Source organism: Taudactylus pleione, unplaced genomic scaffold, assembly GCF_031769625.1.
Source record: "Taudactylus pleione unplaced genomic scaffold, aTauple2 ptg000039l, whole genome shotgun sequence".
Lineage (NCBI taxonomy): Eukaryota > Metazoa > Chordata > Amphibia > Anura > Myobatrachidae > Taudactylus > Taudactylus pleione.
This window is the reverse complement of record NW_028284441.1, coordinates 13,020,381-13,164,559: the sequence shown is the minus strand read 5'-3', so window position 1 is coordinate 13,164,559 and position 144,179 is coordinate 13,020,381. Positions and strand designations below refer to the sequence as shown.

At 43.4% G+C, this 144,179-nt stretch overlaps 1 protein-coding gene across 1 annotated transcript; it reads right to left on the bottom strand.

The window, feature by feature from the left end:
* Positions 1 to 35,512: 35,512 nt before the first annotated feature.
* Positions 35,513 to 118,484, bottom strand: LOC148538624 (interleukin-13 receptor subunit alpha-1-like). Its single transcript, XM_088453505.1, has 11 exons — positions 118,400 to 118,484; positions 96,119 to 96,252; positions 91,396 to 91,543; positions 88,156 to 88,276; positions 71,508 to 71,552; positions 70,887 to 71,071; positions 69,145 to 69,290; positions 61,241 to 61,382; positions 58,284 to 58,380; positions 54,944 to 55,007; positions 35,513 to 35,854 (listed from the first exon to the last, which is right to left on the bottom strand). The coding sequence occupies exons 1-11, from the start codon at positions 118,482 to 118,484 to the stop codon at positions 35,765 to 35,767; spliced, it is 1,257 nt and encodes a 418-aa protein (XP_088309631.1). The 3' UTR covers positions 35,513 to 35,764.
* Between the last annotated feature and the right edge of the window lie 25,695 nt (positions 118,485 to 144,179).

Below are 144,179 nucleotides of genomic sequence, written 5' to 3'. Positions count from 1 at the left end.
ACAATCAAATGTAAACGAGCCCCTAAGCATTTAGTAAGATCTACTTGTTGATGAAAACACACTGATACTTTTCAGAAAATAGAAGTAGTCGTAGAGATCATTGTACCTTTATAACCAATGCAGGGAAATTATACTAATGATCCCATTTGAATGTATAAAACTCTGTTTTTCTTTATTAATATAACTCTTCATAATGGGGGTAAGACGCAATCAGGGAGATTGCTGGACTCTTCAGGGAGAAAGGGAGATTGTCAGGGAGACTTCCTGAAATAGTACCAATAAGGGAGAGTTGGCAAGTATACTTACTACTAGAGGTAAATTTTACTAAGATTCGAGTTTGGTTGAGATGACAATCACAGGTGAGTTTAGGCATGTTTTTCATCTCGCAAATTTACTAAAAGGTGAGTTTGGGGGAGATTTTTTTTAATCACACTTGTAAAACTTGGGTGAGATTGCAAACTCAAAACAACTCGCCATCTGGCAAACTCGGAAGTACTTTTCATGTAAGAAATACAACTCGCAAGTTTACCAAAAATCGACATTACAATCTCTTGTAGCAAACTCGCAGAGAATTTGACGATTAAAACACTCCACTTCCTGAGCTGTGAGTTTGCCAGAAACATACACAGATCAGTGTGATTTGTGTATGTTTCTGCGTGTGTACTTAATTTAAAGTGTTTATATTTTTAAAAAATGATGTAGGGTCCCCCCCAAAAGCAAAACCAGCCCGGACTGCACAGCCAGTCCTGGTTCCAAAAATTATGGGGAACAAAATGACCACCATAATTTAGGAACCAGCACCTGGCTGCAGGGCCAGTGCTGGTTTTAAATATAGGGGGGAAAAATGCGTAGGGGTCCCCTTATATTTAAAATCAGCACCGGACCCAAACTGACCGGGGTGTAATGCCACAGCCAGGAGATCCTGTTACTGGGTCTCCATGGCAAAAGCATTTGCACCCCAAGCCGGTCAGGCCAAGCCAGGAATCTCAGGGGAGGTGGGGACCCCCACAAGAAGAGGTCCCCCCTCTCCCGAAACCCCAGGCTTGGTCTGAAGCCTGGTCCTCTTCCCCGCACACCTAGGCTGTGGGTACGGGGTAATAATGTGTTAAATAGTTATAAACTGTAGTATTTTACAGTGGAACTACAGGTGCCAGCATGCCTGCCCTTTTGCACTTGTGGAACCACAGGCGACCAGCACCTACCTGTACCTCGCCTGTAAAATAAATAGTTAAAAAAAGACAGTACACACATACCGTATACAGTAAAATGTTATTACACACCTACCTCACTCATACTTACCTGCTGCCAGCTGGTCTGTCCCCTACTCCCACGTAGAATCTGTTTGAATGTACCTGGAACAAATATCTGATACTCACCTCCATCCTCGCGCTGGACTCCGTAGCATCCAGGGGTCTTGGCAACACAACAAACCGAGTAACAGAACCCATACGGACAAGTATTGGTATGTAGAAATGTGTACGACTAGCGCCAAATTCCCTGTAAGATCCAATAGATCCGGACGTGCAGCGGGGAACAGCAAGGGCCTTTCAACAGTGCCCCCAGAGAGTATTTGTGAAGAAATGGAATGTTTCCAGCACTATCTTGAGATCTGTGTTGTAGATAAATTTGATCTTGTTCCCAGATCTAATTTATGTCATCAAGCATGTTTGCGTGATGACCTAATTGTGGCTGCGGCACACGTGCACATCAAAACTAATGTGCATTCCTGAGCCACACAAACAGGAGAGAAGAGTAAGTATAATGGGTCGGGAGATGGGGTTGGCTGAGGTGACCCGGCAGATGCTTGTACAATTATAACTGATGCTCAGAGGTGAATGTGTGTCACAACTCTCAGATGTATTACGTGGATGCTAACCAGTACTGAGGTGCGGAGTTTAACGAGTCAATCAAGGCCCTCAGACTGGGTTCTAATGTGTGGGCTGGTGATAGGAAGGAATTCAGATAGGCAGAGACTTGTAGCAGGATTGAATAGAGGCATAGTGATCAGGAATTAGTCAGAACCAGACAGGCTGTGTGGTACCCGGAACAAGACAAATTCAGGTCAGGGAGAAGCTGAGATCAATACCAGGAAACACTAGAAACAGTACCTGGGGTTAGACGGAATCAGATCAAATGGAATAGCCGAGGTCACTTTTGGTGCACCTTCTCCTTTAAATCACAAGCAGAGTGGCACACGCGCTCCTATGGGAACTGCAGCCGCCTGCAGTCATAGCAGCCCACTGCAGCTAGAAGAAGAACCAGCAGCCACCGGCAGAGACTCCTTCACTGCAGTGGCCTGCATGGAACTTGCTGCAGCCTTAGGGAACCAGCACTGCTGTACCCAGTAAATAAGAACCAGGCTCTGGCGCACAGTTACAATGTGGAGATGGAGAAGAGGGTTTAAGGTGTGGAGCAGCAGGAGGAGGGAGTGTTGTACCCTGTGACAGGATGGACTCACTCTGTCACTCAGCTTTTTCTTCTCAGCTTATCTGTGATTTTACTAATACATCTTGGGGTTCCCTTCTACCATCTTTAACCTGTCGTTACCTACCATCTGTACTGGTGTTACTCAGCCACCAGACTGCGACTGCCAACTGCCCACTAGTTGTAGAAGAGTAGTCACTGCCAACACTTGGCTCCTTCATTGGTGCCTGGAACCACTTGAGTATGGTTGTATAGCTGTTGTAGCACCACATTGCTGGTAACTGTGGCTATCTCCTCATTACCACTAACTTTGGATCAGGACTGCAAAACACCAGGCAGAGAGCTGACTCAGGATGCTGACTATGGGCTATATTTACTACAATCCACTTTTAAAATGCAGATTGTAGTGTGATGTTGTGGTAACCTTGACTTTATGTGGTAAGTAAAGAGTTTACCTTGTGTGTTGTGGTTCAATCTTCACTCGACTTACGGAGAGGTGAGAGTAATGGAAGCACATGAAGGGGTGACGAGGCAGCTTGTGGTTTTTATTTTGTGAACACAGGTTTATTAGAGAGTCAGCAGGGCACTTGCATAAATAACACTCCGCATTCAATGAGGCAGCCTTTGTATTGCATCAGTGGGGAAAACATCAATAATGAGATTACACATAAAAACAATGGCATTTGCACGGCACCATACGGATTGGTGTAATAATACTTCGGCAGTATGACCATACAATGTAAGGCAACTTTTACGTTACTATTCACAGTTAAATTCAGTATTGAGCATACATTCTTATCTCAAACGGTTGCACACTACAAGAAAACAATTCAGCAATGATGTCAGTACTAAACTAACTAACAGTTTCAATGTCCAGATGACCTTAAACACAAAACACTGTATTCCTACCCGTCTTCGCTGCTGCAGCTGGTGGAGCTCTTATAGATCAGTTTACGTTGACCACGGTACTAGTCCCACTTAGTGTAACGTTTGTTAGTATTAAATCTGGGAGGGAAGAATCGCCAATGTGTATATGGAAGTCCTGTACACAGTACAGCAATTCAGTCACTGAATGTTAATTCCACTTTTCTCTCTTTAGGCACATTCAATTCTCAGGCAATCAGAAGGTTATTCAATATTCCTAGACAACTGTTACTGTAAAGTGTCCCGCCGTTCTATCCCAGGTTGAAGGGCTATATTATCTCCTTTAAGTAGTGTATTCCAGCTTTCAAGTATCAAAGAATCACTGTGCTGTGAAATAGGACAGTCTTGGTGTGATCCAGAAAGCATGCAGGGTAAATAGTGGTGAGCTTGGTCAGTGAAGCAGATAACTCCTATATCATGAAAGTGAAAGTAACACTGAGGTTCTGCTATTTGCAACTAGGTATGAGAAAGTCCACTAATACTGAGTGTCAGTGCAGCTCTGCCTGTGGTGCAATCAGTCTTCCACTCACCACTCCTGTAGTTACCTCTGGTGCAAGGCTATGTAACTTCTCCACTGCTGGAGCTGTATGTCTACACTGCAGTTAATCAGTGGCCATCTTGTGGTTGGCAGCATGGCAACTCAAAGCAAGTGTTGCTGTTGGCCTGCGGCCATCTTGTGGTTGGCAGAAAAAGTTATAAATCACAATAGGACAGCGCCTTCTCTTATAAGTCGTATAACTGAAATGAGGGTGCTTTGAAGTTACCCTATGATGGCTGCTGCTGTGGTATGGGGCAGGGAGGATGATTACCCTGTACTGCGTGTTGCCACTGTGGCTGTGTACCTCCACGAGTGGCTCTTGCTGCTGCGCTGGACGCCTTAATGGTGTGCTGCTCTTGGTCCCAACTTCCCACTGCTGTGGCTCACCTGACCCGGTCTATCTTCCGTGGGTCCCCGGCGTCCACGCTCCCGGCTCGGCTGCTCCACACTCCACTAGAGCTTTGCAGCTTGACGGTCTCTGCCCACTGTCCTCGTGCTGCACGCCACACTTCTCCTCAGCTCCTGGCACGCCCTCTATAATTCACCCTCTTCTTCGCGGGCACCTGACCACACCCACCGCTTGAGAGACAGGACAGGCTCATCCAATCAGCACCAGCTGTCCCCTCGCTTCACACGTGCTGGGGAGATATGTATTAACTCCTTCCTTGACCAAGGTGGTATTAACCCCTCACAGTCCTAGGGGTGTCCGTTTCATGGGTGTCACATCCCTCCATACTGAAATGATGCGTGTCCTCACGCTTGGTCCAATAATAAAGGGAAACAGAACAAAGGATAATTCCCAAATAACAGAGTATTGGCATCTGTAAGTCACAAATCCTGGGCATCAATGAACATAGGATGAATAGATCATGACCCTGACTACGCCTAACCATTAACTATCACACTAGCACAAATGTACACATAAATACAACATATCAATGTCAAACAGATTAGTGCAATCAGGAAAATATAAACAGTACTAAAGGTGCCTCTACCGACCTCTCTATTGTATGTAACGTGTGGGCAGTATTCCTTGGGTGCTCCTGGTCGAGCGTCTCACTTCACCAATTTCAGGGACGTCTGCAATGACTTCCTCAACCACAGGCGGATGCCTCATTTCTGGGGTTGGGGAACCGGCCACGACAGGCCAATACATACTCAGGACAAGACTCAATGGGTCATTTAGTATCGACAACTGATCTCGGGCTGGGTGTGATGGTGGAGAATCAGGTAGTAATTCTGGAGCTCTGTGATGGTTAGGGCACAATTTGAGTTGATCCCGATGTACAACTTTCGGTTGACCACCTTCTACCTTATCAATCTGGTACACGGCTATTTCAGCGTTGGGTATGCCGGTAACTACATATGGATCAGGCTCCCATTGCGAATCCAATTTGCTGTGCCGCCGATTATTTTGCCTTAGCACGACATCTCCTACGGTTAATGGTCTGGCATGTGTGGTCGCATCGTATCGATCCTTTTGTCGATCACGGATAGCATCCATACGTTGGTCCACAAGAGCTCGAGCAGTCTGTAATCTACGCTGGTGTTCTACGACCCAATCCCCTTGGAAGCAAGAATCTGTGGCATCATCCGAAGCCAGGCCTAAGTGAATGTCAGCGGGTAGTTTCCCAGATCGTCCAAAAAGCAGATAATATGGCGTGTATCCTGTGGAGCTGTGCACAGTGTTGTTGTAGACAAAGATCAGTTCTGCTAGCAGAGTGGACCACTCACGTCTTTGTGGAAGGGGTACAGCTCGGAGTAAATTTATCACAGTTTGGTTCATCCTTTCGCAGGCCCCGTTGCCCTGAGGATGGTATGCTGTAGTGCGTAATTTCACACACCCGTACAACTGGCATAGTTCTTGGAAGAGTAGGGCTTCAAACGCAGGCCGCTGATCCGTCAGAATACTAGCAGGGTACCCGTAGGGCCGTACAAATGCTCGCCAGACGATTTCTGCGGTCGTCTTTGCCGTGAGATCTCGAACTGGCAGTACAACGGCAAACTTGGTGTAATGGTCAATTATGGTTACAGCATATTGATATCCATTGCTACTTGGTTCTAGCTTCACATGGTCGATAGTTATGAGTTCCAGTGGTTGTCGGGTAACAATGGGGTGCAGCGGTGCTTTCTCTTCTGATGGAGCCGGTCTACATGCTGTGCATATGTCGCAAGATTTGCACCAGTCTTCCACATCCTGACGCATATTCCCCCAGTAAAATCTTCGACGTAGGGTCGCCTCTGCCTTTGACAGCCGAAATGGCCAGAGTGATCATGATAGGCCCGTAGGATAAGATCGATTTTCGCAGGGGGCACCACCAACTTCTCAATCAACAGATGTGTCTTTGGATCTGTGCTCTGTCGTAGCAATAGGCCTCTTCGCAACGTCAAACGGTCCTTTTGCCGCCACAATTGGATTAGGTCCGGGGTTGCAGCTTGTCTCTGAATTCGGGTCAACCCCAGACGAGAGGCCAGCAACTGTTTCACCCTTTTTAAGGTTGGGCTTGCGTCCTGCCAGACAGTCCAATCTCCTTCCATCTCCACGCCCTGAACTTCCTGTACTCTCGCAGGGATGGGAACCATAGCATTCTGTTCCGGTGCTCTTCTTTTCAAACTGAAGTTGGGAGTTTCAATCTGCTCCCACCTGTCTATTCCTTCCAATTCACTTTCACCCGTCTGTAGCCGGGAGAGTGCATCGGCATTCGCGTTACTTCGTCCACTTCTGTATACTACTTTGAACTGGTAGTTGGCCAGTCTGGAGGACCACCTTTGTTCCAAAGCTCCTAGAGGGGTGGTGGCTTGATGAGCCAGTGGGTTACAGTCCGTATAAGCTACAAACGGTGTTGCCGCTAGATAGTCTCTGAATTTTTCTGTCACTGCCCACACCAAGGCAAGAAACTCGAGTTTGTAGGCGCTGTAATTGGCGTCGTTCCGTTCGGTGGGACGTAGACTGCGACTAGCGTAAGCGATCACACGCTCTTGATTTTCCTGAACTTGGGCAAGTACAGCTCCCAACCCTTGCTTGCTGGCATCCGTGTACAGCCAGAACAGGTGGTTGTAATCTGGGTAGGCCAGCACTGGGGCCTCTGTCAGGACTTTCTTCAGCAGGTCGAAGGCTGTCTGTCGTTCAGTCGTCCACTCAATGGGAATTCGTTTGTTATACTTATCCTTAGGGATCCCTCGTAGAATTTCTAATAGAGGGACGGCGACTTTGGCAAAGTCCTTCACAAACCGTCGATAATATCCTACAAATCCAAGGAACCGTCGGACATCTTTGACTGTCAGCGGGATGGGCCATTCCAATACCGCTTTCACCTTTTCGGGGTCCGGGGTCACACCCTCAGGGCTTACAATGTGACCTAAGTACTGAACTCGGGGCTTGAGCAGGTGGCACTTGGATGGCTTCAGCTTCAGACCGAATCTAGTCAGCTATTGGAAAACCTCCCGTAAGTGTTGCAGATGGTCAAAGTAGGTTTTTGAAAAGATGATAATGTCATCCAAATATAGGAGAACCACATCGAAATTCCTATGGCCTAGACAATGCTCCATCACGCGTTGGACGGTGGCGGGAGCATTGCATAAGCAAAATGGCATACGGTTGAATTCATAGAGCCCCATTGGTGTGACGAAGGCAGTCTTCTCCTTGTCCTCTTCCTTCATCTGAGCCTGCCAGTAGCCGCTGGTCAAATCTAGGGTTGAGAAATATTTGGCAGATTTAAGCGCCGTCAGAGACTCCGCAATTCGGGGTAGAGGATAGGCATCCTTATGTGTGATAGCATTCAGCTTCCTGTAGTCTACACAGAATCTTAGCTGGCCATCCTTTTTGCGAACTAACACCAATGGGGTTGCCCATGGGCTGTGACTCTCTCGGATGATGCCATTGCTCTTCATGTCCTCCAACAGTTGCCGTACGGGCTGATATAGCGCTGGTGCCAATGGGCGATGCCGCTCCTTTATGGGTGGGGCATCCCCTGTCAGGATACGATGGTGTATCTCCTTCACGATACCCAGGTTTGTAGGGCTATGGCTGAAAGTCTCAGCATTATTCTTCACAACCTGGAGGATTCCGGCCTTATGGTCTCTCGTGTGCTGCCATCCCCTACCTGAATCTCTGTCCACCATTCATCTTCCTGCTCGTCAGCTGTACTACTCTCCGTGGTTACTTGACACTGATTAGCTTGTAAGGATGGATATACGACATCTTGAAATGAGGTCCACAACAATCGGGCCAGTGGCTGGCGTCGATACAACTTGATTGCGTAATTATGGGGATTTAAGATCCGCACTGGGACTCGTCCGTTCTCCACAGTGACTAGGGTACTGGCTACTACCGCCTCCTGGCAAGCGGACGTTAAACAGGGTTCAATTAAGGCCTCATAGCTTCTGCCAGCTGGTCCACATCGTGCCTTGCCCAAGAGGATGGTCTCTGAATTGGCTTGCAATTTGATGGGCTTACTATCCATTAGTCTAACCTCTCCAATCTCTCCCTCACTATGGGCGAACCTCTGATGACCTTGAAGCACCCTGATAGTCTTCTGTATGATTCTTCGCTCCCCGGTGACCAACTGAGACAATTCACTCCTTAGTGTGGCCAATAGCTCCTCCGGACATTGCTGTAAGACGTTCATTCCTAGAATCACCGGTGCTACTTTAGCTTCACTGCTCTCAGTGATCAGACATCCCTGTAGTGGAAGGAGGGTTTCTCCGATCTTCATATTAGCCTCCCAGTACCCCACGCAGGAGATCCCCAGTCCGTTACTAGCAATTAGTTGCAGCCATGAGGGAGGTGGCATCAGCAACTGCCCCTCCTTCCAATAGCGTTGAAAAGCAGGTAGCTGTATGGTGGTGATTTTGGATCCTGTGTCTAACATGGCCAAAACTTCCACGCCGTTTATGACAATTGGGATTGTCGGACACGTCCCGACATACCGGGGCCACCACTCTTCAGGATTCGGGTCTACTCCTCCTGTTCTCCCCGAGGCTTGACCCCCACCCTCGGGGTGTTGCAGTTTAACGTCTCCTCTTGCCTGCAGTGTCTCTCCACATGACCTGCCTTCTGGCACCGCCTGCAGATGGGACGGCCTTGAGCATCAAACCGATCTGTTGATCTTCTCCCTTGTCCCCGGGGTGGTTCCCACCAGTCATCAGCCCTTTGTCTTCTTGGCCGCCACCGCGGCTCTTCATAATCCGCCGGTTGGGATTGAGCTAGGCTATGCACCTCCCTACGTATCTCTGCCATTCCCAATGTCATTTCTTCCATCTGTTTCCTCAACAGTTGTATTGGGTCAGGGGATGGCAGCTGCAGCCCATGGGAGGCGGGGTTGGTTTCTTTGGGTGCCTGACATGCATTCCGTAAGCCAGCTTCTGCCGAGTAGAACTGACTTGGTAATTCTGGGAATTCCGTATTATGCTCTTCGACCGTGCCCTACATTTTGATAGCCGCTTCTTCAAAGTCTAAGAAATTATGCGTCGGAAGTTGTAGTCGCAGTAGTGGCAGTTGAACTCATGTTCCTTCTCTGTTAGCTCCCTCTATCAATTGGGTGACCAAGGTCTCATCCGGGTTCCTGACTTCTTCCTGATCGACAGCCTGGATTGCCCTCAAGGCCTCCTGCAGGGTGAGGGCATAGTCACGCAGACTCTCCCCAGGTTTTTGTTTACATGCATATAACCTAATTTTCAAGGTGGATAAGGTATGGGCATCAAAAGTGGTCGCCAGTCGTTTAAGGACTTGCTCTACGTTCTGTTTTTCTCTGGCGGGCCAGGACATCACTTCCCTGAGTGCCGAATTCTTCAATTGCCCAATGAGTATCTTGACCTGCTGCTGATCACTTAGCGGGTACAAACGGAACATAGAGGTCATCTTCCTTTTAAACTCAGTGAGAGTGCTTCCTTCTGTGCCATGGTCCTCACCAGAATACGTGGGGAGCCACGGGGGTCCGAAGTAATAGGGGAGCGTGATAGGATTGATCTGTGCCACAGGTGGGTTGATCGGTGCTCCTGCGCCAGCAGGCGGTACTGCCTGGGCTGGTGGATCGGTCGACATGGCTCTTCTATACTTCCAACCTTCTCACTTTGGACTCCGTTAATCCTGTTCGTGACACCAGTTGTGGTAACCTTGACTTTATGTGGTAAGTAAAGAGATTACCTTGTGTGTTGTGGTTCAATCTTCACTCGACTTACGGAGAGGTGAGAGTAATGGAAGCACATGAAGGGGTGACGAGGCAGCTTGTGGTTTTTATTTTGTGAACACAGATTTATTAGAGAGTCGGCAGGGCACTTGCATAAATAACACTCCGCATTCAATGAGGCAGCCTTTGTATTGCATCAGTGGGGAAAACATCAATAATGAGATTACACATAAAAACAATGGCATTTGCATGGCACCATACGGATTGGTGTAATAATACTTCGGCAGTATGACCATACAATGTAAGGCAACTTTTACGTTACTATTCACAGTTAAATTCAGTATTGAGCATACATTCTTATCTCAAACGGTTGCACACTACAAGAAAACAATTCAGCAATGATGTCAGTACTAAACTAACAGTTTCAATGTCCAGATGACCTTAAACACAAAACACTGTATTCCAGTCTTCGCTGCTGCAGCTGGTGGAGCTCTTATAGATCAGTTTAAGTTGACCACGGTACTAGTCCCACTTAGTGTAACGTTTGTTAGTATTAAATCTGGGAGGGAAGAATCGCCAATGTGTATATGGAAGTCCTGTACACAGTACAGCAATTCAGTCACTGAATGTTAATTCCACTTTTCTCTCTATAGGCACATTCAATTCTCAGGCAGTCAGAAGGTTATTCAATATTCCTAGACAACTATTACTGTAAAGTGTCCCGCCGTTCTATCCCAGGTTGAAGGGCTATATTATCTCCTTTAAGTAGTGTATTCCAGCTTTCAAGTATCAAAGAATCACTGTGCTGTGAAATAGGACAGTCTTGGTGTGATCCAGAAAGCATGCAGGGTAAATAGTGGTGAGCTTGGTCAGTGAAGCAGATAACTCCTATATGATGAAAGCATACATGCCTACTCTCCCGGGAATCGCGGGAGGCTCCCGATTTTTCGGGTAACCCCCGCGATCCCGGAAGAGTAGGCATATCTCCCGCATCCCGCCCACTTCCTAGTGAAGTGGGCAGGATGGGGAGATTTTACCTGAGATTATCGGGTCCGTCGGGAAGGGGCGGGGCTAAATTAGGCAAATCGCGTCATTTAGCCCCGCCCCCTCATCACGGACCCGCGAATCACGGGGGTTTTCTGTAAAGGGGGCGGAGCCTAATGCTGTCTATCGTCTGGCCCCGCCCCCCGAAGAGGAGAGCAGCAGGTCCCCTCCTGCTGCTCCCGGAAAGCTGCCCAGCAAAGTAGGTAAGTATGCATGAAAGTGAAAGTAACACTGAGGTTCTGCTATTTGCAACAAGGTATGAGAAAGTCCACTAATACTGAGTGTCAGTGCAGCTCTGCCTGTGGTGCAATCAGTCTTCCACTCACCACTCCTGTAGTTACCTCTGGTGCAAGGCTATGTAACTTCTCCACTGCTGGAGCTGTATGTCTACACTGCAGTTAATCAGTGGCCATCTTGTGGTTGGCAGCATGGCAACTCAAAGCAAGTGTTGCTGTTGGCCTGCGGCCATCTTGTGGTTGGCAGAAAAAGTTATAAATCACAATAGGACAGCGCCTTCTCTTATAAGTAGTATAACTGAAATGAGGGTGCTTTGAAGTTACCCTATGATGGCTGCTGCTGTGGTATGGGGCAGGGAGGATGATTACCCTGTACTGCGTGTTGCCACTGTGGCTGTGTACTTCCATGAGCGGTTCTTGCTGCTGCGCTGGACGCCTTAATGGTGTGCTGCTCTTGGTCCCAACTTCCCACTGCTGTGGCTCACCTGACCCGGTCTATCTTCCGCGGGTCCCTGGCGTCCACGCTCCCGGCTCAGCTGCTCCACACTCCACTAGAGCTTTGCAGCTTGACGGTCTCTACCCGCTGTCCTGGTGCTGCACGCCACACTTCTCCTCAGCTCCTGGCACGCCCTCTATAATTCACCCTCTTCTTCGCGGGCACCTGACCACACCCACCGCTTGAGAGACAGGACAGGCTCATCCAATCAGCACCAGCTGTCCCCTTGCTTCACACGTGCTGGGGAGATATGTATTAACTCCTTCCTTGACCAAGGTGGTATTAACCCCTCACAGTCCTAGTGGTGTTTCATGGGTGTCACAATATTACCGACTGAATTCGCATTGCGAATTCAGGCAATATTACAGGGATTTATTAAAAATCCTTTGCAGGGACAGAGCTTTGTCTGCAGCATGGAAGATCGGTACCGGCTTTTTTCCATCAGCGGGCAGACGGTATCTCTTTTTCCATAAAGACTGATATGACTGTTCCATTCCTGCTCTTTTGATATATTTTTCTGTTTTACTGAGTGTTGCTGTGTATGAATAAATTACCTTTTTGAGGACATTCCTTGTATCCCTGGAGTTTAAAGAAACATGATGTGCATGTGAGATAGCACTTAAATGTAAGTTTTTTCTTTCCATGAGGTCCCGATGTGTCACGACCAGGGTTTCTCGGCATGGTGGTCGACGGGTATTACCTGTGAGGTCACTGTGGTGGGGGGCGTCTGGCGGTGGTGCTGGTGTGTGGCCAGGGCCATTGGCTGTGAGTGGCTCTGCGCGGGCATGCTGTCACGTTGGGCTGGTGAGCCCTGGCAGTGCTTCCGTTCCGTTTGGCATGGGTGCCGCCATCTTGCCTCCGGCCATGTGATTTGCTCGCCCAATCCTGGTTTGTCTCATGCTCTCTCTGGCCAGTCATGGCACAGCACTTGGTAATTAGGGAGGTTCAGAGCCTCACTTCATTGCCAGTGCAACTTGTTTCTCAGCATAGCTGTGAGAGAGTTCCTTTTGCTCACCACCTGTTACCTGTGATACGCTACCTGCCTGCCTGCTTCAACCCAGCTGGACTACCCTGCATCCTCCATTACCTTCCCCTTGCCTGAGTTCCTGAGTCCTACTGTTCACCCTGCACCTTGCCTCCACTGACACTGTGCTGGATATTTCTTCCTCAGTCTGCATTCTTCATTAATCAGTCACCACCTGGACAGTTCCCCTTGTCTGCCACTACCTGGACATTTTCTATTAACCAGTCACTACCTGGACATTTTCCATTGCCTGTCACTAACTGGACTTTTTCCTATTTGCCTCACTACAGCTCCCAAGTGCACTTTAGTGCTATAGCCGGACTTTCTATTTTACCACATTCATGTCTGTTAAGCCACTCATTAAAAACTCCACTTTTACTTTTAAACCTGCTTCAGTGTCTGCTTCTATTATCACCCCGGGTCCACAACAAAACCAGAACCTCACATGATGTTTGTGACTGTTGAATTTACCTGAGATACACCTCTAAAGATACCTTTGTTCACATTCGGGACAGAACTTTAATGTAAGTTCAGATCCAATTGTCCGGGGACATAGGACAATACAGAACCAGATCTATTCTGTATAGGGATGATACCATATTCATTTATATACCATCAGTCAGCGCTTAAATACCTCTTCTTGTTTATATTTTAAAGTTGTTTTCTTGGGTTCAGGGTTTGCCCATTTTAGATGCTGACATAGGCACAAGGTTAAAGAATTTATTCTATTTTCCCATTTGTGTATACACACCCATCTTTAAGTTTGCTGCCTTTTCACATAGAAACATGTTTAAACATAGAGAATCAAGGCAAGATCTTTTACGTAATTTATTTGAAAATGAAGAAGACTGTACTTGTCTAGGAGATGATGATTTAGAGAGTGTAATGAGGAAAACCGAGAAACTTTTAGTGAAGGAGAGTAAGATATGGTTGGAGATTATAGCATTTTAACGCTATTTAAAAGAAAAAATTATTCCAAGAGGTTTAAGGTTGAATAAAGTTCCTTAATTTAATATGGAATCAGAGACCTTTAAAAATTAATGGTATAGGATTCTAGACAATTGTTCCTTGGCTCTTATTGAGCATATTATCAGAGAAAAAAACTAAATCCATAAAGGATCTAGAACAGGATATAGATATTATGAAAACTTTAATCGACCCTTTTAAAAAATCAGAGGATTACATGGAATATGAGAGTAGAATCCTACTTAGAATTGAGAGGAATGAAAGGGATTTAATGATGAAGAAGCAAAAGAAGTATTTAAGGGATAAGAGGGACTATAAAGAGGGAGTGCAGTATGATTTCAACAGAAGGGATAATTATATGGAGATAAATGAAGGTGACTCTCCATCCCCTAAAGATAAATTCATAGAAAGTATGAAAGAAAATAAAAATTGGAAAAGGACTAGATTGGGTGAGAATGTAAGAGAAGAAAAATATTATCAGTATAGAATAAATAATGACAAAGACCAAAGTAGAAGGCCACTAAGATCTGAATATTATGATTCAGAACCAAATAGAGAGCAAGAAGAAGAACATTTTAGAAATATAGAGAGGATAAGGAGAGATAATAGTAGATATAGAACTCAGTATGATGGCAATAATAGGAATAACTACAGATACCAACGTTTTTTAGGGGAAAGACTGACCGAGAGATTCCGTAAATAGTTCATATATCCCCAGATAAGAATAAGACAAAGAGAAAAAGGGGATGTAGGGCCGGGAAGTACAAACATTTATCAAAAAAGAAAAAAGTCAGGATGATTAAGGAAAAATTAATCAGAATGAACCTGAAGAAAAATTTATAGATGGGGAGATTGGTAAAACCAAGATCTATAATTTGAGCAAATATGAGCTTTATAAAAATGAGGAAAAACTCCTAGAGAGGGGGTTTAAATTTGCCCCATCGAATCGGATAAATGATTTTGAAGTATATGTGGACCTCCAACGTTTTATAAGGAAGTTAGCACCAAAAAGATTTTTTTCAGAGAAAAAGAATGAGGAGGAAGAAAATAGCACTCCAAACATTAAAATCTTTAAGAAAAAAATCAAATTTCTTCCCAAAACATAAAAGAGGTTGTTATGTAGAAATGTTTGAACGCCTTGTAAAGGAAGATTTGGAGAGCACACTATTTAAACTTCCTAGAAAACCTAATTTAACTGTAGGACAGTGGAAGGCTATAAAAACATTGAAATATAATGATCAAATTGTCATCAAACCCGCCGATAAAGGTGGAGGGGTTGTAATTCTGGATAAGGAAGATTATCATGCAGAAATCCTCAGATAACTATACATACAAGAAGTTAAGGGGGGATCCGTCTAATAACATCCTAAAAAATTTTGACGTTTTGGTGAGTTTGTATACATCTCAAGGGACTTTATCAATGGAGGAAGCTAACTACATTAAATTGAATAATCCCTCCATTCCAGTATTATATGTGTTACTGAAGGTGCACAAAAGTATTGAGAACCCGCCTTTATTAGCAGGAGTTAAGTGGCAGGAGTTAATTCCATAACCTCAAATTTATCCTGTTTTTTTGATTCTATGATACAACCACTGGTTATCCAAACTAAATCACATATGAAGGATACTATCTCTGTGATTAACCAACTTAAGGGATGTAATTTGCAACCTGGACATTATTTAGTAACCGCAGACGTGAAGGCCTTGTACACAATAATTCAGCAGTTTAGGTTCGGAGTCCCTGAAATACCATTTAGATAAAGATAACATGGATATAAGATGAAAGGAGTTCATTTTAGAAGGAGTATCATTTATTCTTAATAATAATTTTTTCTGGTATGAAGGTGAATTTTAACTACAGCGTTCTGGTACTGCTATGGGCACCAGGCTGGCACCCAGTTATGCTCATTTATTCATAGCCCACTGGGAGGACCAACAAGTCTGGATGGGCCATGAATGGGTGGCCAGCCTGGTGCTCTGGATAAGGTATATAGATGATGTGTTCTTCATATGGGGGGGTGATGAGTCATCACTGGATTCTTTCTGTAAATATTTAAATACTAATAATAGAAATATCAAATTAATTTTCGATATTAATCAGGTTGCAGTGAATTTCTTGGACCTTAACATATATGAGGAGGGAGAAAGTCTTTTAACTAAAAATTATGTTAAACCTACCGACTGCAAGTCATACATAAGCCAAGAAAGTAACCATCATGCAAATTGGATTAATAGCATACCTAATAGCCAATTCCAACGTTTGAGGAGAAATTGCTCCCAAATAGAAGTTTATGATGAGCAGGCCGCTATAATGGAAAAACTATTTTTGAGCAAAGGTTACAATAAGGAAAGAGTTGTGCAAGCGAAGGATAATAGTAGGAATCTTATAAGAGAAGAAGCTTTAAATTATAAGGAAAAGCAAACAAACAAAATTGAGAAAGAAGTACATTTTATTACCAAGTATACATCACAACATAAACAATTAGAAGCAATTCTCAAGAAACATTTAAAGGTTTTAGTGAGAGATCCTCTATTAAAAAATTGTATTACAGAGAAACCACACATTATTTACAAGAAAGCAGAGAATTTAAAAAACTTTCTAGTAAAGAGTGCACTGCCAATAAAAGATAAAACATCTAAAATTATCTCTAATGGTTTTTACCGTTGTGGAACTTGCAGCATTTGTAAAAGCTGCAGGACTGAGAATAAGGTCTCTCAGTATATATCTAATGTGACCACCCACACGTATGAAATAAGGGATTTCATTACATTTGCAAGTAAAAACGTGGTATATCTCTTAGAATGTATCTGCGGTGTCCAGTATGTGGGAAGGACGAGTAGAATGTTAAAAGTAAGACTACAGTAGCTGAACATGCTAGAAATATCAAGAAGGGGTATGACAAACATAATGTCTCACTGCATTTTAAAGAACAACATTCTTGCAATATAAAGGATTTAAAAAGTTTCTGTGGGATAAAAACATGTAAAAAAAAGTTGGAGATCAAGTAGTATGGAAACAGCTCTAGCAAAGTTAGAAATGTAAACTATATTTGAATTAAAAACTCTTATTCCCAATGGTCTGAATGTAGATTTTTAGACTAAATAGTTAATATAGCATTTATCTGATGTTCCAATTATCTTTGTTTTATTATACTAATGTTTTTTTCTCTCTTCTCTCTTGTTCTTCCTTCCCTTTTTATATATGACCAATTTTATTAATACAAGGTTTTATGATCATGTTTTATGAGATACGGATGATGAATCACACTCTTTTTTATTATCTATTTGTATTTATATTTTTAATATATATCACTTATTATATGATACTATTAGTTGCGTGTATTTATTAAGTGTAACCTGCTAGCTAGACACATGTCTTTTTAAATCAATTTGTATCAATGGACGAACTTGCTGCTATACAATTGGACAATAATTACCATGTGACTGAGTGTTTGAGAATTTAAGCCCAGAAAGGATCATAGTGTGGCTATTCTTGAAAAAGGAGATAGGGAGTCTCCGAAACGCGTAGAAGCCACATCACCGGACGTTTGGGAGAGGAGTGCCGACTGGAGGAAGTGTACCCGCAAGCCGCTAACAGCATCGGCCGTTGTCTGCAGCATGGAGGAATCGGTACCAGCTTTTTTCCATCAGCGGGCAGACAGTATCTCTTTTTCCATAAAGACTGATATCGGCAGAGTTCGTATCTAGATGTTCCATTCATGCTCTTTTGATATATATTTCTGTTTTACTGAGTGTTGCTGTGTATGAATAAATTACCTTTTTGAGGACATTCCTTGCATCCCCGGAGTTTAAAGAAAACGTGATGTACATGCGAGATAGCACTTGAAAGTTTTTTCTTTCCATGAAGTCCCGATGTTTGTGACTGTTGAATTTACCTGAGATACACCTCTAAAGATACCTTTGTGTACATTCGGGACAGAACTTTAATGTAGGTTCAGATCCAATTTTCCGGGGACATAGTACAATACAGAACCGGATCTATTGTATATAGGGACGATACCATATTCATTTATATACCATCAGTCAGCGCTTAAATACCTCTTCTTGTTTATTTTTTAAAGTTGTCTTCTCACACACAGTTCCAGGAGCTGATGAATTATATTGATATCTACCTCCAACTGAGCATCACTATCCTCATCACAATTGTGCAACTCATTTTTACATCATATTTTGAGTAAAATGCACAACTTTTTCATAAAGAAGGGGACATTCAACATCTGGAGGATTAATACCACAGTCGATTGCCGCATTTCTCCATATGAGGAACAACCAAGCTTTTATTCCCTGGACTTTGATAATAAAGGACTGATTCTGGAAAATTTATATTGAGGCTACAGTAGGCACTTTGACCAGCCATTATCCCCATCCCATCCCCCATTCTCGCAGTCCCTGATGGACCCATCACCCATTGTGACTGAACAGTAAACAGCATTGTTCTTCGTACCTCGAGCCTCTTATCATATTTATGATGCCAAGACCCCCCCACACTTCCTGCTGGTACACCACAGGACCAGCCAAAGGACCATTAAGAACACCCTACAACGACCAGAGACTGCAATATCTGAATGACTACCTTTCACATAACTCACTTAAACCAGACACACACAAAGATCACATTAGAGATCCTTATTTCACATAAAACCAATAAATATAGGTGTAGCGTTTGGATCTACCATGCCTAGTTATATAATTTGATTGTTTGACTGTTGTACTTTCACCAGCAAACATAGTATATTTAACTCATGATAAAAAAAATCCAATATCAAGATAGATTGTAAATTGTACTATTATTTAACAAGTTTGTTGTCTAGTATTAGTCTGTTTATTCTTTAGCCTGGAATGTGTTTATGTAATATTAAATAACTTAACTGTAAAAAAGTGAGCTCCACAGCTTACATTGGGAGCATCATCTTGGACTGCATATAGTAGTTCAAGGAACTTCAAAGCTGTCTGCTGGTCATGAGATGTGAAAGCTGAGGGGCTTCTTGGCAATTATTTGTACCATTGATGATTTTATTCTTATCCAAAGCAGAGTATAAATATTAATATTTTGTATTGCTTAAGTTGTTTTGATGTTATTTTCTTACATTAATGGATTATTGGTAACCTTAATTAAGTACTGCTTAATTTACATGGCGTAGCTGGCAGGATTCCATCTAGTGTAATGTCATACATAGACATTGTTTTTAAAGAACAGTTGATAATTAGTGAGGGGAAAAAGGGGGATAGTCAGATCAGTGATATTCTTGAGTGGATCAAAGAGGGCCCCTGGTCTTCCTTGGCACAAGGGTTATGTAAATATAAATAACCTATAAATATTGATAAATCTCATTGACATCTGGTTGATTTAGAATTAAATTGCCTAAAGTAGATCAAAAAGCAATTTCCTTGATAGGATGGATATATCAGAAATTAAACTGGAATCAGAGCTGTGGACAGCTGGAGATGAGACTCTTGTTTTAAAATAACGCATTCTTGCCAATGCACAATATAAAAATCAATCAGAAGATAAATGTGCACATTATGCCGAGAAGATATTTTCAAAAAGAAATAAAATGAAGAGTTCCTTATGAAAAACAGAGTTATGGTGACCATTCTGGGAGGGATTGGAAACCTCATTGTATGATTAAACATCACTGTTAAATGGTTTAATTCTATTTCTGGCAAACCTGCATCTATGAGAAGCTTTTTCTTCATTTTGTTCAGGGATTATTCTAGATTCCCCCCAATCTTTTAAAGAGGTAAAAGTTACCAAGAAATTACTGTACCTCAACTATTGGAGGTGGCATGGATTCCCCATTCCAGTATACTAATAAAGTATGCTTTTTCTGATATGTATATTTGTTTACATTATTATTTGTTCTGTATATTTTAGTATTATTATTTAACTGAAAAATAAGTGATATATCAACACTTGATTTATAGAAAAAAAGCTAATTTGGAGTAATTTATAGAAAATCACACCATATTTAAGGGTATATTCATTAAAATCTCTTCAAAATTAAGATTTTAATATAATTTTGCCTATTTATAAAAAAGATCACTGGGGCAATCTTTATCAGAATAAATTCATACAGCCCTAAATCTGCATAAATGTCTAATTTTTAAGGGATTTAGGGCATGGATATCAATAGACATTCTTAGTGAAATATAAACAAATCACAGGATGGTACTGAAAATGTCACAAACAGTGAAGACATAGTGAACAGTGGGCCTGATTCAGAGCCGCTCGCTCTGACAGAGCGCTTGCTCTGAATCAGGGCCGGGCTTTTTTTTGTTTTGGAGCAGCCTCTTGGCTGCTCGCATAGCTGTGGGTGACCACCCACAGCTATAGTGAGCGGCCATGATGATGGTCGCGATGGTCAAGGGAACGCCTCCGTTTGGGCAGCCACCCCCCCAGCCCACCCACCAAACAGGTATAACAGAAATAAAAATTCTTTATAGTGTCTCTTTTTTCATATATGTAACGAATGTCCGTCCAAAGTATTTCTGTTGCTCGTTGGATAAATTCACCTCCAAGGGTATATAGAAAAAAGAGAGAAAAGAGCTGTATAGTGTAGTAAATTTTTTTTTTATTTTTTAATAACACATACATTCACAGGTAGATAAAAAATTCGGACTTCTTGCTATCAAATATAGCCAAGTCTCTCTTTTTCTAAGGACATATAATAAAAAAATGCAAACCAAAAAGAAACAAGGATACAGTATTCACTATAGATACTGTCACATTTACAATTTTCTCAATGTTATCCAAAATTGTAAAAAGTTTGAACCGTACCGTGGTTTGCACCCAATTTGGTGCCCTTTGGAGAATATAGATGGGAGAATATCCGGATATACTGCCCAGCTTCTCCTGAGCTCCTGGATGCTGCCCACTACATTGCTTGTATGGCAGGTTATGAAGTTATTGATCCTATATTCTTTGCCATTAACTATAAAGGCAGTAAATTTTGAAGTTTTACTTGGTACTTCTCTACATAGGGTGCATGTACCACACCTGTGGAACCCCTTGGTTCTCACTGGGTTCATGGTCTCATAATTCAATGAACTTCTAACTAAATGAGTTTTTAAATTAGGGGCCCTTCTATATATAAAATTGGGTTTTGAAGGAATCAAGTCTTTCAAAACCGGGTCCATTTTTAACAGATGCCAATGTTTATTGATAATATGTTCCAATTTCTTATGATTGGAACAGAAGGTAGTAATAAAAGAAAAATCATATTCCTTGCTTCTTTTATTGTTCAAATTTCCTTTAGGCACCAAAAGCAAAGAATATAGGATCAATAACTTCATAACCTGCCATACAAGCAATGTAGTATACCTAATAGAATGCTCTTGCGGTCTTTTTTATGTAGGACGTACTTCTAGGGCTTTAAAAACAAGATTATCGGAACATTCCCGTAATATAAAAAAAGGATTAGAAACACATAATCTTTCTAGTCACTTTCGAACAGTTCATCAATGTCGAGTTAGTGACATCAAATCATTCTTGGGAATTCAAAGTATTAAAGCATCTTGGAAGGATAGGGACACAGAAAGCATTTTAGCAAAACAGAAATGTCTTGGATTTTTAAACTAAACACTATCACTCCTGTGGGATTAAACAAAGAATTTGAACTAAAGTGGTTTTTATAGTTTTTTTATGTACTCTTATTTATGTACTCTTTTTTAGATATTATATATTTGGATATATTCATATTTTATATTGGATTTTGTGTTGATACCACCAATTCTATGTATGATGTATTGATGTTTTTTCGATGTTTTTATCTATATTTATTCTATATATTCCCCATATTGTTTATATAGACCGTCTAGTCTAAATCTATATATTTATATAACTTTGTTTCATATAAATGCCTTTATTTTATTATTATAAAGATCTTTGTGATAACTTCCGGCATTACGAGTAAGCGTTGCCAAGGCAACTTCAGTAGAGAGCATGTAAATATGACCAAAGGATGTGGTCTCGTTCGTCACTTCCGGTAGAGAATACCGGAAGTGCGCGGTGTCCGGACCCCGTATACATCCGGCAGATGGGCGCACATGGATGGTCATGTGCTGTAAACATAGTAGAGCCCTGCGGCCGTGAGTCCCTCAGAGAAAGAGGGTGCGCCCATGACTTCCGGTGGAATCACCGGAAGTCTGAAGCCGCGTGGATACGCATGATATATGGAGATATAATGGAACTTTGTGATTGCTCTATGTATATATAATTTTATAAAAACGATGGATTTAAATATTGGTGGATCAATATAATCTTAGAGTCTAATGGAGGTTTTTTATGTATATTTAATTAAGACAATGTGTGTTTACTTCCGGGTCAGCAGACCTATAAATAGCAGATAGTACAGCCATAGATCCCATACAGCCTTGAGGAAGAGTGGACATCACTCGAAACGTGTTGGCAGCTGGGATCTATCTGCTGGTGAAATTTAGTGACCGTGGGCAGCATCCAGGAGCTCAGGAGAAGCTGGGCAGCATATCCGGATATTCTCCCATCTATATTCTCCAAAGGGCACCAAATTGGGTGCAAACCATGGTACGGTTCAAACTTTTTACAATTTTGGATAACATTGAGAAAATTGTAAATGTGACAGTATCTATAGTGAATACTGTATCCTTGTTTCTTTTTGGTTTGCATTTTTTTATTATATGTCCTTAGAAAAAGTGAGACTTGGCTATATTTGATAGCAAGAAGTCCGAATTTTATATCTACCTGTGAATGTATGTGTTATTAAAATTTTTTTTTAAAAATTACTACACTATACAGCTCTTTTCTCTTTTTTCTATATACCCTTGGAGGTGAATTTATCCAACGAGCAACAGAAATACTTTGGACGGACATTCGTTACATATATGAAAAAAGAGACACTATAAAGAATTTTTATTTCTGTTATACCTGATGATATGAAACAACTAATTAGCGCCTGATATATGTGACCAAAAAAATTTGTATTGTGTGCTTTGTTCTATTAGCTGTTCTTGGTGGGGACAGTGGGTCACGTGTGGTGGCTGCTCTATATTAGATTGCGCCCATGCTTTATCCCAAATAATTCTTTTTTATGTGTTTCTTTTCACCTTGGGAGTAGCACAGGCAGCAGAATGTTTTCATATCTAGAAGATAGAGAGAAATTAGTTAAAGATCTTTTTAATACATCACAAAGAATGGATGAAACAGAAATCTCTGACGATAATTTAGAGTCCGCAATGGAAAAATTGGAAACGTGGTTGTTGAAAGAAAATAAAATATGGTGGGAGGTGGCCACGCTAGAAAAATATCAATCTGATCAGATTATACCAAAGGGATTGAGAATAAAAAAACCTCCATCATTTAGTAATTGCAGTGAGATATTCCGAGATGAATGGAATATGATATTTAATAACTGCTCCTTTTCCCTCATTCAACTCATATTGAAGTAGAGAAGAGAAGAATTAAAGGGAATTAATAATAAGATAGAGGAACTACAATCTCTGGTAGGTCCTTTTAAAAAAAGACCTGAATTCATCATCTTGGAAAAAGACATTGAAATAAAAATTAAAAGAAATACTAGAGATTTGGTTGCAAAAAAACAGAAGAAATTAATGAGGGATCAAATATATTATAGAGATGAAGGTAAAGAATTAAAAAGAAATAAGAGTAGGAATAAAAAGAGAAATAATCGGAAATTAAATAGGGAGGTGATTTTAGATGATGAGATGATTTCTGAAAAAAATTATGAAGAGGAAGGGATGAAAAGAGGAAGTAGAGAAGAATTTATGCCCTATAAGGACTTTATTGAAACTCCTATGAAACGCAACTCAATCTTATCACCGTTTAGAGGGAATCATGACGATTTGATTTTTGGACCCTCAGGAAAACCTAATCCTGTCTACAAACATCATAGACAACCTTATGCTAAGAATCAATGGATTTAAAAATCGGCCATATCAGAAATTTAGACAGCCAGAACCATCATACTTGAATAGGTACAGCCCTCTGGATGAGGAATACACTCCCAAAAATCATTTTTTAGGGAGAAGGAACAGACCATACCAACCTTGGTAGAAGAAAAGAGAAGATCTAGAGGAAAAAGAGGGGGAAAGAAAAGAAAGAATAAAAATAAAAATAATAATAAGAACAAAAAAAGAGCTAAAAGGCGGACTGATATGGAACAAGGAGGTGAATTCCATGAAAATAAAGATGTTCCAATAGCTCAAGACAAAAATATCTTTAATTTGAGCACTAGAAATTTAACTGAATCAGAAATTAGTCTATTAAATAAGGGCCTAAAATTTGCTCCTACCAAAAATCAAGATCCTTTTGAAAGTTTTATTGATACACACAAGTTTATACGGAAGTTGACTCTAAAAAATTTTTTTGCTACACAGAAAGACGATATTCCCGCTGAAAGCACTAAGTCAGAGAAATTTACAAAGAAATCCTCTTTTTACCCATCACATGTGAAGGGAAATTTTATTGATTGTTTTCAAAAGTTGGTATTAGAAGATTTGAAGAAACTAAAGGATGATAAAATAAAGAAGTATAATTTTACTAATAAAGAGAAATTGGCCATTAAGAACTTAAAGCAAGATAATGATCTTATCATTAAACCATGTGACAAAGGGGGAGGGATAACCATCATGAGTAGGGAATTTTATACAAATGAGATCTATCGACAATTGAAGGATGGAACAACGTATCAAAAACTTAATAATGACCCAATACAGAGGATCAGAGTGAGTTTTTCCAAACTTTTGTGTAAACATCTCGAGAGGGGGACAATCACCAAAAAAGAATATGATTTTCTTCTTATTCAACACCCTAAGACTCCCACCATATACATCCTGCCGAAAATTCATAAGAGTGTAACAGTCACCGGGAAGACCAATTTTAGCAGGAGTAGGTGGACTTACAACCAACCTCTCCGAAATGATAGATCACTATTTACAACCCTTAGTAATTCAGACGAGATCCTATATCAAAGATACAACAAATATTATCAATAAACTCAATGAGATTAAATGGGAAGAACCAATGTTCTTAATAACTGGAGATGTGACATCATTATACACCATCATTTCACACTCAAAAGGTGTAGAATCTGTAAGCTGGTTTTTAAATCAATCAGTCTATTTGGAGAACCTGAAAGACTTCATAATTGAAGGAATCAATTTATCCTTGAGAACAACTATTTCTTTTTTGAAGGTGGATACTACTTACAGAAAGTAGATACCGCAATGGGGACCAAGTTCGCGCCCAGCTATGCTAATCTCTTCATGGCATACTGGGAACATAGAACCATTTGGGAGAATAGCTGGGCGCAGAACTTGGTCAGCTGGTACCGTTACATAGATGATGTGATCTTCATTTGGAATGGAACTGAAGAAGATTTGAAGGATTTTTGCAAATTTTTAAATATGAATAATGATAACATCTCTTTTTCTTTTGATATAAGCAAAGAGAGTGTCAACTTTTTGGATCTTACAGTCTACATTGACAAAGGGAAGTTAAATACCAAAGGCTACATTAAACCTACGGATTCCCAGAACTATATCGATAAGAGAAGTTTGCATCATAAGAACTGGTTAAAAGGAATCCCAAAAAGCCAATTTCTACGTTTGAGGAGAAATTGTAGTAATATTGATGAATTTAAGTCACAAAGTGAGAATATGAGCTCTAGATTCCTACAGCAAGGATATGATGAGATTGAATTGAAGAAAAATAGAGAAGAGGTGCAGGCAATGGATAGAAATTTGCTTTTGGTGCCTAAAGGAAATTTGAACAATAAAAGAAGCAAGGAATATGATTTTTCTTTTATTACTACCTTCTGTTCCAATCATAAGAAATTGGAACATATTATCAATAAACATTGGCATCTGTTAAAAATGGACCCGGTTTTGAAAGACTTGATTCCTTCAAAACCCAATTTTATATATAGAAGGGCCCCTAATTTAAAAACTCATTTAGTTAGAAGTTCATTGAATTATGAGACTATGAACCCAGTGAGAACCAAGGGGTTCCACAGGTGTGGTACATGCACCCTATGTAGAGAAGTACCAAGTAAAACTTTAAAATTTACTGCCTTTATAGTTAATGGCAAAGAATATAGGATCAATAACTTCATAACCTGCCATACAAGCAATGTAGTATACCTAATAGAATGCTCTTGCGGTCTTTTTTATGTAGGACGTACTTCTAGGGCTTTAAAAACAAGATTATCGGAACATTCCCGTAATATAAAAAAAGGATTAGAAACACATAATCTTTCTAGTCACTTTCGAACAGTTCATCAATGTCGAGTTAGTGACATCAAATCATTCTTGGGAATTCAAAGTATTAAAGCATCTTGGAAGGATAGGGACACAGAAAGCATTTTAGCAAAAACAGAAATGTCTTGGATTTGTAAACTAAACACTAAACTCCTGTGGGATTAAACAAAGAATTTGAACTAAAGTGGTTTTTATAGTTTTTTTATGTACTCTTATTTATGTACTCTTTTTTAGATATTATATATTTGGATATATTCATATTTTATATTGGATTTTGTATTGATACCACCAATTCTATGTATGATGTATTGATGTTTTTTCGATGTTTTTATCTATATTTATTCTATATATTCCCCATATTGTTTATATAGACCGTCTAGTCTAAATCTATATATTTATATAACTTTGTTTCATATAAATGCCTTTATTTTATTATTATAAAGATCTTTGTGATAACTTCCGGCATTACGAGTAAGCGTTGCCAAGGCAACTTCAGTAGAGAGCATGTAAATATGACCAAAGGATGTGGTCTCGTTCGTCACTTCCGGTAGAGAATACCGGAAGTGCGCGGTGTCCGGACCCCGTATACATCCGGCAGATGGGCGCACATGGATGGTCATGTGCTGTAAACATAGTAGAGCCCTGCGGCCGTGAGTCCCTCAGAGAAAGAGGGTGCGCCCATGACTTCCGGTGGAATCACCGGAAGTCTGAAGCCGCGTGGATACGCATGATATATGGAGATATAACGGAACTTTGTGATTGCTCTATGTATATATAATTTTATAAAAACGATGGATTTAAATATTGGTGGATCAATATAATCTTAGAGTCTAATGGAGGTTTTTTATGTATATTTAATTAAGACAATGTGTGTTTACTTCCGGGTCAGCAGACTTATAAATAGCAGATAGTACAGCCATAGATCCCATACAGCCTTGAGGAAGAGTGGACATCACTCGAAACGCGTTGGAAGCTGGGATCTATCTGCTGGTGAAATTTAGTGACCGTGGGCAGCATCCAGGAGCTCAGGAGAAGCTGGGCAGTATATCCGGATATTCTCCCATCTATATTCTCCAAAGGGCACCAAATTGGGTGCAAACCATGGTACGGTTCAAACTTTTTACAATTTTGGATAACATTGAGAAAATTGTAAATGTGACAGTATCTATAGTGAATACTGTATCCTTGTTTCTTTTTGGTTTGCATTTTTATATTATATGTCCTTAGAAAAAGAGAGACTTGGCTATATTTGATAGCAAGAAGTCCGAATTTTTTATCTACCTGTGAATGTATGTGTTATTAAAAAATAAAAAAAATTTTTACTACACTATACAGCTCTTTTCTCTTTTTTCTATATACCCTTGGAGGTGAATTTATCCAACGAGGAACAGAAATACTTTGGACGGACATTCGTTACATATATGAAATAAGAGACACTATAAAGAATTTTTATTTCTGTTATACCTGATGATATGAAACAACTAATTAGCGCCTGATATGTGACCAAAAAAATTTGTATTGTGTGCTTTGTTCTATTAGCTGTTCTTGGTGGGGACAGTGGGTCATGTGTGGTGGCTGCTCTATATTAGATTGCGCCCGTGCTTTATCCCAAATAATTCTTTTTTCCGCCCACCAAACAGGGCAAGCTGTCACTCAACATCGAGAGCTCGCCCCCTTTGGTGCGAGACCCGGAGCGACGGTGCCCGTCGCTAGCCGGGTCTTGCGCATGCGCTGTGGGCCACCATCGACCCGGTTGCGAGCGATCAGTGCTTGCGACCGGGTCTGAATCAGGCCCATTGTTCTGTAAAATAAAAGCTCACTTAACTAACCCTATAATTAATGGTCCATCGATGAATACATTTATATGTCAGGGAAAATAAATTGGACAGAAACGAAGATGAAAAGAGGCAAATAGTACAGTAGTTAAGATAATGTATATCTTGTATTCATTTATTTTTAGGCTTATAGATCTAGGTGTCTTTAATGAATTGGAAAGAAAAGTGTGTTTTCGCTATCAATTGGGAAACATTATTTGTAAGTTATAATAACTTATGATGAATCTTTGTGCATGCAGTAATACAATCATATTCAGGTCAATAAAATACTAAAATCCTAATCATATTAAACAGTCAATACACATGCTTAAAAACTTTTTTTTTAGTTACACCATTACGAAGACACCAAACGTGTTTGCAGTATAGTATACACCCCAAATTGAATTTGCAGTTTGAAATTTGCAGCTTGCATCTGCCTTTGCAATTTGAGGTTTGCCCATCGTGTTAGAGATGCGTTGTTTGAGTTTGCCCTTCATGTTTAATGATAATTTTTTTTTTTTTTGTGTCACTACTGCTTTTTTAGGTTCTCTTAAAAAAATAATTTTAAATATATGAATTTAAACATGAAAGAGGGAAACATTTCAAACATGGTCAAATCCTGTTTTAATTTTTTTTTTAAATTTTGACTAAAACAAACATTTGAGAAGTTACTGAATATGTCTTAATCATAATAATATTTATTCATATAACGGTTTACATTTGCAGGAAAGAAAGTATATTAGAATATTTGTTTATTGATTCATCAAACCAATTTGAGAATCCATTCTCAGCCTGTCCTTGAGCTAACCAACTAATAGTCGCTGAATTCCAGGAGGAAAATATTAGTCCAGGAAATGTTAATCCCTGGAAGTCACAGATGTACCCTACAGGTGCCTGACCTCAGTACAAAATGCAAGCTGGGGACCCCTCACATTCTTTCCCCACTCATTACAAAGACAAACATTACATACAACTATTTCATCCTAGTCAATAGCGATTCTTCTGTTTCTGAAATTTCTCTGACATCTGTCACCTGCCTGGCTCTCTCATACCTGCTCCCCCCACACACACCTTTATCTCTTGTCTTTCTCCCTCATGTCTGCCACAATCTCATTAAAAGGTCTATATACTAAGCCTTTAAGAGAGATAAAGTGTTCACCAATCAGTTCCTAACTGTAATTTATCAAACACAGCCTGTAACATGACAGTTAGGAGCTGATTGTTTGGTACTTTGGGTCTCATTCAGACCCGCTCGCAAGCGGGTCGATGTTGAGGCCCTGCACAAGCCCCGGAGCGAGAAATTCTCTAGCTCCGGGGCTCACTACAAAAGGGGCGGCTGTCGATGGTGATCCACAGCTCGCCTCGTTTTGTAGGTGGGGCGGTGGCTACACAAACTGAGGAGTTCCTGACGGAACACCTGCCGTTTGGGGGCGGCCCCATTGACATCACTCGTGATGTCAGTGGTGAGCTTCTGGCTCTAATTGAGCCAAAAGCTCACTGGGGCTTGCGGTAGACGAGACCCTAACTCCAAGGGTCTCGTTGCAAGCCCCGATGGTCTTGACCATCGCGACCATCAACCTGGCCGCTCGCTAAAGCTTTGGGTGGTCACCCACAGCCTAGCGAGCGGCCAGGAGGCCGGCTCTAAACTTAGTGGCCGCCCTCATTCAGAGTGAGCGCTCGCATTTTGCAAGCGGCTCTGAATGAGGGCCTTTATCGCCATCCACTTTCTCTCTCTCCAAGGCTTAGTACATAGACCCTAATTCAGAAAACGTCATGATGGGGCTTGTGAAGCACTGGACCACCAGACTTATTAGCAGTGTCCCTGTAAATCATTTGACATGTTGATAAGTGTGTTTAAGACAAAGTTGTCTTCAAAAATTAGCAACACTGGGCGGCCATAAGTGAACAGGATAAATGACAGGCTGAAGAACAAAGGCTATGCTATAGATGGCGGACCTAGGGTACTTTCATTGCCATGATCTTAGTGACAACTACTTAGGAGGTACGTTAACAGAACCCTCTCAACATGTTATTTATTTTTAATTTGTTCTCTATCCTTAAGTTTGCTTTTATTGCTGGGTGCATGGAAGTATTAACCACAAACTGAGGGCCTGATCCAGCAAGGAATGCAGTTGCTTATACGCAATCGGCCGATTATTGCATTCTGCGCATGCATCGCAGTGCGTGTGCGTGAACTGGCCACTGCGATCGGGATTGCGATCGCAGACGCATCGCAGAGTGATTGACAGGAAGTCCCATTTGTAGGTGGTGACGGAGGGGAGGGTGGATGGCCAAACGCAGGAGTGCCAGTGCGTTGGGACGGCGTTGCAGGGACGTGCATAAATTAGCCACTGCGATACCGTACGCAACCTGAAGCCTCATAGCGTGCGCTGAAGCAATTCCTGAGTGACGACTGACCTGCCTTAACTGTGCGTATGGGTCCGATGTTACTCGATGTTACCGATTATTTCTCTATTTTGCCAAAATATACGGATGTGAGTAAGGGGAAGTTGGCGTCCTTACGTTAGGCTGCGATCGCAATGCGAATGCAATTATTTACATATCACCGCCGATATTAGCAGCTGCGTTGCGTGTGTATTAGCAGAATATCGTTCCTTGCTGAATCAGGCCCGGAGACTGTCACACCTAAGACGGAAACATGTCGCCTCTCAGAGAAATGAGGGACACATTTAGCAGTGGCTGAAGTACACCTATATTTTCACCAATAACTACAGGAAAGACTCATTTAGAGAATTTATTTGTCATTATAAAATTTCAGACAGCTTCAAATACAATATATATACATATTAAACCTTCAGAAATTACACCAAAGTGCATGAAAGTTGCCATTTTAAAACAAATGCAATAACAATTGTCAGAACACCTGGACATTTAAAAGAAGCTGTGTGGACATAATAAGAGTTTTAATGGCTCATCAAAGAATTAAAACAAAACTACATCTAATAATTAGAGTGTGGACGAGACTTTGTGCAAAGCCTTTAGCGGGATACTGGCGATATGACTTGGCCAAGACAAATACCACATGACGTCACATTTCTATTTATTGTCAAATGCTTGCTGACTAAAAGCAGGGAGGATCCAAAGCCAGCCAATCATTGGCACTTATAGTGGGAGGTAACTACAGATTAAATACAAAACTTCCTTTTGAGTTTTGTAACTAAAAGTGGCCTAAAACCTGCCAAGTTATCTAAATTATCATCAAAGTGCCTGAAAGATCAAGATGGCAGAAGACTATTATCTGCCTGCGTACAGACGAGTGCCAACCATACCAACAGGTCCAATGTTGTTTGGCGTGATGAGAACTGGATCCAAAAACTTGACAATAAAAAAATATAATTCAACGATACATCTAAAGGACTACAGGGAAAGCTTTACGCTCCACTTAACTGGATCACTCACATGAATACATGAATGTAACAGTTCCAATGTATTGGTTTTTTTTTTTGTGTGTGTTTGGGGTAGTGGAAGGGTTTTCACTGTTTGCTGCTACTTTGTTGTTACTTTTTATTTTACAAGTTTCATGTACTGTACATAAATTCCCTTTTATTTGAACATTGTGGTTCTTTCTTTTTTTATTATATAAAAAAAACACATAATGAACATAAGAATTTTATATTACAATGACTCAAATAACTAAATCTGGTGGGTTAACTCAATAGGACAGAATTGTTAGGTGATAGGGAGAGAGGTCATTCATATCTGGGTATATATTACACCAAACCAATCTTTTGTGTTTGATCGTGCAATTTCATTTATATAACTTTAAATTGATACTCTAAGGTAATGGCAGTTGAACATACTTATGTTTTTCCTCTCTCACTAGACTCTATAAGGTGGCATTAGAAATTCTAACTGCTATTGTAACAGAAAATGGAAGACTAAACCAATATAAGTCAATAGTGGATTCCTTAAAATCAAACCAGGTTGCAGTAAATTCAGTGTACCATCTATCGACTATAATGTAATATCTCCAATTGCCATGTAATAATCCAGTCTATTAAACTAATCCTTTGTAGATGATGGGGTACAGTAATTCATCTCAACCTGACAGAATGAATGTTTTTGCAGCATTACAGATTAAATGCTTTTGCAGCATTATCTAAAGGATTTAGGAGGGTTTTTTTTTTTTTTTTACCCTATAGAGATTTTTTATATCTATAATACTTAAAATTAACAATTCTGGGGCAGCCAGTATAGCTTAACCTAAATATCTTTATATATCTATATTACCTCTGTCCAACATCCGGAAAGTGTAGGGTATTCCCAGCAAATGTGTTAAGGGTTGCCTGACGCTTGTTTACATTGCCAGCGTGTATCTGGCAGGCACAAATGTTTTATATCTTGTTTCTATTCCCATTGCACTTTGTGAGGAAGCATGGGTATAATTAAAAATGTCTGTTGACTGCAGTCCTTCTATGGATCTTCCAAGATCTTGTTATGCAGGGAGGCAAAAATATTTTCTATTGTTATTTTCTAAATATTGCAGGTAGTCTTTGACTTGTGCAGAGTTGTTCAAATTGCATCAAGTCTCTCCCTAAAATCATATTTTTGTTAGGTTCTATTTAAGTAAACTTAATTTGAATAAAGTCCATAGATCACTCTGTGGGGGATCTATAACATCTTGAATGCTCTGGATTGGATGAATACGTTCAGAAACAATCAGCACACTGATCTGCTTGATGTTCTCCAATTTTTCATGGGAATTCAGAACCTGAGGGAAGTCTGGATAACTTACTTATGAAGGGTCCTAACTTGCCTTCCTTATAGCAGGGTGGGATCAATTGTAGGATGTTCTAGTCTTTGTATGGTTTGTGTCCAATGTGCTATCGTAAATCATGTCGACTAAAATGGTTCATCTATACAAATGCACCGTTTAAATCAATGTGGGAGAGTCAAACCTATTTAAATGGATTGAATTTTGATATACCAAAAAAATTGGTAGTTGTAAACTCTAATATTCCCATCTGTATAGTGTAACAGGGTTAAATGTAGGCCTGTTTTTCCCCCAGGCATACCTTTAGGCTTCAGTTGGGATTGAGAAAGGAAGAGTCTGTAGATAATACAAGGCATTGTGTGCCTACCACTGACGATCTACACTTAAGCCTGTGAGTGTCCAGAACGGGGTGGTGTCTGGAACCCCCGTACTTTACCCGGAGTGACACTCACCACCAGCACATGGTATGGATTAATAGCTTTCATCGTTATTATTTACCTATATTTGGACTGCTTAGTCACAGACTTACTGGACTTTTATATCCTTCTTGATACCAGAAGGATCATGAAAACTTGTTCCTTACTTTATCTTAACTCAGTGCACTTTATGTTCTTATGTCCATGATACCTGGTGGTTCATGGTAAATTATATCCTGATGCTGTATTTATTTGCACTATACTGTATGCACTTTGGATAAGACACATTGTTTACTCATTTTATGTATTGGAAGGTTGTGGCTATATTTTATGCAAATTTGTATGAATTCATATTATTTGGTCACCAAGTTTTTATCTTTTATTGTCTATTTTATTGTATCATTATTAAATTTCCCTTTATTTTATCTCCTTTATCTAGAAAAGGCTGTAATAAGTCATTGTAGACTAATATGACTTCTCTATTGCCAAATGAATAAATCAAACATAAATAGGGAGGGTTTAAATATTCAACAAAAATAAAAAAAGGATCAACAAAAAATAGTTTTAATGGGAAGAATGGAAATGTAATGCTTAGGGGCATATCCAATTGGGCCCGAGGTTTAGCGAGGCAAAAACCTTGCGCCCCTCGCGCCCAATTTAGAAATACCGCAGGTATGTACGCTCCCGTTACCCACGGCATTCAATCCCCAAAATACTGGTCGCGGGTTTTCAGTTCTGAAAACCCTGCGGCGCGTAATTTTTTAAGTAAAAAAAAACAAAACACGTACCTCCAGTAGTCCGGCTCCTGGTGGCCTCGCCTCTCTCTTCTTACTAGAGAGGGGGCTGCTGGGGGTCCCACGGGCTCCTGTGGCTGATGGGAGGGGCAAGGGCTGCTGGGAGATGTAGTTCTCCCAGTGCCCATTCCGGGGGGCCACACACACATTGCGGGGGCACACTGACAGTGGAACACACACACATATACACACACACTCACATACACAACGCTGCTGCAGAAGAGCCGGCTCCCGACGCAGGATGAAGAAGACAGACCTGTAGAAGGTAAGTAATTAAGGACTAGTTAAGCTAATTGGATACTTCCAATTGCTTAATTAGTCCTCAGGGGGGGGGTGCCACGGGGGTGTCAGAGCAAGTGCCGGTGATTTAACCTAAAATCATCGATTTTAGGAAAAATCACGCTTGCTCAGGAGGTGCGTGGAAAAAAACCTCCTGGCACGTGTTTTAAAAAATAAACCATGCACCTAATATAATAGCAAACAACCCGCACCTGCAGGTAAAACCTCGCAGGTGCAGGATTTTTGCTATTCTCGCACCTTATTGAATATGCCCCTTAACGTGACTGACAGGCAGAGATATATTACAGCCAAGCAGAGAAGCCAAACAATAATAAACTAAACATGGGCAAATTAATTTAAACAGGCAATAGCCGAGAATTCAGAGAGGTAATCAGAAGGTCAGGAGTCGATACGTGAGTGGGAAATAGTCAGGACAAAGGTCAAAATCACAGTATTAATAAAATTAAGACAAAGCAGATGAAGGAAATTTATGGAGACTAGGGAAAAAAAGAACAAGCTGACAACTGAACCACTGACAATGACCTGTATTGAAACCATCTTTTGACTCTAAACGCAATTTATCCTCAGGATACATGTTCCGGTATTTAAATGCTATCAGGATTAAATGGGAGAAAAAACAAATCATACCTAATGCAGGACAGGCAAGGGTGACAGGGCCAGAACTGGGTAAGGACTCACAGTATAAAAGAGGAGCAGGATACACAGTGAAAGCAACTGAGGTTGATCTGAAGCAGAACTAATCTGGGACAGATTAGAATTGAGACTGACAATAACAAAAACAGACATTAACTTTGACAAACTATGACTGAAAACAAGACTATGGCTAAAACTTATGCAGAAGGCACAAAGGTTGCCTACAAGGACAGTAACAGGCACAACAGCACTATCAAAAAAGTACCAGGAACAGGTTTGGATAAAGGGTAAAAATCACAATACGCATCAGCAGCCACCAACGTATCAGTAGGCTGATATAAATTGACTATATCTGACTTTGTTAAGAGACTACAGTGCTCATCTCAGAACAATACACACAAAGAGGATAGCAGGGAGAGAGCGAACCCCCAGTAAGGAGCAGATAGTGGATTGGATAAGTCATGGGTTCAATTCCAGGCAGAGCCTTACAACAGGACTGCCCTATAATCTAGAACTACAAAGCGCTTTGGCATTCTGCAGTCACAATGATTACTGTGTGTACTGACCTCAGAGCCAGTAATCAGTATCTTCTTTGGCACTGGACACTCCCCAGGGCTATCTTATAAGCGACCTCTGTGACTGTACGTAGTTTCCCCCCTGTAACACGCCACTGACAAAGAAAAGTGACAGAGATACAGTAATTGCAGCACCAATGTGTAGTCCAACAGTCAGCCGTAGGATTCCATCCACGATTTCAGCCCCACACAATAGATATAACCTCTCTATCCTCCTTACAAGACTTTTCACTCTTCGTCACATTCCAGTAGACGCGATTACTTTATAACACGAAACACAGATTTCTGCTGTCAGCTATGTGACTTCACACAAGAGCTCACACACTGTGGCAATGATCGGTCCCTAAGCTCCTGCTTAAAGTTGTGCTGCCACAAGATGTAAACCTGAGGACAAAAATAGATTTCTCTTCACATTTTCCCCGTGACTTATAGAAGAAGACAGTCTCATTCTCTGGTAGTTTCTAGCAGAGACACCTGACAGATCTCTTCTTTTCTGGGCTCATTGTAGACATATCTGCCGTTCTTTATCCACTGCTATTAAGGAAACAAAGATTAGACCATTAATCATCTTCCATAAATATACTGCAATACTTTACCATTTATTTAAAACACATAAATTCATTATTTTAATCAATATAATTTGTTTACCGAAAGCTTAATGACTTCCAGCTGTAAAAATTTTGCCAAGTAATATTATGTTATTTTGAATTTAAGAACAAAGGCCCTCATTCAGAGCCGTTCGCTATTTGCGGTCGTTCGTTTAAAAACAAGGGGTGGCTATTCAAATGATCCGTACGCACATTGCAGTCTGTTCACACCTCTAAGTCTGAACGAACGAGCAAAACATACGCTCGTTTATTTGTTAAAAACGCCCCCTGGCCGCTCGCACCATACGTCATGTCCGCTATTTATTAGATTAATCGAGTACATCGACCAGCGTATGAACTGCTCGCTATTCTTGTGGTTGGTGTTTGCTACCACAAATTTGCGAGCAGTTCTGGCTATAAAATAACCCAGTGACGTGGTCAATGACGCTGCTGTTTTAAATATACACACCCATAAAACGCCCGTTTTGACCTTTAAGCACGCCTGCGTTCGGATCTCCACTCCCCATTTTCAAGCACCTTCCCCTGTTACCACCCACATACGCCTCATTCTGTCACTCAAAATAGCAGGCACTCGCTATATAGCGTACAAACGATTTTCGGCCGCACTGACTGGTTCGCGCATGCGTACTAAAAACCGTACGCATGCGCAGATGTGCAAACATCGCTCGGAACGAGCGTACTGCCGCTAACGAGCGGCTCTGAATGAGGGCCAATGATTTGTAATTTCTGTGTATACTGCTAGAAAACTAAAGTCTATGCAATAGCCTTTATTTTATTTGGATTATATCCTTTCACTTGTATTCATCTCATTACTGTTTTCTGGGGAATATGCAATGTGTGCTCTGCCCATTTATAATGGTCCTGGCACAGAAAGATTGTAGTTTCTTTTGTTTTTCACTGTAAAAGATGTATTACTAATAATAATAAAATGACCTTAGGACAAATAGAATATTCTATACATTTGCAAAATAGGTAAAGATAAATATATTTTAAAATAGTATTTCACTAAAATATTGTTAAATTGAGTCTCAACTTAGAAATAAAAACTTGCTCAAATAACTACTGCAATATTCATTGAATTTGGATATGTATGTCTATTCTGCTTCATATTAACTACTTAACTGGCTAATATTTATTCCAAAAACCGCTTACAAATTGTCAGATTTTTTATGACTGAATTAGGTCAAGAACATCTATTTAACACTTATCCAATACAATTTTATTTAAAAAAATAATAATATATTTTTTTAATCAATATACCATAAAAATAGCCATTTTTATGGTAAACAGTGCATGAACTTGAACTTTCAACTATTTAACCATTCCGAATCAGCAGTCTTGTATCAATAATCTTGATTGATAAGGGTTCACTAATATCGATAAAAATAATATATAATTTATTTTCCCCACTGATATATCCGGAAATTGATATATCTGAAAATTGTGATACATGAGGTGGGGTAGGAGTGGCACTGCTATGGTTATACACTAGGGTAGGGATGGCCATCGTCCATCGATGTTTTAAAACATTGATGGTGGTCAACCGATGTTTGCTAGTTCTGCCGTCGATGGCAGAGAACAATGATTGAGAGGGAGCCAATGTTTCTTTCTTCCTTGTCAGTACGGAGTTTAGCCATGTCTCCCAGCGGCCACTAAGCCCTGCCCCCAATTTTGATTGGCCAGCGGCCTGCTGTGCCACCAGCAGCGGTGGCCATCCAGGGGGTGCAAACGATCGATGGTTCACCAAAGATGGTTTTTGCACCATCAATGGTAACCACCAATGGGCCTATCGATGGTACACATCAATGGACACCCCACCGATGAACATCCCTTTGATGGCACAGAGCACCAGATTTTATTTTTCTCCCTTACCTGGTGCCGGGAAACGGAGCATAGCTCCACCCCCGTCACTACCCACTGGCTTAAAGAGTAGGGCTGACCATCGATGGGTGAGACATTCGATAATCTCATGTGGATGGGTACACACCATCGATGTTAAGCGATGGTTAACCCACCGATGGCCATTCCTACTGTGGCTGGGGGACAGCCTGCATTTACATTTTTCCTGGCCCCTGTAAATCCATGTCTCCTCCCAGCAGCACCCCCCACAGCTGCCCCCCAGTCACAGTGTTGCATACTTTATATTACATTACCCCGGCCAGCTACCGTACACACACAGGTGCAGAGCTGCTCCTTCAATTCAATAACTTGGTGGCTGCAGAGAACAACAGCCGCCGTGCACACACAGGTGCAGAGCTGCTCCTTCAATTCAATAACTCGGTGGCTGCAGAGAACAGCCGCCGTGCACACACAGGTGCACAGCTGCTCCTTTAGCACATTATCCCGGTGGCTGCAGAGAAGAGCACAGGAGCAGAGTGACCCCTTTCAGTATATTACCCCGACAGCTGCTGTTCTCTGTAGTCACCGGGCATACACAGGAGCAGAGTGACTTCTTTCAGTATATTACCCCGGCAGCTGCTGTTCTCTGTAGTCACCGGGCATACACAGGAGCAGAGTGACTCCTTTCAGTATATTACCCTGCGGGCTGCTCCTCTCTGTAGCCCCCGGGTGGGGGGTGTCGCTGGGCTGGCCGATCAATGCACCCAGCAGTGATCGGCAGAGCCTGGAATAGAAGCAGTGGCTGTTGGAAGACTAACTTCCAGAAGCCGCCAGCAGGGTGTTTGAATGGTCGCATCAGATGTGACCATGTCAGGGAGAGCCCAGCCTGGCATGGTCACATCTGATGCGACCACTCCAGGCTTGTGGTTAAAGTGCAAATATATCAAATGGTGTGCATCACTAAGCTTAATAACATACATGATACAATATATTATACAGTACAGTACTTAATAAAGTGTGCTCTCTACTGTCTATTACACATTAATAGCATGTTTATATGGTGATTCTGTATAATACATCACAAGTCACACCAGGACCGAAACTAGGATTTTTGTCACCAGGGGCAAGACAGTAATTTGGCGCCCCCCCCTGGTAATTCCCTCTGCAGCAGTGCCCCTATAGTAATGCCCCCTGAGGTAATGTCCCTGTAGTAGTGCCCATATGATAATGCCCCCATAGTAATACCCCCATAGCAATGCCCCTGTAATAGTGCCCATATTGTAATGCCCATATGTTAATACCCCCATAGTAATGCCCCTGTAGTGCCCATGCTCCCATATTAATGCCCTTGTGGTAATGCCCCTGTAGTGCCCATGCTTTCATAGTAATGCCCCTGTAGTGTCAATGCTCATAGTAATGCCCCTGTAGTGCCCATGCCCCCATAGTAATATCCCTGTAGTGCCCTTACAGTAATGTCCCTGTAGTGCCCATGCCCCCACAGTAATGCCCCTGTGGTAATGTCTCTGTAGTGCCCATGTCCCAATAGTAATGCCCCTGTAGTGCTCATGCCCCATTAGTAATGCCCATTATTGCCCATGCCCCCATAGTAATGCTCCTGTCCCCATAATAATGCCCCTGTAGTGCAGCTTATTAAAAAAAAAAAAAAAATACTTACCCTGAACCCTGCTCCTGCATTCAGCGGCGCGTCCGGTCTGCCGGCTGCTCCTCGGAACTATGGGGGAAACGTCATGACGTCTCTCCCATAGTGCCCGTGGGGAGAGCCGGAAGCTGGAGTTCGGGAGAGAACTCCAGCCTCCGGCTCCGGCTACACCGCGTCGCTGCAGAGAAGGAGCCGGGCGCCTGCTGGTAATAAATATTACCAGCGGGCGCCCGGCTTGGAGCCTCTCTGCAGCGCCGGGCTGGAGGTCACTGGCACCGGGTACAGCGGCTCACCTCCAGCCCCCCCCCTAGTTGCGGCCCTGGTCACACAGTGTAATTGATGGGCTAGCTGTGTTATGCTGCATACTATTTTATGAGAAGCAGTGAATATTTATGCTGGGTACAAACTGGCAGATATATTGGCCGATCAATTGAACGGCCGATATATCGCTTTGGCTGTGCAGCACATCCGATGGCAGATATATCTGCAGATGTATTGGTGCATCGTGCTGTGTCAGCCGACCACCCGTACACCTGCAGCAGAGGCTGCTGGGGAGGGGAGGCGCGACGCTACCCCTGGCAAGCAGGACCCCCGGCCAAGATTTATCTTTAGATGGCAGTGATGGTTGTTCAGTGTGTATGAACTACCATCATCTGCAGATATATCTATCAGGTGTGTACACAGCTTCAGACAGCATAAATGTCACCTGCACATAGGGGGTCATTCAGACCCGCTTGCGAGCAAAGTTCGCTCGCAAGCGGGTCGATGTTTGGTGAATGCGCATGCGCACGACGGAGGGAGCTCCGTCGTGCGCATGCGCGAGGCCCGGCGAGCGACGAGAAATACGTCGCTCGGGGTCTCGCACCAAAGGGGGCGTGCTGTCGATGGTGAGTGACAGCACACCCCCTTTGGTGGGCGTGCTGGCCAGACGGAGGCGTTCCCATGGGAACGCCTACCATCTGAGTCCGGCCCCACTGACATCAGTAATGATGTCAGTGGGAGTGATTTTGCCAAAATCACTCCAGGGCTTGCGGCAGCGAGACCCTACCGCAGGGTCTCGTCGCAAGCCCGATGGTCGCGATGGTCTTTGACCATCGCGACCATCATCATGGACGCTCGCTATAGCTGTGGGTGGTCACCCACAGCTATACGAGCGTCCAGGAGGACGCTCCATTTTCATGGAGGAGGGCCCTGATTCAGTGCGAGCGCTCTGGTCAAAGTGTCCGGCTCTGAATCAGGCCCATAATCCCCAGCGATAGTCCCAGTTTTGAAACATTTAAACTGATAATTTCCTTGTCCCTGATACTGTTTCTATTATTTAGGATTGAACAACAGTACAGCACAATACCTCTTCTGTATACTACATTTACCAATTATCTGGCCTTTAACAGGCAAATTTTATTTATATGCTGAAAAAACGCATATGTCGAAGTTCAATAGACAAATTATGAAAGAAGTTCATCAAGGTCCATTTATAAAGTATTATACATGACATAGTTTGAAGCAATTTAGCAGTGAAATGCATTATGAAATTATAAATAACATTATAGACACTGAGGGCCTGATTCAGCAAGGAACGCACGGATGAAGACACGCACCCGTCCGCTGCGAGAATATGCTAATCAATGCATACGCACAGAGGCCGCAGCACAAGATGCAGACACCCAGACCCATACTAGGCCGCCCATCTCCCTTTACTCACAGCCTGATCAACACGCAAGATAGTATAAACATCGGTAACATCGAGAACCATCGGATCTATTAGCATAATAGTGGTTGACCTGACCTGCCGCAGGAATTTGGCTGCTTCCTGTATACAGCTTACGGTATGGCTGCGTTTGCCGCCGCACTGCCTTAATTATGCACGCCCCTATAATGACGTTATAACGCCTGCGTTCACCTGACCACCCCCCGTCATCACCCACAAACGGCACTTCCTGTAAATCAATATCGTAAGGGTCTGCGTACACACTGTGTGTAGCCTGCGTACCATAGCCCGATCGAACTGGCTAGTTCGCGCACACGCAGAGGGATACATGCGCAGTTCAAATACATCGGCCTAGTGTGTGCGTTTTCTCCTTTGCGTTCCTTGCTGAATCAGGCCCTGAGTGGTGTCACAGTGTGCGGATATGCTGTGCTTTGCAGTTTCAGCTTTTTCTACAGTTCAGATTCACTAAGAGTGTGACCTAAACATGAGATGTGACTTCTCCTCCTTGTTACGTAAATAAGAATTGCTTGATCTCACTTCACCTTTTAAAACACCTGCAACCAATAGTCAGTATAAGACCATTTTGTTTGTATGCTGTGTATGGTTTCCCATTTTGGATACAGTTACCCTTTAGAAGGGAATGGGTATGAAGTCCCAGCGGCTGAATAGCCGCCGGTTCATATCCCGATGCCGGCAGCCCGAAGGGAGAAGATCCCGATAGGGCAGATAAGTACCATATCCCTACCCCTCTCCGCCCCGCCCTTGCCCTCCCTTAGTGGTGGTAGGGGGGCTAAGTTGCGCCCTTCCTGCTAGTAGTGGTGATGGTGATGACTTGTGTGTGTTTGTGAGTGGTGTTAATTAGAATGTTTCTTCTGGTGGTGGTGGTGTTTTGGGAGTGAGAAGGAGGGTATGATTAGTTATGGAGTGTAGTTTGGAGTAATGTGAAAAGGGGAATGAAATAGGATCAAAATGAGGCCAGCGAGACACAGTAATTTGGGGCAAAATCTTTTATTGAGTAGTCACAATGCTAAGATCCCGGGCAGGTGGGTGGGGTTCAGTGATGAGTGGTGATGAGACTGGGGAGGTCGGTGGTCCCTTTGAGGGGGCTCCTTCCCGTGCGGTTCAGTGCCCTTGCACGTCACCTCTGCTGGACCTATGGTCGACAGTCTAGGAAGTCTCGGGGGTGGGGGGATTTGCAGAGTGGGTTGGAACACCTGTGCGGCGTCCCGCGTGTTGGTGTGAGTCTTGGCAGTACTTACCTACCGGTAGGTTTTTTGTTATGGTGATGTAGGTCGACGTTGCAACCGTTGCAGATAGGTTGGAAGCTGCAGGTTTGTTGGTGAGCTGGATCAGCGTGTTGCTGGTGTGCTGCAGGTGCACGGCTGTTCTGATTGGTCTGCGGAGGTCAGCGACCGGAGTATGCAGCTGAAGTTGGCTCTTGGTCGTGTCGCTGGTGGTGCGGAGCCAGAGGTGTGGATGGGTGAGCCGCTGGGAGGCTGGGTTGCAGCGTGTGTGCTGGGACCACCCCTGGGGGGTGGTCTGCCCGGGATACTGATTAAAAAAAAGCCAGGGAGGAGGGGGGATGTGGAAAGTGTGACCGGGATGTAGCTGGTCACTGGCGATGTTGGCTGGGCGGACTTGCTGCCGGATGTGCGGAATGCTCTTATCACTGACGGTCCCTTGTGGAAATGGGGATCGACGGTGGAGACACCCCTGGCTAGGAGTGAGTTGCTGAGCATGCCTGGGAGCAGGGGGGGAGATAGGCTGGTCCAGGGTGGAGCCGGTCACTGGAGGTGTGAGCGGTGCGGACCAGCAGGCGGGTGGGCTGAGAGCTTTCTGCACTGGTGGTCCCTGGTGGGGATGGGGATCTTTAGTGGAGGTCAGCCTGGATCGGTGTCGGGTTTGATGTGAGGGTCCCCAACGCGTTTCGGCACAGGTGCCTTCTTCAAGGAGGTGTGAGAGGATCAATGCTTCTGAGCTTCCAGCTAGTTCCTGCACACACCTGCACCGCATCATTCAGCAAGTCTCTGCACACACCTGCACCGCATTACCTTTCAAACGCACCATTGACCTAATATGATTACACTTATCACTCCAGCTACTGTAGTTCCTGCACACACCTGCACCGCATCATTCAGCAAGTCTCTGCACACACCTGCACCACATTACCTTTCAAACACACCATTGACCTAATATGATTACACTTATCACTCCAGCTAGTCCCTGCACACACCTGCACCGCATCACCATTCAATAAGTCCCTACACACACCTGCACCGCTTTACCTTTCAAACACATAATTGGCCCAATATGATTACACTTATCACTCCAGCTAGTCCCTGCACACACCTGCACCGCATCACCATTCAACAAGTCCCTACACACACCTGCACCGCATTACCTTTCAAACACATCATTGGCCCAATATGATTACACTTATCACTCCAGCTAGTCCCTGCACACACCTGCACCGCATCACCATTCAATAAGTCCCTACACACACCTGCAACGCATTACCTTTCAAACACATCATTGGCCCAATATGATTACACTTATCACTCCAGCTAGTCCCTGCACACACCTGCACTGCATCATCATTCAGCAAGTCCCTACACACCTGCACCACATTACCTCTCAAACACACCATTGGCCTAATCTAATTACACTTATCACTCCAGCTAGTTCCTGCACACACCTGCACCGCACCATCATTCAGCAAGTCCCTGCACACACCTGCACCGCATTACCTTTCAAACACACCATTGGCCTAATATGATTACACTTATAACTCCAGCTAGTCCTTGCACACACCTGCACCGCATCACTATTCAGCAAGTCCCTGCACACACCTGCACCATATTACCTTTCAAACATACCATTGGCCCCATGAGTCACCTGATCACACCCCCACCCCCGGAAGTGCCCTACATAAGAACCTCAGAAGCATTGATCCTCTCACACCTCCTTAAAGAAGGCACCTGTGCCGAAACGCGTTGGAGACCCTCACATCAAACCCGACACCGATCCAGGCTGACCTCCACTAAAGATCCCCATCCCCACCAGGGACCACCAGTGCAGAAAGCTCTCAGCCCACCCGCCTGCTGGTCCACACCGCTCACACCTCCAGTGACCGGATCCACCCCGGACCAGCCTATCTCCCCCCCTGCTCCCAGGCGTGCTCAGCAACTCACTCCTGGCCAGAGGTGTCTCCACCGTCGATCCTCATTTCCACGAGGGACTGTCAGTGATAAGAGCATCCCGCACATCCGGCCGCAAGTCCGCCCAGCCAACATCGCCCGTGACCAGCTCCATCCCGGTCACACTTTCCACATCCCCCCTCCTCCCTGGCTTTTTTTTAATCAGTATCCCGGGCAGACCACCCCCCCAGAGGTGGTCCCAGCACACACGCTGCAACCCAGCCTCCCAGCGGCTCACCCATCCACACCTCTGGCTCCGCACCACCAGCAGCACGACCAAGAGCCAACTTCAGCGGCATACTCCGGTCGCTGACCTCCGCAGACCAATCAGAACAGCCGTGCACCTGCAGCACACCAGCAACACGCTGATCCAGCTCACCAACAAACCTGCAGCTTCCAACCTATCTGCAACGGCCACAACGTCAACCTACATCACCATAACAAAAAACCTACCGGTAGGGAAGTACTGCCAAGACTCACACCAACACGGGGGACGCCGCACAGGTGTTCCAACCCACTCTGCAAATCCCCTACCCCCCGAGACTTCCTAGACTGTCGACCATAGGTCCACCAGGGGTGACGTGCAAGGTCACTGAACCGCGCGGGAAGGAGCCCCCTAAAAGGGTCCACCTACCTCCCCAGTCTCATCACCACTCATCACTGAACCCCACTAACCTGCCCGGGATCTTAACAGAGCAGCATTGTGACTACTCAATAAAAGATTTTGCCCCAAATGATTGTGTCTCGCTGGCCTAATTTTGATCCTATTTCATTCCCCTTTTCACATTACTCCAAACTACACTCCATACCCAATCACACCCTCCTTCTCACTCCCAAAACACCACCACCACCAGAAGAAACATTCTAATTAACACCACTCACAAACACACACAAGTCATCACCATCACCACTACTAGGAAGAGCGCACCTTACCCCCCCTACCCCCATACATTTTCAGTGCGGGAAAGGTACTCCCACACAAAGGTGCAGCACCCTGAAACCACAACACACCACCCCCTGGTCAACGAGAGCGCAGTTCTACCGCCCACCTCCCTTAGTGGTGCCTAACCCTAACCTCCCCCGCTTGTGCCTAACCTTAACCCCCCCTTAACCTAACCCTCCCGGGGGGGTGCCTAGTCCTAACCTTCCCGCCGGAGGCATCTAACCCTCCCCACAGGGGTGTCTAACCCTAACCCTTGCCCCCCAAAACCTAACCCTAAGCCCTCTACGCTCCCTAAACCTAACCTTCTCTTGGTTCATTTTATCACTTTTTCAAGTAGACTTTTAAAACTTCTGCATAACCAGCTGAAATACTTCCCAGTAACATTTAATGCTGGACATTTAGACCCCGGTTGTTAGCCTGATAGCGGAATATGGCTGCTATAAGGCCACAAATGTGCAGAACCAAATTAGATCAATCTGATTGTTTGGAGGTCAGACTGAAAGTATGAACAGGGAACTCTACGCAATGTTATAAGTAAATGGCCACACACACATATACTGACGCAGTCACTGATTGGCCAGATCTATGTGCACACTGGCAGTTTTGTTTATTCAGAGATGTATGCAATGTCGATATTTACGCACATCGAGCGATTGTTAGCCAGTGATTGTTTTGTGATTATGCTCGCACATAGGACCTGATTCAGAGATGAACGCAACTGCAAATTGCACGCAGATCGAGCGATTGTTTGCCATTGCGCATGCATCTCAGTGCGCGAAGGCAGTACGATCGCCTTGAGTTCACGCAGACCATGGAGGCCCATTACAGATTGATTGACAGGAAGTGACCGTTTGGGGTGTTGACAGGTGGTGCTTAGCGAAACGCAGGGTGCCTGGTCGTTTGAATGCCGTTACGTGGGTGTGCATAAATTAGCCACTACAATTGCATATGCAGCTCTGCGTTGCAGAAGAGCTCCCTGGCCTGCAGCAGATCAGACCTGCCGCAAGGGTAAAATGGCTGCCGATGAACTTCGATGTTACCGATGTTTATGTATTGTAGGTATGCTTAGTCGCACACAGGTGAGAAGGCAGCAGTGGGTGTTTTTATTCTCAGGTGATCATTGCTAACATTAGCATATTTTTGCAACTGCGTTGCGTATGGAAATGCAGTTGCGATCGCATTAGCATCCGTCTCTGAATCAGGCCCATAGGTGGCTAGGTAAAGGTAGGCGTGTCTGACCATTTAAATTACGTTTCAAGGGTGTGCATAATTTAGCCATTGCGATCTCCTTTGCAGCATAAGAGTTCTCTGCGTGTCAGAGAGATGCTGTGTTTGAGACAGGACAGACTTGTTGCATAACTTCCTGATCTGCATGGATGTTACCAATGTTTGTGCTGGTTTGTGACGTCAGACGGATATGAGAAGGCAGCAGTGGGCGTCCCTAGGCTCGGGTAATCTTTGTAAACATTTGTATATTCTCTTAGCTACGTTACGTGCAAAATTACAGCTGCGATTGCATAAGCAATCTCTAAATCAAGTCCAAAATCAGAACTTGTGTGTGCTGCCAAGTTACAGACACATTGGTACTGTAACTGTTCATGCAGGAGCGGATGTCAAACTACGTGAAAAGAAGCAGAACCTTTGTTAGGAACATATCCTGTCAACGTAATCACATTATTCCGGGCAGATCCTATTATACGAGTCATTCCAACAATTGCTGCCCCGCTGAATGGGAACTATGTTAAAAATAACATTAGTATACAGTTGAATGTAAAGGATTTCTTCACCGTAGTAAAAGTTTGTAATCTACTGTGTGGTGACCCTGGAAAAGAATTGTATTGGACTTTTCAGTACCCATGTTTTAGCAGAACACGGTTAGCTAACAAACTGCCTTACTGACAAATGCTATTATGTCATGCACAGATTTATTATTAGAGGTCTGAAAACCTCATTATTATATACATCTCTGAATACTGGGCCTGATTCAGACCCGCTCGCGAGCCCTGAGCGCTCACAAGCGGGTCGATGTTGGCCCAGTGCGCATGCGCACGAGGGAGCCGGCTCCGTCGTGCGCATGCGCGAGACCCGGATAGCGACGGCCAAGCCGTCGCTCCGGGTCTCGCTACAAAGGGGGCGTGCTGTCGATTGTGAGTGACAGCATGCCCCCTTTGGTGGGCATGCCGGGAGCGTGGCTGCCCAGACGAACGCCTACCTTCTGGGGCCACCCCCACTGACATCACAAGTGATGTCAGTGGGAGTGCTCTCGGCTCTGACAGAGCCGAAAGCACTCCAGGGCTTGCGGCAACGAGACCCTACCACAAGGGTCTCGTCGCAAGCACGATGGTCGCGATGGTCTTGACCATTGCGACCATCTTTTTGGCCGCTTGCTATAGCTGTGGGCGGTCACCCACAGCTATGCGAGCGGCCAGGAGGCTGCTCTAAAAAAAGAGAAGGACGGCCCAGATTCAGAGCGAACGCTCTGTCAGAGCGTCCGGCTCTGAATCAGGGCCACTGTCCGTTACGGTTTTACTGAAGTTTGGTCTACTTCCATATTCAGAGACTTTGGGCAAAAATTCCTAAGCGGCGGTTTGACAGCGGTTTCTATTCTATTCTAAACCCCGGCGGTTTGGTGGCGGGTTCTATTCTGTTCTAAACCCCGGGGGTTTGGTGGTGGCTTTGCAGCAGTTTCTAAATGACACCCCTGTTCTATTCTATTCTAAAATGTGTTTTGATGGCAGTTTTGCAGCGGTTTTGGCCTTGGTAAATCTGCAGATAGCAAAACCGCGGCCAAACCACAGTCAAAATACATTTTAGAATAGAAAAGAAGAACAGGGCTGTGATTTAGAAACCGCTGCAAAACCGCCACCAAACCCCCGGGGTTTAGAACAGAATAGAATCCGCCACCAAACCGCTGGGGTTTAGAATAGAATAGAAACCGCCATCAAACCACCGCTTAGTAAATTTTGCCCTTTGGCTGAGTTAAAATGTGCCACTGTGATTATGAGCCTCTGCGGTTGTTAGTTTTGTGTACAACTCACATTGCAAACTAAAAGGAAATATGATAGACATGGAAATTGCATAATTGATACTGTAGATGTAGTGTACGGTAACAATAAGTGCTGAATTAGATCTTCATGGATAGCTCACAATCAGCAAGTGTCTAAAACTCACATACAGGTTCGAGTATTGCCTGCTTAGAACCTTTAACATGCGCAGAAGGACTCCCGGGTCCTAAACCTAGAAATCCTCATAATGTGCAGGACAGCTCTTATCAGAAGAACTGTCCTTTGTGCTTATATTTTCATTTATTCATACATATGGCGTTAATAAGCCCCACTATGCATGCACCAAGTGGGGGAATGTGTGATGCATGATACATCCCGGGCACAAAGCTGAAGAGTGGGTAGTTAATTCTGGTTATGTAGTGTTGGCTCATTAGGGGTGTTGGAGTAGGAGAGGGGGTGGACGGTGTTGGCAGGTTGCAAATAATTGCACAGTAGTACAGTACCACCCTGAGGTGACATAGCATTATGTGGGCAGTGTTTAGGTACTTTATTTTTTCATTTATTCTCCATTTATAATGAAATTGTATCACTGTACTAAGGGCCTGATTCAGAGATGGACACAATGGTGAATTTTACGCAGAACGAGCGATTGTTCGCCATTGCGCATAAGCTGCACCGCGCACGTGCTGCAACTGTCTTGCGATTCCGCACGCACAGAGAACCCATTTGCCAAGTGACAGGCAGTCAGCGTTTGGGGGAGGTAACGGGGGGTGGGGGATCAGAAAAACGTAGGTGTGCCTGACCGTTTATACACCGTTACATGGGCGTGCATAAATAAGCCCTTGCGATCTCCTGTGCAGCATGAGAGCTATCTGTGTGTCAGGAGACCTGCAGAGTCTGCGACTGGTCAGACCTTCCGCAAGGGCAAGATGGCTTCTCAGTGTGCGTCAATGTTACGCAGGTAAGCGACATCGTATGCATATGAGAAGACAGCGGTGGGTGTCCTTATGCTCAGGTAAGCTTTGGAACTATTAGCTGCGATCGCATTAGTGTCCATCTCTAAATCTGGCCCTAAGTGTTCAGTTTGAAAATGTCCCCAGTATGTTATAACACATTACTGAATTATAATTTTTCCTATTGCTGTGTAGATTTTCTAATGATTATTTAATAATGAATGACTGTGGTACCTGGACACTAGTGAATAATATGTGTTGCAACTTTCCTTTTTATGCTCTGTAAATAGTGATATACAGTGCATCCGGAAAGTATTCGCAACGCTTCACTTTTTCCACATTTTGTTATGTTACAGCCTTATTCCAAAATGGAATAAATTCATTTTTGTCCTCAAAATTCTACACACAATACCCCATAATGACAACGTGTAAAAAATTTTTTTGAGATTTTTGCAAATTTAATAAAATATAAAAAAAAACTAAGAAATCACACGTACATATGTATTTCCAGCCTTTGCCATGAAGCTCTAAATTGATCTCAGGTGCATCCTGTTTCCACTGATCATCATTGAGATGTTCCTACATCTTAATTGGAGTCTATCTGTGGTAAATTCAGTTGTTTGGACATGATTTTGATAGGCATACAACTGTCTATATAAGGTCCCACACTTGACAGTGCATGTCAGAGCACAAACCAAGCATGAAGTCCAAGGAATTGTCTGTAGACCTCCGAGACAGGATTGTCTCGAGGCACAAATCTGGGGAAGGGTACAGAAAAATATCTGCTGCTTTGAAGGGTCCAAATGAGCACAGTGGCCTCCATCATCTGTAAATAGCAGACTCTTCCTAGAGCTGGCCGGCCGTCTAAACTGAGCGATCGGGGGAGAAGGGAGCTAGTCAGGGAGGTGACCAAGAACCCGATGGTCACTCTGTCAGAGCTACAGCATTCCTCTATGGAGAGAGGAGAACCTTCCAGAAGGACAACCATCTCTGCAGCAATCCACCAATCAGGCCTGTATGGTAGAGTGGCCAGACGGAAGCCACTCCCTAGTAACAAGCACATGGCAGTCCGCCTGGAGTTTGCCAAAATGCACCTGAAGGACTCTCAGACCATGAGAAACAAAACTCTCTGGTCTGATGAGACAAAGATTGAACTCTTTGGCGTCAATGCCAGGCACTATGTTTGGAGGAAACCAGGCACCGCTCATCACCAGGCCAATACCATCCCTACAGTGAAACATGGTGGTGGCAGCATCATGCTGTGGGGATGTTTTTCAGCAGCAGGAATTGGGAGACTAGTCAGGATAGAGGCAAAGATGAATGCAGCAATGTACAGAGACATCCTGGATGACTTCAGAATGGGGCGACTGTTCATCTTTCAGCAGGACAACGACCCTAAGCACACAGCCAAGATATCAAAGGAGTGGCTTCAGGACAACTCTGCGAATGTCCTTGAGTGGCCCAGCCAGAGCACAGACTTGAATCCGATTGAACGTCTCTGGAGAGATCTGAAAATGGCTGTGCACCGACGCTTCCCATCCAACCTGATGGAGCTTGAGAGGTGCTGCAAAGAGGAATGGGCGAAACTGCCCAAAGATAGGTGTGCCAAGCTTGTGGCATCGTATTCAAAAAGACTTGAGGCTGTAATTGCTGCCAAAGGTGCATCAATAAAGTATTGAGCAAAGGCTGTGAATACTTATGCCCATTGATTTCTTTTTATTAAATTTGCAAAAATCTCAAAATAACTTTTTACACGTTGTCATTATGGGGTATTGTGTGTAGAATTTTGAGGATGAACATGAATTTATTCCATTTTGGAATAAGGCTGTAACATAACAAAATGTGGAAAAAGTGAAGCGCTGTGAATACTTTCCGGATGCACTGTTATGGCACACAATGTATCTGGAAGTGGTTAGAATATTTCCACATAAGACAGTAAACTTGTGTGCACAACAGATAAACTTATTATAATAAAGCAATATACAGTACAAATCGTATGACCATCAACCTTTATATTATGAACTAGTAGTTGGAAAGATCCCATGTACAGTACCATTATACTTGAAATACATTTTGCCAGTGCTAACTTGATGCAGTAGGTTCTACTTAATTTTTTTTTTTTTTTTTAGATAATTGTGTTTGGAACTGCTGTATGCTACTATCAGGTGGTTACTTCCACTTTGTTTAGTTTAGCTTATAAACACTCAAGCACATAGATACAGCTTATTCATATGACGTGTTAAATAGAAGCAGCTATTTGTATGTAAAAGATTTCATAGTTTTAGGAAATTAGATTTTCTGTTTATTAGATTTTATGTTTATCAGTAAATTTGCAAAAATCGTAAAAAAACTTTTTACACGTTGTCATTATGGGGTATTGTGTGTAGAATTTTGAGGACAAAAATGAATTTATTCCATTTTGGAATAAGGCTGTAAAATAACAAAATGTGGAAAAAATAAAGCGCTGTGAATACTTTCCGGATGCACTGTATATCACAGGGAGATTTTGATAACACTATTATTTAAACAAGTGTTTAGTTAGTAGCCTCTTTTTAGAGTAACAGCCAAACTAAAAACACAAATGGTATAATTGGCAGGTCACTTTTTGTGTAAACACTTTAGAACCAGCCCTATAGAGACAGTTACTAAGAAGCAAATCTACAACTGTTGACATTTTGGCTTTACCCTCCCCCCTGGGCTTGCACTTGTACGCTTTCTTTTTTTCTAAGCAGGGCTGTCTTTTTCCTGTTCATGTCTTCCAAAGGGCACATTTTATTATTTATTTATTACCAGTTATTTATATAGCGCACACATATTCCGCAGCGCTTTACACAGAGAATATTTGGCCACTCACATCAGTCCCTGCCCCAGTGGAGCTTACAATCTATATTCCCTACCACATGCTCACACACATTGGTCAATTTTGTAGGGAGCCAATTAACCTACCAGTATATTTTTGGAGTGTGGGAGGAAACCGGAGTACCTGAAGGAAACCCACACAAGCACAGGGAGAATATACAAACTCCACAGTTAGAGCCATGGTGGGAATTGAACCCATGATCTCATTGCTGTGAGGCAGTAACGCTAACCATTACACTGTCTGTGCTGCCCTGCACATAGATGCTCTGTTCTTGGATGAGCTGACAACCATCCAAATTCTCTATTTACTTGATCTTTAATAAGAGTCTGGTTGACTGAAGTATATTTGCTTAATAATATTGTAAACATGGTTTTATTTGTTACATTGCAATGTATGAAAAAATCAATAAAATGTACATAAAATATTAATATATATATGACATTAACTGTTATTAAAGACGTGGCAGAACTGTTTTCCTGCACAGATGAAGCTCTGCTCCTAGGGCAGGTTATTTTCCTAATGACCACCAGACTTTCTCCCTGTAATGCTGTGACTAGTGACACACAGGGGACTGAACATCAGCATGGATCAGCCTGACTGCAGGCAGTGTAAGGAAGTGCTGATAAGCTCTATGACGCTGCTTTCACCAATAGTTTGCCAGGAACACAGTGCTCACTCAGAGCAATGTGCAGATAAATACAGTGAGTATGTGCCAGGTCAGTATAGCTTACAGAAAGCACCTGTGTGTCACTTGCCTATTACATAACACTAGAGAGTCACAGGCTGAAAGGGCGGGTTACACACCTCAGCAACATGGACTTTGTCACATAGTACCAGTAAATACAACGTCTTGGTATAATAACTATATTTACTCATTCTCAGCACTGTGGTATATAGTGTTCTGTGTATTTGTGAATTTCTATTTATATCATTTAATAAATGTAAATGTTGTAGCCTGACCATTCATCATACTTCCCACTGGTGCACAGTCAGATTAATGGAGAAGTCATATTTCCACACCAAGCCCTTCTGCCGAACACATGAAGCGTTTATAATTATGTGTAGAGGGTAAGTTCCCGATGTTACAGCGACTGGGTGGGGCTGCACCAGATCAATACATATTGCTGTGGATCGTTTTAATGTTATTTGTCTACAATCATTATCTGCACTGCAATCATTTTTTTTTCGAATGAACCTTTTTCATGTTATATTATAGCACTTTGTATTATATTTTAAGACCTTTTTGAAACCTTTATAATCTGCTACAATCCTTTGCCCAAACTTCTTCAGATATAGCAGTTGCTCCTTTTAAAGTAACGAGCAGTAATTGTCTGCTGGCTATAAGACAATAGCACAAAAGCAGAAAAAGAAAGTCTTAGAAAAACCTTCTATTTGGCCATCTATGAGCAATGTGGAAACTTATTATGATCACAAGGACCAAGAATCTGCCTAAAGGTGCCCACACACTGTCAGATATTTTGCTCAATTTGCCGATTTCGACGCATCGGATTGTCAAATCGTGCAAGTCATGAGTGTCCACTCACGATCACGATAACGATGCGCGTACCCCGGGGTAGTACATCGTATCTTCAGATCTTCCCTCCTGCTGGTAAGATCTGGCAATCTTGTTAACGATGCACTAGAAAAAGTTAAGAACGCATGCTAGGTCATTAGTTGATCGTTTGTCAAAAAGAACACGTTTTGCATGATATCGTCAGTCCAGGACTGCCAGGGAGCTGCCGGGGAGTTCAAGGGAAATCGTTAACGACATTGCCTCTTTTATGAGTCGTCCAGTGTGTAGGGGCCTTTAGACTATAAGGTGATATAGCCAAGATACTGGTCTGGGGCCCCCTACCCTCCATCCAGTAGTCCTCCTACCCTTCATCCAGTAGTCAACAATTACCACATAAAATCATGTTAGGGAAATCAGGGCCTCTCACTGCCCACTGATCTCTAGACAGGAGCCTAGATTGCCCTAATGGATAATCCGACTGCTTAGACCAGAAGACAGCACATGAACCAACATGGGTGGACTAAGGGGCAGAACATATGCTAAACTATCACATCAGCCTCGCTGCTGATCAGATTGGCTTCTCTATGTAACATACAGTACATGTGAATACAACAGCAAGTTAAACTTTTGTATCTCCATATTTGAGGATATTGAATGGCTGCTGGAGGTTTCCATGCTGTACAATAATATTGTAGACATGGATGGATACCTATCATGTATATACTGTGGACCATTAATAACTCAATGTACCGTCAAAGTACAAAGATGATACAAAGCAGAGAACTGACTCAGAAATCTTGCTCAATAGAACTTGTCATGTTCTATATTTATATCATGAAAAAAGAGAATCTGCTGTGTGTTGTAAAATGGTTTAGAAGTAGGCAAAAATACAGAATGTCATCCATGTTTCCGATGACATCATCAGTCAATAGTGTGTAGTGGAAGCCAATCAGAGTAATTGTGTTGATATCATACAACATCTATGAGGAACGTAAAATGTTAGAGAACAGAACTGTGTCTATCTAGCAAGGTCTAGTATCTGACTTGTTACACATTTCTTAAGCCAGCCCAACGCATTGTGATACTGACCAGCGATGTTGGATATCAGAGAGTGTGGCCGCAAACATGACTGGATTATCATTGTTCATATGGTTATATGTAGTGAGGCTGTGTGCATGTGTCTGTAATAATGCTCTGACTGCGCTGACAGGCCCATGCATACCAGCAAGTGATTCCTGACTGACCAAATCCAACAGAGATCTTGTGGCTCAGTGGCAGAATTGATAAATGGGTGGCAAAAGTCAAATACAATTACAGTTAATGAAAACAGTCGTTACCTGTAAATCATTCGATAATACTTTTCCTGGGTCAGGAATTCGAGGAAAAACTATAATCTGCAACCTAAAGAATACAAACAGATTGAAAAAAAAAAGGTGAAAAAATGCATAGTAGAGTACTGTCCTTTCCATTTTAAATGATAATAAAAACTGCACCTGATAATGATTATGGGCAACACAAAATAAATAAATAATGAACTGTACTGTATGTATGTATGTGTAAAACCCGGCGCTCACGTGGTTAATCTAGGAATATTTTGCTCCGTTGCCTTCCACTTAGAACCCAAGTACTCACAAACACTTATTATTTATTTATTACCAGTTATTTATATAGCGCACACATATTCCGTAGCGCTTTACAGAGAATATTTGTCCATTCACATCAGTCCCTGCCCCAGTAGAGCTTACACTCTATATTCCCTATCACATGTACACACACATACACACACACTAGTGGTCATTTTTTTTTTATTTGTTGGGAGCCAATTAACCTACCAGTATATTTTTTGGAAACAGGATTAGGTGGAAAAAGCGTTTCCTTATTCCAGTGTTTCAGAGAACAAGTCTCTTTACTTTTACCGCCATTCTGTTTCCAAATATATATTATTGCTATTGTTATGTCCACATGGGTATCATAGCAGTGCTGAATAGCAGAATTGTCCATTTCAGAAGAATGTTTAACTGCACACGAATATATAAACATATCCTGTCTGTAAATTAAAATGGTGGATTTTATGGCTCAATAGCTCTCTGTCAGTGTATTGTTTTTGCAGACTAATCTGGGAAGTATTCCTGTATACTCGGTAAAACCCCTGAAATGCAGTTTCCGGAGGTTTTACCGCATACCCCATATGTACAAAGCACTGGAATGCGTTGCTTCATCCTGATGGATAACGCCATCTTCAGGTGACGTTACCCAATAGAAGCCTATGGGTTTCTTTCCGGCACGCTCCTACTGAGAGGGATCCGATTGTATCCCTCCCAGCTCCCCCCGCAGCCAGGTATGTACCCAAAGAGAGGCGGGATTTACCGCATGCTGAAACTGTGGCAAGGCATGGCGGCATGTGTAGTTCTACAGCTGCTGGGCTGCAATATTTTGCCTACTGAAAGAAGAGCACTGCACATGCGCAAACAGTCAACACAGCATGTCATACAATCATATGTCCGTAACGGTCACATCATTAAAATCATGCACCCTGCACCCATTATAGATACGCCTCTGCATTGGACCCTATGTGTGATGCAAACCAAATATTGTCCATTCCAACAGTGAAGTATGGGGGTAGTAGCATCATGTAGTCGAGATGCTTTTTCCCTTTAGGCTCTGGGCATCTGTTGAAGGGCAGATGAATTGTGTAATATACAGGGAGATACAGCCCACTTCAGTCTGCTAGAAAAAAGCTTGGGAGAAAGTTCACCTTTTAGTAGGACAATGATCCCAAGCACAAAGCCAAAGCAACACTGGCATGGGTGAACAACAAAAAGGTGAATGTTCCACAAGGGCCAAGTCAAAGTTCAGATCTCAATCTAATTGAGAATCTGTGGCACTATTTGTAAAATGCAGATCACAAGCATCATCCAACCAACCGGAACAACCTGGACCAAGATTGCAATCTAAGCTGGGCAAAAACCATTCCCAAGCAGTATGCAAACCTGGCAAACACGTGCCCCAACAGAATTAGGAGTCAGTTCATTACCACTAATGGACCTGTTACGCATGCAGAAACGCTAGTATCCACATGTTGTAAGTAACGGGCCCATTCATTATTAGGGTCCCGATGAGGTCTTGGAAAACAATGAGATCCTCAGAAGGCTCTGATTCCTGGAGCCACGCTCCTTCCTATGAAAGGCAGGTTCCGTGTTGCGAAGAGGGATCCGAGCAGATCCCACTTTCGAGGCAGCTGTCCCCACACCTCATAGCGTCCAGCACCCAATGATGAATAGGCCCCTAAAGCTATTATTGCAGCAATAGGTGGTTCCTGCAAGTACTAGTCTGTAGAAGTTACTTATTCAAGCAGCATTTATTTGAAAAGTCTACAGACTTATGAGTTTGAAAATGTACTTTATGAGCCTACTTAGGGCCGTATTCAATTTGGAGCGGAAAGCCGTTTTCGCCTATTCCATTTACCCCGTATTCAATTTCTCCGACTTTTCTCTGGTGCAAAAAGTTTGCGCATTGTAACCAGTAGAAAAGTTTCACAATTAGATACCTAGCGGAATAAAGTGCAGAATCTGGGTTTTGGGGTGCAAAATTGCGGCAACCCCCTAAACTCTTTTTACACCCTCCTTGACGCTAATTGTGTCAAAAAATGCAAAAAACCCCACAAAGAACACCCCAAAAAAGCACTTTGAAAAAATGGGTGAAAAAAATCAAAGTGGGGGTACAAATTAAAAAAGTATCAAAATAGCTTTTGGGGGTGTCTGAAAGTATGGGGGAGGTGTTTTGTGGATTGCAGGTGCTTGCTGAAGGTGCATTTTTTGCACTATTTAATGCTTTACTTGAAAATATGCTTGCAAATATTTTCATGTACCCCAAATTTGATGGGAATACTTATTTTCCCCCGAAAAAGTGGCTAAATGCTATTCTTCACCACTGTCACCAAAGACGCTAAATAGCGCCTATGGAGACCATTCAAAGACCCCAAATACCTTCAGCAGGGCTAATCGGGGGTACCCACAGTGAACCCCCATGTCAAAGCATCTTTTGGGGGGGTGTCAGACAGGACTTTTCGCCGATTTACGTTTCGCCGGGTCCCATTTTCGCACATGTGCAATTGAATACTGGGATACGCGGGGACGCACGCAATACTTTTTTGGAGGCAAAACCTCCGATGATGGCAAAAAGTTCGGCCTTGGAATTTTCGCTACAAATTGATTACGGGCCTAAAATTGCTGTATGGGGAAATCTGTGCCAAGTGTCTTTTATAATGCAGCCAGATCTGTTTACTTTTTAGGGTTGTGAATACTTTAGCAAACCAATATATAATCATTTGTAAAGATAAAGTTATTATGGACTTAATGTACATTACATAGCCAATCATCTGCGTTAGTATACATATAATTCACAGACGACATTAATATTATTCATGCTCTATGTGTAACCAAGTACACAATAAACAGGTGCTAAAAATGTGAATTGCATTAAATACATGGATGGAAACATGACCTGACATGGTGTGACCACAAACCCAATTGGCCACCCACAGTACTGTTCATTCTTGAATAGAAAAATCCAGTAAATACATAATGCAGTGATCATAATGGATGTTACCAATTTTACGTATTACTCCCACACCAAAACAACAACACATGATAACGAGATATACAATAATATTTTTACCTTCTCATGTAGATAAGTAAGAGGACTGCTGCGACAACTACTATTAATGGAATTAGGAAAAGCAAAATTATTGCTGTAGTTCTCTCTCCATCTTTGCCTAAACAAACAACAAAAAGATAGGTCAGCAAATCTGAAAGAGCGTCTTCCTAGGACTTTACTACAGTACATCAGTGGTAATACAGCAACAATCCTCACATCTGCTCTTGAAAGAAGAGACTTTAGGGTTTATTTATTTTTTAAAAATTGATTCTTTAGGTATCCCAGCAAATTAGGAGAGTACATCTACTTTGCTTGCTTGTCTCTTACCAAGCTCCAAAAAGCTTATTTTTAGGGATGAGCGGGTTCGGATTTACTCGGTTCTTATCGAAACTTTACCGCAAGTTCGGAATACTTCGGATTTATTTTATTGGCTATCCAAAATACGTGATAGCCGATAGTCAATAAAAAGCCGTTTTGAGAACCGAGTAAATCCAAACCCGCTCATCCCTACTTATTTTACAGAGCTGGCATCCAGTATCTTTCGATGTGGTCAGACATCGAAAGATACTGGATGCCAGCTCTGTAAAATAAGCTTTATGCAGTAGTGCATTTTTCCCTTCGGTTTCCTGTCCTGTAACCAATGCTTGCACATGGACAAGCCGATTCCCAGTAACCTTATCAGTGGAGTGACAGTGTGAGCACAGTCTTCGCTGGGGAGGGGGGCTCTTATTGGAGACACTGACCCGGCAAGAGAGTTTTAATGAATGGGGCTATTAAATTATTTCTTATTGCTGTGATACATTTGTGTCCTCAATCGTCTTTGTTGCAGTCACGTCAAACAGCTCCTCTTGGCGCATGAGACTCTACTAGCACCGGATGTCTTTTTTTGCCGAAAATGCGTCTAAGTTGCAATGCGATGTGACCAGGAGGCTGTGCTGATTCATTTGATATGTAACACTTGTATATCTGTGTGCTTTTATCCACACCATGTTCCATTTACAGGCAGGGTCGCACACAGAAATACAAGTGTCACATATCAAATTTATCAGCACAATCTCCTGGTGCGTCCTAGTCGCATCACATTGTGACTCAATGCTGGCAGAGTTACACGGCACTTGATAGCTCACTCACACCAGGCATCAGGGTCGTAGCTAGGGTAGTCCGGCCGGTGCCATCGCACAGGGCACCACAGGTCAGGGGGCGCTGTTTGGCCTGTCAAATTTCTGTTTATTATCATTCTTGCTTGTAGCTTCCTCTTATTTCATCCCCAGCATCTCTTGGCCTCTCCTATCTCTTCCCTGGCCCTTCCCCATGAGGCCATGGCCCTTTTTTGGGTGCATTATGTCCCTTTGAAAAATGAGGGGGGCGCCAATGCTCTTTCTGGCACAGGGCACCAAAAAGTGTAGTTACGGCTCTGCCAGGCATATTGCCCTGCATGGCGTATTGAGGCTAGATGAGCAAGGACACATCTGTATGTGACAATAATAAATCATATTTAACAGGGGAAACTGATAAATCGGCCCCTTTGTGTCATGTGGAATGTAACCCTTTCCTGCAGGTTCTTTAGACATGAGACAAAACTTATTGTACCAAGGAGAAGAGGAGAAAAAGAGTACTCCTATTTGTAGGGGCACACCTTTAAGCAATTAATCAATTAACTAAAACATAACCTTTAATTAGCATATATTAAAATACAAAACGACAAAAGACATACATATGAGCCAGCATATATCCTCATAGAGATATATCATGTATAAATACAAATACAGAAATCCCCAAAAAACACATTTGAACCTGAAAAGTATTGTATATATCCTCATAAGTTAGAAAAGATATATATCTTGTGTAAATACCAATGTATATCATATTTCATAAAACAGAAGAAAGATGACAAACAATTGTGAGATCAATGATCGCTTGGCAAGGCATTAGCACGCATACTATGTCTTGGCGAGCGATCGCTTTGCGTAAGCAGACGCCCACCAGCCATTCATAAGACGCCCACTTGCGCACGTCATCTCCAGGAAGTGCATGAAAACATTGGTACATCGCGCACCACCGGATGTGCTCGCAGCGCTTGAGGTTGACTATTCCTGCCCGCAAGCACTGCAATCCCTTCAGCGTAAAATACAACCAGGTGACGTGTACAATGACGCTGCCTGTTAATTATGCACGCCTATGAAACGCCATTGAAACACTCAGGCACGCCTGCGTTCGCACCTCCACTCCCCCGTTTCTAGTGGCTAGCCCCTATTACCACCCACAAACGGCCGCTCCTGTCACTCATTCAACTGGGCTGTCTATGCTGAGCGAGCGAGTGCTTCCCTGTCTGTCGCAGTGGTTCGCGCACACAATGTGATGCATGCGCAGAACGCCAAAATCGTACAGCAACTAGCGAGCGCATCCTAGCAAGCCAGTCTGAATCAGGTCCTTAGTGTAGCTAACCATCATTGGTTCATTATAATCGATGGTTATTGGTCATTCCGAGCTCTATATCAGTCCCAAAATATCTATTTGCCATTGTATTGAGACCCCAAGTATTAATGAGTCATTGTTCGGTGATTCCAAAAGGGGTTATGGCCAATATAATGTATTACATATCTGGAACCAAAAACAGATTCTGAGAGCACAGATGCCCCCACTCAGTCCTAGATCTTGGTATTCTCTGTTAGAGGACAGTTGGTGTCTGTCATGTTTAGACTGTGTAGGCCACCCTTCTTCCCATCCCTCATTGGCTGCCTATGGTGCATGCAGTTATGCAGTGTATGGTAGCATTCCCTGTTTGAGCTGGTCTTATGATTGACTTAATTATTCCTATTTTGCCATTCAGTAAAAAAACCCAACAACTTATATTCCCACTTTACATGTATTAAGATGGATGAAAACATAATATGTTAATGATGATTGGTGCAAATCTTTAAACCACTGAAAACAGGATATATTAAGTTAAACAAATTGAATTGATTTTTTCAATGTACCTGGCAGTGTCTCTATCTCACTCCATTCACTCCAGAGGTAGCTGCCAAAAGTTGCTTCGCCTGGTAAGCGCACCCGTACTTTCACTGTATAGGTGATGTCAGGCAGTACATTGGGTATTTCTTTACTTACTCCAGGAAAGTCCTAAAACATCATAAAATCACTGATAGGGATATTCATTAATTTATTCCAAATACAGGCATAATAGAATTATTAATATTTTTTCAGTTTTGTCTCAAGATTAGGAAAGATAATGGGAATGTGCCAAATGAAGACATGCAAATTACTTAAATGTCCCTAGTGTTTTCAGATCATAGTATAATTATATTATGCAGAATTGAGGTTTGAACATAGTAACCATCTCTTTTTTTTGCGGTTATACTTTTGGCTGCTCAATTGTACTAACATTGAGAATCTGCAACCACTATCACTATACAGTAGCTTTTCTCAATTGAACTACACATCCCAGCATGACCTGCCACAGTTTTGCTATTAGGGCATGCTAAAACTGCGTCAGGGCATGCTGGGATGTGTAGTTTCACAGCAGCTGGCAGGCCACACATTAAATACCTCTGGCTTAGTGAGTATAACGGAGGTCATTTTCAAAGTAGTGTTTACAAAATGAAAGAGAACTCCTAATTAGTTTCCATGAGTGATAGTGTGAAATTGTGTCCCGCTTCGGGCCTATCAGAGACCAGCGCTACGACAGCGTGTCTGCTTCCAGCAACAGTTATACAGCAGAGGCGGGCAGAGCCACGGAAGTGGCAGTTTAAGCTGGGCGCAGTTCAGGCAGCACAGAAGAAGCGGCGACCATTTGAATTTGGTACTTCCAGCAAGCCAATCATGGCTTGCGGCTCAGCAGCCAATACCAGGCTGTCGCGGCAAGACGCATCATAGCAGGCCCCACCCGCCGGATGGAAGAGCCAGATCGGTGGAGGAGGGAGAATAAGACGGACATTGAGGCAGGATCTCCTGCAGCCGCGCAAGAGGCCAGAAGACGCCATAGTCAAGGAAGATGCGTGGCTGCGGCTGGAAGCCGAGAATAGGAATCAGCAGCGCTGGCCCGAATGAGTCAGCGGAGGAAGAAAGAAGCTGAGGACAGGGAAGTACTGCAGCAGACGGAAGCAATGGTATAATTAGGCAGGCCTGAGCCCCATTAAGAAAGGGACCCAGGGCATTAGGCCCAGGTTTTCTCTTTATTCCCCTGGGTAGGCAGGCAAAGGCCTGATCCCTATCAAGACAGGGACCCTGGGTATTAGGGCTAGGTTTCCCTTTTGTGCCTTGCAGTAGGCAGGCAAGAGCATGATCCCCTATAAGGAATAAAGTGGCTTTGGGCAATAGGCCAAAGCCACTTCCATTCCATAAATAGGCATGCACTAGGCCTGAGCCCATGGGAATGACTGAGCATTAGGCCCAGGTCACTACAGTCAGGTGCATAAATATTGGGACATTGACAGAATTTTCATATTTTGGCCTCTATTCACCACCACAATGGCTTTGAAATGAAACAAACAAGATGTGCTTTAACTGCAGACTTTCAGATTTAATTTGAGGGTAATTACATCCAAATCAGGTGAACGGTGTAGGAATTGCAACGGTTTCAATATGTGCCTCCCACTTTTTAAGGGGCCAAAAGTAATGGGACTATCAACTCAAAAGCTATTTCATGGACAGGTGTGGGCTATTCCCTCGTTATTTCATTATCAATTAAGCAGGTAAAAGGTCTGGAGTTGATTCTAGGTGTGACATTTGCATTTGGAATCAATTGCTGTCGACTCTCAATATGAGATCCAAAGAGCTGTCACTATCAGTGAAGCAAGCCATCATTAGGCTGAAAAATCAAAACAAACCCATCAGAGAGATAGCAAAAACATTAGGTGTGGCCATATCAACTGTTTGGAACATTCTTAAAAAGAAAGAACGCACCGGAGAGCTCAGCAACACCAAAAGATCCGGAAGACCACGGAAAACAACTGTGGTGGATGACAGAAGAATTATTTCCCTGGTGAAGAAAAACCCCTTCACAACAGTTGGCCAAATCAAGAACACTCTCCAGGAGGTAGGTGTATATGTGTCAAAGTCAACAATCAAGAGAAGACTTCACAAGAGTGAATATAGAGGGTTCACCACAAGATGTAAACCATTGGTGAGTCTCAAAAACAGGAAGACCAGATTAGAGTTTGCCAAACAACATCTAAAAAAGCCATTACAGTTCTGGAACAACATCCTATGGACAGATGAGACAAAGATCAACTTGTACCAGAGTGATGGGAAGAGAAGAGTATGGAGAAGGAAAGGAACTGCTCATCCAAAACATACTACCTCATCAGTGAAGCATGGTGGTAGTAGTGTCATGGCGTGGGCATGTATTGCTGCCAATGGAACTGGCTCTCTTGTATTTATTGATGATGTGACTGCTGACAAAAGCAGCAGAATTAATTCTGAAGTGTTTCGGGCAATATTATATGCTCATATTCAGTCAAATGCTTCAGAACTCATTGGATGGCGCTTCACAGTAAGATGGACAATGACCCGAAGCATACTGCAAAAGCAACCAAAGAGTTTTTTAAGGCTAAAAAGTGGAATGTTATGCAATGGCCAAGTCAATCCCCTGACCTGAATCGTATTGAGCATGCATTTCACTTGATGAAGACAAAACTGAAGGGAAAATGCCCCAAGAACAAGCAGGAACTGAAGACATTTGCAGTAGAGGCCTGGCAGAGCATCACCAGGGATGAAACCCAGCGTCTGGTGATGTCTATGCGTTCCAGATTTCAGGCTGTAATTGCCTGCAAAGAATTTGCAACAAAGCATTAAAAAGTGAAAGTTTAGATTTAGGATTGTTTAGTTTGTCCCATTACTTTTGGCCCCTTAAAAAGTGGGAGGCACATATAGAAACCGTTGTAATTCCTACACCGTTCACCTGTTTGGATGTAATTACCCTCAAATTAAATCTGAAAGTCTGCAGTTAAAGCACATCTTGTTTGTGTAATTCCAAAGCCATTGTGGTGGTGAATAGAGGCCAAAATATGAAAATTCTGTCAATGTCCCAATATTTATGCACCTGACTGTATATAACGGATAGGACAAAAGTGAGCAAAGTGACTGGGCAGTTGGTCCAGGTCACTATATTATGGACAAGAAGCCCCTGTGGGTAAAGTTACCAGGCAGTAGGTCCTTATCACTTAAGGTCTAGCAATTAAATAGGCTGGTGCCATACATAGTCTAGGCTGTAGGCCCAGGTTATGTAAGGAAGTGTGTTCTCAGATAGGTGGCCCCTGCACATATACGGAGGTGTGAGTGACGTAGCCATGTGGAATCCACCCTCCAGTAACCCCCTCATGTGGAGAGCTGTCAGGCTCCCACTTAGTGTGTTTTCCCATCAGCTAGAAGAGGACATGGCCAACTCTAGTCAGGCAGGATTTAAAGACACAGTACTACTGCCTGTGGTTGTTTTTGAAGCTGTCCTTGCTGCGTATATTGTATTGTTGTGTCACGCAGGGTAAACTTATTCAGCACTGCTATCCATTGATTGTCATAGGCTGTGTTACACTACACATATAGCTTTCCAGACCAGTGAATTAGGGCCATTGTTAATGTAGAAATTAGTAGGTGTGTAATACCCCTGAAGGTGTTTACTGTCCAGTTTATACAGAAATATGTATGCGTGTTGAGATAATTCATTTATTTACACTGCAGTAAATAAGTTAAAGAGAGGCTGGTCCATATAGGTACTGTATATTCTTGTGGACTAGGCAAGCTGCCCTTTCATTTATATATGTTAAACCCCTCACAGCGGGGAACTTGGAGTGGTTTGCCCCACGGGACTATGGACACTTGGGGACGCGCAGGTAGGCACAGAACATTCCAACTACCCTAGAGGAGAGACCTTTTTCCCCCTACAGCTAAATAGGTGGCCAGTGCAGCAAGCGGCACGTGAGGCCGGCGGGAAAGTGACCGGCACGCGACCGCAGTAATAAAAAGAGGACTCCCGCAGGGGCTGTTGGGTAGTGGTTACCTGAGGCAGGCGAGCGGCAGAACGAGTGCCGCATTGACCGGAGCCACCTGAGGGAGAAGGTGACCATCGGGACTCAGTGGAGCACTTGGTCGGAGCATACCGCCAGAGGAAGTGGAGAGCGCACTGTAATTCGGCTAGGTAGCCACCGGAGCTCTGCCAGGAGGAGGCAATGTCAGCGGAAAGCCGCCCTGGGACCTTCCCTTCTTCAAGGGGATTGACAGTCGGGGAGTGACGAGTGCGGAGGCGCAGTCTCCTCAGGAGGGGACAGAGCAGTCAGCAACAAAGGAGGAGCAGTGAGTACTCTGCACTACCCCTCATGTAATCCTTGTCACCCAGATCCATTTCATTTGCTACACATCAGCTGGGGAGTGAGACTATCAAAATGTAAGCAGCCTGGGTCTATAGAGGCTAAAGCTGGCCACAAACTAGACTAGGGGTTCTCAAACTTTTTTGCTCTGGGACCCCGTCTAACAATAAAAATTATTACAGGACCCCAGCAAGTTACTGCAGAATGACTGCCACACATGCGTGGTCAGCAGACCGCTCATGCACAGTAGCACTATGGAAACTGAAGTGAGGTATCTGCTAATGCAGGGGCAGAACTATGGGAGACAATGGAGGTGCGTCCTCTATTGCCCACAATATAGTCACCCCACTTAAGGCTATTCTATATTAGTGTCTTTGTGCATAAGTGATAGATAGATAGATAGATAGATAGATAGATAGATAGATAGATAGATAGATAGATAGATAGATAGATAGATAGATAGATATGCACCACATTTATTTTCCCTTTTGTTTTAGGGGGGCACAAAAATAATAACTTGCCTGCTGGCATCTGGTATGAACTTACGCCACTGCGCTAATGCGATCATTTCATTTAGACATTGCAGGGACGAGCGCCTTTCGAAGCCCCTGTCCCTGCAAGGTGAGGCAGAGAGTGACTGGGGAGAGTGGGTGACTGGGGAGGCAAAGGGTGACGTAGGAGGATGTGGATAACAGGAAGAAGCTGTGGGTGACAGGGAGAAACAGTTGGTGGTGGTGGCAGAGGGTGGCATGAGAAGGCAGAGGGTGACTGGGGAGGCAATAGGTGACATAGGAGGCAGTGGGTAATAGGGAGAAGCAGTGGGTGACAGGGGGTAGGCAGAAGGTGTCGGGTGACGGAGAGGCAGTGGGTGGCAGCATGAAGCAGTGGGTGACAGGGGGGGGGGAGTGGGTGAAAGAGAGAAGCAGTGGGTGGCAAGGAGCAGCATAGGCTGTCAGGAAAGACAGTGGATGACTGGGGAGGCAAAGGGTGACATAGGAGGCAGTGGGTAACAGGGAGAACGAGTGGCTCACATGGGAGGCAGAGGGTGACAGGGAGAGACAGAGGGTGGCAGGGGATGACTGGATGATAGGGAGAGACAGGGTGATAGGGGGGAGGCAGATCATGGCATGGAAAGGCAGAGAGTGACTGGGGAAGCAATAGGTGACATAGGAGGCAGTGAGTAATAGGGAGAAGCAGTGGATGACAGGGGGAAGCAGTATGGTAGCTGGCTCCTCTGAGTCTGTCTGCTGCTGAGGCTTGCTGCCTGTGTGTCAGTTTTTGCTGCTGGGCAGGAGGAAAGGAGACGCTGAGCACTGGGGTGGGGACGGGGCTGCCTGATGACTCCTCGGATCTCTCTTTCATACCTTATCAGATTTTCATTCCAACCAATCAACTAGTTGGCTGGTTGGATGTAAGTTGGTTTAGTGTGTGGCCAGCTTTAGAATAATACTCCGGATACTTGTACCAAAGTTAAATAAAACGCAGAGTCCCGTATGATGACAGTCCCCTCCGCAGGGAAGATACCATGTACAAAATCTTGTTAATTTGTTGAAAGGAATTGGCAGAGACTGTGCACATAGTTGAGCAGCAGTACTCCCAGTTTGCATGCAAGGAGTGTAGCCAGAGAGGATCGTTACAATTAACCACAAGTGTTCTTGATAAAATACAAGCTAGCCACTATCAAAGGAATAGAGTTACAATAGACTTTGTATTCAAGACAGTCAGCAACTTAGTTCAGCAAAGGAGAGGATTACATTCTGAAAAATAATACCTTCTATAAATAAGCTTTTACCTGGTACAAAATAAAGTAATAGTCCAGGACTTTGTATAAAGAAAGGACCCTTTATCCCTTCCTCCAATAAGATAATCGGCAATATTATACTAATACTAAACTTATAGCCAATTATCTCTTGCATGCAGTTAGGACTAGAGACTTATAGATTACATTTTTAATTGTTGGTCATTTTGCCTTATTCAAGTTGCTGTATAAGAGGGTGAAGTTATATGCTCATTTGTGGTTAACCCATTGCTCCCATAGGTGGATCGAGTATTCCTGAGTTCCAGATTTAATAAATAAAACACAGATCGGAGTGTATTTTATTCTCTTAAATAGTGTCAATACTATTGTAATGTACTTGTTTTAATGAAAAATTATTATGAAAATTGCCTTTTACCGCATATATTCTGTTGAATAATTACTTCTTGTGAGCGTATCCTATTGCCTGTATCTAACCATCACCATCCGGAAGGTCACCGGGCCAAATACTGGTAAGGAATTATCTGCTACACCACACTTAACATTACCTGTCGATATATTGGGTGTCACAGGTGTATTAGCGTGACACACTGTTAGATTAGAATAGAGCCCTGCACTGCGTTATTGTTGTGAGGAATCAAGCGGGGAGAAGTTCAAGAGTGCCACTGTTGGAAACCTCTCTTTCTGTCTGTCACTTTTCTATCTATCTTTCCTTCTGTGCGGACAGTGGGCCTTGCACTCCTGTGCAAGGTCGAGTCTTCACCTGATACATGAGTACCCATATAGCTGAAACTCGGGATCTGAGGCTAAAAGTGCAAGTCATGATCTTCACTTAAACCCGGATTCCTCTTTTCTTTGGGAGTGTTTCTCGGTTCGGTACGGCGTGTTGGTCTGCTTTGAGAAAGGGAGGCTCTCACATCATCTCCTTCCTTCTAGATAGTTGTATCCGTGACAAGTTTGCATACCAGGACCATCTGTTACCTAAACACCTGCATGGCAGGGGGTACCTTCCTGCACACCAGTTTCCAGGAACATACATATGTTAACTGTCATACCTCCTAACCATACTGATTTTGGCTGAACAGTCCCACTTTTTGGGCACTGTCCAACCAGTGGGCTGCAGTGTCTCATGGGAAGGGGGGGCGAGGGATCGGGGCAAGGTTGGGAGGTTCTCCCTCTCATCTGCTGCTCTGTATAGCAGAGCAGTGATGAATGAATGCTGTGCACATCCATGCACTATAGAGAGGGACTGGGGACAACCCAGCAGCTTGGGAAGCTCTGGGCAAGCCCGCAGCGTGACAAAACCCTGGGGCGTGCTTCACAGCCATGCCTCTGGACTGCGAGTCTACACTCCTTTTTCATGCGTGTGCTAATGTCCCGATCTCAACCACCCCAATGATGGGAGCTATGAACTGTCTGTTGTTAGACAGCATAGTTGCTTGAAAAGCAGAAATCTACAGTCAATGGTCTAAAATAAAAACAAACATATTGTCCTGCGCTGTTCTCCCTACCTGCAGGAGCGAGAGTGTGGGGAAGTAGGGACAGAAAACCGAGAATTTGAGCCCGCACATGTCCGGGGACCCGGGCTGAAGAGGAGTTGCAGACATGTACCCTAGACAATGTGACCATGCCGTCTTCAGCAAGCAGCACAGCATATAAAAAGGGGTGTGGCCACACTCCCACATGATTGACCACATCCTGTAGTTCCATTGTCCGATAGATCTCCCTGCGGCCCTGCTTATCTCAGGGTTTGTTATCATTCCCTATGGTTATTATACATGCTTTTCAGTAAGTATTTGATCTAATAAGACAAATAATTCCATACCTTAAAATTTTGTTTTTCGCCATTGGGCATTTCTAGTTGTACTTCATATAACGAATCTTTATGCACTTCTGATGCATTCCAGTTTACATATATACTATGATTTTGCGTCCTAGACACACTGCTTATGGTGGGTGGTCTGAGCTTTGCTGGAAGATTCAAATATTTCTGATTACAAGTTTATAAATACAATAAATTATATAATATAAACCACAGTGATATTTACTACTAACAAGATTACCAATTCAGCATACAATATATATTCTAGTCCATAGAGGCAATATAAATTCCTATACAGTATGAATAGTAACATGTTTCATCTGTTCCCCGAATATGACAACGAGATGTGTGTATAAATTAGGTAAATCTAAAGATGTTTTTCTATTCCATTATCCATTCAACAGAGCAAATTACTTTTTTTTTTTTTTTAAAGCAAGTTTGGATGGGTCATGAATCATTATGATTAACAGGATGTCATTCAAACATTCACGATGAATAAGTTGAGCATGGCCTGCAAAAAGGCACAAGCAGACCAATGCATTCAATACTGTAAATATGTGCGTTCCCAAGTTGGTAACTTATAGAGATTAGGAAATCGCTGTAAAGCAGGGCATACACTAAACAGATATATCTGCAAATGATGGTTGTTCATACACACTGAACAATCATCATCTGTGTTCAGTGTGTAGAAGGGGGCGGGTCCCGCTGGCCGGGGGAGGGGGCGTGTCAGTCCCCCTCCCCGCGGCTGCCGATGCATGTGTACAAGCGGTCTGCAGACCGCCCATACACACTTATTGATGGAAAGATATGTCTGCAGACATATCTGTCCATCGGCTATGCAGCACAGCCAATGCGATATGTCTGTGAAAAACGTTCGCGGACATATTATAATCCTTTATTCATATGGCGCCACCAGGGTTCCGCAGTGCCTTACAATGTACATAAACAAATGAGCACACAAGAAACAGTTATTAACAGTACAAACAATACAGGACAGATACATGATTAAAACATTGCTGCATAATACTTAAATAAGCAGCATGGTATCAGTAACCAAGGGTTGGGTGCTGTTGTAAAATAAAGTATAATTAAGTGAAGGAGAAGTACATGAGGGAAGAGGGCCCTGCTCGTGAGAGCTTACATTCTAAAGGGGAGGGGGCAGACAGATGGGGGTGACACAGATGGGCTGTATACAAGGGTCACAGTAATATAATATCAATTGATCGGCCAATATATCTGTCAGTGTGTACCCAGCTTAGGAGCTCATATGAATGAGGGTAAGAGGCCACAGACTGGAAGGTAGACATTGCTTTGACCTGAATATGCATCATTGCATGCTGAGCTGAGGGATGAAGCAGAACAGAAGGCACAATGGTTTGTACAAGCAGCAGCGTAAATGGGTGAATTGGGCAATATGTTGGGAGTTACTATAACTGTGTTCTGGTCATAAAAACTGTCACACTAGCATACAGTACATTAAGACTTGGTATAGTGCTCTTCTATCCATTGGGGTATTATGTTCAGTACATTTACTATACTTATGTCTTTTTCTAATGGAGATCGAAATCTTGGCAAAAGACAAAACAAATTCAATTGTTTTAGAAACTTGATAAACTGAATATCGGATCAACCCAGAAAATGTGCGAAAGTTACCCTCTAGCATGCTGTGATCACAGAACCCCAGGCTGGTGGTGCTCTGTCACTATTATAACAATCATATGGAATCTTGAATAACATATACATACCTATGTTGTTGACATGTATGTAGGAGATGTAAGGTCTGACATTCTTTGATCTGTCTGTTACCACCATAACAAGCCTGTTGAAATCAGTAAATGGCTTATGTAATTGGAAATGACAGCCAACAGGAATCCCATTGCTCTGGGTATAATATTCACAGTGCTTCCCTGTGTCCAGTAGTTGATGAAACCTGAAATCCAAGTGCATAAAATGAACACAGAATGCCATTGTACTGGCTGTATTGTCAACAAATAATATATATTTCTCCCCCACACACTTAATGTATGTCTATAATGCAGATGGAAAATTACACTATGCTGCACTCTATGCTGGGTACACACTGGACGATATGTCGTCCAATCCGGCGTATCGTAGCGACATATCGAGCAAATCGTCTAGTGTGTATCCGGTACTCGATGTCATTAGCGAGGGCCATGCTGCCGAATGCAGCATGGCCTCCGCCGTCGCTCCTGTCCTGCCATCAGCAAGTGTGTATGCACTTGCCGATGCCTGGTTCCGTCACTGCGGATGTCGGGCTGGGTACACATCTTCTAGTGTGTACCCAACCTTAGACCTTTACATAGATGGGTGATATCAAAGTATACTGTATTTTCCACAATACTTACTGTTTCAGATGTTGGACTTGTGAACAAGAGCTTGCACCATTTATCCTATATGGAAATGGAAACAGTTATGTCACATAATAAAATAACAAAAAAGACATAGAAAATGTTAATGACATATTAAAGACCAAAGGTCCAGTCGACATCACACCTATTGAGGTTTAGCTTTGATTGTTTACACTTCACTTATTAATATTACATATGATGACATTTTGTCATTCAAAAGTCTGCTACTTATGAAATAAAATAATATTACTCTCAGGCTTTACCTGACCAGATTTAAAATGCCGCCCTCTCCTTAGGTTTATCATATTCTGAAAATAAACTCCATTCAAAAGCCCATAACGTAACTTTGAAACCAAACCTGACCCCTTCTCTTTCCTGTGCTCTACAGAATAAACAAAATAGTCCTGATTCTGATTCGGTCACAAGCCCAAAGCGAACACATCCTGCAATTAGTAAGAAATCATAGACTGCATATGCGTCGCATGTCATACTGGCGTTTCTGGGCAGCAAAATGGAGGTTACCATGCGGACTCAGAGCAGATCGGTCATGGGAGTGTCATGGTAGCGTTGTGGGTGTGTAGGCCGACTTTCGTGCTATCTGGGGTATGCGGAGAGAGATGACGGAACTTGTGAACCTCGCTACGGGGCTCGCTACAAACGGGGCGGCTGTTGATGTTGATCGACAGCTTGCCCCGTTTTGTAGACTGGGTGGGGGGGTGGCTGTACAAACGGAGGCGTTCCTGAAGGAACGCCTGCCGTTTGTGGGCGGCCCTACTGACATCATGAGTGATGTCAGTAGTGAGCGTCCAGCTCTATTAGAGCCGGAAGCTCACTGGGGCTTGCGGCAGACGAGACCCTACCAGCAGGTCTGAATCAGGGCCTTTGTGTCTAACTCATAATCAAGTCCCCTATATCTTAACTGGTAAGTTTTGGGAACTTGGATCTCATAAGCTCCGTTGTGCCCAGCACAAAGCTGTTATATTGCAAGAGGAATATAAATTATGAATAAGTTTGTCAGACAGGATTGGAGAGGAAATAAGGACTTTATAAAATAATAACAAAAAACAATAGACTCTAGTGCCAAGGTAAACTCTGACATCAGGTGAGTACCTTTACTCCTTTATAAAAGAAAGGTAAAGTTCTGAGACATAAATGGTATGATACATTAGACCACAGCTTCTAAAACTCGGTCCTCAGGACCCCAAACAGCGCATTTTTTCCAGGTCTCCTCACAGGATCACAAGTGAAATAATTAGCTCCATCTGTGGATCTTATAAAATGTGTCAGTGGGTAATGAATACACCTGTGCACCTGCTGGGTGATCTGGAAAATGTGACCTGTGTGGGGTCCTGAGGACCGAGTTTGAGAACCACTGCATTAGACAATTGCAATTTTAAAATAATATATATATGGGTCGATGTGACTTTAAAAATACTAACAAAATAAGGATCACCCACTTTGTTGGGTGAATATCACCTAATTTTTATTGAAGTAAGCAATGTGGGTGAGAGGAACACTTTGTTAACGATTGCAGTAAGTTGAAAAATTAATAAATAAGAAAAAATTAATTTGCAGAAAAAAATTAAAATATGCATAAAAATGTTAATTTATAATCAGTGTAAATTTATAAATTATTAGATTTTTATGTTGGTGAATTTTGTAAAAATCTTGAATTCTTAAAACTTGGCATTACTTTACTGCACTAACTGCAACTCAGTTTTGTTACTATTTACAGTATATTGCAGATATGTTAACATTCAGACTCTTGAGTCCCCTAAACACTCCTTTTTTGATTGTCTAGTATATACACTACATAAGATGCACAGGGCCATAACTAGGATAGTGTGACCAGTGCCATGGCACAGGGCACCGCAGGGCATTGGGCGCTGTTTTGGCCTGTCAATTTTCCTGTTTATTATCATTCTCACTTGTAGCTTCCTCTTCTTTTATCCCCAGCATCTCCTGACCTCCCCTATCTCTTCCCTGGCCCTTCCCCATGGGGCCATGGCCCTTTTTCATGTCCCTGTTTATGTCCCTGTTTAAAAAATAAGGGGGGGCGCCGCCAATTCTCTCTCTTGCACAGGGCACCAAAAAGTCTAGTTACGGCTCTGAAGATGCACACGATTCCAAAAAGTCACATAAACACATGGATCCAATGCTATATAAACAGGTCAATATCACATTCACCCATAAACAAGGAAGCATATGAGGGAGCATGCTATGCCCTACTGCAGTTCTCACTGGAACAAGGACGCATATAAGGGAGCATGCTATGTCCTACTGCAGTTCTACTAGGAACAAGGAAGTATATGAGGGAACATGCTATGTCCTACTGCAGTTCTACTAGGAACAAGGAAGTATATGAGGGAACATGCTATGTCCTACTGCAGTTCTACTAGGAACAAGGAAGCATATGAGGGAGCATGCTGTGTTCTACTGCAGTTCTACTAGGAACAAGGAAGCATATGAGGGAGCATGCTATGTCCTACTGCAGTTCTACTAGGAACAAGGAAGCATATGAGGGAGCATGCTATGTCCTACTGCAGTTCTACTAGGAACAAGGATGCATTTGAGGGAGAATGCTGTGTCCTACTGCAGTTCTTCCAGGAACAAGGAAGCATATGAGGGAGCATGCTGTGTCCTACTGCAGTTCTACTAGGAACAAGGAAGCATATGAGGGAGCATGCTATGTCCTACTGCAGTTCTACTAGGAACAAGGATGCATTTGAGGGAGAATGCTGTGTCCTACTGCAGTTCTTCCAGGAACAAGGAAGCATATGAGGGAGCATGCTATGCCCTACTGCAGTTCTCCCAGGAACATGGACACATTTGAGGGAGCATGCTATGCACTACTGCAGTTCTCCCAGGAACATGGACACATTTGAGGGAGCATGCTATACCCTACTGCAGTTCTCCCAGGAACAAGGATGCATTTGAGGGAGCACACTATGCCCTACTTCAGGTCTCCCAGGAACAAGGAAGCATATGAGGGAGCATGCTATGCCCTACTGCAGTTTTCCCAGGAACAAAGAAGCATATGAGGGAGCATGCTATGCCCTATTGCAGTTTTTCCAGGAACAAGGAAACATATGAGGGAACATGCTATGCCCTACTGCAGTTCTCCTAGGAACAAGGAAGCATATGAGGGAGCATGCTATGCCCTACTGCAGTTCTCCCAAGAACAAGGAAGCATATGAGGGAGCACGCTATGCACTACTACAGTTCTCGCAATAACATAAGGTAGCGCACTTTGTGTATAACTCATAATCAAGTCCCCTATATCTTAGCTGGTAAGTTTTGGGAACTTGGATCTCAAAAGCTCAGTTGTGCCCAGCACAAAGCTGTTATATTGCAAGAAGAATAGAAATTATGAATACGTTTGTCAGACGGGATTGGAGAGGAAATAAGGGCTTTATAAAATCATAACAAAAAACAATAGACTCAAGTGCAAAGGTAAACTCTGACATCAGGTGAGTACCTTTATTCCTTTATAAAAGATAGGTAAAGTTCTGAGACATAAATGGTATGATACATTACACAAATGCAATTTTAAAATAATATATATGGGTCAATGTGACTTTAAAAACACTAACAAAATAGTGGTCACCCACCTTGTTGGGTGAATATCACTACTGCAGTTCTCCCAGGTACAATGAAGCATAAGAGGGAGCATGCTATGCCCTACTGCAGTTTTCCCAGAAACAAGGACACATATGAGGGAGCATGCTATGTCCTACTACAGTTCTCCCAGAAACAAGGAAGCATATGAGGGAGCATGCTATGCTCTACTGCAGTTCTCCCAGAAACAAGGACACATATGAGGGAGCATGCTATGCCCTACTACAGTTCTCCCAGAAACAAGGAAGCATATGAGGGAGCATGCTATGTCCTACTGCAGTTCTCCCAGAAACAAGGAAGCATATGAGGGAGCATGCTATGCCCTACTGCAGTTCTCCCAGAAACAAAGAAGCATATGAGGGAGCATGCTATGTCCTACTACAGTTCTCCCAGAAACAAGGAAGCATATGAGGGAGCATGCTATGCCCTACTGCAGTTCTCCCAGAAACAAGGACACATATGAGGGAGCATGCTATGCCCTACTGCAGTTCTCCCAGAAACAAGGACACATATGAGGGAGCATGCTATGTCATACTACAGTTCTCCCAGAAACAAGGAAGCATATGAGGGAGCATGCTATGCCCTACTGCAGTTCTCCCAGAAACAAGGACACATATGAGGGAGCATGCTATGCCCTACTACAGTTCTCCCAGAAACAAAGAAGCATATGAGGGAGCATGCTATGTCCTACTACAGTTCTCCCAGAAACAAGGAAGCATATGAGGGAGCATGCTATGCCCTACTGCAGTTCTCCCAGAAACAAGGACACATATGAGGGAGCATGCTATGCCCTACTACAGTTCTCCCAGGAACAAGGAAGCATATGAGGGAGCATGCTATGCCCTACTGCAGTTCTCCCAGGAACAAGGAAGCATATGAGGGAGCATGCTATGCCCTACTACAGTTCTCCCAGGAACAAGGAAGCATATGAGGGAGCATGCTATGCCCTACTGCAGTTCTCCACGGAACAAGGAAGCATATGAGGGAGCATACTATGCCCTACTACAGTTCTCCCAGGAACAAGGACACATATGAGGGAGCATGCTATGCACTACTACAGTTCTCCCAGGAACAAGGACACATATGAGGGAGCATGCTATGCCCTACTGCAGGGCATGACAAATTTTCTAAAACCTAGGGGCCAGGATGAAAGTGTAGGAGCCAGAACCCCCCTTCCCACGGGGCAGCATTACTGAGTACCTTCGCCCCAGGCAACCAACCCCCATGGCCACACCACTAACGGGGTACCCCAGGTAAACCACCCTTCCACAGCCACATTATTGAGCAGCTAACCCGCCTCTCCAGACAACCAACTCCCAAAAATCCCCAGGCAAGCAAAGCCACCGCCGGCAGTGGCTGAACTAGAGAGTGGTGGGCCCAAAAGCAAGAATATGGTTTGGGCACCCTTATGCAGTTCCCCCAGTAGTGGTCCCCCTATATAATACCCACAGTAGTAGTCCCCTCTATGCAGTGCCCCCAGTAGTAGTCCCCCCTCTGCAGTGCCGCCAGTAGTAGTCCCCCCTCTGCAGTGCCCCTAGTAGTCCCCCTATGCAGTGCCCGCAGTAGTAGGCCCCACGATGCCTTGCCCTTAGTAGTGCCCCCCTATATAGTGAAGCATATGAGGGAGCACGCTATGCACTACTACAGTTCTCCCAGGAACAAGGACACATATGAGGGAGCATGCTATGCCCTACTGCAGTTCTCCCAGGAACAAGGACGCATATGAGGGAGCATGCTATGCCCTACTGCAGTTCTCCCAGGAACAAGGAAGCATATGAGGGAGCATGCTATGCCCTACTGCAGTTCTCCCAGGAACAAGGAAGCATATGAGGGAGCACGCTATGCCCTACTACAGTTCTCCCAGGAACAAGGACGCATATGAGGGAGCATACTATGCCCTACTACAGTTCTCCCAGGAACAAGGACGCATATGAGGGAGCATGCTATGCCCTACTGCAGTTCTCCCAGGAACAAGGAAGCATATGAGGGAGCACGCTATGCCCTACTGCAGTTCTCCCAGGAACAAGGAAGCATATGAGGGAGCATGCTATGCCCTACTACAGTTCTCCCAGGAACTAGGACGCATATGAGGGAGCATGCTATGCCCTACTGCAGTTCTCCCAGGAACAAGGAAGCATATGAGGGAGCACGCTATGCACTACTACAGTTCTCCCAGGAACAAGGACGCATATGAGGGAGCATGCTATGCCCTACTGCAGTTCTCCCAGGAACAAGGAAGCATATGAGGGAGCATGCTATGCCCTACTACAGTTCTCCCAGGAACTAGGACGCATATGAGGGAGCATGCTATGCCCTACTGCAGTTCTCCCAGGAACAAGGAAGCATATGAGGGAGCACGCTATGCACTACTACAGTTCTCCCAGGAACAAGGACGCATATGAGGGAGCATGCTATGCCCTACTGCAGTTCTCCCAGGAACAAGAACGCATATAAGGGAGCATGCTATGCCCTACTGCAGTTCTACGATGAACAAGGAAGCATGCTATGCCCTACTGCAGTTCCACTTTGCTGTTGCGAACAATGGTGCTTGTCAGTTATCCTACATGGAAATGGAAACAGGTTTATCAAATAATATAATAATAATAATAATAATAATAAACATAGAGTACGTCAATGTCATATGAAGACCAAATGCACAGTTAAATCTTTCCATTTCAGTTACTAAGGCTTATCTTTAGAACATTTTTAATATTACGAGGGTGGTTCAATAAGTGAGGTAACAAGACCTCTCACATGTGTAATGCTCTCTATTTCATTTTAATTCCCCACCAGGCCAGAGCAGGTAGACCACTGCTTCCCCTCATGGCCATTAGACTGCGCCTCATATCGGTCATACTGTCCCAACATCAGTTTTAAGATGACAGGGCTGGTGGAAACATGGTCATACATTGAGGTGCGTAGTGTGATCAGATTTATACTGCTAAAGGGCACATCGGCAGCTGAAATTCATCGCCAACTTGTCCAGGTGTACGGTGATAACGTCATGTCATGGAAACAGGATAGGGTTTGGTGCACTGCTTCTGAAAACAGCAGGCCAGATGTTCAAGATGAGCAGCGATCCAGCCGGCCAAGCACAGCCACCACAGATGACAATTTGTGCTGCATTGAAGGTCTGGTTCAGGAGGACAGACACATTAGAGTTGGTGATATTGCTGACGAACTGAACATCTCAGGGGTACTCTGGACAACATCGTTCCTGAGCAAATGGGGAACAGGAAAAAAGTTTTCATGCTGGGTACTAAAGCAACTCATAGAAGTTCACAAAACCAATAGGATGGGAATGTCTCTCGTAAACTTGATGCAGTACCATGAGGAGGGAGCGCAGTTTCTGCAGATTATTGTTACAGGCGATGAAATGTGGGTGCATCCTGTGACCCATGACATGGAAACCCGTATCGTTCCCACCTTCAAAGAAATTCAAAACAGCTTCAACAGTAAAGAAGGTCATGGCGACCATGTTTTGGGACCACAAGGACATGCTTCTTGATGATTTCCTCACCAAGGGAGATACTGTTCATACTGACAGTTATTGTTTTAGTCAAAATCGACCTGGGTTGCTGTGAACAGGCATCGTATTGCTGCATGTTAACGCAGGTTACACTTAGTCAACCACACATGTAAGTTGTTCCAGCGTACCACTGGGAGGTGCTGGCCCTGACCTTGCACAGAGTTATTTCTGTCTCTTTGGACCATTGAAGAAGCACCTGCGTGGTAGACAATTCACAACAGATGGTGAAGTTCAGCAAGCTGTCATGTCCTGGTGTAATGGGAGAGCAAAATGGCTGCTGTAAGCCCTGTTGTGTGCAGTGCTTTTATGAATGCGTCAGGAATTAGATAGTGGTCAGCACTATCAAGCATTGCATTAGGTGGTACAAAGGAATGTGAAAATTAGACATGCCATAAATCCTCTAGTCGTCTTTAGGTCTATACGCATGCGTTAGTTTGTTATACTTGTCTTATCAGTATTTAACCAATAGAGTAGCTGGAAACAGATTTATACCCATATTTGTAAGTGTGTTTGGAGCTCACTGGTAGGCTGGTATATAAAGTTCAGATTCAGTAGCCTTTGACTTTCTCTTGATGTGAGAGATTCCAGCTCCAAGATGTTGGAGGGGGCTCCTGGAAATTAACCATTAATGTCCTAAGTAGATGAGTTGACGAGCAAGTTAAGCGTTTATAATATATTTTATTTTACTTTGTAATAAATGTCTTTTTGACGAATATTTGTTTTGTGTGGCTTCGCTTGACTGGTTTATTCTATGCCGAGATAGCTGCATTAGTGTACCGTTGGAACAAATGCTTAGACATGTATGGGCACCTTGTGGAAAAATAATCTGTATCAAGGCCATACTGTTGATTAGACATATATGTAGGAGTTGAATATATTTACGCAATGAGAGGTTACCTTATTTATTGAACCACCCTCGTACTACAGTATATCTCCAGTTTGCTTGCACTTCAACCCAGCTGGGGTAATTGAGTAAAAAGGTGAATCATTGTCTTTATTATTGTGTATTAATAATACCAATGTGCAAAGGTAATGTAAATAAACAATGTGAGATTGTAAATAAAAGCAATTACTTATGCACATGTAGCTGGCGTGCAGCCCAGAATCACTGAGTCATGAACTGCTTGAGAACAAGAGGAGCAAGCTGCCAGACAGTGCAATATGATCAGGGACTTGCCCCAAATTGTCAGATGGCCAGAGCCATTTCTGGCTGGCCAATCACATATCAGAAGCTGCAGCCCTGCAGCCACTGAGGGCCTGAGCTGAACTGAGAACAGAACTGCAGCAGGTCACAATCTGAGAGAAAAGAGTGGAATGGGTGATAATAGGTAGGCAGTATGACACATGAAGTAGTAGAAGCAATTAAATAGACATTGAGGGGAGGTAAGTAAAAGAGTGAAAACAGGGAGTAGGAGAGGGTAAAATCATACGGAAGTACTGAGAGACGGGATTGAGAAAGGAGAGAGTATAATAGACAAAAGAGACTGCTAAACAAGCAAGTAGCAGTATTTCAGACAGTCATTGATAGATTGAAATAAGAAGATAGTATATGTGAGCTATTAGGCACTACAAAGCTCATCAGTGCCAGCCAGTCTGGGACACAATCATACAAAATACACTTGTACATCAAACTAGAACAAGAACAGATGGGTTTGAGAGAGCGGTTCAGACCGTGGGTAGGGAGAGCCCTGGTGAAAAGAACTTACCCTCTACAGCAGGGGAGGGGTGGGCAATAAACGGTCTTTTAGCTGCTGTTGAAATGCACATCCCAGCACTGCCGTGTATTGCCCACCCCTGGTTTAGAGGAATAAGATAATGTTAAAAAAAAACAAAAGTTCCAGTCATTCCACTTCATGTTGTGAATTAGTTATGAGAATGTACAGAATGTGTCAGTCAGCAGAGTATAGTAGTCAATTAGTCAGTCTATAGATAGTCCACTGGTCTGTTATCATTCAGTCAGAGCAGACAGGAAAAGTGGAGAAAAAAGGAATGTAAGAGATGGAACATAGGAGAGTACTGAAGGATTACATAGTAGTAAAGAGAAATCTATTTATCCAGAGGGGATGGGTACAGGATGCCCGCGCTCTGGAAGTCGATGCCGGCATCCCGACAGGGTTAGGATACCGACACTTGTCGGTCAGTATCCTAGCCCTTCCCCTCTCCCTACCCCTAACCCTGACCAGTTCCTAAACCAAACCTCCACCTTCCAGCACCCTAAACCTAACCCTCCCCCCCTAGTGCCTAACCCTTAACCTTAACCCTCCCACTAACCCCAGTACTTACCGTCAGGATGCAGGGATTCTGACAGGTGTTGGGATTCCAGCGCTGGCATTCTAAGTGCTAGCATCCCAGCTGTTGGTATTTTGAACGGACCCCATCCAGAGAACAGCCCTGTCCCCACAACAGTCAGATGCCAATTCATTATTAGTGGATCTCCAGAAGTTAAGTGGTACCATAAGGCATAAACACAAACACAATAGGACAACTAACAACAAAGTCCTCAGTGCACGCAAATAAGTCTTCACAAGGTAAAATGTTTCAAAATCCTGATGTCCAAAGAATACAAATGTACAGAACTGAACTCAAACTGTACAGAACACTGAAAAAGAAAGATTGGTGCGCTGTTACGCAAGTAAAATAAAATTCTGGTGCTAAAAGCTGCTCCCTAAGTAGGACCTGCAGTGTCTTAGAGAGGTGCTCCCTAAGTAGGACCTGCAGTGTATTAGAGAGGTGTTCCCTAAGTAGGACCTGCATTGTATTAGAGAGGTGCTCCCTGAGTAGAACCTGCAGTGTATTAGAGAGGTGCTCCCTAAGTAGGACCTGCAGTGTATTAGAGAGGTGCTCCATGAGTAGGACCTGCAGTGTATTAGAGAGGTGCTCCCTGAGTAGGACCTGCAGTGTATTAGAGAGGTGCTCCCTGAGTAGGACCTGCAGTGTATTAGAGAGGTGCTCCCTGAGTAGGACCTGCAGTGTATTATAGAGGTGCTCCTTAAGAAGGACCTGCAGTGTATTAGAGAGGTGTTCCCTAAGTAGGACCTGCAGTGTATTAGAGAGGTGCTCCCTGAGTAGGACCTGCAGTGTATTAGAGAGGTGCTCCCTAAGTAGGACCTGCAGTGTATTAGAGAGGTGCTCCCTGAGTAGGACCTGCAGTTTTTTAGAGAGGTGCTCCCTAAGTAGGACCTGCAGTGTATTAAAGAGGTGCTCCCTGAGTAGGACCTGCAGTGTATTAGAGAGGTGCTCCCTGAGTAGGACCTGCAGTGTATTAGAGAGGTGCTCCCTGAGTAGGACCTGCAGTGTATTAGAGAGGTGCTCCCTGAGTAGGACCTGCAGTGTATTAGAGAGGTGCTCCCTGAGTAGGACCTGCAGTGTATTAGAGAGGTGCTCCTTAAGAAGGACCTGCAGTGTATTAGAGAGGTGTTCCCTAAGTAGGACCTGAAGTATTAGAGAGGTGCTCCCTAAGTAGGACCTGCAGTGTATTAGAGAGGTGCTTCCTGAGTAGGACCTGCAGTGTATTAGAGAGGTGCTCCCTGAGTAGGACCTGCAGTGTATTAAAGAGGTGCTCCCTGAGTAGGACCTGCAGTGTATTAGAGAGGTGTTCCCTGAGTAGGACCTGCAGTGTATTAGAGAGGTGCTCCCTGAGTAGGACATGCAGTGTATTAGAGAGGTGCTCCCTGAGTAGGACCTGCAGTGTATTAGAGAGGTGCTCCCTGAGTAGGACCTGCAGTGTATTAGAGAGGTGCTCCCTAAGTAGGACCTGCAGTGTATTAGAGTTGTGATAAGTATGAAGGAGAGAATAAGGGAGCGCTGAATCCAAACAGGAAGTATAGATACCTTGGATAGTTGGAAACAATTTAATAAAATATGAAAATTATACAAAAATTTAAATGAAAAACAGAACCATAAAAAGTGTGCAGATGCACTATATAAATTCAAGGTGCCAAGTGCGGTAATATGGATATCACAAAGGGCCTGATTCAGACCCGCTCTCTAGATGCGGACGCTCGCTCCCAGCGTATGCAAATTCAGCTAAGTGACGTCAAGGCAGGTGATCACACGGCAAGGCATACCCACTATGTCTTTGCGTGCGATCACTTTGTGTATGCAGACGCCCACCAGCCTGTCTTTAGCTGCCCACTAGCACACGTCATCTCCAGGAAGTATATACAACCATCAGTACATCGGGTTCCATCGGAACTGACCGCATCGCTTGCGGTTGACTGTACCTTACCGCAAGCACTGCGAGCACTTCAGTGTAAAATTCAAAAAGGTGACATGTACTATGACGTTGCCTGTTAATTATGCATGCCTATGAAACAGAGTTAAGATGCTCATGCACGCCTGCGTTCGCACCTCCACTCCCCCGTTTCCAGTGTCTTGCCCCTGTTACCACCCGCAAACGGCTTGACCTGTCACTCATTCAGCTGGGCTTTCTCTGCTGGGCGAGCGAGTGCTTCCCGATCGCTCTGACTAGTTCACGCACTGCGATGCATACGCATGCGCAATTGTATAACATCGGCCAGGAACTAGCGAGTGGCTGCTTGCGAACGGGTCTGAATCTGGCCCAAAGTGCAATGTAATTGTCTTTAGGACTACTCTAAAGTAGATTCTGCTTTAACAGGTATCCCTCCAAAGAGGTGTTGTGAACACAGCGGATAACAATTAATATTCAGCAGCCGCAGGAGCTTGTAGGGAGGTTTATAATTAATTTATCTCCCACTTTTGAAATAATAATATACCAACAAAGCAGTTGTTGACATAAGTGGCCAGCACAGGTTTTCTAGGTTGAATCAGAGAGCCGAGTGGTGGTCACAGTGACTGGCACAAACTGCAAAGGACCACCATAGCACCGCAGAATGAACTAAACCCGCTGACAATATGCACTTGTACCATGCTAAAGCTAGTGGGCAGATTGACACTATTTCTAACCAGATCAGTATCCTATTCAATATTAAACAAAAGAGGGTAGGGGTTGTTAGAGATGGGTGCAAATGCACAAAATCAATATATTAAAACTTGACTTTCATTAGTTATTATACTAAAAATTCCATTCACTGGGAATGGTACAGTGAAAATTAGAGGTAAAAATGAATTTATTGAATTGATAAACATACATATAGATTAGTGTATAAAGATAGAAAAATTTGAACAAATAGTGTATAAAAAAGCAGGGTCCACTATTTCAAATTCCCAGTATTATGAAAGCAATGTACTATGTTGAAGCGGAGCAAAATTATATGAAATATGTATATTCAATATATCTAATAATCTACATATAAATGCTCCTTGTTGGTCATAAAGCTAAATTAATAAAGGAATACACCAATATTGGTGGTAATAATATCACATCTACTTGAGTGGCTTGTGAAAACTTTAGCAATAATGTCCTCCTTTAATATAAGGCATAACTGCTGGTTCAATCCTTTAAAGGTCAGAGAATCACATCACAATACTTATTATCTTTTGCTGTCTCATGTGTCACTATTTATTCGCTTAATATAATACACATTGGTTTGTGAGCATAGAGTAGCGTCACACTAATACTGCTGTATAATATCAGTTTTATTCTGACTGATCAATTCATATGCAGCTCACAAATCACTTTAAGCAGTGCTGGCATAAATAGTGTTGTTGCAATGTTAACATCATCCCTAATCAGGTAACATTATTACCACAGCTCAGATAATCACAGATGGATAGTAATTATCTATATGTTATTCTGGTGAATTTTATTATTATTGTTGTTACTTAGTATTTATAAGCACTCCTAAAAAATGAATGCATTAATCACAGAATAAACTATATATGCCTCACTGCAGCTTTCAGCAAGGCTCAAAAAGGTAATAATCAATCTGTGTGGTAAATCACACTTCTATAAGTTATACATTTAGCTGTCTCATGTGTCACAATTTATTCACTTAATACACATTGGTTTGTGAGTATAGAATAATGTCACCATATACTGTACATGTCCAAACATGTAAAGGTTATCCTGCGGCTCCCACCATTGAGTTCAATGGAGGAGCCGTTCATTGGCTGAGAGGCGGGGCCTGACCTCTCTCAGCCAATGAATGCACAGACACGGAGCTTCAAAGGAGGAAGCCGCGTCTGTGCGCTTCATTCGGGAAGGAATAATCATTCTGGTTAGAATAATTATTCCTTAGTGCGATGTTCGGGTTTCTCATTTTGTTATTTTAACCTATGGATGCCTACTGGACAAGGGGACCACTCGAGGTGATATAGGTGAGTATGTGTGAGTGTGTATGTATGTATGTATGTATCAAACTTATACTGTGTAAGGTGTGTGTGTTTCTTTAAACATTTCTTTGCAGGTGAACTACAGGTCCCAGTGGGGCCTTAATGCCCTGCATGCTGGTACTTGTGGTTCTCCAGCCCTGGTTCCCATAGCCCAGTGCTGGTTGTACTGAGTACAGGGAGACCCTACGTAATTTTTTCCCTGTACTTAGTCAACCAGACCTGGGTTTGAAGAGTCCGGGACTGGTTCTGATTTGGGGGGGGAACCTCACGTCAATTTTTTTTTTTTTACTTTTAACTGTTTAATTACTTTTTACAGTCAGATACATGCAGGCATCTCACTGATATTTGCATGTATCTGTGTCAATCCGACCTGCTCATGCTCAAATAGAAAGCACGAAGCAGGTCTATTCTATTGGTGATTTGAAGTTCGATTTCAAGTCCGATTTTGAGGTTGATTTCAAATCGAATGATAGTAAATAAGGGTTTTGTGTGTTGGGCTATGTAAAAGTACCAATGTTTTTCCGATGGTCGATTTGAGGTCGATTTGACTAAAAATTGAATTTGAAGTTCGATTTTACATTCGATTTGGCCCTTAGTAAAACCCAAAAGCTAAATAGAATACAAATCGAATGAAAATCGCACCTCAAATCACTCAAAATGCCAAATCGAACTTTAGTAAATTTACCCCTTTGTCTGATTTCATCTCCCAAATTACTATGAACTAATTTGGTTTTTAATGAGGGTTCTTTTTTATATATAAAAACCGGAGCTTCAGGAAGAACTTCTTTTAATATGGGGTCTTGTTTTAATAACTTCCATTTGTTTTTAGAAACTCTCTCTATTTCTTTATGATATTGGTTATATTGACCAATATCATAAAGAAATAGAGAGAGTTTTTAAAAACAATTGGAAGTTATTAAAACAAGACCCCATATTAAAAGAAGTTCTTCCTGAAGCTCCGTTTTTTATATATAAAAAAGAACCCTCATTAAAAACCAAATTAGTTCATAGTAATTTGGGAGATGAAATCAGACAAAGTGTACGTACAAGAGGCTTTCATAGGTGTGGCTCGTGCCTTATGTGTAGCTCTGTATCCTCTAAAGATAGAGGGTCTCATTCAGACCCAGTCGAAAGCGCTGAGTGCTCGCAACCGGGTAGATGTTAAGGCCCTGCACACACGCAGTGGCCGCACTGCACGTGTGCAAGCCCTGAAGCGAGAGAGAAATTCTCTCGCTTCGGAGCTCACTACAAAAGGGGCGGCTGTCGGTGTTGACCGACAGCTCGCCCCGTTTTGTAGGAGGGGCGGGGGTGGCTACACAAACTAAGGCGTTCCGTGCCGTTTTGTGGGTCGGCCGCACTGACATCAGCAGTGATGTTAGTGGGGAGCTTCTTGCTCGATCAGAGCAGGAAGCTCCCTGAGGCTTGCGGTTGCCGAGACCCAACCTTAGGGTCTCGTCGCAAGCCCCAATGGTCGCGATGGTCTTGACCATCGCGACCATCAACCTGGTCGGTCGCTAAAGCTGTGGGTGGTAACCCACAGCTTAGCTAGCGACCAGGAGGCCACACTAAAAAATACAAGCAGCCGCCCTCATTCAGAACGAGCGCTCGCTTCTTGCGACCGCCTCTGAATGAGGGCCAGAGTCTTGAAGGAATTTGTGATTAATGGTAAAACATATCAAATTAAAGATTTTATCACATGCCATTCGAAATATGTAGTGTATCTTCTTGAATGTGCTTGTGGCCTACTTTATGTAGGAAAAACCAGCAGAATGTTAAAAAATTGTTTGGCAAAGCACATCTATAATAAAAGGGCCTCCAAACATATACTGTGTCTGCACATTTTAAATTGGTTCATAAGTGCAAGGACTGTTTTTTAAAAGCTTTTTATGGGGTTCAATTGATTCCCCATAAAATGAGAACCAGAGATATAGATCTACGTCTCCCTAGAGCTGAAATGAAATGGATCTATCAGCTTAAGACTTATCCCCTCAAGGTCTTAATGGGGAGTTTGAACTTCAGTGCTTTTTACAGTTATATTAATTGCATTTTAGGTTATTTTTTAATCATGTTTTATTAGAACAGCTGATCCATATTTATTTATGTATATTCTTCCTTTTTTGAGGTATATTATATGGACTTTTGTTTGGAATTTATGGACCTGATGTGCATTATAGATCGGGGGACCCTCCGGATAATTCTGACTATCGGTGGAACCACTGTCCCTTTAAGAATGTGATCCCATAAGCAGGATATATTGATTTTACCTCCAAAAGTTGAAAAGTTATTATTGAGCAGGCGCGAAAGCACTGGAACACACATCCCTAGTAAATGGAAATGACCGTATGACGACATCCGGTTATACGTGGGAACACATACCGGACACATGGCGAATTCCGGAAGCTATTTCACAGCGTAACACGGAAGTTGTTGTTTACGGACTTCCTGTCTTGCGCATTAGACTGGAACGCAAGCCGGGATTAGCAGCTGAGTTCAATACATTGTATTAGTCAGGGTATTTAAGGGAGAGATGTTTTACTTGACACACGTATGCTTCTAGTCCAGTGCACTAAGTGAGAGCAGTCATTTGGTTACAGATACTATTGCCTATCACAAAGTTGATACAATCCTTATCCTTATCAGGGCTGCTGCTGAGTTCCGATGCCTGAGTACGTCCTGGACTAGTCACTTTATCGTCAGAGCTCACGGCACGCCTCCTCACAGTGAGGCCTGCCTTCATTAGCTCTTTTTCTCTGTGTTTTATTGGCCCAGCCCCCAGCTCCAGGTAGTGCCTGAGTTATCGGAGGTGAGGCCGAGCTGTTACTGCCTCATCTCTCGTCTCTCCCTGTATTTCCAAGGAGTGCTGCAATTTTGGATTATTGAACCAAAAGTGATATATCCACTATTCAACACATCCGTATGCATGAAAGATTGTGAAAAGGAACACTATAAGAATTAATTCTGTGACATTCCCTCATCTACACACTTTCTGAAATTTGGCAACCACCCCAGTGGAGCGCAGGACTGCAAGTACTGTGATTTTATATTGGTGTAAACAGGATGTGAGTGACCACCCAAGCAGTCACTGCAGCACCATTGAATTGGAGCGCTTATTTCTTTGTTATTTTATTTGGAAGTTCTTTTTAGGTGTCTATTAAGCTGCTATTTTATCATTTTATTGCGCAAATTTTACCAAATTATTATCTAGTACTCATAATTATGCAATACAAAATGTTTCATACCAACCAGTAAAGCAAGCTGTAATTAGCATTAGGTGGCTGATCTAGTCCGGGTTGCCACGTGCAATTCACATATTCCTGATAGTACCAAACACAGGTGAAATTATTCACAGAAGTTCTCTTATCCCCTGTAATTAAAGACAATGTATGGTTATACATATAAGTTATTATAATTATGGTAAAATATTTTCTCAGTAAGCTACAATATATGCATACACACAAGATGAACTAGAAAAAAAAAATGTGATTATAATTAAACAACCACCAATTGGGTTTATAATAAGTATTGGTTCCCCATGTCCTATTATTTTTATATGTGAACTATAAGGGTTAAACACATCGCTTATCAATAACCTGACACTGCATGCAGTTTTGTTAAAATGGAGACTACAGTATTAACTAGGCGGTCCAATACACACAGCTTCAGCACCCCTCACACCTTCAGTAACAGTGGCCCAGGGATCGGAGTGCAGGTGACTGACAAATTGAAGACAGGAGTCTGGCTAGGACTAAAGGAGCTTAAACACTGAGACAGGACAGCTTGGTGGAATGTTCTGCCCCCACACCTTCAACTGCAGTGTGACACTACAGCTGTCTCTTGTGTGTGTTCTGCTTCTCAGTCAAATGATGAAGTATTTGGATAGAGTGGTCCCTAAGAAGTAACTATTTTATGAAGGGAAGATTATTCTACTAATTACCTAGTATATTATACACCCCCGAGTAAGATTGATACCATTTTTGAAGATGCTAACCTAAACATTGAACACCCTTGAAAAAGTCAATAATTACATAATAAAACGCGTTGGGTGATTAATTCAATAGTATAAGGTGGGCACACTTGGTGTATATGAGCTCACACATAAAGTTTAACAGCTTGCCTGCCTAAATCACTCTGCATTTGCTATGTAAAAACATTTGAAAACTTTTATGAATAAAATAATTAAAAAAAAAGATATGTACAGGAACTGATTCTGTCTTTTGGGTGAACTCTGGTGTGATGGTCTCATTATAGAAACCTAAAGAAGAAATCCTCTCATATCCTCCAACTTCAGAAAACGTCTCCAAGGAACATATCCATCCAGGGTATTTAAGTGTCAAATGAACAAGTATAAAGACTATTGTGGTGGTGCATCCTAAAGACTCACAAATTCTATTAGAACTACATTCGTTCTTGGACTGGCAAATGGACCGACTTTGGGATTGCAGTTTATATTGACTAAGGGCCTGACTCAGTATGGATCGCAATTGAGATCGCATCTGCGTAATCGCACGCAATGCAGAGAACAGAGAGTTTCGCACCTCGTGAACAAGCCTCATTCTGGGCGAAAATGCGCGTCATCTCTGTTCTACTAATCTGCTTATTCCTCAGGAGAACCAGTCTGTGCACGGACCGGACTCCACACTACTTCACACTGGTATCGTATGGCTGACAGTCCTCTATGTCTGATCAGCACGATTATACAATATCACCTTCAGTTTGTTTAATACACTGATGCCACCATGTCACATGTTATAAATTGTGTTAATGACATATTACCTGCAATTTTTAAGGATTAAGATTTATGTGTCATGTGTGTACATATGTTCCCATATATGCTGGGACTGCTGGTTTTTCCCTCTCTATGATCACATATTAATGTATAATACAACAACTTACTAGGGATAATGAGCTTCCAGCACTGGCATGCTGAATTATAAGTGCTTTGAAACCAATAATACCTCTGATCTGCATGACATTTGATAGTGAGATTTTAGCACTGGTGTGCTTAATCATATGACCTTTAAAACTGCTGGCCTAATTATATTGTCAGATGTATGTCACACAACAGTCAGCAATATTATAAATTAATCAATTTTGTGTGCTGACCTTGTCTATTTGTAGACTAATCAGGTTAGGATATATTGTTTACCAATTGATAACACTGTGTGTCTATATCAGTGATTCCCAACCTCGGTCCTCAAGGCACACTAACAGTCCTGGTTTTAGTTATATCCATGATTGTGCACAGATGGTTAAATAAAAATAACTGAGGTACTAATTAAATCACTTGTGCTCAAGTATGGCTATCCCTAAAACCTGGACTGTTAGTGTGCCTTGAGGACCGTAGTTGGGAATCCCTGGTCTATATTGAGACTAATCAGGCTGGGAGATATTGTAATCAACTGATTATAATGTGAAACATTATTTGACTTGTGTGTGGATATCAATTGATTTGGGACATATCAATTTATAGTGACTTCTACATAGAGTGATGGTATTATCATTGTATGCTTACACCCATATATGTATATGTATAAATAACATGCTTATGCCTCCACAATTAAAGTGTGCCTATGCATTACTTTTTTTTAAATCTGCGTTTTAGTAATTGGACTTCTCTATAAGCGATAGTCCCACATTTATACATTTATGCCTGTACCATGTGCAAGAGGCAATCCATATATCTGCGGTGGTAATCTACAGCCATACTGATTATGCCCAAACTCGTCTGATCTTACAGTAATAGGCCTGGTCAGTACTTGTATGGGAGACCACCTAGGAAGACCAGATGCTGTAGGCTCACTGCTTGATACATACCATAGGACGGCACATGGTACAATAAGCATACTTATGTTAAATAACAGGGAACTTTCCACTAATATAGAATCACGGATACTCATTTCCAGTGTGTATAGTGGAATGCAGAAATTGTTTTAATAATTTCGCCACATATCTGTGGGTGCTTGATTTCAACATCCAAAGTTATTTCTAATTATATATTAAGAAATTTCAAACCAAAAAAAAATTCCCTTATTTTGCATATGGTTACCTCTTTATTTTCTGTATATGTTATAAAATTTATATTTTAACTTACTATATTCATTTTTCATCTAAGTGTGCCCCAACAAATAGCCTTACTTTTTTTCTTACTTGTCAGTCGCAGGAACTACAAGTCTTGTCGCACGCAGTGAGTACTCCAGCTGTGTATGCCGTCGCAGTGAATAATTTATGCGCCCATGCAACTATGTTCAAATGGACAGACACGCCTGCGTTTTACCAACCACTCACCCGTCATCACCCCCAAACGCTCACGACTTGTCACTACCTCCACGATGGATTCCTGTGTGGTAATTGCAATGCCATTGCGGTGCATGCACAGTACTGAACAATCAGCCGATCTGCGTACGTAGTTGCAATTATGTACGCTGCTGAATCAGGCTCTAAATATAATTGATTACAATTTTTTTTTTTTTTGCAGTCTTTTACCTGCTGCCAGCTGTGTTTCCAGGCGCACTGCTTTACTCTTTATGTTGGTGCTGTCACATTCAGCTTGAACTTCAAAGGTAATTTCATTGTTTAAATCAAAACTTTCAACATCTGTTCCAAAATATGCACTTTTATCCCTCTCTTGTGGCTGAAAAAGAATATAAAGGCAATTAGTTCTGGTAATGCCCCAAACACATTACATCCTTTACTTTCCCTGTCTGTGTGATTGTCTGCTAGTCTGGAATTTGCAGTCACTTTGTGAGTTCAGTACTACTGTTTAGTCGGTTTGGGTACGGGATGCTGGCGCTCGGGATCCTAGCGGTCAAAGTCCTGATGCTGGCATCCCGACAGGGTTAGGATACCAACACCTGTCGGTAGGTATCCTAATCCTCCCTCCCTGGTACCTACACCTAATCCTACCCTCTCAGCGCCTAAACCTAATCTCCCCAGTACCTAAACCTAACCCTAGCCTCTCAGCGCCTAAACCTAACCTCCCCCCCTCCCCCGCAACCTAAACCTAACCCTCCCCTACTAGTTCCTAACCCTAACCCTCCCTTAGTGCCTAACCCTAACCCTCCCCGGTACCTAAACCTAACCCTACCCCCTCAGTGCCTAAACCTAACCTCCCCCCCCTGCAACCTAAACCTAACCCTCCCCTACTAGTGCCTAACCCTAACCCTCCCTTAGTGCCTAACCCTAACCCTCCCCGGTACCTAAACCTAACCCTACCCTCTCAGTACCTAAACCTAACCCTACCCCCTCAGTGCCTAAACCTAACCTTCTCCACCCCCACCCCCGCAACCTAAACCTAACCCTCCCCTACTAGTGCCTAACCCTAACCCTCCCTTAGTGCCTAACCCTAACCCTCCCCGGTACCTAAACCTAACCCTACCCTCTCAGTGCCTAAACCTAACCTCCCCGGTACCTAAACCTAACCCTACCCTCTCAGTGCCTAAACCTAACCTTCCCCCCCCTAAACCTAACCCTCCCCTACTAGTGCCTAACCCTAACCCTCCCTTAGTGCCTAACCCTAACCCTCCCCGGTACCTAAACCTAACCCTACCCTCTCAGTGCCTACACCTAACTCCCCCCCCCCCCCGCAACCTAAACCCAACCCTCCCCCACTAGTGCCTAACCCTCCCCATAACCACACTATTTACATTCGGGGTGGTGGTGGTTGGGATGCCGGGGCTGGGATTCTACCAGCGCCGACATCCAACTTGCCGGGATTCTGACCGCATCCCGTTTAGTCTACAGAATAAAGTTGTCCACACTGATAAATACATAAAACTGCAAGATAAAAGTAAACACAACAATATATAACCTGGGTAACTTTAATACTATGCCTAAGGGGATTTTTTTGTCACATGTACATTAGTATTTTGCAGCATTTTTATAATTTTTTCTCATGTAATCCAAAATACCAAATAAATTAAACCAAGCGTAAATCACTGACATTCTATTTTATGCATTAATTATAGACCACTATCGGGTCATCTATTGTACAACAGATTATAAAGCAATATTGGACACATGAACAGGCCTGTTTTACAATAACCACTGTAAAGGTGCGTATCCACTAGCCAATAAAATGAACGATTGAATGATAACGATATCGTTATCGTTCATTATATTGGTCAGTGGATATGCCGTCAACGACCAGCGATGTGCGCTCACGCTGGTCGTTGACGACGTCGCTTGTCCGGTTCTGCAAGTACAGGGACTGGCGTTCAGTGTGGGCTCAATGTCCACTGCACTGTTCAATGGTTCTGCAAGTTCAGGGGCGTATCGTTCAGTGTGGGCTCAATGTCCACTGCACAATATAATGAACGATATCGTTCAAACATTCATTACATCGTCTAATGGATATGCACCTTAAACTCATTTTTTTTTATTACCACAATAAAGCAATTAAATTAATTAATGAACTAAAATAAATTCTAAATATATATTTCATTTAATTTTTCATAAAAAAATAAAATAAATACATATATATTGAATTTAAAAAAAAACATACACTTTTTTTCTCAGTAATGGGACAGACATTGCGGTGGTACAAGTACTTTCAGATATACCTATTTACTACACACATCTGCAATCAGGGGCATAACAAGATATTTTGGAGTCCCCTAGTAAAGTTTTGTAATGTCCGCTATGTATACACCAATGGTAAAAAAAACTCATATCGAAGGGGACTCTCTCAACTGTGGGCCCAATTGTAGCTCAGGGTTGCTGACAATCTGGCTTCCTGGCACAGCAGGGGGGCGTGATGCGAATTGGGGCTGAGGGCAGGACTGTGCGATCGCATCATAGCGGCCTCGCCCCTGCTACACAATGCCGAGATTACAGGCTTTGTGCAGTCGGGGGCGGGGCCACGATGATGCGATTCTGCTCAGGAGACTTGCCCACTTTTCTGTGGGGGCCGGGAGCAACTCATGATTTTTCGGAGGGGTCCCGACCGTCTCGGGAGAGTAGGCAAGTATGTTTGCAGCTGCACCCCCTGCACCTACGCTAGTTACACCCTTTGTAACCAGTGGGTTAAATAGTTAATTTCTACATAAGTATATAAGTTGTAACACACATGTATACCCCTTGCTAGGCCTCTTCAGGTTTAGAATGAGATTGTCTTAATACAATTGCAGTCTTTGCATAGAATTGTGAGATATAACCTTTTGGGGTCAAAGAAGACATAAATTGAGGCCTAGCTCTACCTGTCATTTCTATTGCAACTAGAAGTATAAGGAGCCATTCATAGCCTACATGTTCTTATCAGTAGCAGCTACATTCCATTGGAATGACCATCGTGAGCTGTGTAGAGATGCTAAGCATTATGGGTAATTAACAGTGATGTCCAGACTCTATACAAAGGAGCCTTGAAATAGAGTTCATCTCCATACATACTAGGACACGTCATTACTGTATCCTCTTTGTCTGAACATCTTAGTGCTTACAGAGCATGTGCAAGAGAGATAAGTTTGGTCAATGCTATGCTGGACCAATGAGTGCTTGATACCTAGCACTGTATGTAACTAATATAGGCTTAATATCCGGCAAGCCAACACCCATATACTAGGGTATATAAATCAGGACAAAGACAAAGGACCCTTAGCTCGTGGTAGATCTGAGACTGCAGTAGGATGCTGCCAATGTATATAGACTGAATCAGGCGTTGAAGAAACGAGGGCTCCCTGGTACCATACCCCATGTTAGGAAGAAGATGAAGTACATCTTATGCTGATGATGCTTTACCGGTGTCATCTGAATACATAGACAAAAGTTGAGTATACAGTATACTTTGTATGTTGTTTTTTATTGTTTGTTTGTTACTTGTAAATAAAGTGTGTTCATTTGTACTCACTCATATTGGTCACATGTGTGTACTATTTCATTTCGATCAGAACGAAACCCACCGTTATGCACCCTTGTACTTTAATTTAAATTTCACAAACACACACAATTTAAATTCACATAGTTGATGATACAGTATGATTTTTATAAATAAACAATGGCACGAGATTAACAATTGGAAGGAAAGAGACAGAATAGGAAGATTTGCATAAGAGAAATAAAAGGTGTGGCTTAACCTTCCTAACGCTTCATGATGTTACTTGTTAAATGGGTGGGGATGCAAATCCAGTTCTTAGTTCTGTAGTTAGTCATTTGCTGTACGGAAGTTTTTCCATGGTAAAATATATTCTTCTCAGTACATTCTTGGAATTTCTGTGCTTATATGTTTTGACAGGTTATTATAATAACAGCACGGTCTGTATTACACCCACCTTTGTAGGCTAACATAAGCGTTTGGTCAGATTAAATTGCTTTTACATTTCCTTACAAGTACACATAGATTGTTCTCTTCCACAGCGATCAGCAAGGAGGAGTTTTAAAGGGGAGGGGCTTTCTCTGTGACAAAGAAAGTTTCTGATTGGTTATTAGCTGCTAAAATATGATAGATGCTGCTTTTTCATTCTCTTAGTTTTTTTATTTTTAAAAAGCCTTACCTAATATTTAGGGATCGATTCAATTAGGAACGAGGCTGCTCGTCCAGTGAGTAAATGCAGCCATATAGCGTACTTAAGGTAGCACCAAACTCACAGATTTTTGTTCGCAGGGCTGTGTACTAAAATCCACGAGTCTGGGGACGGGGCGAGATTAAATGTTCTTGCAATGGCAATTCGTCCCTCTCGTTCTTAATTGAATCAACCCCTAAAGGTGCATACACACACAACGATTTTTTGAACGATTATCGATAACGATATCGTTTATTGTTCAATCGTTGGAAAAATCGTTCACTTTCTGAGTTAAAACGATGTACGATTATCGTTCATGCGCGTTCACGTTTGTAGTTCAGCCAGACTGACCAACTGAACGATTTTCATTAAGGGAATATGCAAAAATCGTTTGTAGCTCAAAAAAATCGTTCATTACACTTTAATCTTACAGAAAATCGTTCATAAAATCGTTGGTAACAAAATCGTTGTGTGTTTATGCAGCTTTAGTGTAGCCATTCTCACTTGCCATAATTTTGGGGTTGGATTGTTCTTGAAGTTCCACTTTTTTCTCAGGTTGAAATTCTTTGTTCATTTACAAATATTTCTGTGCTTTAAATAATTGATATAAGCCAGGCTTTTGCATTTGATTTTAAGTACAATTTTAAATTTGCCACATAATAAATATAAACAGCATAAAAAGCAGACACAGAAAACAAAAAAGTGTGGTTTACCGTGGTCATGTTTACAAAGTTTTTCCAATATTTTAAAGAGCAGTTGAATTTGTTTTCAGGAGGCGTCCATTGCCAATGCAGACAGAACATCCCATTCATTCCAAAGGTAATGTTGGTTGGGGGAGGAAGATATTCTGTATGGAAATAAAATAACATATTTTACTGTCAAAAGGTACAAAATTCACTTTTAATGACAAACTAAATATGTTACTTTCTTTATCAAAACAATTAATTTCCTTCATAGCATAAAGAACATAAGGGCCGATTCTTGAAAGGTACAAAAGTCCTATTGCCGGTATTTCTAATTGCAGATAGGGCTTTATTCATTTTCCCTATAATAAAGGGTATGTCGTCAGCAAAAACATTGCTACTGCCTGTAATAGCCTTTGATGGAGGTAACATTTATCATTTACTTGTACAGAAGCAATACCTGTCAGGATGGTAACAGATTTAAACAATGCTTTATTCTTTGCCCTCTATGGGGATGGACACAATTTAACAAGAGGCGAAAAGCAGGAACACTGGGTCTGATTCAGCAAAGAACGCAGTTGCTTATACGCACGCAATCGGCTGATTGTTGCGTACTACCCATGCATATTCATCGTAGTGCATGAACTAGCCACTGCAGAGGATACGCAGACCCATGGCAGAGTTACTGACAAGAAGTGACGTTTGTGGGTGGGGACGGGGTGATGGTCGGGCGAACGCAGGCGTGCTAGTGCGTTTCGACGGCGTTGCATGGGCGTGCATAAATTATCCACTGCGAAAACAGATGCCGCCTGAGGTCTCATAGTGTGCGCAGAAGTAAGCAATTCCTGAGTAAGGTCTGGGCTTCATTAACTGTGCGTATGGGTCCGATGTTACCCGATCTTACCGATTGTTTCTCTTTGTTGGCCATGTATATGGATGTGAGTAAAGGGAAATAGGCGTCCTTATGTCAGGCTGCGATCGCAATGCGAATGCACACATTTAAATATCACCGCTGATATTAGCAATGCAATGCGTGCGTATAAGCAGAATAGCGATCCGTAGTAAATCAGGCCCATTGTGTGGTGCTGTGCATGCTAAAAGCAATAAAAACAAATATGTATAATAATGGAAATGGTCTGCTCTGAAGGATACAAATATTTGAAAAAGAAATTCATATAAAAAATGAGAATAAGGAAATTAGCAAAAAAAAAAAAAAAAGGAATACTGGATTTAAAAAAAACAAACAAACAATGTAATAGGTTAACTAGATTTGCAAGATTTTTGTTCCCTACCACTACAAAATAGTTGACCTGTGAGACTAAACAATAACAGAACAAGATAAATTACCTGGAAAAAAAGGAAAAAGAAAACCTAGAAAGCCCATAGTAAATGTTAAATAAATATTTCCCAATGTTGTTTGACGTTACTATTACACTCTGGCCCTCATTCAGAGTCGCTCGCAAAAGCGAGCGCTCGTTCTGAATGAGGGCAGTCGCTTTTGTTTTGAAAGCCGGCCTCCTGGCCGCTCGCTAAGCTGTGGGTTACCACCCACAGCTTTAGCGAGTGACCAGGTGATGGTCTCGACCATCGGGGCTTGCGACGAGACCCATGCAGTAGGGTCTCGTCTACCGCAAGCCCCAGGTAGCTTCCTGCTCTAACAGAGCAGGAAGCTCCCTACTGACAATATGGCCGCCTACAAACGGCAGGCATTCCTTCAGGAACACCTCCGTTTCTCCAGCCACCCCCCAACCCCGCCTACAAAATGGGGCGAGCTGTCGACACCCCGTTTGTAGCGAGCCCCGGAGCAAGTGAATTTTTCACTCGGTCCGGGGCTTGCGCACACGCACTGCAAGCACTACGCAGGCCCTCACCATGGACCCGCTTGCGACCATATAGCGCTTGCGAGCGGGTCTGAATGAGTGCCTCTGGGCCTGATTCAGACCCGGTCGCAAGCGCCGAGCGACTCGCAACCCGGGTCGATGGTGGCCCACAGCGCATGCGCATGACGGAGCCGGCTCCGTCGTGCGCATGCGCGAGACCCGGCTAGCGACGGCGATGTTGAGTGACAGTCCGCCCCCTTTGGTGGGCGGGCCGCGGGGGTGGCTGCCCAAACGGTGGCGTTCCCATGAGAACGCCAAGTGATGTCAGTGGAGAGCTTCCGGCAAGCCCGATGGTCGCGATGCCCGACCGTTAACGATCGACCCACAGCTTAACGATCGACATGGAGGCGGCCGTTCAGGATGCAAGCGGCTGCCCTGACTCTGTGCGACCGCTTGCATCTAACGACCGCCTCTGAATAAGGTCCACAGTTCTTGAAGCTGATGTGTGGGAAGCAGGAAAAATGGGCAAGTGTAAGGATCTGAGCAAGTTTAACAAGAGCCAAATTATGATGGCTAGACGACTGGGTCAGAGCATATACAAAGTGGCAGGTGTTCCCAGTATGCAGTGGTTAGTACCTTCCAAAAGTGGACGACTGGTGAAACGGCAACAGGTTCATAGGCACCCCAAGGCTCATTGATGTGCGTGGTGAGCCAATGCTAGCCCGTCTGGTCCTAGTCCACAGAAGAGCTACTGTAGCACAAGTTGCTGACAAAGTCAATGCTGGCTATAATAGAAAGGTGTCAGAACACATAGTGCATCACAGCTTGCTGCGTAGCCACAGACCAGTCAGAGAGACTATGCTAACCCCTGTTCACCATTAAAAGTGCCTATAATGGGCACATGTGCATCAGAGCCAGACTATGGAGCACTCAAAGAAGGTGGTCTGGTCTGATGGACCCACGTCTTCTTTAACATGTGGACGTCCAGGTCCGTGTGCATCGTTTACCTGGGGTAGAGATTGCACCAGGATGCACTATAGGAAGAAAGCACACCGGTGGAGGCAGTGTAATGCTCGGAAAACTTTGGGTCCTGAGATTCATGTTACTGTTACTTTGACACGTACCACCTACCTAAACATTGTTGCAGACCAATTATACCCCTTCATGCCAATGGTATTCCCTGATGGCAGTGGCCTCTTTCAGCAGCATAATGCGCCACACTACACTGCAAAAATTGTTCAGGAATGGTTTGAGGAACATGACAAAATTCAAGGTGTTGACTTGGCCTCCAAACTCCCCAGATCTCAATCCAATGGAGCATCTGTGGGATGTGCTGTAAAAACAAGTCCGAACCAAACCATAGAGGCCCTATATTGCAATTTACAGAACTTAAAATGATCTGCTGCTAACGTCTTAGTGACAAATACCACAGGGCACCTTCAGAGGTCTTGTGGAGTCCATGCCTTGATGGATAAGAGCTGTTATTTTTCCCATTTTTCCTGCGCCAGCCCTGTCCCCTTTGTGTATCACGTCATTATCTGCTCATGTGGAGGCAGGGGCGCCGGCGTCCAGAGAGTCTTGAAGACTAATTATGGCAGGGTGCCTGGCTGTAGCTACAGGTAGCACTGCAGTAGTGGTACTGGCTGCAGAGTGCTGTTCCAGGCTAGCCAGAAGAAAGGGCCATGGGGCGGCGACAGTGCCATCCACAGAGCCTTGTGAAGCCGCACTAGTCGCACACCCCTAGGCGGGTATCCACTACCCGATTTAAACAGAGCGATTGAACAATAACAACATTGGTATTGTTCAATCGCTTGCTAATCGGGCACAAATCGGGCAGCTTAATGTCAAAATTGACCAGCGAAGTGCGCTCCCGTTGGTTGTTTTTGACATCTATCATCGTCCGAACATGCTGGTCAATCTGCCGATAACGACAGATTGGCCATGTTCGGGGATGAGGGAGGGTGCCTACAATAAACAACTGCTTGTTCAGTGTAGGCACAGCACAGACTGTGAAACGACTGAACGGTTACAATGTCGTAATCGTGCAGTCGTTTTAATCAGCTAGTGACTACGCACCTTTACACATGTGGGGTTGGGGTTGGAACAGGCGTGGAAGGCTGAAGAGGAGATTTGAGAGGTGTGAAGGAACTTACAGATGTAGCCGCCGTCATCGTTGCTGCGATGCATGCGCACAGCGTCATGAATCACAGCATAGTGCAGCGTGAGGGGTCGATGGTACTCTATGTTACCGATGTTTATGGAGGTTTGCAAGGTATTACAAATGTGAAATAGCGGGAGTTGGCATCTCTATGCTGGCATACGCTCGCGCACGCCATAGACATGGGCACTCTAATCGCGCAATGTGCAACGATGACGGCAGCTACATCTGTATGTGGCTTGAGCCAGGACTTCCTCATGTATAGATGTGAGGAGGTGGGGATACGCCAGTGGATGATGGGCCCAAAGGCAAGAACAAGAATAGAATGTCTTTATTGAACAGGAGGTTGGAATGGAACTGGAAACATAATACTGAAATGAGCAGAATCGGATTGGGACCGATGATGCTGGAGTCTGATGTTGATTAACTTGGTTGGTTAGGACCGATGTCGATGAATTGAAGAAATTAATTGAAATGAGTCCAATGTTGCAAGCATTGGATAAGACAGATGGTTGGAGCTATCGGCTGGAACCAATGGTGGCTGTAAGAACAAGTCTCAGTGGTAAAACCAGACTGGTGTGCAAGATGGTACAGGAGACTTGTTTACCAGATATAGGAACTGGATATAACAGACTGGGGGCTTGATTCATTAAGGATCGCAACTGCAACAGCACACGCAGTTGGCTGATTGTTGCGTACTGCGCATGCATCGCAATGCTCGTAGGCTACACTCCAATCGCACTGTGTTCACGCAGAGCATGGTAAGCAATCGCAGAATGATCGACCAGCAGTGAGCGTTTGGTGGTGGTGACGGGGGGAGGGGTGGTCGGCGAGATGCAGGCGTCTGTCCGTTTGAATGCCATCCATGGGCGTGCATAAATTAGCCAGTGCGATTGCATACGCAGCTTGAGTACTCACTGTGCGCTACAAGGTTAGCAATTTCTAAGTAAGGTCAGGGCTGCTGTAATTCTGCGTGAGGGGCCGATGGTGCTCGATGTTACCGATGTTTATGGAGGTTTGCAAGGTATTACAGACGTGAGATAGCGGTAGTAGGCATCTCTATGCTGGCAGTGCGACGGCATTGCAATTGCATTCATTAGTATATTTTCGTAGCAGACCTGCGTGCGATTACGGAGATTACCAACCAATCAGCTCCAAACTATAATTTCTTAAACTCAGCCTGCAAAATGTAAGTTAGAAACTGATTGGTTCTTGATATATATCTCACAATTTTATCTCACATCAAGCTTTGATACATATGCCCCCTGTTCAGGGCTGGATTGAAGGATCGATGTCAGTGTAGTAACAGGCAGCGGGCTCTGCCTGGATTCACAGCACTGGCTGGTCCAGAACAGATGAAACGTCCGTGAGTGCTGGTAAGTGCCGGACAGAACCACACACCTATGATCGCTGAATGAAGACGAATTCTCTGGGTAGTTCCACAATAAACGGACATCAGCTGGGCAATAAGAGAACACTACACTAATGTAGCAGAGAACAGTCAAGGTACAGGTATAAGCGGAATGCACTGACCCGTTTTCCCGTGGCTTTAACCACGGCTTTGTGAGGGATCTGCTGCATTAGACAGGGAGCAGTACTGTATATATACTCTAAAAAACCTTAATTAGGTATACTAATCAACTGCACCTAATGGTTGCATGCTTGCTTCATTACCACAAATTACAACAACTATGTATTTTATATAGAAAAAACATTTAGAAACAAGTAGCAACTAAATTGAGAGGCAGTCAACCATAATGAAAATTGAACTGAAAGATAGAATATATATCTCAGAGTGGATATAGAATATCCATATATAGGGAGAACATCTATTGCAGAGAATAAACATAAATATTCACTAAATAGAGGTGTCACTTATACTAGAGTTACCAGAGTAACCACATATAAGGGCGTATATAACTCAATGACTATATATATACCCCAAACTGTTTTTAAAGGAATGTTAGAGTCTATATATGATCAAATATATAAGCTATATTCATAGGACCAAAGGAAGGAAAATGTGATCTGACATTTTCTGGGCATAAATTCACTTACATTGACTCCAGAAATCCCTATAAGAGATAGATCGCACAAACTATCTCCTAATTGTAGGGACTATGTAGCATATGTATCAAAGCTTGATGTGAGACAAAATTGTGAGATATATATCACCAACCAATCAGTTTCTAACATTTTGCAGGCTGTTTAGGAAATGATATTTTGGAGCTGATTGGTTGGTGATATATATTTCACAATTTTATCTCACATCAAGCTTTGATACATATGCCCCTATATTCCTACAGTTAATTTCCACTATTTCCATAGTGATAATGCTGACAATGCAGACTTTGGGTTAGGGTTAAGGTTAGTGCTACAGTTAGGTGTTGATATCTTGTTGCAAGTCAACTTTGTGCATGTGGAGTACTTGCTCTAGTCTAAATGGATTGTCAACATTACTGTATATTACAAATGTTAATCATACCAAACCCTCCCTGGATAATAGAGTTTCAGTGTTTGTTGTACTTTGATTTGGTCGAGCAGAGAGGACTGATATAGCCCATAGGTACTGTCACTGATTTTTTTTTCTACATAGAGCTAGATATAAAGTGTGAGAAACTGACCTAAAAGAAAACAACAGGTAATAATAAACAGTCATCTATCTCATATAACAGAGGTGTCCATCAGTGTTCATCCCCAGGACTTCACTGCTTTGGACAGATATCAATAAATTGCCCAAATACAATGGACAATGCTCAAATGAGGCTGTACAGGGCACATGCAACTGCTTTTCCAGCTCCAAATTGGAGAAAAGTTGGAAAATAACTCCAAATGTCATGTTTTTCAGCTAAAAACAAAGCCCATCAAAAAAAATAAAATCAAAAGCTGCGATTCAATTCTCTTAGATGCCCCCTGCTGGGTGCTTATACGAATAGGCGTCCGACAGACCAATTCAATTGTTGCTCTGTTTGGGCACCCATTAGTATTTATCACTGGATTTAGCTGCGCACATTAGGGTGCCCAAAAATATGGGACTTCGCACACATTTCTTCTCGCACATCAGGAGGCTGCAAGAAGAAATGTCTCACCCCCTCCTTTAGGTGCACGAACGGAGCATCAATTGAATTGTGATTACTTCCTCTCACTCTCGCATCCAAGATTTTGCCCGTGCTGCTCCCGACCTTTGGAACTCTCTCCCTCTCCCCGTCAGACTCTCCACCTCTCATTCAAACGGACTCTCAAGACCCACTACTTCATCAAAGCCTTCCATCTCTCATCCTAACTTGCTGCTATATGCTCCTTCCTCCCAGTCTACCCCATCTGTGTCTCACCTGTTTGTCTGCACTTCCCTTTTAGAATGTGAGCTCTTACGTGCAGGGCCCTCTACCCTCTTGTGCTTCTCCCTACTTTAGTTTCATCTACTTCTTACTTCCCACTAGGGCACCTAACACTTGGTTGCTTAAGCTCTGCTGCTTATGTGGGTGTTATGGTCGCTAATATAGCAATGATTATTATCCATGTCCTTGTCCTGTATTGTATTGTATTGTACTCTAAAGCTGGCCACACATCTAAAGATTATCTGTCCAACCAGGAATACAATCAGCAATTTGATCCCAAACGCTGGAAAATGGACCAAAACTGTTGCTTGAACAAATAGTTTAGATCAAACATTTAACAAACTTGTCTAAACGACCATTTTCATCTGTTTTCTGGCATTTAGGAGCAAATTGCTGATCACCATTTACTCCCATCCGTTACAAGATTTTCATTCCAACCAATCAACAAGTTGGCTGGTTGGATGTAAGTTGGTCTAGTGTGTGGCCAGCTTTAGTCACTGGTCACCTATTTGTTTATGTATTGTACTTTGTAAGGCACTGCAGAAGACTTGTGGCGCCTTATAAATAAATGATAATAATAATAATAATAATACCTGCTCCGTCGGGTGCTTATAAGTATAGAGGCCCAGCGGGGAGCATCTAAAACAATTAAATTGCCCCCAAAGTTATGTAATGGGGAAAAACTAACCAATACAAGCTTGATTTCACTTTACCGTTCATAGCTCACTAACAATACAAATAAAACAAACTAAACGATAATATACTCTTATAATAATGTCTCTCTAAAAGCTATCTATCAGACATATCTAGCTATGTAAAATAATACAGTACTTCCTCTGATATACCTGCAGCTATCCAGAAAGGACTACACAAATAAAGATTCTGTAATATTATTTCTAGAAATGTTCAATAATTTAGAAGGTGTGAAACACACAAGAGCCTGTAGATAGTGTGTCACCAGCATGATGACAGATTCATTTAGCAAATCGACATAAACATAATGTATGACAAGTTATTCACTGTAACCTCAGACGAAGGAGTAACATCACTCTCAATCAAAACCGTGCCTCTGCTTGCTACTGTTTACTAGTCGATGTGATTTTAGAGCTTAGTACATGAGTGACTCACACTAGCACTCAGACTGGATGTCTATGCTGCAGCTGAATTGTGGCCAAATTTGGATTGTATTCATTATCCTCAGTACGATGAGCTGACAATTAGTGTTGATTTCAGACTAAGATAGTTTTCTTGATTAAAATACCCATGGTGAAGTCCTCTGATGAAAGTGGGTTTATTGTCAACATCCCCTCATAGGTGACAACGATTGATTGGCTATTTAATGTAAGCATTATATATGTATTTTTAACACAAAACAAAATAAATTATTGGTATTTATACTATATTGCAACCTTTTGGTCTTTGTGTTGGGTGTTTTCCTTGGTGAGCGGGTTTGATTCAGACCAATGATACCATATATATGGTTAAGAAAAGACTGTATCTAATATTCCACCATCACCTTTGGGAAAAAGAAGAAATATTCTCTACAATACAAGTGATAAGACTGAGAGTATTCCCAAGAACTCAGACAAAAGTTACAGTGCCTCCTGGTTTATTGTTTGTATGTTATGTTATCTTGGTACCCACTAACAGGGGTACTACGGTGAAGAGCTGATGTATTGTGGATATCTAGCGCGAGTACGGGGTATTTAATGTGTGTATGTATATATATATATATATATATATATATAAGAATATTCGGATCGGCACTCAATTCACCATGTCAGCATGCCCCGGTGCCCTCTGGAGTAATTGAATGGAAATAAACAGCATGGAACAAACAGCGGCACTCAGAGATTGCTCATAGAAGAAAAAAACGTGTATTGAGATCAATACATAGCCCAACGTTTCGGAACACACACGTCCCTTATTCAAGGTGTATGAATAAGGGACGTGTGTGTCCCGAAATGTTGGGCTATGTATTGATCTCAATACACGTTTTTTCTTCTATGACCAGTCTCTGAGTGCCGCTGTTTGTTCCATGCTGTTTGTTCCTATATATATATATATATATATATATATATATATATATATATACACACACATAAATAAATAAAATCGTCTAAGGTCTGTATTGTTCTCGACAACGGCTCCCACTGCAGCAACGGGACAGACCAGCTGGTGAAAAAATGTGTATGTCCTACGGACCCCTCACTTTAAAAAATTGGGGTCCTACTCCACTGTTAATCCTCATTCCCTCATGTTATGGGGAGTGAGGGCAGCAGTTGGGTCAGTGCTGGGGCAGGTAGCAGTTGGGGTAGAGGGGGTTAAGGGCAAGCAGCAGTTGGGGTAGAACTGGGGGTAGAAGCAGGGAGAAGTGGGGTAGAGAGGGTAAGGGCAGGCAGTGCTGGGGGCAGGGAGGATGTAATTGCAGACAGCAGTTGAGGCACTGGTGGGGACAAGGATGGAGCTAGGGACAGACAGTACTGGGGTAGGGGAGTAAGGGTAGAAATTAGCTGGGGCAGCATTGGGGCATGGAGGGGGTTAAGGGCAGGCAGTACTGGGGACAGTGCTGTGGCGGTAGGGAGGGAATAGATAGCTAGGGCAGTACTGGCGGTAGGAAGGGGGTAAGGGTAGGTAGCAGCTGGGGCAGGACTGAGGGCAAGGATAGGGTTTGGGGTAGGCAGTACTGGGGTAGGGAAGGAGTAAAGATAGTTAGCAGCTGAGGCTGTACTGGGGGGGAAGGAAGGCATAAGGGTAGATAGCAGCAGGGGCAAGGAGGTGGTTAGGAACAGACAGTACCGAGGTCTGAAAGAGGTAAGAGTAGATCGCAGCTGGGGCAAAGAGAGGGTTAAGCACAGACAGTAGTGCAGTGCTACATTAATAATAAGACTGCAGACTGATCCTGCCAGGATATACCAAACCCAGTTAATAACTTCTCTATAAAGCCTGCAGCGCTGCATTACAGACACAGGGAACACACACTACTGTAGCTCCCCATCAACACTTCTACACACAATGTTATCACAATGATCTCAGTAGAAGGCTAGTCTGCATGTGAACTTCCCTACCATAGAGAGTCAAAGCCTGCATACATGAGACCATCTCCCTGAGCATAGATGCCGCCCAGGTAGTCTAGGCAGGCATAGGGTGTCATGCTGGCTCTCTGTCATTACACAGTGCACACATCATGGGGCAGTGACAGAGAGCGGCGCTCACCTTCGCGGAGAAGGGAGAGGGCGACACTGCACTGGGTGAGTGGTGCCAGGTACTGTGGCACAGGTACATGGTGCTGGTGGCGGCTCCCAGGGAAAGTGCACCCTGCAGAGGATGCAGTGGCACTGCTGGAGACTGACCTGTAGCAAAAAGATGCGCTGGCAGGCAGGGAGAGAGGGAGGGAGACACTACAGGCTGCGATTGGCTGGAGAGACTAAAGGCGATGATTGGCTGGGGAAACACTGCAGACAGCGACCGATTGGCTAGGGTGCTGGCCAGTGACGGAACTCCCGGAGACAACGGAGTCATTTGCCGCCGGGCAGCGCTGAGGAGGAGGTGCATGGAGGAGCGCCACTGATCGGCGCTCCACCTCCAGTGGCGTAACTACGGAAGGTGCAGCCCTCCATTTACCGGGGGCCCGCTGAGTGTGTTACCAGCGGGCGCCCGGCACCTCCTCTCCCCCCCGACGCCAGTGGCAGCCGGAGGACAGAGCTCACTCCTGAGCTCCGGCATCCGGGTCCCGTAGTGCACTATGGGAGTGACGTCATGACGTCACTCCCATAGTTCCGAGGAGCGGGCGCCGGGGTCGGACGGCAGCAGGCACTGGAGCGGGGTTTGAGGTAAGTACTGGTTTTTTTTGTATGTGTGTGCGGGGGGGGGCATTACAGAGGGCTTACTACTAGGGGCATTACAGAGGGCTTACAACTGGGGCACTACAAGGGGTTTACTACTGGGGGTACTACAGGGGCTTACTACTGGGGGCACTACAGCGGCATTACTACTGGGGGCATCATATGGGGGCACTACAGGGGCCTTACTATTGGGGGCACTACAGGGGCCTTACTACTGGGGGCACTATTGGAAGCACTACAACTGGGGGCCCTACAGGGGCCCTTACTACTGGGAGCACTTCAAGGGGCATTACTACTGGGGCACTGCAAGGGCATTACAACTGGGGGCACTACAGGGGCCCTTACTACTGGGGGCACTGCATAGGGGGACCACTACTGGAGGCACTGCATAGGGGGACCATTACTGTGGGGCACTACATAGCCGCCAATGTAGTGCCCCCCAGTATTGGTCCCCCTATGCAGTGCCTCCAGTACTACATAGGGGGACCTCTACTGAGGGCACTGCATAGGGTGCAATCACATAAGTGATGGGGGGATGTGCAATCACATAAGTGATGGGGGGATGTGCAATCACATAAGTGATTGCACATCCATCTCACTTACAGTCAGGTGCATAAATATTGGGCAATTGACAGAATTTTCATATTTTGGCCTCTATTCACCACCACAATGGCTTTGAAATGAAACAAACAAGATGTGCTTTTACTGCAGACTTTCAGATTTAATTTGAGGGTAATTACATCCAAATCAGGTGAACGGTGTAGGAATTACTACGGTTTCTATATGTGCCTCCCACTTTTTAAGGGGCCAAAAGTAATCAACTCAAAAGCTATTTCATGGACAGGTGTGGGCTATTCCCTCGTTATTTCATTATCAATTAAGCAGGTAAAAGGTCTGGAGTTGATTCTAGCAGGGGTATTCAATATGGGAGCGATAACATCGTTTTTGCGTTAATATCGGAGGTATGACGTCATTATCGCAGGTTTTAGTTTTACACTGTATTCAATTTCAAAAGACTTTTCTCAGTTTTGAAAAGTCTTTGATAAAAAACGGGGATAACTTTTCACCATTGAATAGGTGTCGGAAAAAAGTGCAGAATTGGGGTTTAGGGGTGCAGGCTTAACAAAAATAGTCTGCACCCCTGGGAATGACATTTAAAAAATAACTGTGTCAAAAAAAGTTGAAAAAAAAAATAGGGACACCCCAAAAAATTTATTTAAAAATTGGGGTGGAAAAAAAAAATCTGAAAAAATTGTATAACAATAGGGAAAAAGGTTCAGGGCTATTCTGCAAGTATGCGGCAGGTGTTTTCTAGAATAGATTTATAGCGGCAGGTGCACAAATGCCGAATTTTTAAAAATTTACTTTAGGGACTTAAAAATATGTTAGTACCCATTATCATGTACCTCAAATTTGATGGGACCACTTAAAAAAACGAAAAAAATAACCTAAGTGCTCTTCTGCATCACTTCTTCAATGTCTGGAAAAAAACACCTGCTGCGGCTATTTAAATCCCCGACTTTCATTTAAAGGCTAAAACGGGGGTACCCATAGTGATCCCCCATGTTTTTACAACTTTAGGGGGGTCTTACAATTTTTTTAAGGAAAAATTCGTAACTTTACGCAAATCCAACTTCGGAGGTTCCCGTTTTTGTTAATTTTATATTGAGTACGGGGATAAGCGGGAGCGTGCCCGATACTTTAACCCTAGGTGTGACATTTGCATTTGGAATCAGTTGCTGTCGACTCTCAATATGAGATCCAAAGAGCTGTCACTATCAGTGAAGCAAGCCATCATTAGGCTGAAAAATCAAAACAAACCCATCAGAGAGATAGCAAAAACATTTTTCAAGGGAAAAATTAACGAAAATTGTTTACTAAAATCGTTCATTTACTAAATGTAATGAATGATTTTTTTGAACTACAAACGATTTTTGCATATTCCCTTACCCAGTCTGACTGAACTACAAACATGAACGCGCATGAACGATAATCGTTCATCGTTTTAACTCAGAAAGTGAACGATTTTTTCAACGATCGAACGATAAACTATATCGTTATCGCTAATCGTTCATAAAATCATTGTGTGTGTATGCACTTTAATGGAGCGTACACACGGTCAGATTTGTCAGACTTGTCAGATTTGTCAGATGAACGACTGAACGATTGAACGATTTGAACGATTTTACCAAAGTTTAGAACGATTTGAACGATTGAACGATTTTTGACTGCATTAAAATGAATGGAATCGTCCAAGTCTGACTGCAAACCCATCAGATGTCAGATATCGTTATCTGACAAACGGGAACGCGCATCGTTGATCGTCCATCGTTCAGGCATGTCAGATATGAACGATTTTTCATCAGATATGAACGACTGAACGATTTTTAAATCGTTATCGTCCATATCTGAAGAAAAAATCTGATCGTGTGTATGCACCATAATGGAGCATACACACGGTCAGATTTGTCAGACTTGTCAGATGAACGATTGAACGATTGAACGATTTGAACGATTTGAATGATTTTACCAAAGTTTTGAACGATTTGAACGATTTCAACGATTGAACGATTTTTGACTGCATTAAAATGAATGGAATCGTCCAAGTCTGACTGCAAACACATCAGATGTCAGATATCGTTATCTGACAAACGGGAACGCGCATCGTTGATCGTCCATCGTTCAGGCATGTCAGATATGTCAGATTTTCCTTCAGATATGTGTATGCACCATAAGGCTTGCATCAAACTTACAGCTATTAGACCAGCATTATGTCACAATGATGTAACAATCACATCATTAGAAAATATCTATTAAGTTTTTATACTTAGTAAATATTCACAACATTTATTTAAAAGAGCTCAAATGGCTAATATATATTGAATGTAACATACAGTATATCATAACAAAGGGTATACGTTTAGGAAGCCGGCGGCCGCAATACCGGCCGCCGGCTTCCAGACTCCACAATCCCGGCTAGGGTAAAATGACAGGCGTCTAAAATCTAGACGCCTGTCATTACCCCTATGCCGGGAGACCGGCACACTTCATCCCGATCGAAGGGATGCTGGGCGCTGCGGGGGGAGAGGGTTAGGTTTAGGGCTCCCGGGGGGGACTTAGGGTTAGGCAGCCCCCCCCCCCGGGAGGGTTAGGGCTAGGGAAAGTGGGGGTTAGGGTTATGCACCCCCGGGGGGGAGGTTAGGGTTAGGCACCCCCCGGGGGACTTAGGTTTAGGCAGCGGGGAAGGGGGGGTTAGGTTTAGGCACTTAGAGGGGGGAGTAGGGTTAGGCACTTGGGGGAGAGGTTAGGGTTAGGCACCCCTAAGGGAGGGTTAGGGGGTAGAATTAGGTTAGTTAGTACTTACCTTGGGACGATCGGGATTTCCAGCACTGTCGGGCTGCCGCTGCCAGGATCTATTCCTCTGTCGGCCTCACGCTGCCGGGATTCGAACTGCCAGCCATGCGGCCGGCGGTATTGCATACCGAATGCATAACAATAGTTTATAATATAAAGGGCGGGATGTACTAAATATGGAGCTCTTTACCAATTGTTCCTTTTAGGTTATTGTGGTAATATATCTATTATGGTATGCTAATTACTGGGAAAAACAGCAATTATTCATAAATACTAGTAAATCGGGGTTGGAAGGTTATGGACTTGCCGGCCACTTAAGCAATGAGTTGTTCCTTATCTTAACCAAGGATTAGGTTGTATGATTTAAGTGGGATTAATGAATGATTCCAAAAAAGTAATAACCCCAACACAACACAATTGTTGCACGTCTATGTGGAATTACATGGAGTAATCTATGTATAGCCAACAGAAAAGCACTATTTGACTTTTGTTTTTTTTTAGCCTCTCTGTTTCCTAGATCACAGGATGAAATGTTCTGTCATACCCTAAGCATAGAACCTTCATTTTATTTTTGCTTTTAGACTCATAAGCATTTTAATCACTCCACACAAAATTAAGGTTTTTTCCCCATGCATAATATTCCCACTGTTTGTTTCTTAGTAGTTAAGCAGGATAATTTTAGCAGTTCCTGCGCTCTGATCAATCAGCGCTATGGCTCCTGAAGGAGCATTCTCGTCACCCAATTTTTTATTTTTTTATTTTACCAAGAACCCTGGATGACTATTCGGATCAAAGAGGACCCATCCCAAGGATTGAGGGCAGGATGTATCATGCTTAGCATATAGCATGCAATACATCCCACCGCTTATCACATGCATAATGGGATTTATTAATGCTGTATGCTTGAATGAAATCGCAAAGGACGGCTCACCTGGTAAGTGCTGTCCTTTGCATTGTAAGGCCTTCCAGGTTTATGACCTGGGTGTCCTACTTTGCATGAGCCTCCTGCGCAAGTGCAAGCGTTGCCTATTGGAACAAACCTCAGGAAAATTGCCGTTTTCGGAGGTTTGACCGCATTTTAGGTAAGATGTACTAAGCTGTGGAAAGATAAATTGGTAAGTGATAAACTACCAGCCACTCAGCTCCTAACTGCCATCTTACAGGCTGTTTGAAAAATGACAGTTAGGAGCTGATTGGTTGGTAGTTTATCACCCTCCAATTTATCACTTTCCAGAGCTTAGTACATCCTGTCCTTTTGTAGTTGTATATATCCTGCCATTTCTGAGCAATAAATGGGTAAATGAGGGAGTTTTTATTTAATAAAATATTTTTTTTTCTATGGTGTGTTTGTCCTGTACTTATCTTAACAATTTTTTTACAGCTGTCAGCAGGCCCATGATGCCTGGGCATGCTGGCACTTGTGATTCTCCAAGTGCCATCATGCCCTGGCAGACTTATTTGGGACCAGAAGTACAGAACAATATTATTATTATTACTATTATTAATATATATATAGCTATATTTATATAGATATATATATTTTAACTATTTATTACCTCCATACCCACCGTCGCCAAGAGAGCGTAAAAGAGCTCTGGGCTGCTGGTTATCCACAGGGAGGGGGGACCCTATTTATGGGGGAGTTCCTAATTCCTGAAATTTGGGCTTGACGGCCTGGAGCTGGTTAAGATTATGGATTATGGCAGAGGTACCCAGTGTTGCGTTTCTCCCTGCTATAGTGTCACTAGCCCTGGCTGTATCAAGTTAGTGCTGCTAAGTGGAAAAATAGGAGGGCCCCCATGCTGTTTGTTTCCACCAGCCTAGGCTAAATAAACCAGGGTTAGTTATTTAATAGGGGGGATTTTGTTAGCATTTTTACTATTTTTAATACTATACAAGTCTGCAAAGATCTTAGAAATCTGTGCAGCCTTGTGGTGGGTTTGTGAAGAGATGCCAGCGGGACAGTGCTTTCGAAACTGCCAGGGATCAACAGCAGGTTCTATTTAGAACGTTAAAAAGACCTTCTGTAAATACTCTCTTGGCAGGTTTGTTGTGGTACCATGTTCTTCCCATTTGATGATGATAGATTTGATGGCGCTCCGGGGGATCATCAGAGATTTGGATATTTTTTTATAAGCCAACCCAGAATTGTACTTCTCAACAACTTTGTCCCTGACTTGATTGGAGAGCTCCTTGGTCTTCATGGTGTGATGCCTCTTGCTTAGTAGTGTTGCAGCCTCTGGGGCCTTTCAGAAAAGGTGTGTTTATACTGACAGATCATGTGACACTTAGATTTCACACAGGTGGACTTCAATTCACTAATTATGTGACTTCTGAAGGTAATTGGTTTCACCAGAACTTTTGAGGGGCTTCAGAGCAAAGGGGGTGATTACATATGCACATGCCAATTTTCAGAATTTTATTTATAAAGATTCTTTTTTATATAGATTTTTCTCATTTCACTTCACCAAATTAGACTATTTAGTGCAGATCCGTCACATAAAATTCAGATTAAAAATAAAAATAAATTACAGGTTGTAATGTAACTAAAACGGTAAAAAGCCAAGAGGGTGAATACTTTTGCAAGGCACGGCATGTAATAAGCGAGAAAGCGTGTCTGTCTGTCTATCCTTGATGCACGGCCAGAGTTTCACCAAATTTGGCATGATGGTGTAGTTTGACCAGGATTAGGTTTCTGCCTAGGTTTTAACTTCGTCAGGACCACACACTGTCACACAATCCCTAATAATGGGGACACTCTTAAATTACACAGGTTTCGGGGCTGGCTCAACTGGCAATAGGCAGTTTGCCAAAAACATGTGTGAAAGCTACAAAAGTATCCTTGTAACCTCATAGTACATATCATATTCTGAGCAAGTGTCAAACTTTATGACTCATGCAAGTTCATATTAAATTCAGAGTTAGTCCTTTTTAAAGTGACCATATATATTAGTCAGCTCTCTGTGTTTGCATGCAAGGGCATAACTACAATTTTGGGGGCGACATAGCAAGATCTTAAAAGGGCCCCCCCAGAGACAAAAAAAACACATACATTTGCCCCCACACAGAGCCCATTCATGTTATGCCACACAGAGCCCATCCAGGTTATGGCACACAGTAGTACCCCTTATACATATTATGCCACACTGTAGTAGTGAACCTTATACATTATGCCACACAGGAATGCCTCTTACACTACACAGTAATACCCCTTACACATTATATCATGCAGTAATGCCCTTAACAGATTATGCCACATAGTAGTAGTGCCCCATATAACACATTATTCCACACAATACTAGTGCCCCTTGCACATTATGCCACACAGTAATGCCCCTTATAACGGAATCGGTATGCAATGCCGGCTGTCGGGATGCCTCCTGTCAAAATACCGACAGTGGTCGGGTAAGTATACTTACCCTCCCCCTTCTCTCCCTAACCCTCCATTTTTGTAGCCTAGCCCTAACCCTCCCCATTAGTGCCTAAGTCTCCCCCCTTCGTGCCTAAGCCGAACTCTCCCCCTTTAGTGCCTAACCCTAACCCACCCCCAGTGGTCCCTAACCCTACCCTCCACCCTAGGGGTGCCTAAACCTAACCTCCCCTCCCCCCAAAACATAAGACAAACCCCGCTATTCTACTTAAACCTAACACACACACCCCCCCCGCTAACAGTTAAGGGCGCCCCGGACTTAACTCTTTCGGGCTGCGTCGTGGTGTTTCAACGTCTAGCTTAAGTCCCTTGTCGGGGTTCCCCCGTCGGGATTTAGTCTCATAACTACATCCCCTTATAACATTATACCTCTTCCTAATGGAGCTCAAATGCATTTACCTCTAAATGAGCCTCCAAATGCATTAGTAGAGTTTACAAAGCGCATACCTGTATTTATAAGCATGTTTATAGGTTTGCAGAGCTTTAATCATCATTAAAGTTTATTTATAAGGTGCCTCAAGTTCCGAAGCACCGGCCAGGCAAGGAAAAAAATATATAAAACAAAAGGGAGAGTAATGTGCAAGTCATGTGAGAACAGATCTTATACAATTCAGAGTGTGTGAAAAACATACAAATCATGTAACACTCATGCAGTTAGAGATTACACAAACGATAGACAGTGTGCAAATGGGTAAACATGGGGGAGACAGACGTTAGACATAATATAAAAATAGGAGTTAAAAAGATCTGCCAAGAGGTAACTTTTAGGTCAAGTGCACAATAAAAATAAGTAAAAACAAACAGAACAAAAGCTATTTTTTTAAATGCACGATTCTTCAGTATAATGGTCCTTTAATGAGCCCCCATCAATTCATCAATTAATCTAATGGACAAAAAATACTTCAAGATACAAAGATTCTGTCAAACAGGGGTGGTGTAAGAGAGGAGAGGGCTGGTGTGCGGACTCCATGTGGGACCCCTGCTCTCTGGCAGCGCAGTAGACTCTGGCTTGGTGCCCAAACCTTATTCCCGGGAACATCTCTACTGTGCATGAGCCATTTTCCCGGTGATTTCTGTTGTGCTGCAGTGCCGGAACACCAGCAGACCAGGACTCCGGAGAGGTAATTACAGTATAACTATATATGGGTGCAGGGTGTGCAGTGTGGATCCTGCAGACCCAGAGGTTCGTGTGCACCGCACATCCCTGCACCTATTATAGATACGCCACTGCAGTCAATAATAATGTAGTTTACATTGCAGGGTTTGCAAGCAAAGGGGTCAATCTTATTAGGTGCAATGACCTTGCGTGTGCGAGTCATCGAGGCAGTGGCCACACTTTACGGCAGCCTGGATTCCCCTAATATTGCTCACAGCCACATAGGGCTCCAAGAAAATTATGCGAATTCAGGCTCGGGTCGGGTAGCGAAGGGTGCAAGATGCGGTGCCGTTGCTGGCGTTTAAACGGCACATCGCACCCTTCACACCTAATTGGATTGACCCCAAAGAGAATACCACATGCCCCGTATTGTAGTGAAATGTAGGACTGATTTATGTTCCATGGTGTTTTTCGTTTCGGCTGCACGTGAATGCAATAACTTTTGTCTGCTTTTTGTACACCTTTTGCAAATAAAATAAATATTTTTTAAAAAAAATTGAAGTGTTCTCTTTTTATTTTGATGTTCATTAACTTTGAGAGGACTGTGCAAAATCTTATAAGACAGAACATATATGACACCTAAGAGTGAAAAAATTAAATCACAGGACTGTACAGTATGTGTCATTGAATTATTAATATAAATGTATTTTTTAGGTTGTGTGGGTGTAAAAGCAAGTCTTACCAAGTCTCATATCACTTGTGGATTATGCTGGCAGAAAGACACACTGAATTTAGATCTCTGGGATTCATGCTACCATTACTGAATCATTGTTCATCCCATATGTGTGGGTGCCTAGATTAGCATTGCAATCAGGTGAAGTCAGTACAGTCAGCGCAAAATAATTTTTTACTTACAAAAACATTAACTGTACTGAATAAATACTGATTTACTGTAAGGCTTCAGTAATATCACCTGACAATAAAGTGGTCAGAGAAAATAATCCAGCATAACTATATGACCCTTCACTCCCAATAAATACTTGAAGATTTTTATCATCTATTATTATTTTATATTTTAAAAGGGACCAAAAATATAATCTACTTTGGACACAAAGTACTGTACGTTAACTCATACTACTGCTAATTAACAGAGAATTGTGAGCACAGAAAGATGAATAAAATACACCTGTGTCTTATCTAAATGCAGAAAAAAAAGAGCCATAAATGTCTATATAAATAGCAGTATCAGAAAATAAATATTATGCCATAATTCTTGAGCAATATATAATAAGAGTGTGGGCACTTTTCAGTATAATATATTGTGATTTTAGTTTATATAAATATTTTTATGTTATTATGGAATGTTCACAAAGACTATCAAAGTACCTAAAGTACATATCTCAATAGTGAATGATTGTGTGTGTGTGTGTGTATATATATATAAAGCACAAGATCTGTGGCACTCATCCGGATTTCACAATGGAAATAACGATAGAAACATATCTGTCTTATGTATCTATCGTTATTTCCATTGTGAAATCTGGATGAGTGCCGCAGATCTTGTTCTCTACATACCTGTTTGTTGCTGTACACCACGGTGTTTGTTTCATTCATTAGGAGTGCCATTCTTACGGACTATATATATATATATATATATATATATATATATGTATATATATATATATACATATATATATATATATATATATATATACAGTATATAAGATTTTGAGCTGCAGTAAGATATTTTGCCCGCCGATGCTAACAACAAGACCATGTCAGACCGAACAAAATTAAATTGGCTGATACACACCATGCGAATTACCCTATAATCGTTTAGTTCAAACGATCCTTTCTATTCCAAACAGTCTGGTCTTTGTAGGGGAATGCTACAAATATTTAATGATAAATAGGTCCCTTGTTCATAATTTTATAGGTACAAGAAAGCCACCGAAACAAACACAGCAACGGATACAAACACAGCCACTGATACCACAAACACTCTGCCACAGATACCACAAACACTCTGCCACAAACACAGCCACTGATACCATCATACCACAAACACTCTGCCACTGATACCACAAACACTCTGCCACTGATACAAATGGTATCTGGATGGAAGATCTGCAATATCTAGATAATAGGTCGACACCAGATGGTCCACAGTCAATTGTTCGACAGAGTCAAAAGGTCCACATTGCCAAAGGGACAACATGGTCAAATGGTCGACACAGATAATGTCAACACGTGTTTTTTCTTGAGGGATAGGCACTTGGCGGAGGGTTAGGCTGCGGAAGGGGACAGTTAGGGCTAGGCACTTGGGGGGAGGGTTAGGGACCAGGGGAAGGGTTAGGCTGCTGAAGGGAATGATTAGGGTTATTGTGATACTGTATTGAAAATTTGAATGTACTGTACGCCAATATGTTATGTCTATATGATATGTGCAAAAGTATTTGACTTATACGTTCCCGGAAATGGGGCGTGTCCGCCCCGTTTTCCGGTAGAGGCAAGGCAGGGACTGCTTACTCAGCTGGCTGGTGGCCCGGCGCCGTCCACCATCGCGACCATCGACCACCGATGGTCGTGATGGTGATACCAGCCTGCACCCTCGGTCGCAGTGCTAGGATCACAAATGCAGCAGGGGGTGTCATACACCTCCTGGTGTATTTGCATATTTACAATGACAGAATTGCAAAGCTGCCTGCGTGCAGCTTTGCAATACAGTTCCAACCTGAATCAGCCCCAGAGTATGTACTAAGCTTTGGGGAGAGATAAAGTGCCAACCATTCAGCTTCTGTCATTTTTCAAACACAGCCTGTAAATTGACAGTTAGGAGCTGATTGATTGGTACTCCTCTCTCTCTCCCCAAGGCTTAGTACATAGACCCCACAGTCACTGATCCTACAAATACAGCCACTAATACTACAAATACAGTCACTATCTGATCCTACAAATACAGCCACTGATACTACAAATACAGTCACTGTCTGATACTACAAATACAGCCACTGATACTACACATACAGCCACTGATACTACAAATACAGTCACTGAGAAGTGGACACATGTCAGCACCCGCCTGTAACGTTAGCTTTGCTCAGGATAAGGAACAGCACATGACACAAGCAGCATTATATATATACGTGCACCAGCAGTGCTACACATGGAACCATCTGCACCTCACAAGCAGGAGACAGGAGCACAGGGGTGAGACTGGATAGAGACACGTCGTTATAAATTGCCTGTAACACTCATTACGTCCATTACCTGTAGACCCAAGGAAAACATGCAGTGCTGCCAACCATACAGCCAGGATGACCAGCCGCCGCTGCCGGCCGCCCGTACTTCCCATGTCGCCGCCGTACTGTGCTATAGCAATGCTGTCCCAGGATAGCCTCTGTCATGCAGGAGTGGTAGAAGGACGCTTATCACTTCCTGAAACCCAGCCAGCAGTCACCCTGGCCGGCGTCCCAGAGTCAGCCTCTTCCCCTCCCACATAGAGATGTCACGGCAGCCTCACAACCTTTACTTACTGGCGATGTGATGGCAGGCACTCCAAAGGTGCAATGCTGTGATGCAATGAGCCCTGGCAAATGGTGATCTGTTATATACAGTTATAATATATATACTGCCAGAAACAGCAGGTTGGTTTGGGAAGCAGCCATGTGGGTATCTGCCCCCCTCACTAGATCCCATATAAGACTACGTCCACATATTCCGGGCAAAGGTCCTCCATTAGGCATTTCTAGGCTCCCACCGGGATCTCCTATCAGAGGGGAGACACAGTATTATGATAAGTATGGTTGGCCCTAGCTAAGCCGGTTGGGAGCAGCACACAGTTCATGTCCCTTGCTTGAAGGTCCCAGGAAACTGTAGGCTGTACAGCTGGACTCCCAGTCTACGTGCATGAGCTGGACTAGAGAGATGTCATCTTAAAAAAGTACCCTGCTGTAAGCTACCTTCTAATTAATAGGAAGCTGAAGTTGGCTTCTTATTCATTTCTTATTCACTTCTTATTCATTTTCCAGCTTCTTATTCAGAAAATGTTATATTAAAACATTTAAATAAAGTTAGATCACTAAACTAACACTATGTAAGCAAAGAATTGTGTCACTGTCCCTTACACAGTTTTCAATTTTTATTTTCCTGGTACAGTAAGGATTTGGACATGAAAAGGGCAATAAAGCGGGCACAGGCACCGCATTTTGTCATTTTGAATAAGAAGCTGTAGTTGTGCAGGGGTTAACTAGTTTCTGTCATCAAATGTTACACTTGAAACCCACAGAGGGTGGTCTGGTACATTTGACCCACTTGTCATTTGCCTTGACCAACAAGGATTTTGGCATAATTAATTTGGGCAATGGACAAATGGTTCGAATCTCGGTACCTGCACATAAACACAAAAAAACAGCCACCTACATGGCTTCACTATACTGACTTCTTTCTTTAATGTGTAGCACACACACTGGTGTCACAAGGGGGGTGCGGGCCGCACTAGGTGACACCATCCAAAGGGGGTGACACCAAAATAGCAGAGCTGCTCTGCTATTTTGGTGTCACCCCGTCGATTGGTGTCACCATGACGCCAGGAGACGGAGAGAGTGTGGGAATTCCCCAGCAGCTGCAGGAGCACTGGGGAAGTCCACTGTGTGCCGAGAACGGGAGGCAGTAACGCCCCCAAGATCGGCTCACATAAGGGGTGTGGCTTCACGGGCGAGGTCATGCCCCTTCCCGCGAAGCCACGCCCCCTTCCGGGAGCGAGGAGGACTCAGAGCGTCCGCACTAGGTGTCACCAAGGTAGATGACACCATTGACCACATACACCAACCTGTCTACTCATACATACACCAGCACCCTGCCAACAGCAATACAGGCTGGATGTAGAGCACTTCATATCACCATGCTACCCCTATTCTCCCAACAATGCATCTACACCAAAAATGTAATAATTGTTACAGGACAATGGAATAATGCAGTTACAAAGCATTACAATAATCACAAATAGGTACTTTACTACAGCCTACCTTTTAATGGAGGCCTGATTGCAGTAGCTGAGATGACAAGGTAACAAGGTTACAAACCACAATACATTCTTATCAAATCAGAACAACAGTACTACAGGGCTTAATGATGTTCTGCTGCCTCAGGCCTAGTGCCTGCCTTCTAGGAGATCAATGACACTATGTAGGGCCTATTGCCCACCTAACAATGGGTTAATGATGTGGATCCAAAATTAACCCTATAGGGCCTAATACCCCTTATACTTTGTGGGACTAGTGCCCTCTCTGGCTCAGGCTTATTGTCCGCCTAACAAAGGCCGTCCCTGCTGAGTAGGGCTTAACGCCCACAGTAGCCACGGGCCTAATGCCTGACAATTAAAATAGCATGCAATTGAATGAAATACAATGCAATTAGACTTACCAGTCCAGTAGTCTTTAGCTGAACTAAGCCTAGTTCATCCACAATTAATATGTATTCTTCACCCGAGGTGGGCGACTCCCCGATCTCAGTGCTTCCTGTAGTCTTCACCTTAAGCTGGCAAACTCCCACTGCCACAGCAGTCTTCACCAAGGTAGCAGTGACCAAGGTCCAGGGGCATAACTAGGGTGTTTGGCGCCCAGGGCAAGATGAGAAGTTGGCACCTCGCTTATTTATGTGACCTGGGCCTATTGCCCAGGGTCAATTATAGCCTTAGGAGCATGGGCCTAAAGCACGCCTATTTTTGCAACAGGCTTAAGGCCTGATGACCCCTACATGCCTACTGCCTGACAACCTGGTGGTCTAGTGAGGGCTTAATGATGGTAAGGCCTCAAAGAGGGTCTAGCTGTCCGGTGGGACAGGCTGCAGTGAGGTGCTTCATTCACTCTTTTACTTTCCAACCACTGCAGTACTCTCCAGTTCTCAGTTGCATTCTTCTGTCGCTAGCCCATTCTGGCCAGTAGCGGCGCCGCCGGAGCTCTTCTCCATTGAGCCCGGTGTCTCCTGGCATCTTCTGCAGCCACTGGAGCTCTTCTTTTTTGAGCCCGGTGTCTTCTGGACTCTTCCACGGCCGCTGGAGCTCTTCACCCATTTCCGCCAAATTGACTCTTCCTCCAAGAGACATCTGACATTAGACGCCACGGGCGTAGTCAGCCATGACACGGCTTACAACAATTGGCTCACTGTGGCCGCTTTCTATTGGCTGCCGGTGCGCTCCGTGATTGGTTCAGATTGTCAAAATTGTCACCACTGTGATTGGCTCAAATTCAAATTGTCACCGCTCTTCAATGGCCGGCGGCCCATGAGCTACACTCAGCTAGCAGCCGGTGCCACATGTCAGCCGCTGCTGGTCCTTGACGGCACTGAAAACAGACATACTGTCCCAGCACCGGACACTTATGTGTCCTGCTGGGGATACATCTCACCGGACTGCAGGACTAAGGCGCTGGGATCAAGCACTTGGTCACAGTACTGGCAGTGACGTAACTAGGGTATATGGAGCCCAGGACAAATTTTAAAATGGAGCCCCCCCTATGTACGTGCACCAAAAAATGGGTGCGGACACTTAAAAATTGGGTGTGTCAACATGACAGTCATCCCTATCTCGTCACTCTGAACATTCCTTTCCATTACATATGCACCTTAATGCAGTGCCCCTTATACAGTCCCCCCTATGCAGTGACCCAAGTAGTGATCCCCATTATGCAGGCCCCTCAGTAGTGTCCCTTATACAGTACCCCTAGTAGTTGTCCCCCTTATGCAGCCCCCCATTAGTTCCCACTTATTCAGGCCCCCAGTAGTGATCCCCCTATCCAGTGCCCCTTATACAGTGCCCTCTGTAGTGGTACTCCCTATTCAGTGCCCCCCGGTAGTTGTCCCCCCAATGCAGTGCCCTCAAGCAGTGGTCCCCCGATGCAGTGCCCCAGTAGCAGTCCCCTCACCAGTAGTAGTCACCAGTAGAGCCCCCCCGATGCATACCACTTACCTGAATCCTCGCTCCGGCTCTTGCCGCCACCCACACAACCACAGTCCTCCCAGACTGGTGCACTCTGCATTATGGGAGAGACGTCATGACGTCTCTCCCATAACCCATTGCAGGAGCCAGAAGGCGGAGCTCATGAGTGAGCTCCAGCCCGGCTCTTGCAGTGGGCGCAGCAGCAGACAATGAGAGTCTGTCTGACTCTCATTGTCTGCTGTAAATGCACTGGCGGCTCTACGGGCTAGCCTGAGCCCGCCTCCCACCCTTCGCCTGGAGCTATTAGGTAAGCGCTCAGGGGGAGAGAAAGGGCATGGCTGTGCAGCACAGGACAGTGCTGGGCGCAGGGAAGTCTAGCGCCGGTCCTGAGTAAATGTGTAGTGCTGACCGCACTCACTGCGGACGGCACTACACTGGCTAACTAGGACGGGCCAGGCGGCCCTAGCCTAGTTACATCGCTGAGCACTGGACATCGCCCTGGCCATCAGCTCCCCCATCTGCCGGGCCTGACAGATGGTGCCCCACACGCACCCCCTTATTACGCCACTGCTGGTGTACCAGCTTTCCGAGAGATTCCAGAAATGTACTGAACAGTTTAGGGCTGGTTAATTTGATGGCAGGAGGACACCACGCTAAGTGTGTCTCCCTACTATAGTGTTACCCCCTTCCTCCCTATAACCAGCCTAGTGCTGGTTATCGAAATAAAAGGGAAAGACTCCAATTGTCAAATTTATTGACCAAGGCTATTTAACCCTTGTAAAACTACAGGTACTTATTCAAAATGCAGAAATCTGGTGCCTGTGCCCACATTACTGCCCTATTTATGCCCAAATCCTTGTTGGTCAAGGGAAATGGCAAGTGGGTCATATGTACCAGACCACCCTCTGTGCCTTTCAAGTGTAACATTTGATGACCGAAGCTAGTTAACCCCTGCACAACTACAGCTACTTAATCAAAATGAAAAAATGTGGTGCCTGTGCCCACTTTAATGCCCTATTCATGCAAAAATCCTTGTTGGTCAAGGCAAATGACAAGTGTATCATATGTACCAGACCACTCTCTGTGGGTTTCAAGTGTAAAATTTGAAGACCGAAGCTAGTTAACCCCTGCACAACAACAACTTCTTATTCAAAATGACAAACTGTGGTGCCTGTGCCCGCTTTACTGCCATATTCATGCCAAAATCCTTGTTGGCCAACAGGGCCGCCATCAGAAATTGTGGGGCCCAGGACTGACAAAATAGGCAGGGCCCCTCCCCCCTGCTAATACAGTATGTGCACCCAGCCTTTTTTTTTATCACCTCGCCCCCCCCCCGCGTTATTAAATACAGTCTGTGCGCCCAGTCTTTTTTTATCACCTCAGCCCCCCCCGTTATTAAATACAGTCTGTGCGCCCAGCCTTTTTTTTATCACCTCAGCCCCCCCATATTAAATACAGTATGTGCGCCCAGCCTTTTTTTTATCACCTCAGCCCCCCCCGTTATTAAATACAGTATGTGCGCCCAGCATTTTTTTATCACCTCAGCCCCCCTCGTTATTAAATACAGTATGTGTGGCCAGCCTTTTTTTTATCACCTCAGCCCCCCCCGTTATTAAATACAGTCTGTGCGCCCAGACTTTTTTTAATCACCTCAGCTTAGCCCCCCCATTATTAAATATAGTATGTGCGCCCAGACATTTTTTTATCACCTCAACCCCCCGTTATTAAATACAGTCTGTGCGCCCAGCCTTTTTTTTATCACCTCAGCTCAGCCCCCCCATTATTAAATATAGTATGTGCGCCCAGCCTTTTTTTTATCACCTCAACCCCCCGTTATTAAATACAGTCTGTGCGCCCAGCCTTTTTTTTATCACCTCAGCTCAGCCCCCCCATTATTAAATACAGTATGTGCGCCCAGCCTATTTTATTATCATCTCAGCCTCCCCATTATTAAATACAGTCTGTGCGCCCAGCCTTTTTTTATCACCTCAGCTCAGCCCCCCCATTATTAAATACAGTATGTGCGCCCAGCCTATTTTTTTATCATCTCAGCCTCCCCATTATTAAATACAGTATGTGCGCCCAGCCTTTTTTTATATCACCTCAGCCCCACCCCCGTTATTAAATACCTCATGTGCGCCCAGCCTTTTTTCACCTCAAACACCCCTCCCTCCGCTTTTTTTTTTTTAATCACCTCACTTACCTTATTTACGTGAAGGATCCTGCTTCCTCCACGGTCCTCTAGCACTGCAGATGCGGCTGTTCCTCTTCATCCGCAGCTCCTATGTCAACCTTGCCCTCCAGCGGCACGCCTGGGACGCGGCACGATGCTGTGGGCTGTGCAGACACTGCTGCCGGTGACCCTGGTCCTGGGGGCCGCCTGCTGCGCCTCCACCACCTTCTTCTCGCTCCAGATCTCCCCCGCTCAGGTCAACAAGCCCCGGCCCGTCTCCCCGGCTGTTCCCAAGGACATTGTGGGGCTGTCGCTGGCCTCAGACCCCAGCGGCCACGTCAACTTCATGGCGATGGTGGATAATCTGGAGGGGGACTCTGGGAGAGGGTAATACCTGGAGCTGGCCTTAGGGACCCCGGCACAGATGGTATGTGTCCAGCGGTGGCCAGTACTGGCTGTGGACATAGTGTGGGGGGCTGCCTGACTACTAGAGTGGCTGGGGACAAGGGCAGTCATATATATGTTAGTGTGTGGCTACTAACCCAAAGGTGGTGAGGGGCCAGTTATATAGTGTACTAACCCCAAGGGATGAGGGGCCAGTTATTTAGTATACTAACCCCAAGGGATGAGGGGCCAGTTATTTAGTGTACTAACCCCAGGGGATGAGGGGCCAGTTATTTAGTGTACTAACCTCAGGGGATGAGGGGCCAGTTATATAGTGTACTAACCCCAGGGGATGAGGGGCCAGGTATTTAGTGTACTATCCCCAGGGGATGAGGGGTCAGTTATATAGTGGCTGTGACCACAGTGTGGGGGGCTGCCTGACTACTAGAGTGGCTGAGGGGCTAGGTATATAGGACCTCATTCAGAGTCGGTCGAAGCGGCCGGACGGTCGTACGGGAAAAGGGGCCGGATATTCAAATGATTCCCTCGCAAGTTGCGTCCCTAAGTTCGGATCGGTAGTTGGCCGACCAAGGGGAGGAAGCGGTCGGAAGACTAAAAAATACGCCCCCTTCTCGTACGCTTTTCACGTCATCTCCGGGCATATAAGGATTAATCGAGACCATCGTCACTGGTCGTAGAGCTTAAGGTTGACCATACCCTCTCTTAAGCTCTACGATCATGTCAGTGTAAAAACCACCCATGTCACATGTGCCATGACGCTACTTTGTTAATTATGCACTCCCATAATCCGTATGCACTCCCATAAAACGCTGTTCGCATAATGAGGCACGCCTGCGTTCGGATCTCCACTCCCCCGTTTTCAAGCACCTTCCCCTGTTACCACCCACAAACGCCTCCATCTGTCACTCAAACTACCGACCTGGCTGTGTTCAAGGAGAGAGAAATTTCTGATCGTAGCGGCTAGTTTGCGCACGCGCATTGCGAACTTTACGCATGCGCAGTATAGCGAACATCGGTGGCGTGCGACCGTGCGGCCGCTTCGACCGACTCTGAATGAGCTCCATAGTGTGGATACTAACCCCAGCAGGTGAGGGGCATATATATATATATGTACAGTATATATATATATATATATATATATACTGTACATACAATCTATATATATGTACACTCTGGCTACTAGTCGCAGGGGGCCAGTTACTGTATATGTATGGCTACTAACCCCAGAGGATGAGGGGCCAATAAAATATATAGTGTGAGGGGAAGTAATATATATATTCTAGTGTAGCTACTAACCCCAGTGGGTGAGTGACTATATATATATTTATGGCTCCGAACCCCAGGGAACTAGTATTTAGGTTGGCTATGAACCATTGGTAAGTGCACTGATGTTACACTTTGTAGTTTGCCATTTGCCACGCAATCTCCTCTGTGTGTGTTTGTTGGTGTAGATGTCAGACTGTAGCATGTAATAGTACCGTGAATAGGTTTATAAGACCTATAACAGTTGGCTCAGCCCGTGCCTTCCACACATCGTGCTTATAGGAGACTCACAGATCCTCCTGTAACCGATGTTCTCTCTGGGTGAATGCAGCACAAAAGTTTTTATCATTTTCTAACGCTACAGATATATAGTAAGCCTTTATTTCACCTCAACCCCCCCGTTATTAAATAAAGTCTGTAAGCCCAGACTTTTTTTTTTAATCACCTCACTTACCTTTTTTATGTTGAGAAGGATCCTGCTTCCTCCACGGTCCCCCAGCACTGCAGACGCGGCTGCTCCTCTTCATCCGCGGCTCCGATGTCGACCTTGCCCTCCAGCGGCGCGCCTGGGACGTCACACGCGCGCACTGTTTTGGAGTCTGACTGTTACTGTCAGCTGGTGGAGGAGCGGGCCCGAGCGGTCCCTGACTGCTTCCTCCAGCTCTCTCCTATTATGATGTTCCATCCAGGTCGGAGGAGCAGCGGCAGCCGGGCCCCCGTCTCTTCAAGGGGGTAGTTCAAGCTCTGCAGTGGCGGGCAGGCCCCCCCCCCATTCAGCCAGAGGCCGGGCCCGGGACTCCAGTCCCGGAAGTCCCCCCCAGATGGCGGCCCTGTTGGCCAAGGGAAATGGCAAGTGGGTCATATGTACCTGACCACCCTCTGTGGGTTTCAAGTGTAAAATTTGATGACCGGTCAATTATCCCCTATGCTATTCAACCTGGCATTGGATCCACTGCTGAGAGTGTTACAGTCCTGGCCCCTTCTTAAAGGTATTCCTTTGGGACAAACAGAAGTCAAAGTTTCAGCTTTTGCTGACGACCTTATGTTTTAATCTCAAATCCATGTGACAGTCTGGCTCCTCTTCTCTCAAAATTAGATGATTTTGGCAAAATTTCAGGCTTTACCATTAATTACTCTAAGGGCCTGATTCGGAGCCGCTCGTTAGCGGTAGTACGCTCGTTCACCGAACGAGCGAGAAAATGTAAATTCCTGCGCTCGCTTGAAAGTTCGCTCGTAGCTATTCTTCCGCCCCAAAGTCTCCCAACCCCTCCTCTAGCTAACGAGCGAGCAAAATTGCGACCGGCCATCTCCCAATTTGGTTGCAGGGAACGCTCGCACAAGTCCAAACCGGAAGTGGGCCTGTCAGATTTCGATTACCTGCTTGTTCATACTGCATACATACTTTAATCGTATCATGCTAATCAATATATTAATTAGCTTAATTGCTCTTCACATGTTTGCCATCCGTTTTTTTTTTTTTTTTCAATAAACTTTATTGTTGTCCGTGTGTGTCATTTTACCCGCAGAATACGTACGGTTTCACCAATGGTTTACTTTATCATAAAAACATGTTGTAACCAATTATCCTATTGTTTTCCTGTGTTTTGGATATTCCTATTTTCAGATTTTAATTTCTTTATTTAAATTAGCTTACGAATGTCACTGCATGAAGCCTATCATAACTCACATTATATTTTGGAGCCTGTAGGACACATGACTCATACAATAACCAATACAATGGTTCCTGTTAATTTACAAAGTACATTAGCCAATCAAAAGTTTTCTCTGGCCTTTATTAAAACTGTTTGTTGTTAAAAAAATCATTGCCATCATGAGAGCCTCCGCATTTACAACACGGGAGCTGTTGGTCCTCACAGAGGTCATGGACCAGAGGATCACCAGCCAGCCTCCCCCCATCACCAACCGGGCCAAGCGATCGGCCTATGCGGAGGTTCGCCACCACCTGCGCTCCTTCGGCTCACACCGTAATATAGGCCAATTAGAGCGCAGGTGATCTGATCTGCGGTGCCGCACCCCCCGCTTGCTGGCATGTTTTCGGCAGCAGATCGCTGCAAGTAAGTGTTTTTTTTTGTTTGTAGGATTTGTTTTCGGCCCTATCTGCGTGTGCTTGTTTCCAGTATAGCCCTGTTTGTTTTTTGCGGCCCTATCTGCGTGTGCATGTTTGTTTTCAGTATCGCCCTGTTTGTTTGTTGCGGCCCTATCTGCGTGTGCATGTTTGTTTTCAGTCTAGCCCTGTTTTTTGAAATGTCTGTGTGTGCATGTTTGTTTTCAGTCTAGCCCTGTTTTTTGACATGTCTGTGTGTGCATGTTTGTTTTCAGTCTAGCCCTGTTTTGTTTTTTTTACACATGTCTGTGTGTGCATGTTTTCCTTTTTTAAAATGTTTGTAATTTTTTGGGTGTTGTAAATTTGGCTTCCACACCCCCCCTTCCCAAAAAAAAAATTAAAACATTTTTCCTTAATCATTTAGGGGCTGAACGCAGAATCCGGCCTCGCCGCAGAGTTCGGCGCCGGGCTCGGCCCCTGCCGCCGACGACCAGTCCGAGCCCATCTTCCCAACCTTCCCCCAATTCCCCCTCCACCACTGCCCGGCCAATAGCTGAGTCCCCTCCCTCTCCCAATTTGCCCCACCACAAAAATTCAGCCTCCCCTCCAACCCCCACTCTCTTTTCTTCACCCTCCCCTCCACCACCCCCTAGATTTTCCGGCCCGTCAACAATTTCCGCCCTCTCCCCTCCCTCAACCCACCAGCACTGGCCCACCTCCGAGGAGGATGGAGGTCCTCCAAGACCATCCAGCCCAATGACCGGTATGTTTACCTTTCTTTTGTTGTAAAAATTCATTTTGAATTGGATATACAATGTCTTGGATATTTTCCACTGATACATATCACACATGTGAAAACACTCATTCTTGGGGTTTTGTGCTTTACCCTAACAAGGGTACTTTGTTCTTTTTGGGTCGCATTTTTGTGTGTTCATTTATAATTTAGTATTGATACCATCTTAGCATTTGCCAGTACTTGTTTTTTTAACACAAAACTGGATCTTGTTTGCAACTAGATTTATTTGTTTAGTTTGTTTATTCAACTTATAATGTAAGGTGTCATTTCATTAAGGATCCCTTTTTTTTTTATACCAACAGCGGACCAGAGGCGGATGCATGGTATGCAGGAGGGCTTGGCCGCCTTGCGTGGCAACGTCATTTCCATGCTCGTGGTCCTCAACCACATGGCGGCGCTCCTTCGGAGCTGATTTTTTGTTTGTTTGTAATTTAGTTATGTTTTTTTGACAAAATAAAATAGCGTATGTTAACGAGTCTCATTTCTTGACTGAAAATATTACATTGTTTAACCTTCCATAAGTCCACTATTTGGTCATGTTCTTCAAAGTAAGGTAAATTAGATTATACAAAGCGCTAGAAAGTATGTAAGCTGCCACATTAAACACCTCACCATACCAATAGGTTTGTGGCTAAACCAACAGTTTGTTGTTTTTATTGTGGTGGGTAATGTAAATAGAAACTGAAACCTGCTTAGTCCTCTTTTTTAACAAACTACTGATTCACCCTAATACCTTTGTTGTTTTTTCTAAGCCACAAAGCATGTTCAAAGACTTAACAATTTCACACATTACAGGATTCAGCATTATGAAAGGTGGCATTTTTGGAGACAGGTTACATGTGCTTGTAATGTGTAAATAAACAGTCTTTTTAACGGAAAAGAAAACTTTAATACACAGCAAACACAAACAGAAAGTGAATTGTGACAAGCAATTCACACAGTGAAAACACACTACAAAAAACAACCTACACCAAACGCAAAAAAAACAAACAACACTCAAGAACTGTTGAAATAAGTAGCAGGCCAACATGAATCCACAAATGAGGCGATGAAATAATTTTTCAAAAAGTTAGTTCCAATGTGGCCACATATAGCCAATTTAGTGGATCAGGTAGTAGGCATCGTTTTTACATGGTTTGAAAAGGAAGACAAGAAAAAAAAATGAAAAACAAGATTAAAAAGGCACATTACAATCGTACATGTAGACATTGGGACAATTAAGTAAATGTTTGTCAATGATTACCTGAAAAATCGGGCCACCACATTATCGCGTATGGCCCCCCCACATACTGACCTCCGACCAACCTTGGGGGGGCCATCCTCAGGTAAGGCATCCTCTGGCTGCATTGGGACACCACTCCTTATGGAGATGTTGTGAAATATCCCACATAGGACCACAATTTTCGAAACCATAGCCGGCAAATACATGAGTTTGCCACCAGAGCGGTGGAGGCATCTGAATCGGCCTTTTAAAAGGCCGATACAGTGCTCCACCACCTGCCTGGTGGCTGTAAGTGTGGAATTATACTCACTTTGTGGCCCTGGTGTGGGAGCCAAATAAGGAGTGAGCAGCCAGGGCGTGCAAGGGTAGCCACTGTCTCCTGTGAAAAAACAAAACAAACAATCAGGATCACTGTGTATCAAGCTTTGCATTGGTTACAACTAAAGGTCTCCACTTACCCAGAAGCCATGTATCACCAGCTTGTAGGTTGTTTAATTTATGCCAAATCCCTAATTGCCGGATGACGAATGAGTCATGTGCACTCCCGGGTAATTTTGCATTCAGGGACAGGATCTGGAGGGAGGCATCACATACCACCATTACATTAAGTGAGTGATAGTGTTTTCGGTTCCTAAAAATTGCCTCCAGCCGTGCTGGAGGCTGAAGTGGTATGTGAGTACCATCCACAACCCCTATGATGTGTGGGAAGCCAGCTATTTGGTAAAAATTGGCCTTCGCCACACTAAGGGAACCCATATCCAATGGCATGTTAATAAAATGATGGAGGTGCTTGAAAAGGGCCTCCATCATTGCCCTCAGGATCCTTGAAAAGGAGGATTGTGAGATTCCGGCCACTATTCCCACCGTGGTTTGAAAGGATCCTGAGGCACAGAAATGTAACACCGCCATTAATTGCGTAAGTGGTGGTATTGCTGTAGGACTGTCAATTTGCCGCTCAAGATCACTCTCTATTAATGAGAGAGTGTCTATGATGATTTTTGGAGGAAGACGGTATCATCGTAAAACCTCATCATCGGGCATTCCAAAAAGGGTGACACGTGTTCTAAATATCTTGGGCCTTGCACGCCTACGATGCCTACGCCTGGGACGAGATTGAGGTTGGTCGGGTTCTGGAAGCATGGCCAAAACAATACGACCAACATCAACCTGAAATGGGAAGCCAGGTAGTTATTTTTTTTTTACACTGTAAAGCCAAAAATATACTTATCTTAGGTAAAAAATCCAAAGATGCTTACATGCCGGGGTATTGTCATGAGTGCAACAACCTACATTTCCAAAATTGAAATTCAGGTTAGATTTTTTGTGGGCCATATTTGATTCTTTACAAAAATCAAAAATGCGTTAAAAGATAGGGGGGAGCACACATTATTTAGAAATAGAACCCTACATTGAGAGGCCAAAAAAGAATGGGCAAATTTATACCCAAACAAACATTATTGCGCTAAATAGTTTGCATTTTGCGAAGGAAAATAAGGAAACATTATTGCGCTAAATAGTTTGCATTTTGCGAAGGAGAATAAGGAAACATTATTGTGCTAAATAGTTCGCATTTGCGAAGGAGAATAAGGAAACATTAGTGCGCTAAATAGTTTGCATTTTGCGAAGGAGAATAAGGAAACATTAGTGCGCTAAATAGTTCGCATCTTGCGAAGGAGAATAAGGAAACATTAGTGCGCTAAATAGTTTGCATTTTGCGAAGGAGAATAAGGAAACATTATTGCGCTAAATAGTTTGCATTTTGCGAAGGAGAATAAGGAAACATTAGTGCCCTAAATAGTTCGCATTTTGACATTGAAAGACCAAGGAAAAATATTTGCCACTAACTGACGCTATATTTAGTGTTAATACATGATAGCAAAAATATAAATAAGACATTAATGTTACAAATATATGCGAAGACCAACACATCAAATTCTTCAAATAATGTTAAATACAAACTTACCAAAAGTCGAACAATAAGTCACAGTCCAAAAACTTCTCTGGGGCCAAGCCAAAATAACTGAAAAAAACAAAATTAAATATAAAAATGAAGAAATTCGGTTTGTAGATCCCTTATTTTTTAAAGGACATGAAAAAAATACTTACTCCAAAAAAAACCAACAAACAAAATATCCGCTAGAAAAAAAAACGAACGGAAAATAGCCAAAAAAAAATAAATCACCAACTCCACCTCCAAAAAAACGCCTCACAACCACTAATCCCGCCAACAATCCACTACTACACACGATACCTCCAACAATCAACACCCGCCACCTCGACTCGAGTCGCCCATATCCATAAATAGTCTTTATTTTCCCGCTCAAATTAAGGACGGATCATAGGAGCGCACAATCAATGATGCGTACCAAAAATAAGGACGCATGTATAAATACGTCACGGAAAAGCCAAAACAGTCTGGTGTAGTTCAAGTTGTTTTGATCAAAATGGCTACAGACCAGCAAAACGATGGCCAAGAGGCGCCCGGTAAGTACTTCTCTCTTTCTGATTAAAGGATTAATTAGACCCCGAATTTAGAGACAGTTGGACATGTAAATGATAATAATTTTTTGTATAAAAGGTGTGGAGGATGCCATGGAAGAGGCTGCTGGGCCGAGTATGCCAACCAAAGAAACAAAAAAAAAAAGGCAGCCACAATTCACAAGAAAGGAGATGGAGGTTTTGGTTCAAATGTGTGTTGACACCCTGCCACAGGCAGATCGGAATATGGGTTCAAGCCAGAAGTGGAAAATGTGGGAGGAGATAGCCAGTGCTGTCAATAGGGTGGGCGAGTTTGAACGTCTAGCCCGGGATGTCAAACGCCGGTAAGTAAAAACTACATTTTTAATATAAGTGGTTACAGGCCCAAATACTGCAGGAATAATGCATTTTTTATCACCCACAGATGGACCGATTATAAATATCGGCTGAAACAAAAACTGGCAGAGGGGGCTAGGCATGCAAGGGGGACAGGTGGGGGTCCCACCCCTGTGTCATTGGAGCTGAATGACTTGGAAGAGCTGGCACAGGGGTGTGTGCAGTATGTGGAGGTGTTTGGCGTGTCCAACATGGATACGGACATGCCAGACTTTGCGGCTCCTCATGTTGTCCCAGGTAAATGTTGTTATGTTACCAACTCAGAAATGTGTTTGTGACAATATGTACATTGTAATGTTCCTCTTTTCTCATTTTTCTCACAGAGACACAGGCGGATGAGTCTGCTCCAGAGGGGAGCCTTGGCCGCAGAATTTCTGCTGGCTCTGCAGGGGAGGAAGCAGTAGATCCGGCTGGGGACCCTGCAGAAGCCAGTCCAGGGCAATCCCCCTCGCAGGCAGTGGCCCTCCTCACGGATCTCAATTTTAAATCGGATCACCACACGGAGATTCTGCTGAGGATGGACGCCAGTCTGCTACGGGTGGCGGAGGCCATGGAGCAAAATGTGGCGGCCAACGTAACCATTGGTCAGGCCCTGGCGGAAAATACCAGGGCCAACATCCGAATTGCCAATGCCCTGGAGCAGCTCGTTCACCAGCACATGGTGGAGCCGGCCTCCCTTCCTGCCGAAACATCAGGATCCTCCACCTCTGGCACAACAACAGCCATCCCTCCAAATGTGCCTAGCCCTCTGCCTAGTCCAGAGGCCACAACATCTGCCTCTGGAGAGGCCAGCCAAAGGACATCCCGGACCCGGTCAGGCTCCCACCCGACCCAAGCCAAACGGGGCAAAAAGCGATGACAGCACTGGCTAATTTTCTCACAATCCTTCTGTGCTTGACCGATATTCCTTAAGGGCCAAAACTTCCCTCTCCTTTCTTGTGAATTGTTTTTAATGTGTGTTATTTTATTTTGGCCATTGCCACTCTTGTTTTTTATTTCATTATGTCATTTTTTGTGACGTTATCCAGACCTGCAAAATGGCAAATGGCCTGAAAAAACAAAAAATGTGTGTAAAAAAATAAAAACATTCTAAATCTTCACCATTGTATTGTGACATTATTCCAAAAATGGTTTTTAGGTAATCCCGGCCCAAAAAAAACAAAAAAAAATAAAAATCTAAAGGGTTAAAAACCATTTCGGAGTTTAAAGGAACACTTTTCCATTTAAAAATGACTGTGAAATTTCCGGGAACATTAAAAATGGAGAAAAAACACAAACAGGATGACAATATTGTTGCAATAACATAAACTCAAAAATCAAAAATAAATTTTGGCCCAAAAAATGGTACGCTAATTGATTGTCTAATCCAGAAATTAGCAGCTGAGTATTTCACCTGCGTACGGTTTTGTGCTTCCAAAAAAAAACTAGTTGCTAAACACATTACAAGCAAGTTTTGTAATCAAAGTTGATTGCTTTTCTGGGTAAAAACGAAACATCGATGAAACATCGAGGAGTCACGGGGAGGGGGACGAGCCCATCGACATTGTGGTAGAGTATACCAGACCCCAAGCTGTGCGAGTAGCTTGAACGAAAAGTGGATCAGACAGTGACGTGTGACTCGTTCCGATCACATTTGCCGATCACATGAGATAATTTAGGGACGCCCACAAAATGCCTCGACACGCCTGCATTTTCCCATCTCCACCCCCGTCACCGCCCAAAAACGGCCTGTTCTGTCAATCACATTTGACATGTCACTTCCTGTTCGCTATTTGACGAATGACTTAAAAAAAGATCGCAATCAGCCGTACGCACATGCGCTGTGTAACACCGGCGCATGCGTGGTTGCACAACATCGGAACGCTACGAGCGTACTGCTGCTAACGAGCGGCTCTGAATGAGGGCCTAAATCCACAATAATGGCCTTAAACAATTCCATTACCAAACATAACTTAGATTTTGGCAGACTACAATGGGCAGATACCGATATCCCATACTTGGGTATTAGACTACCCAAAAATATTTACAATCTATATTCTTTCAATATTAAATATGTTATAGACAAAGCTATTAAAGAATTGGAAGAATGGCAATATCTACAATTATCTTATCTAGGTAGAGGTATCTAGGTATAATACCTATACAGGTATTACCAATAGTATTAACTAAAGCGGATATTAAACGGATTGATGCGGCTTTTAGACAATTTATATGGAAAAATAAAGAGACCTTGCATTAGTCTACAATTGTTACAACGAGAGATAAATCGGAGGGGGGAATAAATTTTCCAAATATGGAAATATACAATCAAGCAGCGGTTTGTAGACAGATAAAAGACTGGATATCACACTCCAGTATCTATTCTAATTACTCAGTAGATAGATAATTTCTTGAAAATACTGAACTAATTAGTTTCTTACATTTAAACAAATCTGAAATCTCTAAAGATGTATTAAATAATCCCCTACTGATGTCGGTATGGTCGGTTTGGCATACTGTTCGCAACAAGTGGAAACTAAATACCTCTTACTCTTTGTTTCTTCCACTACTGGGAAATGTAAATTTTCAGAATGGAATGGTCGCCTCCCCTTTTAATTTATGGGATACTAACTGTTTAAATAAAATTCACCAGCTTACAAATCCAGACACATATCGAGTGCTTCCTTTTTCTCAAGCACATATTAAATTTCCTTTTATACAAGTTCATAATCTAGCCTTTATGCAGGCACAACATTATATAAATAAAGTAATTTCCTATTTATCTCCCATGGACTGGACAAATCGGTTAGACACGGCTCTTCAAACCCCAGAAATTTCTAAAGGAGCCATATCCTTATTCTATAAAATACTGAAAACTCCTTACTACTGCGGTTATTATGAAACCGGTATAACTCGCTGGCAGAAACACTTCCCGGATCTTAGCGAATCAAAAATTCTAAAAGCACTTCTATATTCTAACAGAATTCTTAATGCAATCACATACCAAGAGATGTTTTTCAAATTATTTTACAGGGGTTATGTATCTCCATCTCATAGCCATTTAATTGGTCTCTCTTCTTCCTCCAACTGCCCAAAATGCACTAGCACTGAAACTTCTCTCTATCACTGTCTATGGGATTGTATTTCTATTAAAAGATTCTGGTACCAAATAAAACAATTTGCAATCTCAGAGTTAATAAATTATCTACCATTGACCCTTGAATGGGCTATTTTTGAAATATTAACAACAGATTCTAGAATTACATCGGGATGTCGAAAACTACTCTTGATACTCTCGGCCGTGGCGAGGAAATGCATACTCCAGCAATGGATACATTCTCCCCCCCCCAACCATACAAATGTTCAAAGAAAAACTTTTTAACACTTTTAAAATGGATTGGATGGAAACATCATTACACAAAGAACAAAGAATAGAAAAATTCTTTGAGATTTGGGAATCCTTTATTGACAATCTGAGTATAACGATTAAACAACAAATTCATAAATGCTTCCGAAGAACTTTATGGTATGAAACTAGAGTGTTTCAGTTAGAACCTCCTATTCAACTTAATTGAAATACTTGACTGCGAATTGTGGATGAGGACTGCAGATGATCTTTCCCCCTCCCCTCCCCCCCCCTTTTTTTGTTTTGTTTTGTTAAATTTTCTATATTATTTAACTTTATTTTTGATCAACAATAAATAATATAAATATGTAATATTTCTCATATACGTAATAAATTATGTATTTTCTATATCAATAAATATGTTATTGTATCAATGTTCCAATGTTATAACATGTATAACTAAAATGTATGAAAACCCAAACAAAAACATATTTGAAAAAAAAAAATTTAATGACCGAAGCTAGTTAACCCCTACGCAACTACAGCTTCTTATTCAAAATGACAAAATGTGGTGCCTGTGCCCGCTTTACTGCCCTATTCATGCCAAAATCCTTGTTGGTCAAGGGAAATGGCAAATGGGTCATATGTACCTGACCACCCTCTGTGGGTTTCAACTTTCAAGTGTAAAATTTGATGACCAAAGCCAGTTAAACCTCTGCACAACTACAGCTTCTTATTTAAAATGAGATAATCTGGTGCCTGTGCCCGCTTTACTGCCCTATTCATACCAAAATCCTTGTTGGTCAAGGGAAATGGGTAGTGGGTCATATGTACCTGACCACCCTCTGTGCGTTTCAAGTGTAACATTTGATGACTGAAGCTAGTTAACCCCTGCACAACTACAGCTTCTTATTCAAAATGACAAAATGTGGTCCCTGTGCCCGCTTTACTGCCCTGTTCATGCCCAAATCCTTATTGTGCCAGGAAAATAACAATTGTAAACTGTGTAAGGGTCACAATTCTTTGTTTACATAGTGTTAGTTTAGTGATCTAACTTTACTTAAGTGTTTTAATATAACATTTTCTGAATAAGAAGCTGGGAAATGAATAAGAAGTGAATAAGAAGCTGGAGCTTGAATAAAAAGTGAGTAAGAAATTAATAAGAAGCCAACTTCAGCCTCGTCTAATTAATTACCTGCACGCTAAAACACCTGTGAGGTGATCGGAGCACAGGTGTCATCTTCGGCACTACAGGAAGTGATGCGCATGTACCGGGGGAGTAGTCTCCCAGGGGGCATAGCGGCAATGGGCAGGCACATGCTTGGTGGACACAGAGTGACACTAGAGACGCGCTACAGGCTGCATCTCCACAGCAGGACTCTCTTGTAAGTAATAGTACAATTACATTAAAGTTTGTTGAAAAAGAAAACTAGAAAGACAACCAGGGAGACAGACAGCGCCAGTACAGGCTGCCAATATGGATACAGGTAATTTTACGAATGGTCTTTCCTAAAGACCGTTCATACATATCTCCTCCTATCTGCGCTTCTATCTGATATATAGAAGCGTCGATAAACACAAGTGTCCCTAGCTCCTCTGCCTTGCTGCTCACAACGCTCCCTTCTTGCATCCGGGGAAACGGTATCTGCAGGACATGACGTCCGCTTTTACCACATATCCCCTTAACGACCTTTCATACATCTGGCCCACTGGAAGAGAAATGGGCAGGCCAAAAATTAAACCCATAGGCTTCTATTAGGCAACGCCATCTATAGATGCCATTGCCCAACGGGTCCAAGCTTTCCGTAGCTTGGTACATATGGAAATGCAGCCAAAACTCAGAAAACGTACTTTCCGAAGTTGTGGCTGCATTTTCAGCTTTAGTACATCCCACCTATATTTAGAAATGTATCAAAAATTATTAAATTAAGTAATTTGTGCTTACCTATCATTCTTAGGTTTAGTTACGAGGTGGTGGAGAGGTTTGTGCTTCTGTTTGTCACAGATTTTATAATCGAAAGCTAACAGATATGGATTTGCCTATCACATTGACCATAAATAATTTGAGTTGGTCCTGGATTACCAACTTCTGACACACCTACAAGTGCCCTGGCACCCAGTTTGGGGACCACTGGTATAAAGATCAAATTAATGCCCTGTGTATATCTGTCACTAAAGTATTGTAAAGTTGTAACTAAAACAGCTGTGTCTAAATACATGAAGTGTTAAATCACAAAGGGCTCTATTTACTACAAACCGCATTTCTAATGCAGATTGTAGTGTGATATTATTGACTGAATTCGCATTGCGAATTCAGGCAATATCACAGGGAAGTACTACAAATCCCTTGCAGGGACAGAGCTTGCGAGAAAGCTGTCCCTGCGAATCCCCTCCGCACACTAGTCACAGTATTTTTGCAAAAAAATACCGTGACTAGTGCCCCGTGCATGCGCCGGCCACCGCTGTTACCCCCTCGGCGCTAAGCCCCGCCCCTGACACTAAGCCCCGCGATCGCGGACCCCCCCTAACTTAATAGCACTTACCTGCAGTCATCGGTGCTCCGTTGAAGTCTTCCATGCCTCCGGTCAGCTGATATTCCATACTGCACTGGGACCCGATCACCTGATGACCGGGCCACAGTGCAGCATGGGAGACCAGCTGACCGTAGGGGCGTCATCACCGGAGACCCGACCACCGGTCCATGGAGTCAGGTAAGTGAATTTTTTTAAACTTTTTTTTTTGCAGTGTATCAGCTTGCGGTCTGTTTAGACCACACAGCTGATCACTGGGACCGACTCCCGGCTCTGCTCTGCCTTTTAGAGCAGAGTAGGAATCCGGTAACTGGGGGAGACCCTGAATAACACCACCTCCAGGTGGCGTTATTATCACAGGGCTTTCCCCGGTATTTCTTTACAATTTATTTTTTGCAACTTTGGTCGGATCACATTTCCCATTACAATTTTGGGAAATGCGATCTACTTACTAAAAAAAAGTATAAATACTTAGGGCTTGGAGTATAATTTTCTAAATTCTACTCCAATTGCCCTGTAATAACTATAGGTGATACTAAAATAATGTGAAACGGGTGTGAAAACACCCTTTTTCACTTTATTTTAGTAAAAATAATGTTATTAAATAGAGCCCAAAGTGTATAAACACAAAAGTTATTGAACAAACATTGATCAACATCTGAGAGCAGGTAAGTTTAACTACCAAAATTGTAATTTCCTAAAATTCTGTCCCTAAATAACTAGCCTTTTATCACTCACCATGAGCCACAAATTTATTTCCTTGATATTGCAGGGGTCACCAAACTCGGTCCTTAAGGCACTAATTAAGTCACCTGTGCTTAAGCATGGATAGCCTGAAAACCTGGACTGGTTGAGGACCAAGGGCCTGATTCAGCAAGGATAGAAACTGCGAATACGCACGCAATCGGCTTATTATTACGCACTACGCATGCATACGCGTCACAGTGCGCGAACGCTCCACTGTGATCGGGACTGCGATCGCAGTGACTACACAGACCCATCGCAGAGTGATTGACAGGAAGTGACATTTGTTTGTGGTGACGTTGTGGTGGGAGAAACACATAGACAGTATAATAGGCATTTCTCTCATCTAATAGATTTCACATTTATACACATGAACTCTATTACAAAAGCCACAGCGCTTTTACTTATTTACTGTATACAATAGGTACCAGCTCTCACTACATTATAACATTGAGGTAGAGCAAGTCTGGATACAATGTATAACCTTGTTTACGTACAAGGACAATCCCATCAGCCAGATGTCAATCAATAATCTAAGCCAGTGCTTCTCAAACTCGGTCCACGGGACCCCACACAGGTCACGTTTTCCATTTTTCCTCACAGAATCGCAAGTGAAATAATTAGCTCCACCTGTGGATCTTTTAAAATTTGTCAGTGAGTAATGAGTACACCTGTGCACCTGCTGGGTGACCTGAAAAACGTGACCTGTGTGGGGTCCTGAGGACCGAGTTTGAGAACCACTGATCTAAAGCTGGCCACACACTAGACCAACTTACATCCAACCAGCCAACTAGTTGATTGGTTGGAATGAAAATCTGGTAAGGTATGAAAGCAAATGACGATCAGCAATTTGCTCCCAAACGTCGGAAAATGGCCTCAAACTGTTGTTTGAACAAATTGTTTAGATCAAACATTAACAAACTTGTCTGAACGACATTTAGGAACGAATTGCTGATCATCCATTACTCCGATACGTTACCAGATTTTCATTCCAACCAGACAACTAGTTGTCAGCTTAAGCCCACCCACTGTGACTACTTTAGGAGTAGCTGTCACATGGAGAATGCATGGAGAAATTAATGAAAGCTGTTAGACTTTCATAGCAAGAGAAAACATGTTGCTATTTAAACAGGCTATTTATTGAGCCATATTTAAAAAATAACTCCTAAAAAAGGAGAACTATACTGCAGCGATACATTTGCTTTAATTGTTTGCAGGAATGTCCTGTATGTATACTATTCTATAATGTATTTTTTAAAGAATCAATTAAAAGCTAAGTTTTAGACATTACTCTTTTCCTACATAAGAGTGCACCCACAAGGGAAATTTTCTGTTTTTTGCTGAACCATTCTTTCATGATTCAACATCCAATATATATAAGTATATTGTATTTTCCCACAGTGCACCACCAGCCATTTTTGGATTGGGTAGGAATTTTTCCCCCACTTTATTGACTGATGTAGCTGGTCTCTAATTGTATTGGTTATTGCTATTTAAAAAAAAAAAAAATTCCTGTGCGGACTCAACAAAACCCCTCCCCAGTGACAAATTTGTGAGTGAGGTCAGAGCTTGTGCAAGTGTGCGTGAGGCTGCGATGGTACTCGATTGTACCGATGGCTTTGCAGTATTGCTAAGGATTGCGGATGTGTGTAAGGTAAGGTGGGTGTCCTTATGTAGTGCAGCGGCGCCATAGCGATCGCACTGAATTAGCATACTATCGCAGTTGAACTGTGTGCGTAATCGCTATTTCATACACAGTTGCGATCCGTAGTGAATCAGGCCCCAAGTTTGGGAAGCACTGCTCCATTGTATTTTCTCTCTGGCTATAACATCTCTCTCTCTTCCTGCAGCTCAGCCCTCTGTGCTCACTGCAGCCTTACTGATCCACTCCCCTCTTATTAACACTCATGAGCTTTATTCTTTTCTTCATACATTGACAATTACAACCTCATTCTGTCATCATAAAAAACTTTCACACACCTCCTACAACTATATTTATCTCTCTCCCCTTCTGCTGTAATATTAGCTGGTGACATATCACCAAATCAAGGCCCCACACACATACGGTATGCAGTCGGGAAGCCGGTGGACCTAATCCCGGCAGCCGGCTTCCCGACTGTCATATCCCGGCAAGGGTCTAAAGACAGGCGTCGATATGCCGACGCCCGTCATTAGACATACGCCGGGAGCCCGACGCCTGGCATCCTTATCGAAGGGATGCCAGGCCCCGAGCACGTGTAGTCACGGGGGGGGGGTTAGGTTTAGGGTTCCCGGGGGGGATTTAGGGTTAGGACCTCCCTGGGAGGTTAGCTTTAAGCTAGGGGAAGGGGGGTTAGCATTATGCACCCCTAGGGGGACTTAGGGTTAGGCACCCCCCCCCGGGGGACTTAGGTTTAGGCAGCGGGGAAAGTGGGGTTAGGTATAGGCACCGGGGGCGGAAGGTTAGGGTTAGGCACCCGTAAGGGAGAGTTAGGGTTAGGGGGTAGAAATAGGTTAGTATATATTTACCTTAGGACGATCTAGATTTTCCAACCGCCGGGCACGGGCCGGCCATAAATCATACCGATTCCACACATGCAGCCGATTCACTACAGAATAAAAATCCTGCAAACCTCATACACATTATGTGTCTCCCATCGCCCTCCAAATCACTAAATGTTCCTTATGGAATGCGCACTCTGGGCCTGATTCAGCAGCTGTGATAGCACTAATATGGTACTGCAGTAAGAGGTGTCATGTCTCCTGAATGCATAAATGATCCCATTTGCATGATCCTCTGCCAGCTGAGTGAGCATGGGATCACACAAGCCGGCCGCTGCAGAGGAGTTAAAGAGGCCAGGAAATCTCCATCAGCCGATGGATATTCTGAATCACCCCCTTTGTTTGTAACAAATTACTGCTATTAATGTTCAATAACTGCCCACATCTATGCAACAGATTGGATATAGGTTCCTGGCGATCGGGATGTCGCCGGTCAGAATACAGACAGCGGCATTCCATCAGTCAGAATCCTGACACCTCATAGGTAAGTACTCCTGATGCTAACCTGTGCCCCTCCCCTAACCCTCCCTCCCCGATGCCTAACCCTAACCTCCCCTACTAGTGCCTAAATCTAACCTCCCCCTCCCCACACCCTAAATCTAACCCTCCCCCTCCCCACACCCTAAATCTAACCCTCCCCCTAGTGCCTAACCCTCCCCTAATACTTACCTTTGGGATTCCGGCGCCAATATTTCATACTTGCCTACTTTTGAAAAAGCATTTCAGGGAGATTGTGAAAGCAGCACCTATGAGTGCGGCGGTAAAGTGGGCGTGTCCTGCTACATCTGAGAGGCGTGTCATAATACTGACTTACATCCACATGTAATGAGTCGCAAAGCAGTTAGTAAGATCTACTTGTTGGTGAAAACATACTGATACATTTCAGAAAATACATGTAACCATAGGGATCATTGTGCCTTATAACCAATGCAGGGAAATTATACTAATGATCCCATCTGAATGTATATGTCTGTTTTTTATTTTATATAACAGTGTCATAATGGGGGTAAGGTGAAATGAGGGAGATTGCTGCACTCTTCAGGGAGACAGGGAGATTACTACTATTTCAGGGAGTCTCCCTGACAATGAGGGAGAGTTGGCAGGTATGCAATATTTAGACTGTCGGCATCCCGCATGCTGGGATGTGGACCACATCCCCTCTGCAACTACCAATTTCTACAGTCACTTCTCCTCAGACTGCTGTATCACACCTTAACCAAATTCTAGAAATAGCCCTCTTTGATGTAGCTCCAGCTACCCATCAAACTCCATTTTGGAATAAGGCTGTAACACAACAAAATGTGGAAAATGTGAAGCGTTGTGAATACTTTCCGGATGCACTGTATATACCTTGTACTTGTCCTGCATTGTCTTGTACTGTAAGTAACTGTCTTCTTGTTCTGATCAACTATTTATGTACTTTGTTAGGCTCTGCAGAACCCTTGTGGCACCATACAAATAAAGAACAATGATAATAAAATGTTCTCTTGATTGTTTCAGTCACTTTAACATTCTTAGTAAAGTATTGTATCAGCCATTAATTACAGTAATCATTACACATTATATACAATAAATAATCTATACAGTGTGTCCCTGCTACTTTTACACAATTATATAAGTAATTTTTTTATTCAATACTCACATTTTAGATGGTTCCAATGCTTCTCACATAAAGTACTTAGTCAAAGTGGACCAAACATCTAAAACAAAAAGTGACAGTGTTTATACAGATGTGTCATTGCTCGCCTAGCCTCAAGACGCCATGCAGCACGATATGCCTGGCATGGGTGAGCCACCAGGTCCCCTGCAACTCTGCTAGCATCGGGCGTCTTATATTGTCAAAATGCGGTTCTGTTTCATTTGATATGTGACACATATATCTGTGTGCAACGGAGACTGAAAACGGAACCTGGCATGGAAAAAACCCGATGCATCGCAGCACTTAGCATGCTGACTGAGAGGCTCATTCATACACAGATATACAAGTGTGACATATCAAATTTGTATATCAGCGTAGTCTGCTGGTGCATACTAGTCACATCACATTGCGACCTATATACATTTTCGGAATAAAAAATGACACGCTACCGGCTCTAGCAGAGCTGCACAGGACTAGGTGCACTGAGAGGGGCTGTTTGACGCAACTGCAGCAAAGATGAGAGAGGGCTGATTCA

Coding starts and splice junctions, on each gene's coding strand:
- LOC148538624 (XM_088453505.1), bottom strand. CDS start 118,484: ATGGGAAGTACGGGCGGCCGGCAGCGGCGGCTGGTCATCCTGGCTGTA. Junction 71,072..71,507: donor CAAGTCCAACATCTGAAACA/GTAAGTATTGTG, acceptor CTTGGATTTCAG/GTTTCATCAACTACTGGACA. Junction 58,381..61,240: donor TGAGATAGAGACACTGCCAG/GTACATTGAAAA, acceptor TTGTTTGTTTAG/GCAAAGATGGAGAGAGAACT.